The sequence below is a fragment of the Acinonyx jubatus genome, chromosome A3 (assembly GCF_027475565.1).
Source record: "Acinonyx jubatus isolate Ajub_Pintada_27869175 chromosome A3, VMU_Ajub_asm_v1.0, whole genome shotgun sequence".
NCBI classification, from domain to species: Eukaryota; Metazoa; Chordata; class Mammalia; order Carnivora; family Felidae; genus Acinonyx; species Acinonyx jubatus.
The window spans coordinates 51,672,376-51,795,477 of NC_069388.1; the positions used below are offsets into that span (position 1 = coordinate 51,672,376).

The window sequence follows — 123,102 nt, forward strand, 5'->3', positions numbered from 1 at the left end:
GAATTTCTTCCTTCTTCCAACTGCCTACCCAATGCTATTCTCTCCAGAGAAGACTTCCAGGTGATCCCATAGGCTCTCTTTCCACCTTCTGAGGCTTCTACAACATTCCAGGCCCACTGGGAAGCACCTTCTGAAGTACCTACCACCTGCTGTGTCCCAAGGGGCAGGATGACACAAAGAGATAGGCAACAACTTCTCCTGGGTGCCCCACATCCTGTGCCTCCTGAGATGTTCAGCATAGTCAAAGGTGGAGAAGAGGCTGAGCATTACACTCAGTCTCCTTAGGACTGAAGAGAAGCCACCTGCTTATTTGCCTGCTCAGGGAAGATTCATGGGTAATAACTACCCCTTAGGTCTGGGCTGCCCTTATAGCTTTTGCTCTCTGTTCTGATCCCTAGAGATCTAGAAAGCTGGCATTCTCTTCTTGTGCCAGCTACCCAGTCCTTTGGACGAACCTGTGGTTGGACTGAGGACCTGACTTTGGGTTTCCTTAAGGAGATTTTTTCTTGGGATCACCCTTGTCTGTTTAACCCACAGCCAGCTCCTTCATGGGCTTTTACCTTCTCGGGACTGCTGCCCTGAATGATAAGTTTTTCCAACACACATGAGGTGTCAGGGCAGTCTGGTCACCCCACTGGGTGCCTTGCCCTATGTGAAGAGTCCTAAAGTACTTGATGTTGCTGAGACTCCATTTTACAAACCTTGGAACTGAATGGGTACCCCCTCTACCAGCTCTGGGCGACCATTTTGGGGACAGGTGGCTTGTCTACTCTCTGTGTGGGCCTGAGATATTTTAAATAGTGCTGCAGGCTTCCAAGAGAAATAATTTCCTACCTTTTTAATTAAATTGTACTTGAATTTCCAAATTTAGTGGGAAAGCATTTAATTTTCACAAATAAGTATTATATTAGTTGTGAGTTTTTTTTAAGGTCCCTTTGACACATTGAGGAAATTTTCTTCTATTCCTCATTTGCAGAGAATTTTTATCACGAAAGGGTATTGAATGTTGTCAAATGCTTTCTCTGGATCTTTATGATCTGAAACGATCATACGATTTTTCTTCTCTTTTCTCTTTACATGGTAAACTTGGTCACAGTACATTATCATGATTACTTTTTAATGGGTTTGATTTTCCAATATTTTGTTTGAATATTTTTGTGTCTGTGTTTATGAGAGTATTGATAATAATATTCTCTTGTTATAATAACCTTGTGTGGTTTTGGTATCAGGTTGTGGCTTCAGAATATATGTTGGGTAGTGATGCCTCTTCCTCCGTGTTCTGAAAGACTTGTGTAAGACTGGTAGTATTTTTCCCTAAAATATTTGATAAAATCTACCAGTGGAACCATCTCATCTTGGAGTGTTCTTCATCAGAATGTTGTTAATTGCTCACTGGATTTATTTAACAGATAGTGCTATTAACAATTTCTATTTCTTTTTCTGTCAATTTTGGTTTATTGTCTCTTTCAAAGAATTTATAAATCTTATCTAAGTTTTAAAATGTATTATTATAAGGTGTTTATAATATTCCCTTGTTTTCTGTTTAATATTTATGGGATCTCTGTGATGTCTCTTTTTTTAATTCTGATAGTAATAATTTGTGTCCTTTTTTTTCTTTTTCTTGGTCAGTTTTTCTCGTTTATCAACTTTACTGATCTTTTTGAATAACTGAAACAACGAATCTTTTTATTTCATTTATTTTCTCTCGTTTGTCCATATTCTATTTGATTGATTTTTACTCAATTTTCATGTTGCTTGTCTTTTGCTTGCTTGGGGCTTGATTTCTCTTCTTTTCCTAATTTATTAAGGTAGACTCACAGACTGATTTAAAATTTTTCTTCTTCCTTTTTTTGAGAGAGAGACAGTGTGAGTGTGAGCCAGGGAGGGGTCAGGGGTAGAGAGAGAGAGGAAGAGAAAGACTCCCAAGCAGGCTCCATGCCCCGTGTGAAGCCAATGTGGGGCTCAATCTCATAACTGCGAGATCACTACCTGAGCTGAAATCAAGAATGGGACACTTAACCAATTGAGTTACTCAGGTACTCCTAATTTTTTTCATTTTTATTATATTCATTTAAACTATAAATTTATATTTAAACATTTCTTTTGCTACATCCCACCACAGATGCTGACATACTATATTTCCACTATCATTCAGTTCAATATACTTTCTAATTTGCATAGTTTGTTCTGTGACTTGTGGATTATTTAAAAATCTGTTCCTTGCTTTCTGTTTGGGACTTTTCTAAGGTCTCCTTTCAATTTAATTCAGCTGTGGTCACAAAACAGCTTCTGTACCATTTGAGTCCTTTAAGATTTATTGGCACTTTGTTTAATAATAGACTCTGATATTTTTAAAAATATTCCAGATGATTCTTATCTATGATAAGGGTTAAGAACAACTAGGCAAGATCTTTGGGGGTCTTTCCTAATATAATAATCTAGGATTCCTGCTTTCATTTGTTAGAAAGAGGTTTTAATTCATGGTTTTTCAGACTAAGAAGTGGTTTAAGAAACCTGACCTAATGGTGAGGAGCCTTTGCCCCCTTGGCACCTGTTTTGCCAGGAGCCCAATGATAGTGCATCAACTACCCCTCAGAGGAGGAAGGGAGTCATTTGTTCCAGGTTTCCATGACAGGCTCCATTATCTTGATTCATATCCTTTTCTGTGCTGACTTATTCATAAAATGTGTTCAAACAAGAGGCAGAAACAGGCTTCCATAATAGCATTTCTACATTGCAGACATGCGACTTGTTCTTTTAATAAAAGAGGAGCACTTAATGAGCTTGATTCATTTAGCAGCCTCACAGGGTGACAGATCATCTGCAGAATATATTAATTGGGTGTATTGAAGAGTAAAGGAATGAATCCCAGTGCTATTAAAGACCTTGTGTCAAAATGACTTCTACTGCCAAGTCATAAAAATACAGCATTGGAGGGAGATGATATGTATATATATCAAATCCATCTCAGGTGTTTGTAACGTGCATTTCGTTTTTGCTTGCATTATTTTGAAGTTAACTCTACTGAAGCATCTATTTTGGCAGGAAAGCCATTCAGAGTCCCAATGTGGCCCTTTCTAACAGAGAATATGGGGAGAAAAAAATCTTACCAGAGTTTTTGAATTAGTGTGAGAATACCCCTTGGGTCCTGTGTAGTGGGAGACTTTGTGGCTCCTAAAATGACCTATGAGTTATTTTCATGGTGTTGCTTTGCTTGTGCAGGATTCTCAATATCTGGGCTCTTGGTTTTTTCCTTACTTGTCCTGATTCCCCAATTAACACATTTCATTACTTGCCTTAGGGCCTGCATGTACAGGCTACAGAAGATGAAAAAGTTGAAAAAAACCCCGTTTTACTTTTCCCTTTCCTTTGCTTTGCTTTGCTTTGCTTTTCTTGTTCCAGGCACAGTTCAATACTTTCTTTTAAATTTGGACACAACCCTGCAAAGCAGATATTATGATACATATTTTTACAGACAAGGAAACCAAGGGTTAAAAAAATTAAAGTTATACTACAAGGTTTATCTGATGCTGAGGGTTGTAGTTTTTGCACATTGCTCTTAAAATATGATTTAAAATTCATATGACTCTTAGGAACTTTCGATCTCTTAGTGACCATGAAGGACCACTCATTTGGAGATTCTTCTAGCAGCCTTTATACTTTGTACCACCCTGAATTTTAAATTTTAAATTAGTTTGGAAGCTGCTTCCAGAGAAAATTCTGTCTAAAGTTCCATTCTCTATAGGTACTAACTGGGATGTTACCCAAAAATTTCATTTGAGTTAAGATTTTAGTGGCTGCTTTTCAGATACACATTGATGGAGAAATTACCTAAAAATTCATAGGGGTTGAGAGGTAATGAAATTGTATACACATACATAATATACGTAAGATATAATATGATATCTAACATATATTGTTAAATATAACATGTACTATGTATATTATGTTAAAATATACAAATGATGAGAAAAAGATATATAATCTAATAACTATATTATTTTTTTTTAAGTTTATTTATTTTGAGAGAGAGAGGGCATGAGTGGGGAGTGGCAGAGAGAGGTAGAGAGAGAATCCCAAGTAGGGTCCATGCTGTCAGCTCAGAGCCTGATGCAGGGATTGAATCTACAAACTGTGAGATCATGACCTGAGCTGAAATCAAGAGTTGGGCACCTAACTGACTGAGCCATCCAGGTGCCCCTCTCATAACTATATTCTTAGGGAGATGCAAATTTTAAAAATAAAAATTTTAATAATGTTAGTTTTTATTTTATCTAGAGCAAATTTTTTTTAATTTTTATTTTTTAAATGTTTATTTTTGAGAGAGAGAGAGACAATGTGGAGTGGGGGAGGGGCAGAGAGAGAAGGAGACACAGAATCTGAGGCAGGCTCCAGGCTCTGAACTGTCAGCACAGAGCCCCATGCAGGGCTCAAATTCATGAGCCATGAGATCATGACCCAAGCTGAAGTTGGGTGCTTAACCGACTGAGTCACCTAGTTGCCCCCAGAGCAAATTTTAAATGGTTTATTCTAGAAATATCTGTTGATCTGGGAATAGTAGAAATTAGGAGGAGAATAGTTTAAATAAAGAATGGTGTCTCTATTTAGTCTCAAACAAAACACAACAAAAACCAAAACAAACAAAAAGATTTTAGTGGTTGAAAGTGGTTTAATGGGTTATACTCCTTGATAACATTTTCAGGTGAACAAGGAGTTTCAGTAACTCTAAACAAAGCTAGTAATGTAGAAATTTCAAATGGTCAGACAAAGGTTGTGAGGGAGATATATTTGGACAAAGGTAAGTTTGGGCACAAGACACTTTGAAATGCCCACATTATGGGCAGGCTGAGAGGGAAACAAACCAAGCCTGAATAGAATGGGGCTTGGGACATGGACAGGGCTGCAACTGCATTCTATGAAGTGTGGTTGAGGCTCAGGTCTACTTCAGTTCATAAATGAGGTGGTGGTGATGGGGAGAAGTGTATTTCAGGGCAAAAAAGATGCTACCATGTCACATGGAGATACTAGGGCTTCCCTATAGCAGAAAATAGTTCAAGGACATCAGGCAGGCCAATGGAACCTGTTTCCAGTCTCTAAGACTTTGGGGCTGAAGCTGAGCCTGATCATAAATACTTCCTGTGATGTCAAGAGTGACCAAGAGGTGAGGTGGGATTGGGCCTGTAGGTTGGCCATGACAACACTACGGTGGAATTGTTTCATAAGCCCCCATCACCCTCCCCCTTGTATACAAAAACTGGCCAATAAAGTAGGCTACTCCCCATATACCAAGTGTGCATTCCATGTGCCTAAATGAGTAGGAGATGAAGATGAATCCCCACACATTGCAGAACTTCTTGCACTTTGTGTGCAACTACCCCAAGTGAATACTTCAGTTTCTTCTAAAGGTTTCTTTGTTTACTGGTCCTAAATTGTTTATTTATTTCAACTGATTTCAGTAGTGACTGATGTGTTTTATTGCCTTTTACAATGATTTCTCATTTAATATTTCCAAGTGCAAAGATTGGCCAGAATAACACCTATTTCTGTAATATATAATAATGAATAGAGGCTGAAACATGATTTCTGAATAATATACCACCTTCTTTCAGAGTGGGACATCAGATAATATTGGAAACAATCTGTCATAACTAACAGTGTCAGTAAACATGGTTTTCTCTGATCATCTAGTTATGACATGGTTGAAGCATTTTTTTTTGATGTTTATTTATTTACTTTTGAGAGAGAGAGAGAAAGAGAGAGCACATGTATATGAACAAGGGAGGGGCAGAAAGAAAGAGACTGAGAATCCCAAACAGACACAGAGCCTGATGTGGGGCTCAAACTCTTGAACCGTGAAATCATGACCTGAGCTGAAACCAAGAGTCAAGTACTTAACTGACTGAGCCACCCACGTGCCCCAAAGCATGTATTTAAGTATCATTTTGCTCTAGGGAGGTGGTCCTCATATTTAATGTGCATCCAATTACCTAGAGATATTAAAAGTCTCATTTCTGGCCTCACCCCCAGAGTTTCTGTTTCAGTTTCTGGAGTGGGGTATATCTAATATGTTCCCTGGAGGTGTCAATACTGCTGGTCAAGGGACCACACTTTGAGAACCATTGCTTTAGGGAATGAGCTCAGCATATGAGATAATAGGAATTTGAGATTGACTAGCAAGTGATTGAAAAACTGACATGGAAGCTTCTTGGGTTTCCTTTCTTAAGAAGTTATGTGTTTATTATTAAGTTCTTATAACTAAGGTATGTCATTGTTCCATGTGAAATAGATGGCTTGCCCTTTAGTTAATAAGGATGGATGATTAATTATTAATTCAGTCTGAAACATGTAATGCTATTAGCAAGAGCCTGCCCCACTCTTCACTAACCTTCATTTAGGAGAGTCTCTTCTAGATAGAGGTAATCACAAGTAATATATGACCAATATTAATGAAAGATGTGGGTGCAATTTAGGATGGGCAGCAGTGCATCCAACCAGAAGTAATTATCTCTATTAATTCTGCTGAGTGGCATCAGCTGGGGTAGAGGAGTCCAGTTGCAAAGAGCATCCTGGATCTCCTCCAGCCTCTTTGCCTCCCCTGTGTCACTATTTACCCATTTGTATCAGTCTGCTTGGCAACTATAACAAAATATTAAGGAGTGGGTGACTTAAACAACAAACATTTATTTCCAACAGTTCAGGAGGCTAGGAAGTCCAAGATCAAAGTGTGGCAAAGCAGGGTTCATTCTGAAGCCTCTTTTCTTGGCTTGTAGGTGCCATCATTTTACAATGTGCTCACATGACAGAGGGAGAGAACTCTCTGGTGTTTCTTCTTCTGTAGACACTAATCCCAGCATGAGGTGTTACCATTGCTTGATGACCTTCCAAAGGCCCCACCTCCAAGTACCATCACACTGGAAACTAAGGCTACAACACAAGGATTTGGGGTGGGGGCACACAATTTTTCAGTCCATACCACTGAGTGCCATGAATTATTACCAGCACTAAAGGATCATGCATTTGGACTAGGTGGGGTAAAGTGTCAGCCTGAGTTAATGTAAAGTCTGAGTTATACAGATTTTGAGGAATGCAATTCAATATGTGATAACAAATGTTACATAAATCCAAGAAAAACATTAACTGTATTGAGGCACATCAATGTGTGTACCAATGGCCTTAAAATCATCTTGTTCTATTAAACAGGTGAAACATTTTTCATTCACTTCAATTACATTATTGATTTGTTTAGTGACTGTAGTCCTCCCTGGATATAATTATTACCTACTCCCAAACCATGGAGTCAGATTAAGTATATTTTATTACTTTCTTGTATTTCTTTTTAAAAATTTTTAAATGTTTATTTATTTTTGAGAGAGAGTGTGAGTGAGGGAGGGGCAGAACGAGGGGAGACACAATATCTGAAGCAGGCTCCAGGCTCTGAGCTGTCATCACAGAGCCCAATATGGGGCTCAAACTCAAGGACTGCAAGATCATGACTTGAGCTGAAGTCAGATGCTTAGACTGAGCCACCCAGGTGCCCCTCTTTTATTTCTAAATTTTTATTTTATTCCCTCTTGTAAGATATTTACCTTGCCTCCATGCTATAGATTATAAATATCAGATAACAAAATAAAAATGAGATAGAGGATGATGAAACACTTTGTGGCTTCTCAAGTTAGATACTTAAATGCTTGTTAGTAGTTGGTCAGGGTATAATTCAAAATTTGACTTTGGCCTATAGGTCTGGTTCAGTCTGATTACTAAACCTTACTTGCTTTGTAGCAGGTTTTCTTAGGGTGAGATTTACTCTATATTTATGGAACTTTTCCAAAATGATACTTAGTCTTGAATTTAAATATGCTACTGATAAAGGCAGCTTCAAAAGCTCTTAAGTATTAGTGCTTCTGCATTAGATTTGCTGCTGTGCATTGGGAAAATCATACTCTAAATTGGTTATTTGGGGGACATTTCTAGTAGTCCATGATATGTGAATGTAATATTTGCAAAAGGTGCCCACTTTCTTTTCCAGAAAACCATAGCTTGTTGCTTGGAAAACATAAACATGTGACGTAGGGCATCATGTTTTTCATATTGTGATTCTCAGAGAAATGTGAGTTCAAATGTCAGGACAGGGGAGGGAATCTATTATTTATTGAAAAGCTGCTCTCTGCCCATTAGAGTGCTGGCCTGCTTCACATATGCTATTTCGTGTAATTCTTTCATTAACCCTATGAGATAAGAACAATTATTCCCATTTTTATAAATAAGAAAATTGAAGTTCAGAGAAATTAGCAAATTGCCTTAATTTATAGCACAAGCAAGTATCCAGGTGTTTCTGAATAAAATCTAGAGAGCTTTCTACTGTACAGTGGTTCTCAAACCTGGTTGTACATTAGAAATACTTGGGTAGTCTTTAAAAGTATGACTAGTGTCAGGCTCCACCACCAGTAATTTTGACTTATTCGGCTTGGAGTAGGTAGTGACACTTTAACACAGTGCTTCCTGTCCAACGGGGTCTAATGTGCATGTGGTTGAGATCCATTGCCATCCACCCTGCTTCTTTTGGAAGAATAGTATTATTAAACACTATCAGCTGGTGGTAATTTCAAAAGAAAATGAGTTTTTAGAAGTTCAATAAGGGGCTTGTGGCCAAAGATGAGATCACTTCTATTCTTGACTCTTTATCACCTGATGCATACTTGTTGCCCAGGTAATCCCAAACTGCCCTATAGCATTCTACATGGCAAGTGATAAAAGATGAAGGTGGAGCCAGTCTGTGTTGAAACAATTGTGGAAAGCAGGTCACATGAAAGACACTTATACTCAGAATGTCCATTATGAAGTGAAAATTCACTGTTTGTGCTTTAGGCAAAATTAACTGGGGTACACATATAGATCACAAAAGATTTTCATATGGTTATGCTGAAGATAATTAAATAATGTACATGAACAGACACTGTGAACTCCAGACACTCTGAAGTCAAATATAAGATACATGAATTATTAATTTTATAAATGACAAAATATTAGTGAAAATAACAATAAAAATAAGTTTCTTTTTGGTTCCCTACCATTCACTGAGTGGTCTCAATACTCTCATTAGTAACTACAGTTTTTGAAGAAAGGAATCAAGTGCTTAGGAGGGCAGCATAATCGAATCTGTGAAGGAGAAAATGAGTAAGTGCATGGACATGGTTCCTGTCAGTCAGCACTTGCAGGGAGTCATCTGAGTGTTCCAGGTCTGACTTAAAACGATGACATTGCAGTGAGTGATCTTAAAAAGGCAACTTTTAACATTAACAATTTTTGTTATACTTCAGACATGGAAAAACATTGGTTTTTTTTGTTTATATTTATTTATTATTTATTTAGAGAGCATGAGTGGGGGAGGTACAGAGAGAGAAGGAGAGAGAGAATTTCAAACAGGCTTCATGCTGTCATCCCAGAGCTCAATGTAGGGCTCAAACTCAAGAACGGGAAGATCATGGCCTGAGCCAAAACCAAAAGTTAGATGCTTAACCAACTGAGCCACCCAGGCACCCTTGGAAAGATATTGATTTTAATCAACTAATTATCAAATCAACTAAACAACCCAAGAATACCAGATATTTGAAGCCAAAGAAAAAGCAAAATATCAAAACAAAAATCTGGAAAATAAGACAAACAATGCTAATTTATTAGAAGCAACTCACTTTTTACTTCAGTTATGTAGCCACTGGAGTCCTAGATTTAAATATCTCTGAAATGAAGTATTCAAGAGCAGCAAAGAGAGAGCATAAACTGACTAAAGTGTTAACTGCAATATATGGCATCAAAGGGCGAAATGAAGCCACGTAAAAGTCAAAATAGAAATGGAAGAAAATCATCTTATTTAATGGAGTTTGGGGCTCCTATCTGATTCAGAAATAGGTCAAATGTTTCCCTGTCCCAGTGCTAATTATTCTTCTTACACTCCTTCTTCCCCCACTCTAGCCACTTAACCCAGAGAACAAGGAATTGAGGATAAAACTATGGATCTTGGGGTGCCTGGATGTCCCTGTCTGTTGGGTGTCCAACTCTTGATTTTGGCTTAGGTCATGATCTCATGGTTTGTGGGTTTGAGCCCTGTGTCTGTGCTGACAGCGTGGAGGCTGCTTGGGATTCTCTGTCTTCCTCTCTCTCTGCCCTTCCCCTGCTCATGCACTTGCTCTGTTTCTGTCTCTCTCTCAAAATAAATAAATAAACTTTTAAAAAATCCTATGGATCTCATACTGAATATGCTGATATCATAGTATGTTTAAGAAGGGAGTAGAAGGGAAATTTTTTAAATTAAATCTCCAATACCTTCTTCTTCTTCTTCTTCTTCTTCTTCTTCTTCTTCTTCTTCTCCTTTTTTTTTTTTTTTTTTTTGCTGGAATTGTCTTTGAAAAAAAATCTCTGAATTAAAACCCTTTCATTATCGCCTTCAAAGAAACTGTCCATATGCTGTCCATATGGTTGTCCCTTCATGCAATAGACTCAAAGCCTTTTATCATTGCAGGCGTTAATGGGGAGTTTGCCTTTCTGATGACTGGAACCCACTTGAAAAAAAACAAACAAACAAACAGAAAAAGCTTCCTGTCTTGGTGATGTTTGCAAGTGATGTTTGCATTTTAGAAAGTTTTGCAATCAGAGCATAGGCTATTTGTTTACTCTGTCAGCTGGAAGGCTCCCTGCAACCTAGAACACAGTTGCAGGAGGTGGTACCAAGTACAAAGGAAAACAGCTGTGTAATGAGCTAGCAGCACACCGCTGCCAGAGAAAGCCTCATTGTAGGGAGAACCAGCCGTCACAGTAGAGTTTATTGCAGTCATCTTCATCCCTGATTTAGTTTGAAATGAGCAGAAAAGAAAAAAAAAAAGAATCCTCATAAAGACTGAGAATTACACTAGCAAGTGGTCTTGGGGGCAAATGGGTCAGAAATCAAAATGATATGTTTTTTTTTGTTGTTATTATTTTTTATTGCACCAACCATGATCATCTTTCACTGCAGATCTCAGAGGTAAACAAGTTGAAAGCTTTGTTCATGTTCAGGGAAAGCAAACAACTGTAGGGTTGTAGACATATTTCTTTCTGAAGTATTGTTGAGCAAGTAAAACTGTTTGAAAGAAAGACAATTCTGAGAATAGTGATGGAGGTGAGAGAATTGGAAACCTCTAAGCAACTTTTTAGGAGGCAATGGGATGTCCTGAATCTGCAGAGCTGGGGCATAACCAATTCTACTGTGGGCCAGAAGAATGAGTGGAGTCAGAGATTTCTGGGCTGGAGTCTGGGATCTGACCCCAGCTGAGTTGCTTAACTTTCATAAATCTTATTTCTTTCACTTACAAAACAAGAATAATAACATCTGACTTATCAGAGGGTATAAAGAATAGGCAACACAGAGAGTTTAGCATAGTGCCAGACACATAGAAAGCATGCACAATGTTACAAATTATGAATATTACAGAAAGGAGTGCTCCTGGGTTATAAGAAGAAGATGATGTACTTTGGGATAGTGGATGCTTCAGGAAGAACCACAGTTCCCAAAAGATGCCTACCATCTCTGTAGCCTCAGAGCCAAGCCTTAAAATCTCTGTCTTGTACTCTCTGCCCAAATATCCATCATTCACACATCATTGAGTAGATCACTGCTTTTCAAACCAATGGTGGAGGAAAGGTCAAATTTCTAGCTCATGGCAGACTAATACTTTTTATAGAGTACAATAAAAGACAATTATTAGAAAATCACAAATAATCAAAAAAAGACCAAACATAAACCTGCTGATCACATGCTTGGATATCATGGTGATGCAACTTGATAGAAAAGCTTCTCATTGCCTGCTCTCAAGTTTGCCCTTATCTTGCCATTACAACAGACAGTGATTGGCACCAATGTGTAGTTCTAGTTTTTAGGACCATTGGCATAACGTCCCCATAACCTCTACTCTTCCTTTAGGTCTCAATTAGGATGTTCCTTCCTTGGGAAACTTTCCTTGATCTCCCCAAGATTGGACTGGTTACCTCCTGTGTGCTTTCTTTGCCTCCTGTGCTTGTCCCAAGTTTACAGGGATTTGTCTTATTTGCCTTCCTATTTTCATTGCTACCAAAATCTGATGCGCAGCTGATGCTCAATAAATACTGGAAGGGCACATTCCTTTCTTTTTAAGAAAATATGTTTTTCATGTTTATTTATTTTTGAGAGAGAGAGAGACAGAGTGTGAGCAGGGGTGGGGGAGGGGCAGAGAGAGAGAGGGAGAGACACAGAACTCGAAGTGGGCCCATGTGGGGCTCGAGCTCACAGACCACAAGATCATGACCTGAGCCGAAGTTGGATGCTTAACCAACTGAGCCACTTAGGTGCCCATAGATTCCTTTCAAATAAGGAGAGAAATGAGGTGATTTTTCAACTCCGTGATTACCTGAACTTGGGATAGGATCATTCTTGGCATTACTTAGATTCACCTTGGAAAATTAGGTTTCCTTTTGGAAAAAATACTTCCTTGGCAAGAAAATAAATAAGCCACAGTAAACCCTGGGAAAGTCTCAGTGATAGAACTTACTCATGAAGTGAATTTTATTCAGGAGCTTCAGGAAGGAAATTGAAGGTTTAATTTGTATCCCTTCCTTAGAGTTGGATGTATAAATCTTTGGAAGTTTCTTCTATCTTTAAAATATACTGCTTTAGAAGATTTTTCTTTGACAAGTCATGGTTCTGATGACTCACAGAAGACTTAGTAAGAGTGTAAACTGATGTATGCAACTGTTTCTCTAAAACCAGCAAGGGATAAGAAAATACCAGTGACTGTCTCAACGAGGGAATAGAGAAGATTTTAACCAAGACTTCATTTTTTCCCCCTTAAGGATAAAGGGGAAATGTGAAAATATGGTTTCTATTTTATAAGTGGAATTTTTACATTTCATCATGGAGAGAAGAAAATGCTGATTCACACTTAATAGAATAGGACATTGTTTGGATGGTCAAAGGAAAACATTGTTCATTTGAAAGATGACCAAATTATTTTCCTCCCCATGGGCGGTTCAGTTATTCCCTATCAACTGGGACTAAATAAATGTTTAAGAAGTGCCCATATACAAGACACAGAGCTATTTGGCTTTGGTCTGAGGAGAAAAGTGGCTTTCTTTCCCTTCTCTGGAGACTGACCTTAGCCCCTGCCCATTGTTCTTATCAGGGACATGGATCCAAAACTGGCCACATGAACCTCTTGTCAGTCCCCCAAAACCCTGTTTGTAGCAGAGGAAAGAGGACTGAGACTGTCTTCATGATGTCAAACATCTTGGGATAAAACAAGAAGGCTTCTATTACCAGTAGGAAATCTGTCCACAGTCTAAGTGCCCTTAGACTCAGTGAGCTAGATGATTGCCGGGCAGCGGAATTAAACCAGGCATCTGGACCCCAAATGTGCACCACACATGATCAATACATTAAAAAACAAATTTTCTTGGCCATATGTAGATCTATTTCTAAATGTGTGTATATTGTTATACTTAATAAGTTCAACATTTCAAAAAGAATTATTGAATACATCTCATAATTTTTCACCATTATGTTTTATTCTTAATCAGATAATGAAAGTACCATTGCTATTATCATGTGTGGGTCTGAAAAATGTTGGATTAAAAAGGGCTCCCGAGTCTCTGTAAAGATTGGAAACTGTGATGTGTACCACCTTGCCCTCTAACTTTGCAACTGCACAGACATATGCAGGGCAGGAAGCCTCCAGAGGCTCCAAGGAGGATCTGGCTGCTTCTCCTTAACAGGGAAGGTAGGTTGAGGACAGAAAACTGGAAGGAATATTCAGGGAAGAGTAATCTCAGTGTATAGTCACCCTAACACTGGTTCTGTCTTGCTGGATGGTGAGTTAGGAGGTATATGGAAGTCCTTATATTCTCAAACATCTCTCACACCTGATCCTCAATGCTCTATGTTCCTATAGTGAAGAAAACTTGCCTTTCACTATGGAGAATTCTAGTTTAAAACTAAATCAGATTGGTTTAATGCCATTTGGAAGTAACACATCTCCTGTCTTCTCTTCTTGAAGAAATATCTTGATTAGGGAAGAAGTTGACAAGACACGATGTACAGTTAATCTAGAAAGTGAAAAGAGTATCATGGAAGAGAGGAAAGTCATTTGTATATGAGGTTTGATTGCTCTGTGTCAACATGGAACAGGGATAAGGAGGCAGGAGCTTGTCTATAGGATGTTAAAACTGAGAAAAATAATAAAGGGAAAACTATCTAAAGTGGACACTCCAGAAGGAGAGGCTGGAAGAGGTAGCCCCTACCACTCAATGCTTATTACGAGATGATCTATTACAGACCCAATAAAGTATCCTCAATGATCCTCAATCATCAATTACAAGTCCCAGCAAGGAAAGGTGTACATTTCCTGTCCAACAAGAAGTTGACTATCCCTACAACTCAGTCCATGAGAAACTGTCATCATCCTTAGGTCTTGCTTTTCCCAATGGACTTTCATTCAAAACAACCTCTCCCAACTTCTCCCATCTCTATAAAACAACATCTCTCTCTTAACATTGGACTTGCCTATGGTTTTGCCATAGTTTTATTATCCTTAATCGCAATTCTCAAATAAACCCTCCCCCGCCTTTTTTTTGCTGGAAAAAGAACACACTTTTCTATTTTTAAGGTGAACACCACCCAGAAAAACAAGATAGTGGGGGATGGTGGATGGACATGGAGGCAGAAATTCAGCTAGGCAGAGGAAGCTTGACTGACAAAACAGCCATGTTTGGGGTAATGGTTGGCTTTCATGCTAGCTTCGGCAGCACATATACTAAAATTGAGGCAATGGTTGGCTCTGGAGCTCCAAGGTGGCCATAACACTTACCACAGAAGTAGAGACCTGAAGATATGTGAAATTAGGGAGGCCTGTGGGCTTTATATCATCATCAAGGAAGTATATCATTGGAGGTCAAAATTTTTTATCACTAAGTAGCCTTTTAAGGACTGGGCTCCAAATGCCACAAGGGAGATAGACACAAGGCTATAGAATCACAGAAATGACAATCAAGTGATGTCACAGATCCAAGTGGTTACAGGTGGTGTATGAAGCAGAAAAGATTCAGGGACTAATATGGGAACCCAGTGGTCAGTATTTCAACATCAATGTCTGGGATGAAGATCAGAGCTAATCCTTGGGGGGATACCAATGGAAGTGTGTGGGATATAGACAGATTCAGTTTAAATATAGTTAAATAATGCCCAACCTGCATGTGGTATGTTTACAATGTTCACTCCACCTTAGGAAAATTAACTAATTGGATTTGGTAGTGATGCCTTCAAGAGAAGGAAATCCTCTGAATCTCCACCCAACTTATGGGGAAATGACTAGGTTTGGTCTGTGTCCTTAAATACCTGAGCTTAGAAAAATGAAGCCATCCTTGTATCCCCCTATACGTTGTAGGAGTTTTGCAATGAATTGGGGATCAACATCACAACTGCGCATAGAATATTTCTTTGCTGTTGTTGGCTTCCTAGGTACCTGATGACTCTCAGAAAGCTCATGGGAAGGAGGGAGCAGTCAGATCACAGTAGGTTTCAGGCTTTCCTGGCTTTTTTAATCAAAATATCATCACCAGACTTCTCTTCATTACCATTTTAACTGTAAAACTTACTACAGGATGAGGGATGAGGGGAGCAGGGTCATCTGCAGCATTCCCTGGCATGAGAGGAGTGAGGGGGCACACAGCAGGACAGACCTCATTTCCCACCAGTGTTTGGAGTGGCCCCAAAGGAAGAGCTTCATCCATCCTGGCAGAATAAAAAGTATAAGAAGGAGAAAGAGGAGTAGGTGAGGACTCACTAATTATGCTTTCAAGGTTAAACCCGAGAATACTGAGATTGAAAACTGACCCTAACGGGTCACACTCTTGCTCCTTCCAGTTGGTGGATTCTTATGGAGAGGTAGGACAGGGTGACAAATATGGAAGACTGGAGCTCCATGGGGCAGCTAATCTTGTTCAGCTTTTCTATTGCAAGAGCCAAACCCAGATCCTGACACACGGGAGGTCAATAATGAATATTGGATTACGTTTTGAATGAATGATCTTTCTCCTAAAGGCTGACAGGGATCCATGTAGACAGCTTTACTTACTTGGTTTGCTGAGATGGCTTTGTTTCACCCTTACTTGACTCCTTCCATTACCAATGTGAGTAAGGTTATCATTTGTAGTAGAACCCATGAAAAAGCATAGCTTAAGATCATTGTTTCTGGAGAGATTCCACAATAAGCCAATGGGAAACACTGTCCCCTTTATACATAAGCAGATCTGTTGTTACACTTCCTCAGGAAGCTAGCAGACATCAAAATGTATGTCACAGTTATTTTTTTGTGTGTAAGGTGTGTTTGTACAATAATGTCTGTAGGCACGCGTAGAAAGCACTTTCATTTTATGATATACACCTTATATTCATCATGTTTGTGTGAGTGTGTGAGGAATGAATGAAATCCACGTCATGTACCCAACAAACCTCTGGGGTGAATGGAGTCATCTCTGGCATCAATCACAGGTGCTCTGTCACTATTCATTTACAGGAGATTGCTTCCCTTTTACTTTCTTCTCACTTATTTTGCTCTTTCCTTCTCATTTTCATGCTGTCTCCCTTCTCTTCATTTTAATTTTTCTTTCTTCTTTTTTCTATTCTATTTTCCCCCATTCTATTCTATTTTCTTTTGCTCCCCACTTCCATAAACACCCATGCAGAGCTCAGCCATAGAGGGGGATGCTCAGCTTTACATTTGGTATGAACCTATTTAAGAAATCTTCTTTCCTTGAAGGGACAGGAATTTTCTCCCCAAGATTATGCTTATATAGATTTATTTGTTTGTAGTCTGATTTTTACCACTAGAATTACAAAGTTACATGAGAGTAGTTTCTGGAATTGTGCCTAGTATATGTGTGTAGCCACTGAAAGAATATTTGTTGAATAAATGAATAGATACTGAATGCCTTTACAGATAGACGTAGTAAGGTTTATAAGCTTGATATAAACAGATGTGGTCTGTCTGCATTTGTGCCATCTGTAAATTGTGTGATCACCCACTAGCTTTGCAAAGACTGGGTTGAATCTTGAGAAAACAAAACCCTCATGTTCCTTTCCCCTCCATCTCTAGGGGCTTGCTTGGATTTCTCCAAATCCAGTTTGTGTTGTGCCAGGCCATGACTATTTATCTCTTGTGATGAATACTTAATGCAAATAGCAAGCCATCCTGACAGATGTTGGCATTCATACCCACTGAGAAGGACAGTGAGCAGTGTGAGAAGTACTGATGTCAAAGGCCATTAAAGCGAGTGAAAATTAACATTTTTCATCAATGTCTAACAGTGTGCCACCAAACAGGCCAACCACTGTGCCACTTGTTTATAGAAACACGTTACTAATCAGTCAGTAAAATCCTGTAATACCTGTGTTTCTCCATATTTGCTTTTCAGCCTTTTAAGAACATTAGATTAATCTCAATTAGTAAAGCTAATGCATGCAGAAATAGCTTTTAAATTCCATTTAATTTAATGGAAAACACCCTGCTGAGTGAGAAATATAATTTGTATCTGGAGCTGTTGGCTCCATGTCCAGGACACTGATGTTGATTTTGTTGTTGTTGTTTTGTTTTTGTTTTGCATTTCTTACAAATCATTAAAAAGCTTGGTATTCATTTCTCCATCAGGGAGGTAATGATCTAATGTGTGCATTTGAATTTTATCTTTTCTCCTGGTGAAACAACAAAAGGGAAGTTGCTGCATCCTAAATGTTTTCTTATCATGTGAATGGTTTCCATACAAATAAAACAGTAAAATATAACTAAGCAACAATGAAACAGTCATCCTTTTTCCTCATGATAGCCCATATGTTGTCAGCTCTCTCTTTCATTGTTACTGTTAGCTTTGTTTTATTACTGTGCCTGAGGCCTGATTTCCAACAGGAGGCCTTGTATAATAGAATGCCACTAGAATTTTAGCTCCCTGTGATTTACATGTCAGCTCTATTTTGATAATAAAGCAAGAGAACTAGTCACAGGTAATGAGAAAATTCATTTTATTTACTGGTGATGTTTATTTGTGAAGTATTAGAGGGGTTAAGTTTTCAGCCAGAACAAAAGTTCCCGGAGTTGATGACTGATAGTTTCCAACCTTCCCATGGCTCATGACAACAGGTGGCTGACAGGTGGAATGTGACATGTAGAAGTGCATAAAAAGCATAAAACCATCCAAAGATAATACCCCAGTAATAAAATACAAGATAAATTAAATGTTATAAAAAATAATCATTTATTCTCGCCCAAATAATTGTGAAGGTCATAATGACTCCTTGTTGTGTCTTTTAAAAAAAGTTGTCAAGATGAAAAGAGGAAAAAGTTGTGATGCTGGGGCTTAGGGAGAGTTCCTTATCTGAAAATCAGGAAGTCTGAATGTCTTGGCACTGATCTTTGGTGGGGTTTGGACAATGGGAACAGCAGCAGGCAAGGAGAAGCAGGGATAAGGGTGAACAACGTGCCAACAGCACAGGCCACAGCAAAATCCCCTCTAACACCATTCCTCAGGGGAACCACCTCGCCGTATGGTGGCCTCTGGCCATATTAGACCCCAACCCATTACCCTTTGTGGATGGACACACACTTCAGTTATGGATTTGACTCCCCTACCTGTAGGTGTTCTGTTAGAAACACTATTCTTACATTTAAAGGAATCCTTATTCATTGCCATACTACACTGCATATGACCAGGGTGCACTTGATGGCAAAAAAGTGTAACAATGGGCTCCCAATCATGGGATTCACTGTTTCTTGTTAAGATCTTTGCTGTGGTATGAAAGTTTGTGTCCCCTGCCTTCCCCAAATTCATCTGTTGAAACTATAATCCCCAAGTGATGATATTGGGAAGTGGGGCCTTTGGGAGGTAATTAGGTCCTGAGGGTGCAGCCATCATGATGGGAAGAGACAGGAGAGAGTTTATTTTCTGTCTCTTTAGTCTCTGCCATGTGAGGTCAGTAAGAAGACGGCCATATGCAAGCCAGGAAGAGAGCTATCCCCAGGAACTGAATCAGCCAGCACTGTGATCTTGGACTCCTACAGATTTATGAGAAATAAGTTTTTGTTGTTTAAGTCAATGAGTCTATGGCATTTGTATGGCAGCCTTAGCTGGCTTCAATAAATCTTTGGCTATTTAGGCTTTTTGTGGATTCATATGAATTTTAGAATTTTTCTAATTCTGTAAAAAATGCCATTGAAATCTTAATAGAGATTACAACTGAATCTGTAGATGGCTTTAAGTAGTATTGACATTCTAATAATATTAACTCTTTCAATTCTTACACATAGGATATTTTCCATCTACTTGTGTCTTCTTTGATTTTTATCAAGGTCCTTATAGTTTTTAGGGTGGAGATCTTTTACCTCCCTGATTAAATTTATTTCTAATATTTTATTATTTTTTTAAATACGAAATTTATTGTCAAATTGGTTTCCATACACCACCCATTGCTCATCCCAAAAGGTGCCCTCCTCAATACCCATCACCCACCCTCCCCTCCCTCCCAACCCCCATCAACCCTCAGTTTGTTCTCAGTTTTTAAGAGTCCCTTATGCTTTGGCTCTCTCCCACTCTAACCTCTTTTTTTTTCTTCTCCTCCCCCATACACTTCTGTTAAGTTTCTCAGGATCCACATAAGAGTGAATAACATATGGCATCTGTCTTTCTCTGTATGACTTATTTCACTTAACATAACACTCTCCAGTTCCATCCACATTGTTACAAAGGGCCATATTTCATTCTTTCTCATTGCCACGTAGTACTCCATTGTGTATATAAACCACAATTTCTTTATCCATTCATCAGTTGATGGACATTTAGGCTCTTTCCATAATTTGGCTATTGTTGAGAGTGCTGCTATAAACATTGGGGTACAAGTGCCCCTATGCATCAGCACTCCTGTATCCCTTGGGTAAATTCCTAGCAATGCTATTGCTGGGTCATAGGGTAGGTCTATTTTTAATTTTTTGAGGAATCTCCACATGGTTTTCCAGAGCGGCTGCACCAGTTTGCATTCCCACCAACAGTGCAAGAGCGTTACCATTTCTCCACAGACTCTCCAGCATCTATAGTCTCCTGATTTGTCCATTTTAGCCACTCTGACTGGCGTGAGGTGAAATCTGAGTGTGGTTTTGATTTGTATTTCCCTGATGAGGAGCGACGTTGAGCATTTTTTAATGTGCCTGTTGACCATCTGGATGTCTTCTTTAGAGAAGTGTCTATTCATGCTTTCTGCCCATTTCTTCACTGGATTATTTGTTTTTTGGGTGTGGAGTTTGGTGAGCTCTTTATAGATTTTGGATACTAGCCCTTTGTCCGATATGTCATTTGCAAATCTTTTCCCATTCCGTTGGTTGCCTTTTAGTTTTGTTGATTGTTTCCTTTGCTGTGCAAAAGCTTTTTATCTTCATGAAGTCCCAATAGTTCATTTTTGCTTTTAATTCCCTTGCCTTTGGGGATGTGTCAAGTAAGAAATTGCTGCGGCTGAGGTCAGAGAGGTTTTTTCCTGCTTTCTCCTCTAGGGTTTTGATGGTTTCCTGTCTCACATTCAGGTCCTTTATCCATTTTGAGTTTATTTTTGTGAATTTTGTAAGAAAGTGGTCTAGTTTCATCCTTCTGCATGTTGCTGTCCAGTTCTCCCAGCACCATTTGTTACAGAGACTGTCTTTTTTCCATTGGATATTCCTTCCTGCTTTGTCAAAGATTAGTTGGCCATACTTTTGTGGATCTAGTTCTGGGGTTTCTATTCTATTCCGTTGGTCTATATGTCTGTTTTTGTGCCAATACCATGCTGTCTTGATGATGACAGCTTTGTAGTAGAGGCTAAAGTCTGGGATTGTGATGCCTCCCGCTTTGGTCTTCTTCTTCAAAATTACTTTGGATATTCGGGGCTTTTTGTGGTTCCATACAATTTTAGGATTGCTTGTTCTAGCTTCGAGAAGAATGCTGGTGCAATTTTGATTGGGATTGCATTGAATGTGTAGATAGCTTTGGGTAGTATTGACATTTTGACAATATTTATTCTTCCAATCCATGAGCACAGAATGTTTTCCCATTTCTTTATATCTTCTTCAGTTTCCTTCATAAAAGCCATTTATGAAAAGCTTACAGCTAATATCATCCTCAGTGGGGAAAAACTGAGAGCTTTCTCCCTGAGATCAGGAACACAACATGGATGTCCACTCTTACTGCTGTTGTTTAACATAGTGTTGGAAGTTCTAGCATCAGCAATAAGACAACAAAAGGAAATCAAAGGGATCAAAATTGGCAAAGGTGAAGTTAAGCTTTCACTTTTTGCAGATATTATAAATGGAAAATCTGATAGACTCCACCAAAAGTCTGCTAGAACTGATACATGAATTCAGCAAACTTGCAGGATACAAAATCAATGTACAGAAATCAGTTGCATTCTTATACACTAATAATGAAGCAACAGAAAGACAAATAAACTGATCCCATTCACAATTGCACCAAGAAGCATAAAATACCTAGGAATAAATCTAACCAAAGATGTAAAAGATCTGTATGCTGAAAAATATAGAAAGCTTATGAAGGAAATTGAAGAAGATACAAAGAAATGGAAAAACATTCCATGTTCATGGATTAGAAGAATAAATATTGTTCAAATGTCAAGTGAATTTTAAATGAAAAGTAGAATTAGGGTTTCTAGAGCTTTAGGAGCCCATTTTCACTGTAGGTAGCGATCAGATTCTGATGAGAGTGATGTGTGATACCAGTCACATCCTTCTTGTGAATTGTCAAAGTTCTCTCAAGTTTGCCGGTGACTGTGCTAACACAGGAGAGCACAAAGTCCTCCTACACAGCAGATCCATTCACCACAGGGAGATAGGGCATGGCAAACAGAATCACCACCTTCTTTGTTTCTTACTAGAGATGAAGTTTCTGACAATCTGCCCCTGCATGTTCATGATGACCACTGTATTTGATCTGCCACTTACCACAAAGTGCTCTGGGTTTTTAGGAAGCAGTATCACACTGTTGATAGTGCTATCTGTCCCTGCAATGCTGCCCAGGGATTTAAATGGATTTGAACGTTTTGTGGTCTTCATATTCCAGATATTTACAGTCCCATCAGAGGATGCACTAATAATACAATGTCCATCTTGTGTAAAAGTTAATCTATTTAACAAAAGAGGAATGGCCACAAAATTCCTTCAGGGTTTTCCCAGATTTTAAACCATGAATTCTAATTGTCTGGTCAAAAGAGGCAGTAAGGATATGACTGCTATCCTTAGAAAAGCTTTTCTGTGACACCTTTACTGTGTGCCCTTTCAAATCTCCTAAACACTGTCCACTTTGAATCTTCCCCATACCTTGATTTTTTCCATTGTGGACCCCAGTTGCTAACATTTCTTTATCTCTGCTGAAACACATGCAGAGGACAGCATTATCCATCATCCTAAAGTCATCCTGGGCCTGGAACTAAAGATCCTTTCTGATTTTTCCAGTTGTAAAGTTCTAGACTTCAGTGAATCCAACAACAGGCCCAGTGACCAAATACTGACCATCTGGAGAAAATTGAGCACACTCTGTATGTGATTTCTGACTAAACTTAATATGACGGTTCAGTTGGGTAGGAAACTTTTCTTCTTCTACATCTTTGACGGTTGCTTTGCCTCAGAACAAATCTATGTAGTCATGCCAGGAGGAAGCAATCCCTGATGTTGCTGCCACTTCAGTACCTGTCCCAGTAATGCCATGAGATGAGATGGAGACACCACTGACTTCTTAGGTAAGGACTGGGAGATTGCTGCTCTTCTCTTTGCTACTTCTATCTGGGTAGACCTCATGAGGATCGAAATAAGACCTGGCCAAGAGGTTCTTCAAATGAACACACTGCTCTGGCTGTGTTTGTTTTAACATGATCATGGGAGCAGTCTGTCTCAGGAGTGACCTGGAAGCCCCCAATTCACACAGCTCTATCAATTCCAGAACAACCCATTCATAGAGGTGAATGAGGGTTTTGTCTGGCAATTTCAGAGACTGTAAAACAGTATCCCAGTATTAATGTCAGCTACAAAACTTTCAGTGCTGCCCATGATATTCAGAGACACAGTAGTCTCTTCCTGTACATTAGCTAATGCCTGATATACGCTGTTTTCCTTCAGGTATTGTATGATAAGATGGGTCACATCCAAGCACTTGATTTTGATCAACATAGCATTATCCTCACAGGCACAGAACTCACTCCACTATTCAGAATCAGAATTTTTGGAAACTCTTCTGGTTAATCTAATGTGCAGTCCAGTTTGAAAACTGCTGGACTACAGTGGTGTTGCTTACAATTTTATGTACGTAAGGATCTCCTTGAATTTCATCAGGTCTGGGATGGGGCTTCACATGGCCCATTTCTGACAAGTTTCCAGGATTTTCAGTTGCTACTGGCCCAAGGGCCACACTTGGAAAAACAAGGTCTACTAGGCAACCATGCAATGCCCTCTACCTTATGTATCCTCAGGGTACTTGCCCCAGTAAGGATCTGTGATTGGTCATCAGGCCCTACCTTCTCCCAATGTGGTCCTCAAGCTAAAGTCCTATCTCACATATCTTGTCCTCATTTGGTCTCTAGCACAGGCATCAGGCCTCTGTAGCACTCAGAAACACTGCCCAGGGAGGTGAGTTTATCCTTGACAAACCAACAAGAGTACAAGAGCTGGAATGTCCTGTTACTGTTGCTGCCTAAAATCAGTTAATTTTTCTCTCAGATGCTACAGCCATCTTGGTTGTCCTAGAATTTTCTTGTGCAGGTAAAGGGACTTTACTCTTTTTTCTGGTTCTAGACACTAACCCAAAGTGAGCTTTTTCTGCCTTGAACAAAGGGCAGAGTTGAGCTCTGGTGTTCAGGGAATGTAATTGGAGCCCAGTTTTCTCACATTCTGCTGTCCCCACCTCTGTCTATGGACTTATCTTTTAAAAAATCCTTTAAATGTAGTTGCTCATGGCTGAAGTCAAGGCACAGGCCCACGGCAGCCAGGGCCTGCCTTGAGTGGGCTGAGAGCAGCAATTCCTTTGCACTGTCCCCATCACTGGAGGGCATCTACTCCAAACTTGTAAGTGTGTTACACCTAGGACAGGGGAAGCTGCTCTCAAGGTCTCAGTCAGGTGGGCTCTCACCCACCTGTGCTTCTATATTCTATGGGCAAAATCTCTGGAAGCACACAGTTTTAATCCTGCCCTGTTCCTCCCCAGAAAAGATGTAAATTCAGTGCCATTGGCACCCTGCATCTACATTAGCAGAGGCTGTTTGTGACTCCGGGTGGGAGGTGAAAATCAATTGTAATCTGCCTCATTTACTCCCAGGGTTCCAGTTCGTGCTATCAAGTGTTAATGGAGAGTAAGGGAGAGAAATTATATTCCCATTGATTACCTGTGTACTAGTTGAGATAGATTTTAGCCACACTGGAATTTATTAAGGTAGGGAGGTTTAGACTTATACAAGAATTTCTGTAGGCAGTGCTTATCTGTTGGTGCTAATAAGGAAGTGACTAGGCACCTAAAATTATGGAGAGGACTCTAAGCAATGCATCCAGGAACTTAGCAACCTGGCTATTGTTGTCCTTGAAGTCAAAGTGATAGGTAGGAGTAGACTGAGGCAGTCAAGTTATGCATACCAAAGAGAAAAAGAGACCAAATGTCTAAGATTTGGTTAAATGCAGCTCGAACAGTAGCTGTCAAATATCAAGCATGACGTCTAAGGGAGCCTATCCAGGGCAAGTGAGGCAGAACATAATCCTACAGTGGCACCTGGTGGTGCGGGGGGATTCCTTGGGGGTCAGGAAGAGGTGTAAGGATGCCCTTCCTCATGAGAGTGCAGGAGGCTGGTAAGGTCATTGGTTTAAAATCTGATGAGAACAGTGTAAGCATACACCCTCTTCTCATCTTTTAGCAAACTTTGTGGTGCATTCAGTGACTACTCCCAAGGCTAATTCTGGTTCCCTCTCTTCTTACCTGTGTAGTCATGGGACATTTCTTTAACCTCTCTGACCTTCAGATTCTCATCTGAATGAGGGGAGGTTAAGGGAGTATTTAATAAGTTCAAAATATGTAAAGGGTGTAACATAGGGTCTGACATTGCTTAATAAATCACTTAATAAATACTAGTTGTTATTTTGATTGTTTTTTGTTTTGTTTTGTTTACAAGGGATAAATACTATTCTATTAGTTGTTATGGTCAATGGATTATGATCTTGCTTCATAAAAAAAAATTCCCTAGACTTCCAAGCTTACTGGTGGAAGGAGGCTCCCCCATTAGAAAAGAATAGCTGAACAGGTATAACACTGCCCCCAACATTTCTTGCACCTGTGCTCACCTCCATAACCACTTTGGTTCCTGGTAGGGAGGAGGAAAACAAAGGCAAAAGAATTGTAGCTTAAATTAAATCCTACAGTTTGGAGCCCACTAATAGACACCTGAAACATGCACCTTCCTCTGAGGACTTATGGCTGCATTAGTGCCTTAATGTTTAAGTTTTATTAAAGACTACAAGTAACCTTAACAGCAGCTAGCCCTTCAAGGCTCTGAAAGCCTTCCATCAAAGTTCCTTAGAAACTTACTTATCTCTATCTTTCCTCCCTCCACAAACTTAAAAGCATATAATCAGTCACTCCTCACAACCCCAGTGCTACTCTTTCTGCCCATGGATCCTGTTCCCATGCTTTAATAAAATCACCTTTTTGCACCCAAAATGGCTCAGAAATTCTTAGCCATTTGCTCTGAACCCCAAAATTTCATAATTTTATCAGTAAGAGTAGATAGGGATACTGCTGTACCTTTAACACCTGAGTCAAGAAGAAATCCAAAAGTTCCCTGATTCCTCTTAGCAGAGGCAGTAACAACCTAAGAAAGCTGCACAAAATACAATCTTTTAAAAGTATAATTTTCTTTCTGGAACTCCTAAGTCCTACCATTCTGAGTGAGCTATCAGGAGCTGAGAGAAGTCCTCCTTCTGAGGTTCCTCATTTCCAGCCTGCCTCCCCTCTCTAACACATGTCTTTCCAAAGTTCCTTCCCAGATGCCTAAATCAGTCTTTCCCAACCACCGAGGGCGTTTCCCCAGATTCCCCTTTTTTTTCCTGAGCCATTTCTCTATGTAAATCACCTGCACTGCAGTGTAGCAAAAAATTCCACTGCAAGCCACATAAACTGTATTGTATCATAGCACAACACTAAAGCCACAGTGGTTACATGCTCAGGATGGTACATACACAATAACCCACTTGTTTTCTCTCCGAAGCCCGTTGTCTTTCTTTAGATAATTTGCTAAACTATTCTCCCAGAGAATAGAGGTTATAATGTACATTCTTCATCAACATTTGCAAGTTTAGACTCTACTGATGAGAAATAAATTTATTCTTACAAAAATATGTTCCCATTTCCATCTGCTTTTAGGAAATGGTCCAGATCCACTTTTGCTCTGGTCACCTCTGGCTGTGATGCACACAGCTGTGTGGGTGACAGTTCGGGGTTCCTGGGTGATAGAGCTTTCCACCAGGTGAACCTCTCGTTGAAATGGATCTGAAGTCATAGTTGTTTATGCTATGCTCATTAATATTCAGTTCAGTAGTTGTAGGGCATCTACTTGTGTCAGGTGTTGTGCAAGGACATGAATAACAAGGATCTAGTGGACATGTGTCATCTATGGGTGCTCCATGTCTTTTGCATATTGCCTGTACATTTAATAATCTCCACCTCACCTATCCAGATCCTTCTGTAATAACATGAAATCCAAAATATGTTTTCCAGACTTCCTGTGAGCATACACCTTCTTTCTGACTTTCCTGGGAAGAGTTGAAGGCTTTACCCACAAACAGGGAATTTCTCCTATTTCTCTTCTAGTGTGCTCAAATGAAGCCTCACAGATGGTGACCCTCAAGCTCTTCAGGCTTTTGACACCTGAAATCCCATTTCCCTGAGGCTTTGTGATTCCTCCACCAAGATCCTATTTCTGCTGCTTCTATGTCAGTTAAAGTTATCTTATTTTCCATTATTCTGATGAATCCTTTACATTTTCAGAATATACTTCTCTCTAACTTTTAAAAATACTTATTTATTTTGAGAGAGACAGAGACAGCAGGAGAAGCAGAAGCCAAAGCAGGCTCTGTGCTGTTGGTACAGAGCCTGACGTGGGACTCGAGCTCATGAACTGTGAGATCATGACCTGAGCTGAAATCAACTCATATGCTTAACTGACTGAGCCACCCAGGTGCCCCATCCAATGCTACTTTGAAACATTGTTCCTTCAACCCATGGGGGAGGGGAAGGAAAGAAAAAGAGAGATTAGAGTGGGAGAGAACCAAAGCATAAGAGACCCTTAAAAACTGAGAACAAACTGAGGGCTGATGGGGGGTGGCAGGGAGGGGAGGGTGGGTGATGGGTATTGAAGAGGGCATCTTTTGGGATGAGCACTGGGTGTTGTATGGAAACCAATTTGACAATAAATTTCATATATTAAAAAAAAATAAAAATAAAAAAAAATAAAAAGCAAAAAAAAAAAAAAAGAAACATTGTTCCTTCTCTTGGAAACTTTCTCTTTATTTAAAAGTCAAAAACCTTCTTCTTAATATCATCCCCCTCTTCTTGTGTAAGTAATTGACACAACTTTCTGGAACTCCTCTTTCATTGAGAACTTATGCAGGGGACTCTCAACCCATCTTTAATGCTGCAGATTAAGTCTTCATTTTAACTTTCATGGTATTCAGTTTTCATCCTCCCACTTGCACAGCTACATTCTGGATTTGTCATGCCCCAGATCTTGGTACAATTTTTAGGCCTTTATACTGAAATAGTGCATGACCAATTGTTTTCCCAAAGGTCACCCTTTCCTGCCATCTGTCTGGGAACAATCATTCTGCTTGGAGATTGCAAACATTGAATGAAAGTAACATCTCCACAATAATTAACTTCCACATTATCTTTGAAGATGTAAGTAATATTTTTCTTTCAGAAACAAGACAGACTTATTTTTAAGCCCCAGAGAAGCTCATTCCTTAAGGCCTACTGTCAACATTTATGTATCATAATTTTGCTTCCTATCTTATGTACTAGTTTTATAGTCTGTAGAGTACAAATAACAACAGCAGAACCAAATATGTTTTTTCTCATTCTGCTTTTTTCAACTGGGATGAACAAATGTCAAAGATAATTAATGTATGTTGAAAGGTGATACTCTGAACCTGCAAATTTTGAAAGCAAATTGAAGTATGTTTCCATAGCATTGATATCCATACCCAGTAAAAGATTTCCTCTGGGGTGTGTACGCGTGTGGGTGTGGGCATGTGTGTGTGTGTGTGTGTGTGTGTGTGTGTGTGTGTGTGTATGATATCCCCCAGAAGAGAATCATTCTTTTTGCTGCCCTGGAAGAACAGAGTTCAAATTTGAGTAAAGAATCCTAATCAATAAGGCTGGCTTCCTGAGAAATTTGCATTCTCTATTCTTAGCTCTTCTAATAGAAGATGTTGCTTTGGGCTAAGGAAACCTCAGTTTCACTCAGTCCTGCTGTGCCACCTTCCTCTTATGGGCAGCACTGGTAGAAGGATATTGGCTTCAGTCCTGAGAAGTTCCACAGGAAGAGAAATGGGTTCATGTGACAGCTTTGCCATTTATTTTTCCTTTTCCAAGGCAGGTGTTCAGCCTCTGTAAGTGATGAGCTTATTAAGTCTCTGCTCTTTCAAAGTCCCCCAAGGGACAGTTTTCTGTCTGTTTGGCATTCTGCACTCAGTGTGTAGTCAGGTAGTCCTTATTTAGTCAAGCTTCTGCTTGTGTTCATTTGTGGACTCTGTTTTAGCCTGCACAGCAGGTGGTCTGTTTGGTGAAGGTGCCCTTAAGTAAGTGAAGTCCTAGAAATGGAGGCTGTTGGGCCAGTGTGTAATTCATGTGTGTCCTTCTTCCTTGGGCTGGCTGACTTCATGATGGGCAGAAAAAAATTAAATGGAAGAAATTGCAAAGTAATGCAGTTCAATAAATACTTGGAAGTAGAAGACTATGACCCTACCAACCCGAGTTAGAATTTGGGGCTGTCTGTGGGGTTCAATTGGTGTCAATATCCCCTGCCTCTTCAAAGTGTCACTGCTTAATGCTGTGGTAGATATCTAGGAGTTACAGTAGGTACATTGTTAGCAGAACCTCAGAAAGTCATACTATATGACTTTTACAGAAGTATTACTTCAATTTTTTTGAAATGTGTCAAGTGTCAAAAAATACATCCAGTATTAACATATGGCAAAATTGGCTGCAGAAGCAGCTAGATCCTTAATATTTTTTCCTTTAGACTGTTTCATTTTTTCAGTAAATTACTCCTGTGGAAGAACATATATTATCACCATCCACATTTTGATTTACTGTCAATAAGATGACAGCCTAAGACTTATAAATAATTATGGTCATATCTCTATCACTTAATCTTTTTGCATTACTGAAAAAAATAAGGAAATGTAAGTTCATATACATATATATTGAAATATTTATATATTTGTAGTTATACATTATACATTTCTTTGGTTTCTGGCTGACATTATGTGTGCAATTCTGATAGCAAATTATATGCAACAACAGACTGAGCTCTTAATATAGTAGAAAATTAGTAAAGTACTGAAAATTAAGATTAGTCATAACCAAAGTAGCCTGTAGAATTAAAAAGAAACTTGCAAATTCTATTTGCCAAATGGTAATTGACCATGCAATCTTAACCTCTCTGTAAATGAAACAAAAATGTTCTAAGAAGAAATAACATCTGAACAAAGGGCATTTGTGAGCCCAAAGTAGTGAGATCTGTTTCAGGGTTCTATTTTGATAGAGCAGATTTTAAAATGTGAGGCACTGGCCTATAGGGAGCTATAGTATTTTCTTTTTTATTTTTATTTTTATTTTTATTTTTTTAACTTTATTTTTTATTTTTCAATTTACATCCAAATTAGTTACCATATAGTGAAGCAATGATTTCAGTAGATTCCTTAATGCCCCTTACCCATTTAGTCCCTCCCCCCCTCCCATAACCCCTCCAGCAACCCTCAGTTTGTTCTCCATATTTATGAGTCTCTTCTGTTTTGTCCCCCTCCCTGTTTTTATATTATTTTTGTTTCCCTTCCCTTATGTTCATCTGTTTTGTCTCTTAAAGCCCTCATGTGAGTGATGTCATATGATTTTTCTTTTTCTCTGACTAATTTCATGTAACATAATACCCTCCAATTCCATCCGTGTAGTTGCAAATGGCAAGATTTCATTCTTTTTGATTGCTGAGTAATACTCCATGGTGTGTGCGTGTGTGTGTGTGTGTGTGTGTGTGTGTGTGTGTGTATATCACATCTTCTTTATCCATGCATCCATCAATGGACATTTGGGCTCTTTCCATACTTTGGCTATTGCTCCTGGGGGTGCATGTGTCCCTTTGAAACAGCACACCTGTATCCCATGGATAAATGCCTAGTAGTGCAATTGCTGGGTCGTGGGGTAGTTCTATTTTTAGTTTTTTTAGGAACCTCCATACTGTTTTCCAGAGTGGCTGCACCAGCTTTCACTCCCACCAACAATGCAGAAGAGATCCTCTTTCACTCATCCTCTCCAACATCTGTTGTTGCCTGTGGTGTTTTCTAAAGAATTCACTGAATGGTCAAGCTTAATTTTTTTTTCTTTTCAACCAAATTATGAGTTGCTAATCTTTCTTGCATTAACTGGAGGTTGACAAGACCTGATAGTTTTGTTGGGGGAGTTTACAAACTCTTGCCAGGCAATGGAACCAGAAGCATGAGGCTAGGGGAGGCTGAGGGGACAGGCTTGTACTCTAAAACTCAAATAATTTCCTTCTTGAATCATATATATATATATATATATATATATATATATATATATATATACACATATACATATATATTCATCATTAGGATTAAGTAATCATTTATATATATAAATATACATATTAACTAATTTTAACCATGCATATCTGTCTATAATTATACATATTTTATTTTATATAATATATATATTTAGTTAAATCTTTAATCTTAAGGCTATTTCTCCAATGGTTTCAATCAAGTCTATTTACTTTCAGTAGTAGTGAATTTAGGGTTTTATACTAAAAAGGGCTGACCACTTGGGAGGTGCTTTCAAAGCACTTCTACTGGAGGACAATTGGGAAGGACTGTGATACTATGAGCAATTCTGCAAACCACAGCCTGTACTCTGCAAGAGTCCTTCCTGGTCCCTGCAATGCAGTGACTAGTTAGTAGAGTTCCACACTTACCTGAGAGGCAGCCTCATGTCCCAACAACGACAGGATTGGAGATGCCTCAGAAACAGTGCAATTGTAATTTAGTAATGCAGAAGCAACAAGCTTTAGATGTCTGTTCTTCTGACAAGGAAAATTCTCAGCTCAAGAGGAGCCACCAAAGTCTGGTTATCTTCTCTGAACTAAAGATAACTAAATAGTTATCTTCTCTGAACTTTGAGCTTTCTGTTGTGCATATAGCCCAATCATAGATATACCACAAACAAACAGTGTCACTTCAATAATCAAATTCACTGTGTCATGCCAGCTACCTGTCCTTGTAACTTTGGATTAGGCTAACGGTGGGAGTTAATAGGACTCACCTTCATCAAAGAGCTAATGAAACCAAGACACCAGCCTGAGACCACACACTGTGTATAAGCAGCAGACTCCAGATTCTCTTTGAAATACTTTACAATAACTGGTGCTTGGTTTTGTTTTCTTATTGTAGGGATACCTCCTCACTTGTAAATAAAAGTATGATGAAAATTACAGAACACATACTTCGGTGGAGCTTTCAGGCGTGCCGGGTAGTATTCCAAGTGTTTCACAGACACTCACTTGACCGGTGCAGAAAGTGGGGCTGAGAATAGTGATGAAACTTGCCACAGTTAGCAAGTGTTGGAATCATGATTTGAATGGCAGCCTTGTGCCAGCGTCCTTGATCTTAACCACCACACTGTATAGAAAATTAAAAAAAAAACTTGATTTTTTTTATTTAAAAAATATAAACTGAGCCTTAATATGTATGTATAAGAGTTAATTATAGCAAATTTTTGAAGCTGGCCATTTTATAAAGTTTGGCATTGAAAGTTTCTATAAGTTATCTTCATTTTGTGCTCCTTAAAAAAATTACAATCAGAAGTAGACAAGAACAATTGAAAAAGGAAGGATAAAACACAAAGTATCCATGATATGCATTAATAAGTGCATCCTTCCAGCTGATCTATCTGTGCACGATACTCATGTGATAACAAGAATGTATTTTATTTGAAAGGGAGTGCTCTGTGCATAATGGATCAGCTCCCTTTTGTCAATAACCTTGCCTTCAACGTCAAGACTGATGGATATGCCCTGACCTTCTTTTCACTCCACCTCTACCCAAAATGAGTGAGTGACCTAGAGCATAGTTCATATAAGGTTGTACATTAAAAAAGTAAACACTTTCACTCAAGATTCAACCAGAGTCACTCTCTATCACTCATTCTGCTTCAGATAAAGAAATATATACTAAAAATGCTTCATTGACAATGTCTTTTCTCTAAAGAATTTCCCCTTCAGAAGACAGTCTTTTGGAATCCTTAAAGATAAAATGAGCCTGTTGATATGTAAGTCATAATTTATTCTACACGTTTTATGAAAGTAACAATGCTAATGAAAATATTTGAGACCAATGAATCCTAATGCCTGGGCCCCAGGTAGGAGACTCTGATTTAATGTTGTCTGGAAAGATGACTGAGCCTCTGAGTTTTTAAAAGTATTCTTAGAAAATTTTAATGTGCAGTCAAGATAAGAACCATGGTATGAAACTTCAGATTAAATAAGCAGAATATTCCTTTACGAATCTAGAATTCTAGACCAAAGAAAGGAAAACACACACACACACACACACACACACACACACACACACAGTTCCTGATTTCCAATTTGCTCTTAAGCATATTACTACAATCTTCAATTTTGAAAACATTTTTCTTGAAAAAGAAATAGAGAACCAATAAAAGAGCCTTGTTGTATGTGATTCTTTATAGTTTACAGATGTCCTCTATTTAATACCATCTTAATTGATCTTCATGCATCCCATTTTACAGACAATAAAACTAAGAAGCTATGAGCTACTTTGAATATTGTGCATCCATTACCAATAGGTATTAGTGAGCAGAATTGAGAAAATAAAACTTTAAAAATCTTATTAAAATTAAAAATTTCAGTTCACAAGAGAGCTTATGAATATTTTGATTTTATTTTTTATTTCCATTTACTTAGTATGAACTATTTCTGTATAAAAACACATAATCTATATCAATAATGGTAATAATCCATCAACCATGAGAACAGAATAAGATCCCATTTCTATGAAATATGCAGGAAGGCAAATGCACTTCAGAAAGTACGTTGGTGTTTGTTTGGATCTGGGGATGGCAATGAGAGAAACTGCAAGATGGGCCCAGGTGTCTTTTTGGGGTGATAGAAATGTTCTAAAATTAGGTTATGATGATGGTTGGACAATTCAGTATATGTATCAGAACTGTACCAAAAGTCCTTCAGTATATGTATCAGAACTGTAAATTTTTAAAAAAGAATGAATTTTACATCATGTAAATTACACCACAGGAGGGCTGTTAAAAAAATAGGAAATATAGCTGATCAATATCTTTGAAGCCCTTTGTGTATCTCTTTTTAATGGCATTGTGTTTTCCCCACCAGATTTAACAATTATCTTGAAATTGGTGTTTAAAATTCTCTGAATTTTCTTTGTGTATACATATGTATGTGTATATACACACACGCACATACACTTACACATAGGTTCCTTTACATATTATATTTAAATCAAGATATGTTTATTAATATTCATTTTATATCTATATCCATATCTGTAGCTCTATCTATCTACCATCTAATCGTCTATCATTTCCCTAAGTAACCCATTGTTTAGTTTGGTTTTTATATTTTGGATAAATTATGTAATTCTAAATAAATTCTTCTGCAACATGATATTTGTATGCAATATTATATTTTCCACCTATATCATAATGTAGGAAGCTTGGGTTTTTCTGTTTTTGTTGCTAGGTGTTATTTTATTATTTTAAATATCACAGTATGTGTATCTTTTCCTTTCTTGGAGTGTATTTGGGTTATTATGTGTGTATATGTGCACCATGTTTCTATGATCATTCTTGTGCCATTGACATCTCCAGATAGCTCTATTATTATTATTATTATTATTATTATTATTAATGCAACTAAAGGATATTTTCTAAGGAAAAGTTTCTTGAACACTTAGTATGTGCCTTACACTATACTGTATTTTTTTTTAATGTTTATTTATTTTTGAGAAAGAGACAGAGTGTGAGCTGGGGAGGGGCAGAGAAAGAGGGAGACACAGAATTTGAAGCAGTCTCCAGGCTCTGTGCTGACAGCTCAGTGGAGCTCAAACTCATGAACGGCGAGATCATGACCTGAGCTGAAGTCGGATGCTTAACTGACTGAGCCACCCAGGTGCCCCCCCTTGCACTATACTGTAAACCCCTGTTTAAAGTGAGTTTTCACATACAGATTTCCAAGACAAAAACATTTGTTTTTGCTTAAACATCATTCACTTAGAAACAATGATAGGTACCATTTCACCAACAATTTGTATTATTTAAAGAAAGAAAAGATCCTTAACTGAGAAAAACTTTGGTTTTATCAAAATAGCGTTTTCAAATAAGACTTTGAAGAATTTACCTTATTTCCTTTGAATACTTTTGGGGTAATAGAAAGGCATGAAATTGTTGACAAAATATTATGACTTGGATATTTATTACAACAACTTATACTTCCCAACTGATTAATAAATATGCAGATTATAAACAATTATTGTATGTATAACTTTAGTATATGATGCCATTTGAGGAGATAAGAGTTGGAAGTTTTATAAGTATCCATTCTTGAAAACCTTATGTTCTTTAAACTGTCACTTACTCAAAGAACTTACAATTATATTTTACAATTATTTGTCTTGCTGTAATAATCACGATGGTTTTGAACTTGTGTGGGTAATTTTAACAGATATTTGGTTTGTTTGCTAACATTTTTGAAATAAATATTTATTTGGGGTCATATATGTGAAATGTGGTGCCATTTATGTTTGAATTGTTTTAAGTGAGATGCCAGGTTTTTATTTATTTATCTATTTATTTATTTGTTATTTATTTATTTATAGATGTTTATTTATTTTGAGAGAGCATGCGTGCAAGTGGGAGAGGGGCAGAAGGAAGGGGAGAATCTTAAGCAGACTCTATGTCCAGCTCAGAGTCCAATGAGGGACTTGAAGTGGGGCTCAATCTCACAACTGCGAGATCATGACCTGAGCCGAAATCAAGAGTCAGCAGCTTAATCAACTGAACCACCCAGGCATCCTGAGAAGCCAGTTTTAAATAAGATTATAGGAGCATTTGACTTGTATGTGGGATCAAGAAAATAACACAGTCACAATTCATGTTTTGTAGCCTGTGCGCACATACGTAACTGTGTTCTTACAGAATGGTGGAAATTCTGCACAAAAAACCCGCAAATGTTTTCATTTCATTTCTTGATATGTGCATATTCTACCAATTCACTACTTTTGTCCTACTGCTGAGGAAGGAAGGACCTTCCTTCCTTACTACTTCCTTCCTTACTACTGAGGAAGGAAGAGGCAAGGAATCATGGGTCACCCTGTCTTCCCATTCCTTCCTTGTCATCATTTTCAGTCTCAGTGATTGGCTAACACAGGGAAGTAACATGAGAAGAAGGGATGTGATGGGGTTCCTCAGGCATCTGTGTTTCTTAGAACAATGTTGCCTTCTCCCATGTCTGAAACAAAGCTTGGTTTAAAGGAAAGCATGATCTCTCAGGGCTGTCAGCTCCCCCATTCATCATGATGGTAACATGCTTACCTTGTACTCAGAGTCTCTCCTGGGGCATTGCTATGTCACATACACTGTATATGAACTCTCAGACAGCAACTCTTCCCCCTTGTATCAGAATTGAGGTTGAAGGTAGGACAAAAGGCGTCTCATTGTTAAATTTTGTCTATTGTCTGTCTCATTGTTAAATAAATGTCTATTTATTAAGACATTTTTAATTCTGTTGAGAAATTGACTACCTTGATTATAAAACTGCCAAGGGCTAAAATCTCAAAGTGTTTTAAGATGGAAATATAATATACCCTCATAGCCATTGACTATGTAAAAGTAAGGAGGTGGGGAGGTTGGGAGACATGTAGAAAGATGATGATTAAGAAATGTATAGATAGCTCAAAGAAACATAGTCTGTGAGCATAATGATAAAGAGCGCACACTTTGAAATCAGACACTATGTGAATCAGACAGTATGTGAAATGTAATTTATTATTGTGGGGAAGATACTTACAATATCCAAATATCACCAGTTAATTGGGGAACATGGGAGTGCATATGTGACCCTGGGATAATGATTTCATTCCTTTGGATACATACCTAGAAGTGGGAACTACGTGGTAGTTCCATTTTAAATTTTGAGAAAACTCCATATTGTTTTCCATAATACTGTACTAATATACATTCCAATCAACAATGTACAAAGGTTCCCCCTTCTCCACATCTTCACCAGCATTTGTTATTTCTTGTCATTTTGTTAATAGCCATTCCAGCAGGTGTGAGTAATATCTCATGTGGTTTTGATTTGCCTTTCACAGATGATTAGTGATATTGAATGACTTTTTATGTACTTTTTAGCCATTTATGTGTCTTCTTTGGAGGCATAAATATTCAATCCTTCTATTCATTTTGAAAATCAGATTTTTTTTCTTTTTGCTATTGAGTGGTATGAGTTACTTATCATATTTTGGATATTAACTTCTTAGTAGATACATGCTGTGCAAATATTTTTTTCTATTTTATAGGATGCATTTCCATTTCATTGATCATTTCTTTTGCTGTGAAGAAGATTTTTGTTTGAAGTAGTCCCACTTGTTTATTCATGCTTTTATTACTTGTACTTTTGGTGTCACATCCAAAAAATCATTGCCAAGACTGAGGTCAAGATGCTCTTACCCAGTTTTCTTCTAGGATCTTGTAATTTTAAGTTTTACGTTTAAGTCCGTAATATATTTTGAGTTAACTTTTGTGAGTGGCATAAGATAGGGGTCCATTTTCATTCTTTTGCATGTGAATATCCAGTTTTCCCAACACTGTTTGTCAGACACTATCCTTTTCCTGTTGATTTTCTTGGGCCTTTTGTTAAATATTAGTTGACTGTACATGTGTGCATTCATTTCTGGGCTCTTCATCCTGTTAATTGGTTAATATGTATACTTTTATGCCAGTGCTATACTGATTTTACTACCATAGCTATGTGATAGAGTTTGAACCATGAAGCATGATGCCCCCAGCTTTGTTCTTTTTCAAGATTGCTTTGGCTATTTGGGTCTGTTTTTATTCTATATGAAATTTAAGATTGTTTTTTTTTATTTTTTGGTTGTTGAGATATAATTGACAGATAACATGATATTAATTTCAGATGTACAGAATAATGACTTTATTTTGTATATATTGCAAAATATTCACCAGAAGTCTAGTTAGTATCTGTCACCATAGTTATACTTTTTTTCTTATGAAGACAACTTTAAAGATCTCCTCACTTACTTCAAATAGACAATACAGAATTATTATTTTTTAATATAAAATATTGTCAAATTGGCTAACATACAGCGTTTACAGTGTGCTCTTGATTTTTGACGTAGATTACTATGGTTCATTGCTTACATACAACACCCAGTGCTCATCTCAACAAATGCCCTCCTCAATATCCATCACCAATTTTCCCCTCTCCCCCACCTCCCCATCCACCTCAGTTTGTTCTCTGTATTTAAGAGTCTCTATGGTTTGCTTCCTCCCTCTCTGTTTGTAACTATTTTTTCCCCTTCCCTTCCCCTATGATCTTCTGTTAAGTTTCTCAAGATGCACATGAGTGAAAACATATGATACCTGTCCTTCTCTGACTGACTTAATTCACTCAGCATAATACTTTCCAGTTCCATCCATGTTACTACAAATGGCATGATTTCATTCTTTCTCACTGTCAACTAGTATTCCACTGTGTGTGTGTGTATATATATATACACACACACACAACTTCTTTATCCATTCATCAGTTGATGGACATTTAGGCTCTTTCCATAATTTGACTATTGTTGAAAGTGCTGCTAGAAATATTGGGGTACATGCGCCCCTATGCATCAGCATTCTTGTATCCCTTGGATAATCTCCTAGTAGTGCTATTGCTAGGTGGTAGGGTAGTTCTATTTTTAATTTTTTGAGGAACCTCCAAACTGTTTTCCACAGTGGCTGCACCAGTTTGCATTCCCACCAACTGTGCAAGAGGGTTCCCATTTCTCCACATTCTCACCAGCATCTGTAGTTTCCTGAGTTGTTCATTTAAGCCACTTTGACAGGTGTGAGGTGGTATCTCAGTGTGGTTTTGATGTGTATTTCCCTGATGATGAGTGACGTTGAACATCTTTTTATGTGTCTTTTTATGTTTGCCATCTGGATGTCTTCTTTGGAAAAGTGTCTATTCATGTCTTCTGCCATTTCTTCACTGGGTTATTTGTTTTTTGGGTGTTGAGCTTGGTAAATTCTTTATAGATTTTGGATACTAACTATTTATCCTATATGTCATTTGCAAATATCTTTTCCTATTCTATCGGTTGCCTTTTACTTTTGTTGATACTTCCTTTGCAGCACAGAAACTTTTTATCTTTAATCTATTTTGAGTTTATTTTTGTGTATGGTGTAAGAAAGTGGTCTAGTTTCATTCTTCTGCATGTTGCTGTCCAGTTCTTCCAGCACCATTTGCTAAAGATACTGTCTTTTTTCCATTGGATATTCTTTCCTGCTTTGTCAAAGATTAGTTAGCCATATATTTATGGGTCCAATTCTTCGTTCTCTATTCTATCCAGTTGGTCTATGTGTTGGCTTTTGTGCCAATACCATACCGTATTGATGATTACAGCTTTGTAGTATGGGCTAACATCTGGGATTGTGATGCCTTCTCTTTGGTTTTCTTCTTCAATATTACTTTGGCTATTCAGGGTCTTTTGTGGTTCCATACACATTTTAGGATTGTTTGTTCTAGCTTTGAGAAGAATGTTGATGCAATTTTGAATGGGATTGCATTCAATGTGTAGATTGCTTTGGGAAGTGTTGACATTTTAACAATAATTATTCTCCCAATCTATGAGCATGGAATGTTTTTCCATTTCTTTATGTCTTCTTCAATTTCCTTCATAATTTTCTATTGTTTCAGCATACAGATTTTTACGCCTTTGATTAGGTTTATTCCTAGATATTTTATGGTTCTTGGTGCAATTGTAAATGGATCAATTTCTTGATTTCTTTTTTCTGTTGCTTCATTTTTTGTGTATAAAAATGCAACCGATTTTGTATCCTGTGACTGCTGAAATCATATATCAGTTCTAGCAGTCTTTTAGTGGAGTATTCCGGGTTTTCCGTGTAGAGTATCATGTCGTCTGTGAAAAGTGAAAGTTTGACTTCTTCTTTGCCAATTTTGATGCAGTTTATTTCATTTGGTTGTCTGACTACTGATACTGGGACTTCCAACAGTATGTTAAACAACAGTGGTGAGAGTGGACATCCTGATGTGTTCCTGATCTCAGGGGGAAATCTTTCAGGTTTCCTCCATTGAGGATGATATTAGCTGTGGGCTTTTCATATATGGCTTTTCACTGTTTAATATGTTTCTTCTATCCTGACTTTCTTGAGGGTTTTTATTAAGAAAGGATGCTGTAGTCTGTCAAATGTTTTTTCTGCATCTATTGACAGGATCATATGGTTCTTATCCTTTCTTTTATTAATGTGATGTGTCACACTGATTGATTTGTGAATATTGAACCAGCCCTGCAGCCCAGGAATGAATCCCACTTGATCACGGTGAATAATTCTTTTGATATGATGTTTAATTCAATTTGCTGGTATCCGGTTGAGAATTTTTGCATCCATGTTCATCAGGGATATTGACCTGTAGTTCTCCTTTTGTGTGGGGTTTCTGTGTGGTTTGGGAATCAAGGTAATGCTGGTTTCATAGAATGAGTCCAAATTTTTTTCCTTCCATTTCTATTTTTTGGAACAGCTTGAGAAGGATGGGTATGAACTCTGCTTTACATGTTGGTAGAATTCCCCTGGGAAGCCATCTGGCCCAGGACTCTTATTTGTTGGGAGATTTTTGATAACTAATTCAATTTCTTCACTAGTTATGTGTCTGTTCAAATTTCCATTTCTTCTTGTTTGAGTGTGGTAGTGTGCGGGTGTCTAAGAATTTGTCTACTTATTCCAGGTTGTCCAGTTTGTTGGCATATAATTTTTCATAGTATTCTCTGGTAATTGCTTCTGAAGCATTGGTTGTGATAAATCCATTTTCATTTGTGACTTTATCCATTTGGGTCCTCTCTCTTTTCTTTTTGAAAGTCTGGCTAGGGGTTTATCAATTTTGTTTATTTTTTCAAAAAACCAACTCTAAGTTTCATTGATCTGTTCTATTATTTTTTTTTAGATTCTGTATTGTTTATTTCTGCTCTGATCTTTATTATTTCTCTTATCCTGCTGGATTTGGGATTTCTTTGTACTGCTTCTATTCCTTAAGTTGTGCAGTTAGATTTCATATTCGGGATTTTTCCTGTTTCTTGAGATAGGGTTGGATTGCAATGTATTTTCGTCTTAGGACTGTCTTTGCTGCATCCCAAAGGGTTTGGACTGTAGTGTTTTCATTTTCATTTGTTTCCATATGTTTTTTAACTTCTTCTCTAATTGTCTGGTTGACCTATTCATTCTTTAGTAAGATGTTCTTTAACTTCTGTGTATTTGGAGGTTTTCTAGACTTTTTCCTGTGGTTGATTTCAAGTTTCATAGCATTGTGATCTGAAAATGTGCATGGTATGATCTCAATTCTGTATTTATTGAGGGCTGTTTTGTGACCCAGTATGTGATCTATCTTGGAGAATGTTCCATGTGCACTCTAGAAGAATGTGTATTCCCCTACTTTAGGATGAAAAGTTCTAAATATATCTGTCAAGTACATCTGGTCTAGTGTATCATTCAGGCTATTGTTTCTTTAATGATTTTCTGTCTAGATGATCTGTCCTTTGTTGTAAGTGGAGTAGTAAAGTCTCCTGCAATTACCACATTCTTACAAATAAGATTGCTTATGTTTGTGATTGTTTTATATATTTGGATGTTCTGAATTCCACGTGTAAACATTTATAATTTTTAGCTCTTCTTGATGGATGGACCCTGTAATTATGAAATAATGCCCTTCTTCATCTCTTGTTACAGTCTTTAGTTTAAAATCTAATTTGTCTGATATAAGTATGGCTACTCCAGCTTTCTTTTCGCTTCCAGTAGTATGATAGATGGTTCTCCATCTCCTCACTTTCAATCTGAAGGTGTCCACAGGTCTAAAATGGGTCTCTTGTAGACAGCAAATAGATGGGTCTTTTTTTTTTTATCCATTATGATACCTTATATCTTTTGATTGGAGCCTTTAGTCCATTTACATTCGGTTTTATTGTTGAAAGATATGGGTTTAGAGTCATTGTGTTATCTGTAGGTTTCATGCTTGTAGTGATGTCTCTGGTCCTTTGTGGTCTTTGCAACATTCCACTCACAGAGTTCACCCTCAGGATCTTTTGTAGGGCTGGTTTAGTGGTGATGAATTCCTTCAGTTTTTGTTTGTCCGGGAAATGTTGATCTCTCCTTCTATTCTAGATGACAGGCTTGCTGGATAAAGGATTCTTGGCTGCATATTTTTCCTCTTCAGCACATTGAAAATTTCCTGCCACTCCTTTCTGGCCTGCCAAGGTTCAGCAGATAGGTCTCCTACTATCCTATGTGTCTACCCTTGTAGGTTAAGGCCTGTTTATCCCTAGGTGCTTTCAGAATTCTCTCTTTATCTTTGTATTTTGCCAGTTTCAGTACAATATGTCATGCAGAAGACTGATTCAAGTTACATCTGAAGGGAGTTCTCTGTGCCTCCTGGATTGCAATGTCTGTTTCCTTCCCCAGATTAGGGAAGTTCTTAGCTATGATTTGTTCAAGTACACCTTTGGCCCCTTTCTGTCTTCTTCTTCTGGAACTCCTATGATATGGATATTGTTCCATTTCATTGAATTCCCTTAGTTCTCTAATTCTTTCCTTGTGATCCAGAATTTTTTTATATCTCTTTTCACAGCTTCCTCTTTTTCCATAATTTTATCTTCTACTTCACGTAATCTCCCCTCTGCCTCTTCAATCCTCGCTGTCACCACCTCTAGTTTATTTTACACCTCATTTCCATCATTTTTTAATTCATCATGACTATTTTTTAGTTCCTTTATCTCTGCAACAATAGGTTCTCTGCTGTCTTCTATGCTTTTTTCAAGTCCAGCGATTAATCTTATAACTATTATTCTAAATTCTTCCTCAGTTATATTGTTTATATCTGTTTTGAACAATTTTTAGGTGTAATTTCTTCCTGGAATTTCTTTTGAGGAGAATTCTTCTGTTTCATCATTTTGGCTAGTTTTCTGTCTCTTATGTGTTTTAAAAGCTTGTTATGTGCCCTGCACCTGTGAGCACTACTATATTAAAAAGGGGTCATACACTGTCCAGGGCCTGGCCCTTCAGGCAGTTTTTGGAGAGTGTTACTTGCTCTCTGTTTTTGTGACTTTGGTTACTTTATCTCTCTACTTGTAGTGATATTTTGGGCCCTGTACCACGTGTGCTTGGATTTGTTTGTTGAAGTATCCCTGGAAAGGATAAAAAACAAACAAACACACAAAGAAAAAACAAAAACCAGAAACACCAGCTACACTAAACAACAGGGTGGAGGCAGTCCTGATGGAAGAGGTCTTATCCCATACAAAGAGAAATGACAAGAGCAGGAGAAAAGAAGATAAAATAAAAATTGACCAGAGAAAGTATATGGCTTAATCCAGAGAGAGAGAAGGGAAAATAAAGAAGGAGGTGTAGAATATGTATCAAGAGAATGGATGAAATATGTCTGCTTAAACAAACCAACAACCAGAGTAACCAGACTACAGGAGGGAAGAGATAAGAAGGAGAAAAGAAAGGAAGAATATATCTATATAATAATAAGCATTGTCAGAGAATTAAATCAGGCAATGCAACTGAGGTGGTCTGGAGGAGGGGTTGTCTGGTTCATCAGTGTCAATCCCATTCTGGTAGATTTGCAATTACCAGGCATGGAGGGGAGTAGTTTGGTGCAGGTGGGTCCGCCTCCACCGTGGGACCTCTGTCCATTCCCTGAAGCTCCACCTCGCTGGTGTTGGGGAGACAAATGGTGACACCACAGTAGCCCTTCCATGGGCCAGGTGTCCCAAACCACTCTGTTCAAGCTGTCTTCACTGTGCCACAGGTGCCAGTGAGGCGGTTTGTCCCACTTTGCCAACTCCTGGGCCTCCCTGGCACTCAGCTTGGATTTAAACCCCAATGTCTTAAAGATTCCTGCTCTGTGCATCCGGGTTCCAGGGAAGAGCTGCTCTGCCACCACACAGTGCTAAGCACATGGTTTGTCCCACTCCGCTGACTCCCATGCCTCTCTGCTGGGACTTAAACCCCGATGACATTAAGGTTCCCACTTAGTCCACCCAGTTTCGGGGAAGTGCCACTCCTTGAGTGGATATATACCTTCTTCCCACAGCACTCCAGGGAGGGAATTGCTTTCTCCCTCTGTAGACTGCGCCTCTGAGCTAGTTACCAAGCCCAAGGCTGGCTGCCCTCCTACCCAGGTGTGTGATCCGGGAAGCTGGCCCCAGTCCAGGGAAAGCCCACAGTTAGAGATTGGATCTTTCTCCATCCTGCTCTGTGTTTTTTTTTCCCTCTTGTCCAGATACGGTGCTATGCTTCCCCAGCTTCTCTTTCTCTTCCCTTTGTCTCTCCGCAGAAGGGGATCACTCCCCTCCATTATTTTTATCTCTCCAAGCTCACAATCATGCACCTGTGGCCTGTTAGGTTGTCCTGGTGGGTCCCTGGAAGTTTCTGTGTCTCTTTGCCACCTGAACTATTGGAGTTCAAAGTCCTATAGCATCAACACTGCTTTGTTTGAGAGACAAGGGAACTTCGGATGGCCCCAACAACACAGTATTATTAACTAGAGTTACCAAGCTGTACATTGTATCTTGGTGAATGACTTATTTTATATCTGGAAGTCTGTGCCTTTTCAAAACCTTCACCTATTCCACTTGTCCCCCTCCCCTCAGACTCTGGCAATCACCAGTCTTTTTTTTTGTATCAATGAGCTTGATTTTTTCCTTATTGTTTTAGAGTCCATATATGTGAGAAGCCATTCTATCAGGAATGAGATAAAATCTCATTGTGATTTTTTTAAGTTTATTTATTTATTTTGAGAGAGAAAAAGAGTGTGTGGGCAGGGGAGGGGCAGAGAGAGAGGGAGAGAGAAAGAATCCCAAGCAGGCTCTGTGCTGTCAGTGCAGAGCCCAACACAAAGATGGATCCCATGAACTGTGAGATCATGACCTCAGCTGAAATCAAGTCAGACACTTAACCAACTGAGGCACCCATGAGCCCCTCATTGTGATTTTTATTTGCTTTTCAGTGGTGATTAGGGATGTTGCACATCTTATAATGTAATTCTTGGTCATCTGCCATCTTTAGAAAAATGTCTATTCAGATCCTGTAGCCATTTTTAAATCACATTGGGTTTTTTGTTTTTGTCTTGCTATTGAGTTGTATGAACTCTTTGTGTACTTTGGATATTAACCTCAAATATTTTGTCCCATTTAGTAAGTTGTCTTTTCATTTTGTTCATGGTTTCCATTCCAATGCAGAAGCTTTTTTAGTTTGATTTAGATCCATTTGTTAATTTTGTTTTTGTTCCTTTTGATTTTGGTGTCATATCCCAAAAATCATTACTAAGATCAATACTGAGGAGGTAAACCCCTATGATTTCTTCTAGCAGTTTTGTGGTTTCAGGTATTTATGTTCAAGTTTCAATATATTTTGAGGTTTTTTTTTAAATTTTTCAATATTTATTTATTTTTGAGAGAGAGAGAGAGAGAAAGAGAGAGAAGGGGAGGGGCAGAGAGAGAGGGAGACACAGAATCTGAAGCAGGCTCCAGGCTTTGAGCTGTCAGCACAGAGCCTAACATGGGGCTTGAACTAACAAACCACAAGATTATGACTTGAGTCAAAGCAGAAATTTAACCAGTTGAGCCACACAGGCATCCCCTATTTTGAGTTAGTTTTTGTGTGTGATATGAGTGATCAAGTTTCATTTTTTTTCCATGTAACTGCTAGTTTTCCCAGCACCATTTATTGAAAAGACTGTCTTTTCCAATTGTATATTCTGGGCTGTTTTCTCAAATATAATTGGCCATATTTGTATGGGCTTGTTTCTGGACTCTCTATTCTATTGATATATGTGTCTGTCTATCATCTATCTATCTATCTATCTATCATCTATCTATCATATATCTACCTATTATTATTATTATTATCTATCATCTATCTATCTATCATCTATCTATCATCTACCTAGCTAGAGAAGGGGAGAGAGAATACATGAGCACGAGCAGGGAAAGGGCAGAGAAAGAGAAGGAAAGAGAGAATCCCAGGCAGGCTCCACAGTGTCAGTGCAGAGCCTGATGCATGGATGGATCCCACAAACTGAGATCATGACTTGAGCTGAAATAAAGAGTTGAACACTTAACCAACTGAACCACCCAGGTGCCCCAATACCACACAATTTTGATTACTATAGATCTGTGATATAGTTTGAAATAAGACAATGTGATGTCTCCAGCTTTGTTTTTCTTTCTCAAGATGGCCTTAGCTATTTAGGAATTTCTGCGGTTCTATACAAATTTTAGGATTTTTTTGTTCTGTTTCTGAGAAAAATGCCATTGGGACTTGGATAGAGATAGCACTGAATCTGTAGATTGCTTTGATTAGTATGTACATTTAAACAATATAAATTCTTCCAATCCATGAGCATGGAATATTTTTTGATTTATTTGTGTCTTCCTCAATTTCTTTCATCAGTGTCTTATAGTTTTAAATGTACAGGTGTTTCACCCCCTTGATTAAATTTATTGCTAGGTATTTTGTTTGTTTTTTTTTTGATGCAATTGTAAATGAGATTGATTTACATTTCCTCTCTCTGATAGAGAATTATTAGTGTATATAAATGTAACAGAATTTTGTAGGCTGATTTTGTATCTTACAACTCTACTGAATTCATTTATTAGTTCTAACAGTTTTTTGATGGAGTCTTTAGGGGTTTGTATATATAATATTATGTCATTCTGTAAATGGTGACATTTTAATCGTTCTTTTCTGATTTGGATGCATTTTATTTATTTTTTTCTTGCCTAATGTCTCTGGTTAAGACTTCCAATACTTTGTTGAATAAAAGTGGTGAGAGTGGACATCCTTTTATTGTTTTGATCTTTGAGAAAAAGTTTCAGCTTCAGGTGTGGGCTTGTCATATATGGTCTTTATTATTTTGGGATGTATTCCCTCTACACTTAGTTGCAAGTTTTATCATGAATTTTGTCAAATGCTTTTTCTGTATCAATTGTGGTGATCATATTACTATTATCCTCCATTTTGTTATGGTGTTTCCTTATAATTTATTTGCAAATATTGAACCATCCTTGTATCTCAATCACAACTGATAATGGTATGTGATTATTTAAATGTATTATTGAATTAATTTTTCTTATATTTTGTTGAGGATTTTGGCATTTATGTAAATCAGGCATATTGATCTGTAACTTTCTTTTCTTGACACATCCTTGTCTACTTTTGGTATCCAGGGTAATGCTGGCTTCATAAAACGTGTTTGGAAGTGTTTACACCTCTTTTATTTTTGCAAGAGTTTGAGTAGGATTGGTATGAATTGTTTTTTGAATGATTAGTAGAACTCACTAGTGAAGCCATCTGGTCCTGTGCTTTTGTTTGAAGGTTTTTGACTGCTGATTTAATCACCTTACATGTAATTGGTCTGTTAAGATTTCTATTTATTCATGATTAAGTCATGGTAGGTTTTATGATTCTATTATTTTATCCATTTATTTTAGATTGTCGAATTTGTGGGTATATAATTGTTTATAGTTGTCTCTTGCGATCTGCATTTCTGTGCTTTCAGTTTTGAAATCTCCTCTTTCATTTCTTATTTTTTTATATTTAAATCCTTTATCTTTTTTTTTCTTGCTGAGTCTAATAAAACTTTGTCAATTTTGTTTATATTATCAAAAAAAGCTGAAAAACATTAAAAAACCCAACTCTTAGTTTCATTGATCTTTTCTATTGTCTTTTTAGTCTCTATTTCACTTATTTCCACTCTTATCTTTGTTATTTCTTTTCTTCCACTAACTTTGGGTTTTATTTTTCTTTCTGTAGTTCCTTGAGGTATAAGGTTAGGTTATTTATTTGAGATTTCTCTTGTTTCTTGAGGTAGGCATTTATCATTATGAACTTCTATTTTAGAACTGCTTTTGCTGGGGTGCCTGGGTGGTTCAGTCAGGTAAGTGTCCAACTCTTGATTTCAGCTCTGGTCATGATCTTATGGTTGTGAGATGAAGCCTCACATTGGGCTCTGCTCTTGATGTAGAGCCTGCTTAAAATTCTCTCTCCCTCTTCCTCTGCCTGCCGCCCCCTCAGAGAAAACCAGAACTGCTTTTGTTGCATCCCAGACATTTAGTATGCTGTGCTTCCATTTTCATTTGTCTCAAACTACTTTTTGAATTTCTCTTTTGATTTCATCTTTGATCCACTGGTTGTTTAGTAGTATACTGTTTAATCACATACTTAGGTATTTTTCAGCTTTTCTTCTTGTCACTGATTGCCAGTGTCATGTCATTGTGGTCAGAAAAGATACTTCATATGATTTCAATCTTCTTAAATTTGCTAAGACATTTTAAGTGAACTAACATATGATCTATCCTGGAACATGTTCCTTCTGCCTTGAGAAGATCATGTACAGACACACCTAGGAGATATTAAGGGTTTGGTTCTAGACCACCACAATAAAGTGAATATTGCAATAAAGCAAGTCAAGTGAATTTTTTGATTTCCAGTGCATGTAAAATTACTACTATACTGTGGTCTATTAAGTGTGCAGCAGCATTATGCTTAAAAAAAAAACAATGTATGTATTTTAATTTAAAAAAAACATTATTGCTAAAGAATGCTCACCATTATCTGAACTTTCAACAATCACTGATCACAGATCATCATAACAAATATAATAATGATGAAAATGTTTGAAACATTGTGAGAATTGCCAAAATGAGACACATAGAAATGAAGTCAGAAAATGCTGTTGCAAAAACAGTGCTGATGAATTTGCTCAATGCAGGGTTGCCAAAAACCTTCATTTTTCAGATTTCACAGTATCTGTGAAGTACAATAAAACAAGGTATGCCTGTATTCTTTCATGGGATGGGATGTTTTGTTAGGTTCTGTTAGTTAGGCTCTATTCGGTCTGTTAGTTTCCTTTGGAGTATATTACACATCAAATCCATTGTTTCCTTTTTGGTTTTCTATCTGGATGACCTATTGTTCAAGGTGGGGTATTGAAATTGCATACTACTGGGGTGCCTGGATGGCTCAGTCAGTTAAGCATCTGACTTCAGCTCAGGTCATGATCTCACAGTCCATGAGTTCAAGCCCTGCGTCGGGCTCTGTCCTGACAGCTTAGAGCCTGTAGCCTGCTTCAGATTCTGTGTCTCCTTCTCTCTCACCCTCCCCCGTTCATGCTCTGTTTCACTCTGTCTCTCTCTGTCTCAAAAATAAATAAACATTAAAAAAAATTTTTTTAAATTTTGAAATTGCCTACTATTGTATTATCATTTATTACTCTCTTCAGGTCTATTAGTATTCACTTAATATATTTAGATGCTCTTATTTTGGAGATATGTGTGTGTGTGTGTGTGTGTGTATATATACATATATATATATATGTGTATATATATATATATAGTTCTTGATGAATTGACCACTTTATCGTTATCTAATGAATTTCTTTGTCTCTTCTTACAGTTTTTGACTTAATGTATATTTCTTCTCTTATAAATGTAGTTCCCCTGGCTTTCTTTTGGTTTCCATCTTTTTCCATCCTTTTTCTTTGAGCCTACATATATTCTTGAAGCTGAAGTGAGTCTTTTGTGGACAACATATAGTTAAGCCTTGTGGGTGTTTTTTTATCCATTTTACCACTCTGTGTTAGAAAATTCTGATTAAAGAATTAATCCATTCACACTTGATGTAATTACTGATAGGTAAAGACTTACTATTACTATTTTGTTAATTTTTTTCCCTGTCTTATAGTTTCTTTGTTCTTTTTTTATCTGTCTAGCTGTCTTCCTGTAAGAATTTTTGATTTTCTGTAGTCATATACTTTGATTACCTTCTCTTTATCTTGTACATATTTACTATGGGTTTTTGTTTTGTGGTTACCCTGAGGCTTACTTGGCACACCTTACTAATATAACAGTGTATTTAAGCTAACAACTTAAATTTGGTTGCATAAAAAACTCTTCACTCTTATTGTCCTGTCCCCATTTTATGTTTTGGATGTAACATTTTGCATCTCTTTATATTGTGTATTGTTTAACAAGTTATTGCATAGCTATTTTTGTCTTTTAAGTTTTATTTATTTATATATTCATTTATAAAAATTTATTTTAGAGAGGGAGAGAGAGCATGAGTGCAGGAGAGGGGTAGGGGGAGAGAGAGAGAGAATCCTAAGCAGGCTACATGTTCAGTGCACAGCCTGATGCAAGGTTTTATCCCATGACCCTGGGGTCATGTCCTGAGCTGAAATCAAGAGTCTGCTATTCAAATGACTGAACTGCCCAGGCTCCTCCAATTCAATGCTATTTTTAATGCTTTTATATTTTAACTTTTATATCAGAGTTAAGTGGTTAATTCTCTTCCATACTACAATATTAAAGTGTTCTAAATCCGACTATATGCTATGCTTTACCAGAGTGCTGTATATTTTCGTTTTCATGTTATTAATTAGCATTCTTTTCTTTCACCTTGAAGAGCTCATTTCTTGTAATATAGGTCCAGTGTTGATGAACTACCTCAGCGTTTGTTTGTTTGGTTAAGTATCTTGCCTTCATTTCTGAAGGACAACTTTGCTGGATAAAATATTCTTGGTTAGTAGTTTATTCTTTAAACTCATTGTATGTATCATCCAACTTTTCTGCTTAAAAATCTGTTTATAACCTTCTATGACTTTCTTATAAGAGAGAATATGTTTTTCTTTTGTTATTTTATAAAGTTTATTTTTGGTCTTTGATTTTAGATAGTTTTATTATAATACTTGTTGTCAAAAATCATTTTGGATTGAAATTATGGGGTGATCTATTAGCTTATTAAACTTTGATGTCCAAAACTCTCTCTAGGTTTGGGAAGCTTTCAGCTATTATTTCTTTATGTAAACTTTCTCTTTATTACTTTCTTCTCCTCTTAGGACTCTAGTGTAAATCCTTTCTCTTATTTCTCTTGTTTATCTTCCTATAAGTGCCACAGGCTTTCTTCATTCTTTTTCATCCTTTTTTTTTCTGTTTGCTTCTCTGACTGGACAGCTGCAAATGATCTATCTTTGAGCTCACCAATTCTTTCTTCTGCATGGTGCTGTGGGTTGTTGACGCTCTATTACATTCTTCATTTTAGTCATTGTATTCTTCAGATCCAAAATTGTGTTTGGTTCTTTTTTATATTTTCTATATTTTTGTTGAACTTATCACTTCGTTATATTGTTTTCCTGATTTTGTTAAATCTTTATCTATGTTCCCTTGTAGCTCTCTGAGCATCTTCAGAATTATTATTATTATTATTAATGTTTATTTATTTCTTTTGAGAGAGAGCACAGTGGGGGAGGATCTCACAACTGTGAGATCATGACCTGAGCCAAAATCAAAATTTGGATGCTTAACCAACTGAGCCACCCAGGCGCCCACAGAAGAATTATTTTTAATTCTTTGCCAGGCAATTCATGTATCTCCATCTCTTTGGGGTCCATAAGTGGAAGTTTAAAGTGTTCCTTTGTTGATATCATGTTTCCCTGATTCTTCATGATCCCCATAACCTTTTTCAGGTGTCTGCACATTTGAAGAAGTCATTACCTCTTCCAGACCTCATGATCTGACTTCTGTAAAGAAAGTTCTTCACCTGTAGGTGTAATAATCCTGCAATGTACTGTGACACTGGGTCTAGTTGTGCAGGGCCATGTGTGGTTCTAAGTCTGGGGTGGCATGATGTCTCCTTGGCCCAAGCCTCTGGAATCCACACTATCAACAACTGAATGGTTCTCATGAACATGGCAAGAGTCTGCAGTGGCTGTAAAGCCCATAGGGATCTTTAGTGTCACCTCCAGTCCAGTGGCTAGGAACAATGGCAGACAGCATTGTTGCCTAGAGGTGGTGTTCTGTACATACTTAGTTGAGGGGGCCAGCTGGAGATACCTGTGCAGTAGTAGTGGTTAATGGCAAACACAGTAGTGGGGGCCACAGCCATCAGCAAGGGTCTGGGTCAAGTGTGGGTGTGCTGGAAGCTGTGGGAACCCTGTATGTCAGCATGTACTCCTTGGACTTCAGAGTCTCCTCATGGGTGCATGTATGACAGTGGAAGGTGATGAAGGGAGCTGGGCCACTGGCATGAAGGTGCATAGCTGGAGGGGCTTGCTACAGGCAGACCCAGTGGTGCAGGCCCGTGAAAGGAGCTAGGGATGGAGCCAAGCTTACAAGCAACTGTGTGGGCTAGTTGCCAAAGAGCCAGTGGTGCAGGATGGTGACTGGAGATAGGACCAGATATGGGCCACAAGCATCTGTTAGAACCTAGGTTTTGGGGTTCACTTCTGTGTCTATAAGACCTTTCCATGGACACATACATGATGGTAGAGGCCAGTGATTTGTAAATGCACAGCTGGAGGGGTTAGTAGTAAGCATATACATTGAGATGGGGGGTCACATGCAGAGGTCAAGGCTGGTGTCTTGTAGCTGCAGAGGCCTCAGTTGGTGCAGCTCTTGGACTCCGGCATGGTGGGAGTAGAAGGGAGTATGGAGGGACTCAGGCAGCTGGAGTCTGTGAATACAAATACCCACGGGGTGAACACCTGGCAAAAAGGCTGCTTTCCTGGTCCTGGAGATGAAAGCTGCTGGGGTCCTTTGCAGAGCAGGTTACAGGGAACCTCAGTCATTCAGCATGGTTGGTGTCCTCTGCTTTCATTCCTTGATCCAGGCTGTCTCTATTCATCTTAGCTTTACAAGTATCTGAGTGAGGTGAATTTGAAGTGAGTCCTTCATGTGGTACCCTAAAACCTAGGCAGGCTGTTTCCTCACCTTGGTCTGTCTTTCATATTGAGAGGTCCTCTTTCTAGCTGAGGAATTCCCATGTGGTGCTCAGCAGTGCTGGTCTCGGGGATGGGATGATGCAAGCAAAATGAAATTGTTCTTCTTTACCTTTTTGTGCACTTATTCTCAGGGTTTCCCACTGTGTTCCTGAAGTTTCTTAAGTGGACTCCTGAGATCTCCCAAGGATGTTTTTGTTCATAGATAGCTGCCCGATTGTTGATCTTTGTGGGGAGATGGAGGCTGGGGTCTCCTACTTGGCCACCTGGGTGATGTCCTGGAGTCTTTTTGTAATATGGTTTATTAAATGAAGTCAGAATGTGGTTTCTAAAAATATGAATCATCTGCTTCCTAATAAATACAGTTAGAAGTTTTATGATTGCTTGATCTTTGATTTCTACTAGTACCTAATAAAATTGTTGCCTTATCTCATAAAATTGAATAAATGATTCTATTTCCACCTCAGAAACACTCTTCAGAACCTCAGGGCCTTCTTGTTGGCTAACCAACAATAATATGTGTGTACTAGGTAATACCTGGAATTATACTTCTGACCTGTGGATTTACTAATATTCTCAGAGGAAAGAGATCTGAGTTCCATAATTCTCTAAGTATCTGCACGTTTTATTTGTGTAACCAATGGATTAATATGGACAGAATAATATTTTTAGGGTATTGGATTGGTTTCTGTTCACATACTATAATAAAAACCAGAAAGGGGGAAAAACCAGAATGGAATATGTGTACAATTTTGTTTCTTTGGTACCCCTAATTAGCTGAAATATTCCTAGTAAGGGAACTACAAAGGGCGAAGGCAGGGAATCCTATGGTTTGCTTCCTCTCTATTCAATTCAATTTTTGACGTATTTATAATGATCATAAATTAGGACACTTTCCCTGAATTATCTGAAGTCCTTTGTAAGATATGTCTGAAACCAATAACCATTATCTATAAGCAAGAGGCCAGACAAGATAAATAACTTCTAGATAAAGGATGGATCATTTCATGCTCTCATGGAAGCTATTCCTTCAGTGAAGAGGGAGAGATTAATCCACAGAATATGATATCTTATAACCATGTGCATTATGACAGTGCCCTTTGATAGGCAGTAGATTTTCCCTGTAAAATTAAAAGCATTCTCATTTTTTTCTGTTGTTTTATTTTATTAAGCTCTAGGTTTTGTGGACACCTAAATATTGTTTTAGAAACCATGAAGAAGTTGTGCTCTTAAAACATTAGCAGAGTTGACATGCTCAAATATTGAAAAAATACATTTTTATAAAAATGGAAGTGTGCATAGCTCCTACTTTCTCATGCTTTGAAAAGGACTGCCTTTGTTCTGCTAGTCAAAGTACAGAGTAAAGATATAGGGCTGAGGAAGACAAAAATGGGTAAATCCCTTCCTCTAGGAGGAAGAAAAAGCAAGAGAGGGTCGCAAAGAAATCCTGGCCAGAAGTTTTGGGAGAGAAAGACAGAGAAGGAAGACAGGGCAGGGCCAGACATGGCGGAATTTTGGACTTATGTGGAGAACTTATGACTGTTTGTGGACTGGTAGAAATTTCCTTTTGTTGCCTCTTCAAGATGGCAAATTATATTACAGTATATTAGACTAGAATTTGTATTTCTTCTGAATGGAACATATGACAGATTTCTTCTGAATTGCCATCTTACAGTCTATCATCTCTCTACTACCTTAGCTACATTTTTTCCACATGAGGACAAAAGGTGACAGAAGTTCACATATTAATCAGATTATTTGCTACTGCCCATATGACATTATCTTTGATGTTTGAGTGGCAAGAGTGGGACTCTTATGTTACATGTTATATTTTTTCAATCAAAATTGTGGGAAAAGGTTAATTTGCACTTTGGCATATAGATAAAATTTTGTTTCAAGTTCTAGGGAAATGCAGATTTTGCTCAATAAAATGAATACATGTTGAATATGGGGAACTTTCTAGTATTTGAGTAAGCTGACTCAGAAATAGGTGACTATCCTTCACCAGTATGTTCCAACATGGATTAAAGGACCACCTGGAAGGAGGGAGTAGGCAAACATTACTTTAGGGGTCCAGAACTTTAACCAACTCTTTCAAGATTCCAGTGGATCTCTTTTCCTGGAAAAACTTGAAAAAGGAAAGAAAATTATACCAACTATAACCTCTACCAGTGTATCTGCTTTCAGGGCCATGACCAGGACACATGGTCTCCTTTCTTTGCTAGCCATCTTAAATTCCCTTTACCCTCACTAGCAAGTCTGAGGTTTTGATGACAAACTTGGTGACTCATGCAAGCCTCATCCCTGACAGATATAAGGGTGGGCCACCTTGCCCCTTTTCAAGTATATTTGCTGAAATTTTCCCTTTATCCTCACAAGTAAGAAATGGAATAACAAAGACACAAAGTAATCTCTTGAATGCTAAATGCATGCCTTCCTACTCTCAGGGGACAACAACAGTTCTAGCTCCCTTTGATGATCAGGGTCAATATCCCCATTAAGATGGTGACTTTTCTTCTTGCCTGATAGAGCCTCAGTTAATGAGCTTGAAGTGCCCAGGAGATAGGGGTAGCTTTTAATACAATGGGATTCTTGCTGATTTCATTGGCAGAAGTGTTTCCCCTTTGGAGTCAGGATTTTCAACTATGCAGAGCTCACAGTCACAGGGATAGGTAGCACAAATTCCCCATTGGGTCAGTAGGGGTGTTGGTTAGTAGGCTCAGTTATGCTTCCCCCTTCCTTGGTTCCCATTTATTTTTCCTACTAGGCACACAGTACCAGATAAAGGTCATTCCAAGGTATATACTGCATTCTAGAAAATGGCACTCTATTATCATAAAGTCTTTCCTCTGAAGCAGTGTTTCACCTGTACCTTCACCAGGTTGTTACACTCTGATAGGCAGGCAACTTCGGGGTAATATGTTGCAAAATATGACCAAAGAATCCCATGGATATAGGCCTACTTTGCACACCTCCTTTGCTATACGTAGATCCCTTGGTTTGATGTGAAGTTATGAGGAATCCACTATTGGAGAAGCGATACTCTATAAACTCTTAGATGGGAGCACTGTCAAGAAAGTCAGCCAATATCCAGAAAAAAAAACTGTATATATATATATATATATATATATATATACGCATATGTATATATATATACATACATATATATGTATACATATATTATACATATATACATATACACACATACATATACATATATATATATATATATCCTATCCTTTTCAGAATTAACTGCTTACTCTTCCAGAGCAGAAGAAACCCAGTAAAATCAACTTGCCACCACATGGCCCGTTGGTTTTGCTAAAAAATGATGCCATATCAGGACTCAGTGTTGGTCTCTGTAGACTAGACACTTGGGGTAGCAGTATCTAGATCAACTTGGTAAAAAGGAGCCTGTGTTGCCAGTACCATCTATAACTTCTATCCCTGCCACCATGGCCACTTCACTCATGTGGTCATCTTGTCAGCACTTGAGTGTTCAGTGACAAGGGCTGGTGGTATCTTGTATGCTAAATCATTGGTGCTTCTTCCAGATGAGAAATTTTTTGATGGGAACACTTGCCTGAGGTACGGGATTTAACATCCTGGCAAGGACCACTGGAGATAGTATAAACTCACTCCTGGCATGGTTTCCAGAAACATAAAAATGTTTTGGCCTAGCTCAGTGAAGTTGAAATACCAGAATTACCATATTAGATAGTAGAGGAAGGGATTAAAACATTCTGGGAAGTGTGCTTTACTGGAGTGGAATACACAGTAGTGATGGAAATTCAGTGGTGTTTTCTTTTGTAGGCCAAGGCCAATAGTAGCAGGGGCTCATTGATAGCGGTCAGGGTGACAGGAGATAGGACCTCAAAACAGTAGAGTCAAAATGGAGGTACTCAATCATAGTAAGTCAGGAGATATAATTACTTTAATAGGAACAAGATTGGGTTAAGGGGGCATGACACATAGAAAGGTATGACGATGGTGTATGGCACACAGTGTTCCTGAGCAGTGAACACTACAGATGAGAAATGAAAACAAATGATTTTTCTTTGCTTAGAGAGGTGAAGAACACAGTTGTCCCTCTTACCTTGTAGTCTCCTTGGAAGGATAATGGGCATCTAATTCCAAACCTTTTGGTATTTAAATAAAATCTCCAAAATTCAGAAAAACTCAAAATTTGGCTTTTATGACCTAGCTCTTCCAGGATCTGAGCTTTGTTTCTCCTGAAATGTAAATATATAGCAAGAAAACACTCCAGTCTTCCCAACATCTTCGGGTGTAATCCAGGGCCCTACTGTGGGCAACAGTCATTATAATATAGAAGTTTTCTTATACTTTGGGTCTTATCAATTAACTAGAAAAATGGCCTCAGAGATAATTCTCATGGTATTTAGAGTCACAGAAAGCTTGGGCGCTCACAGGAATACTAAGATATCCAGAGAACTCTTGGAATCCCATTGTTCTATTTAATTGTGTCAGATGTAGACTCATATAGTTGTTAAATTCCAAGTTAGAGTTATACTCTAAAGATCATCATTTACAAAAAATTACTTGGCACCATGAAGGGTCAATTAGCTCATTCAAGATTAAACCAAGAATGAAGGGTACCATCTCCTAACTCCTTGGTTCAACTGGGATGAAGGTAAGAAAGTAGAATTTCTAATAGGTCATCAACATGAATGTTGAAAACTTGTTTTACTTTAGCTTATGTTGTTTAAAATTCTCTAAAGTTTTTCTTAAATTAGAAAGTAAAGTGAACTAAAATTAAGTTTAACTTTTTCCTTTTAGCCATCTTTCTAAAAACAGTGATCTCAGAATTATTTTGAAAATAATAGATGTAAAAACAGAAGACTGAATCAAATATTCATAAGGCCATTGTCAGATAGATGGGTTTATTTTATGTTATGTTTTAAAATCTCTAGTAGCAAGTGGTTTACTGGAGCTTTATAGTTCTCTCCAAAAAGTGAAATGTAGGAAATACTAAACTTAGTGTTATTTAATAGAAATTTTATTCTAAAAACTGAAATAAAATGAAAAGTAAGTTGTTATGAAATGGAAGCCAATGTGGGTTAGATTTTTTCTGAAGGATAAATGTTGATTCAACCTTAAGTAACAGAAAATAAATCATGCGGCATCCATTGTATCTATTCACGCTCTGTGAACACAGACAAATGTGGTCTGGGCTGCAATTGCTTTGCATGGATTCAGCCCAGATTGTTCCTTGCACTTAAGTCATAGCTCACACTTTATGCCCGTGGCCATCTGTTCTTGGGACATTTTAACCTATATAGAGTAATATGGTTTGCAATACTTTCTGGATTCTGATGCTTTTAAACTTCATGTTAATTTCTATTGGTATCCGCCAGCGTATTTCCATTCCTGCCCAAGGATTAACATTTATGAGCTTCAAAGGCCAGCTTTGAGTAGTTTTTTAAAAAAAACACAATTTGCTTTTTCAATCTTCTTTCATTTTTCTTATCTTAAAAAATGATTATGTGATGCTTTTAAATGGAATGATCAGAAATATACAAAATAACTAAATTAAAGAAATTTTTATTGACTTTTCCAAGCCTGCAAACCTCCTATAGACTTTCCATTCCTTACTCTGAGCACAAAGGACTCTTGGTAGGTGGTATTGCCTAAAAATTCCCACATGAATAATGAGATAAACTTCCCATAGATTTAGTCACTCCTTGTTAACTTTGTATTCATCCATGGACCATAATTTAAGTGCATGCAGAACAGCACTAAAATTCTGTTACATTAGGTCCTTGAAAAGCCACATAAAGCAAATATAACCTATAGCTCAATATATTTCAAAACATGACTCTTCTTTCTTCATCCCTAATTTAGAATCCAGGTTTAAAACTAGTTGAATATGACAAGATTCATAGGCAAAATAATTTCCCAAATAGCTAGATAGGTTTTGTCCAATTTTCTCAGTTGGAGTGCTATGTTTATATTTCCATATTTTTACATTGTTTGTGTTCTATTTAACCACCTAACCATTTAGGTATCATATAACTTCAGCCTAATAACAGATAAATGCAATCTTCATTTGGGAATCAGGCTGCAGAGGTTAAGTGGCTTGGTCATACCATTGAGATCCTCAGTCTAAGGCAAAGTAGTTAGTGGGAGCTATATGTGTCTTACTTTGCCTTTCCACTCTCACCTACTGTCTTCCAGGTTATGCCACAATAAGGCCAAAAGCCATGGAGTCTGAGCCATTCTAGTGCTATGGCTCACTCACTCCAGCTGAATTTTGTAGCAACACCAGGGGGGTTTTCACTTATTCCTCTCATTAGTATCCACTACTCTTATTAGGCTTTGGGTCCTACCTGGTTTATGTTTTTAACTGCTTCTAGTTCAAAATTAATAAACCAACACAGCATTTTAGCTTCAAAGTACATAGGGCAGTACTTATTTTAAATATATAACCATAGCTTTTCAACCAAAAATAAAAACAAATTTACCATATGCTTTTTGATTATAGAGAATTTAAATAATAGGAGGGATGCCTGGGTGGCTCAGTTAAGCATCTGACTCTTGGTTTCAGCTCAGGTCATGATCCCACGGTTCACGAGTTTGAGCCCCACATCTGCACTCAGTGCAGAGCCTGCTTGGGATCTCTCTCTCCCTCTCTCTGCCCATCCCCTGCATGCTCTGTCTCTCACTGTCTCTCAAAATAAATAAATAAACTTTCCAAAGTATTAAATAATAGGAGATGGATATTTTTTACCATTTGGGGGTTCTTCTTTGGGTCACTATACAAAAAAATGAAGAAGTAATAATTTGTCCTTATCTTTGTCTTACAAAGAGCTTTGTAGCTCTTTGGATCTCTTGGAATATCTGCCTTAAGAGAATGCTCATGATCAAATTAAACTCTCTTAATACAGGAGTAAAATGAAGAAAGCATACATAGGCTCCAATATACATTGTCTTTTCTAGCTCCTAATTTTCTGTAGTATAGATTTGTGATAAAGCAAAACACAGACTCTCCAGTAGTGGGTCCATGATAGCAGACAAATTGGTATATTTCCTCCTATACCTATTTATTCTTTTCCTTCATTCATCCTTAAGCTCATCCTAGACCTCTTCTCTCTATATACCCAGAGGCACACATGCTTATGATTTAGGCTTAAGGGGCCAAGGTTCTTCTGAGGGTATATATAGTTACACGTTTAAAGACACTTTGATAGAGTTAGGTGAGAGATATTAAAGTATAGAGAATAATGAGAACCAGTTCTTAGTGATTGGTTGTGTATCCCAGGTCAATAATTATCAAACAGCTATTTGATTTTTAAGATGCAGATTTCTTGGTATTAGTGGAAGAGATATTCTGTCTACTGATTTCTTTGATTCAAAGAAAGTACTGTGTATGGTGGCAGAACTTCTTTGACCAGGAAAAATAATTCACATTGTTTTGAGACATGATATTCATATATTGCCCTAAGATTTATACAAGGTGCAACATTTCCATTTCATATTTATACAGGTTCCAGCAATGAGATGGTTTATTTCAATTCCATTGCATAGTTGCCTGGAAGCACCACTTATATTTGTTTTAAGAGAGGGCCCCAAAAAGCCAAGCCTAGACAATGATCTCCTGAATCTCACCAGGACAATTTAATACAATATCATTACATTGAAAACATTTACATGTATAGCTGAAAATCTACTTAATTTAAGCATAGTTTATATAGTATTGTGACAGACAAAAATATATATTTAGAACCATTATACATATCTGTCTGCTCAGGAGCAAACTTATAATAAATTATACATTATGCCAGGGTAAATTTTCTCGAAGACTAAAAAGAAAATGTTACACTTTATATTTAAAGTACAATGTTAATTCATTATTTCTAAATTAAAAAACCTAATAGCCATTCCACTAAATTCACTTATTTCCGGCTTACATTCATTTTACATTCACATAAAATTCATTACTATTAACTGTAGCAGTGATGTTGAACTTTGACACTGAGAGTTTGAAGGCTTATTGACATTTCAGTCCAAGCTTGATGTTTTAGAAAATATGTGTGAAAAAAACACATTAAAATCATCCAAGAAACATGTTACAATTATTGTAGAAGTATGAAAATAAAATATATGCTTTATTCTAATGCTTTATCCACAGGTATTGCCTCCAGAGGTTAATATATAGCCAGTGTCTAAAATGTTCTGTCGTTTTATTTTCATGGAGGATGGATTTTTGAAAATTAAGTCCACTGAGCAAAGCTGGAAGTATACAAAGCCTCCAGCACTGCCCATGATGTCAACACAGAGCGAGGGATGAGCATAAGGTATTGTCTTCTGCATGTCACAACTTTGTTTCTTCCTTGGAAATGGAGAAATATGCATGCAAATGAGCCTAAGTAAACATCCTGTGATTGCTGTTTCATTCTTTTTGATCGTCAACATTTTTTTTGTCCTTTTAAAAAATCATCTTGTTAATATTTAGCACATTTGTAAGTGTATTTTATACTAAATTAGATTTTTATAAATCTAGTTTGAGAGTAGGTATGAAATAATGTATCAAATAAAAATAGAACATTGTCAGGGTGCCTGGGTGGCTCAGTCAGTTAAGCTTGATCTCATGGTTAGTTCTTGCCCCTAGTCGGGCTCTGTGCTGACAGCTCAGAGCCTGGAGCCTGCTTCAGATTCTGTGTCTCTCTCTGCCCCTTCCCCACTCACACTCTGTGTCTCTGCCTCTTTCTCTCAAAAATAAGTAAACACTAAAAAATTTTTAAAAAAGAACATTTTTTATTGGCTTATATCATTTTAAGTTGCCTAGTTTTTAATGTTTTAGATGAGTTAAACTTTTTTCCCTTTTTATCTTTCTGCTATTACAAAATAAATGGAGTGGAAGAAATTTTCACTGTTAATATTTATTCTTTTTCACTGGATTTAAATATGGTTATTGCACATATTGAGCATATTTGGACAACTGTTGCCCAACAAAATTATGAACTATAACATCTTCAAAGAGACTCTACATGCCCACTTACTCTATTACAATATGGGTGATGTCTTCTATGGAAGCTGATCCATAAATAAGTTGTACAAAAACTTAGGGTGATGGAATGCATAAAAATAATTATTCAGGCAGTGTGCTGGAGAGCATGGTACATTGGAAAGACTAGATGCGTCAGGAACTGTAGTCCCCAACAATTAATCACTTTCCATGCCAAATGTTTCCATAATTGCACTTTGTCCTTAGTGAGATTCATGCCCAGTTCTCTCCATCCATGTCTGAGAACCTTGGGATTCCCACACTGCTTCCAAAAATGTGCTCCTTCCAAGTGCTCTATTGGGTAAAAGGCATGGAGTAGATTATGAGCAAATAGATGAGTAAAAAGAATTCTCTTTTTATTTAAGTATAGATGATGTTTTTATTTATGAGAGAGAGAGTGTGTGTGACCTGGGGAGGGGCAGAGGGAGATGGAGATAGAGATAGAGATAGAGATAGAGACAGAGACAGAGAGACAGAGAGAGGGAGAATCTTAAGCAAGCAGGCTTCATGTCCAATGTGGATCTCCATGTAGGGCTTGATCTCACAACTGTGAGATCATGACTTGAGCTGAAATCAAGAATTGGACATTTAACGGACTGAGTCACCCAGATGCCCCAAAGTATAGATGATGTTCTATAAGCATTCTGAATGCGACATCATATTCTCCATCAAGTTTTGATAAAGCATTAAAATATGGGATATTACAACAGGTAGAATTATCTAATTCATATTCTAAGAATCACCTGTGAATTTATCTCATGTGTCATTTGATGCTTTAAGGCAATTAAAATTTTTTAAAAAAGGAATTGTAACTTCCTGAACAACACTTTCATACTTAACGTTGAACACTGAATTAACTTCATTTTATCTATGAATTGCAAAACAGAAACATTTTTGGACAAAATGTTTTAGTTTAAATAAGTCATGGTGCCTTTCTTTATTTGATCAAATGCTCAGATAATTTTTTAGCTCATCAATTCACTCTGCTTTTGTAGACATAGCCCTGGTTATTTCTATAATGTGGCTACAGGGAAAGCATTTAAAATTCTAAAATGGTACAAACCATGAAATAAATAAATAAATAAATAAATAAAAATATAAATATATACATATACATGTGTGTGCGTGTGTATATATATATATACACACATATATATATATATACACTCTATATATACACGCACACACACACACACACATATTTTTTAACTCCAGAAAAGGAGCAAAATAATATTTAATGACCAACCTCATGAAAGTTATGTGGACACCAAATGTTAAAATTGATGGCTTTTTCCCTTTAGGACTTATTTTTATTTTCTTCTTTCATCTGCATCTTAAAATTCACTGTCTACTTTTTGTAGTGATGATTTGTCTAGTACCTAAGACTGGCTTTTGCAAAAAGTGCCACAGAGTCACTCTCTTAACATTAAATCATCTTCACTAATGAATATCCAAAATTGAGAGGGTTTTATTTTTCTAGTTTTATCAGGAGGTGCCATTTGTCTCTCACTAATCTTAATTGGCGCTATACTGTTATCTCACCTTAGATAAGGCTCAATTTCACTTCCAGTACCAATTTAGATAGTAATATGGGACACTACTTCTTTTATCATGAAGCAAAACTTTATAAACTTTAGATGAAGACAAAAACCTGCTCTTGTCACTTTCTGCTTAATGGCCTTCTTGATTTATTGCTTTAAGGATGTCTAATAATCATGCCTTCCATACTCTAGGTATGCTTCTCAATACACATGGTAGCTGTTAGGCACACTCAGAGGAGCCAGTGGTCCTCTACAAAGATGGATTCTACTTTTCCTATTACCTTGTGCATAAAGAAATTCCACGACACAGTATTTTGCATATGTGTTTGCTTTGCCTGTGCTCAGAATAATGTGTGTCACTACAAAGAGAAACAAATTGCATATTCAGCAAATGTTCTAGTTCAGAAGATGCAAGAATAGGTTAACCATCAGGACACCAGGACAATCACCCATTAATTTCTTGCACCATTCATTTGAGTGATGGCAAGTTACTCTCTGAACTTCATCATGAAAATAAACCAGACCTACTAGTGCATTAGCAGACAAGGTCTAGAGCAAGTCTACTGAATTTCCTTGGCTGTTTCATACCTACTTCTTTTTTCTGAATAAAGATAAATACTCTAACCCTCTGTTCTTTGAGTGGGGCTTAATTCACTTTTGAATATTTAACAAAAATATCTAGAGTCAGAGTCAAACGAGGATGAGAAATACCGATGAGAAAGCAATCTGTTGCTTTCATACATGATTCCTTCTAACTTGGCTTGCATTTGTGCAACTGCACTTTTATATGGATTTTTATCCACCTGAATGCTGTTTATTTTTTAAGTATATTTTTTATATGATGCAACCCATCTTTCCTGGACTAGCCTGCTATAACACTCTGTTTGTGAAAGCAGTATTTTATGTGGATGGGGTCATTAGGAGTTATCTTCAGTCCCAGACCCTTCTGGACTTGAATCAATGTTGAGGAAGGCCTCCTTATTGGTAAAAGTTGAGCTGAGAGTTATGCTCTGTCGGGGCTTGACAGGTGCAAGTTCATCTAATTTAATATTTTCATTTTTGACCAGAATTGTCTTATCCATGTTTTCTTCACTGTGCCTTGCAACAACAGCATCAAACACATCTAATTTGGGTGGCAAGGTTCCACTCTCAAATAGATATTTGGCTAGATAGGAGATGCAAATGTTGGACAAGAATGAGGTAACCATGGAAAGGGTTTTAAATGGGAATCTCTGATTATATATGCCATTCTTATCAGGGTAATAACCAGGATAAAAGATCAAGGGCTGCAGGTACAGATATGGCTCCCCGCCAGTTATTCTCAAGAAAAGGCCAGACACATAACCTGCCACAGCCCCATACGTGTTGGTTCCCTTGACGAAGAGCACACAGAGCAGCTGCGGGAAGATGATGATGTAAACGAGGTCTGAGCTGAGGTACCAGAGCCCATACACAGTCTTCGTCAGCAAGGCCATGGCTGTGGCAGAAGCTCCAAACACAAACACTGTGATTCGCATAACCCAGATGATTTCCTTGTCTGATGCCTGCAAGAAAATGCCACAGTGACAGCTTTTCACACAGTGCACTGGCTCATTTAAGTGAAGAATGAAATGCATTTCTGTGCTTTAAAGCAGGTCTAAACAATTCCCCTCATTTGACTTCAAATAGCTCATTGCAGGCAAAACCAACCTAAACGACAGTATAGGAAGCAAGCAATCCAGGTGGCTTCCCTAGCGGGCCTTTGGGAGAGGTTTCTGTGTGTCTTGTGCAGGAAGCACAGGTCAGCTGCGCTTTTCTCTGAATATGCAGGGGGAGAGGTGAGAGGAGCTTCTGTGCTGTCACAGGGGAATAATAATGCAAGAGATGGGGTGCCTGGGTGGCTCAGCTGGTTAAGCGACTGACTTCGACTCAGGTCATGACCTCAGGGGTTCATGAGTTCAAGCCCCGCATCGGGCTCTGTGCTGACAGCTCAAAGCCTGGAGCCCGTTACAGATTCTGTGTCTCCCTCTCTGCCCCTCCCCGGCTCATGCTCTGTCTCTCTCTCTCTCAAAAAGAAATAAACATTAAAAAATTAAAAAAAAAATAATGAAGAGAGGATTTCATGTACTTTTCATATTAAGGAATAGTTCTTATGTGGCCAGGAGGGTGCATGGCCCACCCTTCTTTCCTCTCTTCTAGGAGTCCTACCATCTTTAAGGCCAGCCACCTTAAAAACATGTGGGGCCATTTTGTTAACTATGACCTAGAAAACTAGGGAAAAACAAAGAACAAAGCCTTAGTGAAGGAAGAAGGTGGGCAGGAACTCCTGGCCGCTCAGTGACACAATAGCCCTGTTCTGCACCCACTTGATTCATTAAGGACAATCACACTGAGAGGCTATTTTCTCATGAACATGGACTTGGGAGTTCAAGTGAAGGGTGGGGCAGATGCTACACAAATGACCACAAAATAACGTACTCACCATGCTCTGCTTCAAGTTTCTTATAGTACATGATTAAACTCAAAGTTTTTCTAAGATGTTTTGGGTTTCATTACTTTCATTAGAAAGACAAGAAATGTGAATTGTAGCAATATGACTGTACCTCTTGAAAAATGCTTGCGTTGGTTTGTTCCCTTACATACTAACATGAATAGTAAGATGCATTAAAAATATTCATATACAGCATAAATAAAATTCAGCATTATTTAATCTTGTGTGCTTAATCAGAGTAGGGTCAGATTTTAATATAGGATATTAGTAAATATATAATATTACAGATAAAATAAATGCAATGATGACAAAAGCAATAATGCTACACTGGAAAAGACTGTTCTTACATTTTGTCTGAATGAAAGCTGGTAGATGTTCCGGGCAAACATGGAACTTGCTGACAAGATAGAAGAATCTGCTGATGACATAACAGCAGCAGAAACTGCACCGAGACCAAAGAAAGAGATGTACACAGGGCAGAGGTACTTCAGAACAATTGGTAAAATCATGTCTGCTTCATCGTTGTCCTTGGGATCTAGAGGCTTATATGTAGTCTGGTTCCAGTCTGTTGAATAGAAATGACAAATATAATAATAACTAAAGAACCACATGCTCTTTATCCATTTGGGGGTCATCTTATTCTCTGGGAGCTTTTGAAATAAATTCAGAATGTATGAATTAGTCTGATCAGAGAAGTGTAATTAGTATAATTAGGTACGTTGGTCTAAGTAGATAGGAAATCCATGTACTGGTCAAGTGAAATGGTCTTATATTCAACTCTGGCTTCTAATGGGTTTTGGTTACACTTAGCCCTATTCACAAGACCTGTTATCTATCTATCATCTATCTATCTATCATCTATCATCTATCTATCACCAGCTATCTATCATCTATCTATTCATTTATCTACTACCTGCCTATTATCTATTTCTTTTCTGCAGTTGTACAGCAAATTGTACAGAAACACAGAAAAAATGTTATAAAACAAAAGCATAGATTATTTCTTCAGCCAGTTGGAGGTATGAGGGGACAAGTACTGTTTCAGTCCTAAGTCTTTAGTCATAGAAGCATTAATGGATAGACAATAGTGAGGTTATTCTCATCCATCCTTTTCCTGTATATAAACTTGGTTTTGGAGCTCCCTCAGCATTGTTTTTCTCCCAACTAAATCCCTTCTTGCATTGAATTCCACTTACTTGAAATAGGAGGCATGATAGATAAAGCAAAGTCCTTGTTTTATTGAGTAGAAAGTGCAGGTATGAGGCTGACATTTTCAGGAGGTTTTTGAACTCCATGTAACAGAACTCAAAACATAAGAGGCAAAAGGACTCCTGAGGAAGCAGGAGGGCATGTGCATCAGAGGTATACAGGCAATGTTTTGCAGCACATCTCTGGCTAAGTCTGTGGGCCAGGCTATTAAAAGCAATGAATCAGTTTGATAGTTGTGAGGATAAGGAAAAAAATGGGCAGAGGATGGCAAGTGCCTGATCTTGTTAAAGCAAGAAATAAAAGGAAGAATCACCATTGGATTAATCCAGTGTTTTGCAAACTTGAATGAACATTGGGATCTCTCATGCATGCCTTTAAAATGCAGAGTCCTACATCCCTATCCTGAAATATTCTGATTGCATATGTCTGAATGATGATAATATTCAGCCAAATCTGGGAATTCACCAAATTATAGTTAATTCGATAGATTGACCTTTGGAGTAAAATTTAATTACAGAATACTATCAATTTATGTGATCTTCACAAAATAACACTGTGAAGCTGACTTAGAAAAACTACATACATGGGGCACCTGGGTGGCTCAGTCGGTTAAGCATCAGACTTCGGCTCAGGTCATGATCTCACAGTTCATGAGTTCAAGCAAGCCCTGCATCAGGTTATCTGTTGTCAGCACAGAGCCTGCTTCAGATCCTCTGTCCCCCTCTCTCTCTGCCCCCCCCCCTGAAAAATAAATAAACATTAAAAAAAGAAAAAAGAAGAAAAACTACATACATAAATTATACAACTGTACATTTTCATACAGAGAAGAATGTATGTAAATGTTCGAAACATTTTTTAAAAAGCTAAAGTAGGCAACATGAAGTTTCTTGAAATATATAAAAGGTTTTTTGAAAAAATAAAATGGTAAATGTGCTTTTAAGTTTTAAAATTTGAAACTTGGAAATTATTCCTGATATTGATACTATAAATAAAATAAAACACTGTATTTTTTTATTTCAGAAAATTTAAGTTTTTTACCATAATTGAAGGAATTGCATGATCAATTCAACACGGTCAGCATTATTTTCCAAAATTTTCCATTATTTATGCATGTATCTATGAATTAAAGTTTATTTATTTAGAGAAAGAGACAGTGTGCACGCATGAACTGGGGAGGGGCAGAGAGAGAGGAGAGAGAATCCCAAGCAGGCTCTGTGCTGTCAGAGCAGAGCCCAATGCAGGGCTTGATTTCATGAACCATTAATTTTTCATACAACTGAGTGTTTTGAATTATACAAACCTATCAATTAGCAGTCTAAGACTCACCAACATTAATACTATGCTTCTCCAACAGAATCTCAGGTGAACCACTAGTAAAATATGCTATAAGATCCTTTAAATTTTATGATATGTTTGCCTGCTGAACTCTAGAATTCATAGAAGGAATTACATCTTTAAATTTATTTTTTAACAAAGGTAATTCTGCATTGTGCTAATATGCTTTTGCATATTATTTACAGAATGGCTATGAAGGCTTCATTGTAAGGGTTACAAAAAATATCCTGTTGTGCACCACACAAGATGGAGAAAATAGTGGTGAAAAACAAACAAAAAAAGTTTATCTTTGAATATATAGTTCTTTACTGTTTGTACCATTATGTGCTGAAGAATAAAATGGAATCTTTAAATGTACATTACTATAGCTCCTTTTTTATTTGCTGAACTTCTTTGATGGCATAAGTACAGGACTGAATAAGAGTGGTTTCCCTTGGATCCTACTATTTTTTTATTCCCCCATTTTCCACTACAGTTCAAACCCATGCTTTGTTGAAGCCAATTTTACAGCATTCCTTGAGATATTATGGTACCAGAAACAACAACCAAGAATATGAACCTATTCCAAAAAAATAGCTGACATTGTGTTTTTCAGTGTGTTGCCCTACAATACACACACATACACACACGCACACATACATGCACATATGCATGAGTGCTCCTGATGGCCGGATCTGTTTTCTGATTGTGACATAAATGCTATCTTTTATTCAAAGGCATATAATCACCTTTGTCAGTCATCTTGTTAAGTGTTTGTTTATGTCATGGATGAACAATTGGAATGAAGAGTGTACATTATGAATCATGACTACTTCTTGTAAAAGTTAAATAATCTAATAAACAGCTGTACTAATTGAAAATAAAAGTAGCCACATGAGTATTATCCTGTATCAACTTTACAAACACAGCAGAGTAAAAGGTAAGCTTCTTTAATCTGTTTTAATGACCTTTACCTACAGGACCCCCTTGAATTTGGATTATTGTGTTGTATTTTCATGAAATACCTTTGGAAGCTGCATAGCATAGATATATATATGCATCAAGAGTAATTAACAAGTTCAGTAAAATTAAGGGTGAGATTTTAAAAATGTTCTAGATAGAGGCTACTGGGAGATAAGCATTTCATTATGCTTTTTTTTTTTTTTTTTTACTGATTTTGAGTAAATTATTCTCTAAGTTACTTAGTGCCTTGAGTTTATCTTTATCTTGAAAACTTACTTATTGATTTCTCCAAGAAAGAAAACTTGTAATTAGCAAACTATAAAAAATGTAAATAAGGAATCTCAAGTTCAAAGTGGTCTGTAGGTGTCAGGTAAATTTCTAAGCCAGTGGCTCTCAACTTGGGCTGCACTTTGAGCCACCAAGCAGCTTTAGAAACCACTGCTCTCAGGATCCATCTTAGATTATTAAAATAAAATCCCTGTGGGGTAGGATAGAAATGGGTATTTTTTTCAAGAGTCCCTTCCCCTCCCCAGATGATGTCTATGTGCACCTTGGTTGAGAAACATTGTTAACAGGATTACATAGACACAATTGATAAGTATACCAGCAAGGGGGGCGGGGGGGAAGGGCATGCTCACAAATGTTTTATTGGTGGGGAGAGCAATCAAACGCTTTTTGGAGGCATGGAGCTAAAATACAATTGTTTGAGTGCTATAACAAATGTCTGTATATGAATATGATGAGAAACAATCAACTATGTGTGGATAAGAGGGAAAATGGGGGAGGGAAGCCGGCTGGGTGGTAATTGGTCACTTCAGTGAAGCCTCAGTGGGTCCATTAGTGAAGTTACAAGAGATATACCTGTTGATGCTCCAATGGCCCCAATGAGTATGGCTGGTAAAGCCATCACCAGGCACCCAAAAGCTGCCAGGAATGACAACACTTGAGCATAGGTGGCTGAGGATGAAGAGAGGACCCTCTGGAAGTAGGCTTGCCATGGGATTCCACCCAGCATCTGCATGGGAACAGCAGGGACTCAGAATAAATTAGAGGCAAATAACATCTATTAGGTATTTTTTAAATAAGAAGTTGTACAGTTACATGCACAGTAGTCATTTGTATGGCTCTCATACATGCCAAACATCTCAACTGCAATCATCACATTTTCAACTGCAAAGAATTTCTTCAAGTTTTTTCCTTCATAATTATATCACACAATCTTTTCTATTCTTTGGTTTCCCTACTTTAAGCTGCATTACAACTACCCAGAAGCCCAGAAGCCTTAGCTTTGTTTTCATCTGGAGGTTCTTTTTGTTAAAGTTTATTTATATATTTTGAGACAGAGAGAGAGAGAGAGAGAGAGAGAGAGAGAGAGAGAGAACAAGCATGGGGGAGGGGCAGAGAGAGGGAGAATCCAAAGCAGGTTCCATGCTGTCAGCCCCGAACCTGAAGTGGGACTTGATCTCATGAACCATGAGATCATGACTTGAGCTGACACCAAGAGTAGGTCACTCAATGACTGAGCCACCCAGGTGCCTGGGGGATGTACTTAAAATTCTTACTGAGGATACACAATCATAAACATTTTGGATACAGTGAACTATAATGTAATTTGTTGCCTGCTATAAAGAAGTATATACAGCTGCATGGCAATCAGGAACACCTGCAGAAATGACAGGGAGTCAGTTCTGAAGCACTGAGAAGGTGTCACTAAGTGGAGATGGAGAGAGAAGACAGCAGCATCTGGCAAAGAATCTAATGTGAAAACAGAAGAAAAAACAAACAAAAACAATGAAACAGCTATGAGACCACCATGTCTTTGGCTTAATTAAAGGTCAGGGTGTGTGAGAGACAGGAGGCAGGGGAATACCTTCCCCTTGATTACTGCCATGGTCCTCTGACTCTCATACAGTCACTGCTCATGAGTGAACTGGTGAATGAATTCCCCATATCACAATGTATTGAAGTTGTTTCTTTAATTGCCTCTGGAATGTATTGTTTATCATTGTCACACCTGTGCCAATGAGAGTGCTTGTTACATATTGATTCCAGAACAATCTCCTCCTTATAAAAGCTATACATGTTCAAAAGTTAAAAAAAAAAAGTAAAATAATAAATTCTAAAATACATAATCCATGTCTCAAGTCTATATTTTTCCAAAACTTTTCCTTTGGTTTGCAACCTGTAAGTCAATACAGATCTTCTCTGACTTACAGTGGGATTACATCCTAATAAATCCGTCATATGTTGAAAATATCTGAAGTCAAAATCAAAAATGCATTTAATACATCTAATCTACTGAACATCATAGCTCACCCTAGCCTACCTTAAAGGTGCTCTGAACACTGATATTAGCCTACAGTTGGACAAGTCATCTAACACAAAGCCTACTTCATAATAAAGCATTGAATATTTTATATAATTTATTGATTACTAGACTGAAAGTGGAAAACAACACGGTGTATGGGTGCAGAATGTTTGTCAGTGTATGTTGTTTACTCTTCGTGGCTGGCTGGGAGCTGTGGCTGGTTGCCGCTGCCCAGCATCACAAGAGACAGGATAGTACCGCATACTGCCAGACCAGGAAAAGATCAAAATTCAAAGTATGGTTTCTACTGAATTCTATTGCTTTTGCACTACCATAAAGTTGAGAACTTGTTAAGTCAAACCGTGATAAGTCAGGAATGTATGTATATCACTAACATTTTCTATGCCAATGAACAATCAACAATTTAGATGCTTATATGAATCTCTACACCATAATTTACATGCCAATCTCTCTGGATATTTAAGTCACCAGAGCTTTGTAAGTGAGGTGAAATCTGACTGCCACAGACAAACAGAAGCTCTGATGGTGAGGTGGAAGATGGGTCTGGAGAAGTGAGATTTGGTTGGGCTGCTGCAGGGAGACCGTGAAGGGCCATTACAATGGGCCAGGTGAGGAATGTTGTCAGTGAGCAGGTTCAGGGTGATACCTTAAAGGTATCCAGAGCAGGAGTCCATAAATCATAAATTTATGACAAGTGGAAGTTCAGAGAGACAACTGGAAGGCTGGAGACCACTCGTGAAACATTTGGAGTCTTCCTTCTGTAGTTCATCTATTCATTCATTATCTATTATTCCACTTTCACTTGTGTTGCATTTTGAAGAATGAACATAACTTAGTCATATAATTTTTTGAGGTGGAAGAAACCTTAGCAGTCATTGGATATATAGCCTTATCTTCAAGATCTGTAAATCTGAGGACTAAAGTGTCGTGTAGGAGAAATAAGTTTTGGGTCTTGATTCTCTATTTTAATCCTTCACTCAGACAATGGTGTGATTATGAACAAACTGCCTATCTTCTCTGTCATAATCTTCTCCTATGTAACCATAAATATATCTGCTATGCAGATATAAGTTCATACACACATAATATTTAACCCCATTATCCATTGAATTCATAATTATAATCCAATCTAGAAAAATGTTGGCCAATACATTTACAATCTTTGGGAAAGAAGCTCTCCTCAGCACCACTAGAAACAACTTGTTTTCTTGTTTTCCTGTCTTCTTACCAGGAAATTCCTTATTGGGACAGACAAATCTGCCTTCAGGGCTGAAATTTACCAAAGTGACATAATGACAAAGTGAAATTACAAACTATTGTGAACCCTCTAAAAAGGAAAAAAAAATAAACAATTTCCCTTTAATTTTGATATAAATGTTAATCTATTTCTTACTTTGAAATCAAAATAAGTGTTTTATTTTTGTAAGTAACCATTCCAGGTAGCAAAATCACAATATCTGGCAGTTTCTTTTGGTTTTCCCATCTTTCCTCAATCTGTGATCTGCCTTTATTTCTTCTGTGCCCCACCTTCACCCCAAAGTCCTGCCAAGTTCCCAAGCTATCTCTGACTTCCCAAGACTTCTTTCTTGGTATCTTTCCTGAGGGACACCTCTTTTTTCCAGTTTCTGTCTGCACTAAAGGTCTTATGGCACGACTAACTTACTTACTCAGTAATTAGAGACTGAATGGATTACTTATTTTCAGAAGAAGTGGGTTGTAATGCCTAAACCAAAAATACAAATTAAAGCTTTTAGAAGGCTTGGCTTCAGATTGGGGAGGTACCTGGGGGTAGGGCATGGTGTTCTTCACTTATAGCACAGCAGAAATGGGTACACACCATATATTACCCCATTGACATTGTCCCGTGAAGGCTTCACTCTCTCCACTTTGACACTAATCAGCTACCACAGTCAGTAAGTGGCTCCAGCCTTCCAACAGGAAGTAGTCAGTGCAGAAACATACATGAGCCAGTAGGTGACATATACATATAAGTCTTAAAATCTTAAAAATATGTTCGATTTTAGGAAAAATGAGACTGCATTCCTCAGGTAAGGGCATTACTTACCAACAACAGAAAACTATCAAGCCAAGTGTAGATTTCAAATGATTCAATGGTCCCCAGCCAAGGCTTTTGGTATTTGGTGTGCAGAGCAGTGTACCCAATGTCAGCAACTGCAGAATGTGACAGGGCGAAGGGGACGCTGATCCACTACAACCAAAGAGGGACATGAGACTGTTAAGCTACAATTTTTTTACCTGTTTAACATATGCAAGGTTTCGCCACATATTTTGTTTCCTCACAGACCACATAGCTCGGCTGTTCCTCTTGTTCCGACGGAGGAGAACTTGGAATTAAGTTCTCTGCGGGATGCCATGAAATACTTATTTACAAAAGTTAGACTAACATATTATCTATACCTGTGCTTAATTACACCATATCATATCAAATATAAGAGCAGTCAACAAATCTTTGGGAAGAGAATGTTAAGTTTGAGAACATTGAGTATATTGATATATAAACACTTATTGTTTTCTTTGAATTAGATAAAGATGTCCAATTTTTAACATGACAAGGAAAGACCTGATTGAGAACTTGGTGGGTGACACAAACCTTCAGGCATGAGTCCAGTGCTAATACAAAAAGAAGGCAGTGAATGGGGAGACCATCTATATGGAACAAGGCAAAGAGGAGAACACACAGGGTGTGCACACACATCTTTTGGGCTACAAGTGGCTTAGGGAAATGGGGCAGATAAACATAAGTATATGGAGAGAAATTTGAATTGTAAGCTGAGGGTTGGTGTTTTGTTTTGCAGGCAACTAGAAGCTAGTGGCATTTCTTCTAAGTTTTTTTTTTAAGTTTTTATTTAAATTCCAATTAGTTAACATACAGTGTAATATTAGTTTCAGGTGTGCAGTTAAATACTTACAACACCAGGTGTTCATCATGGCAAGTGCCCTCCATAATGCCCATCACCTATTTCATCCATTCCCCCACTGACCTCCCCTCTGGTAACCATCAGTTTGTTCTGTATAGTTAAGAGTCTGTTTCTTGGCTCACCTCTGTTTCCGTATGCTTGTTTGTTTTATTTCATAAATTCCACATATGAGTGAAATCATATGGTATCTGTCTTTCTCCAACTGACTTATTTTGCTTAACATAATACTCCCTAGCTCCATCCATGTCATTGCAAATGGCAAGATTTCACTCCTTTTTTACAACTAATATTCCATTGTGTATATGAGCCATATCTTCTTTATCTATTCATCAGTTGGTGGACATTTGGGCTCCTTCCATAATTTGGTTATTGTATATAATGCTTCTGTAAACATCAGGGTGCATGCATGCTTTTGAATTAGTATTTTTGTATTCTTTGAGTAAATACCTAGTAGTATGATTGCTAGAATGCAGGGTAGTTCTATTTTTAACTTTTTCAGGAACCTCCATAATGTCTTCCAGAGTGGCTGCACCTGTTGCTTTCCCACCATCAGTGTAAGAAGATTCCCCTTTCTCCACATCCTCACCAACACCTGTTGTTTCTTCTGAGTTTTAAAAAGAGTTTAGTATATTTCTTCTGCATTTTAATTTCTAGATGTGAACAGTGAGCTTAGGAGAAGAATAAGTCAAAAAAGCAGTAGGTACACTGATATGACTCAGGTAAAGGCCCGAAATAGAGTGATGATATTGGAAATAGAGAGACATTGGTACTAAAAGGATTATGAAGAGAGATTCAACAGTCCTTACATTAGAGTGGGAAGAGAGTTCAGAGAGGGAAAATGAGCAGATGAACCTCATGTTTACAGTTGTGGAGCTCCAAGGATGGTGATAAAATCAACAGAATTGGAGAATTTGAGAAAAGGAAATGGTAAGGTGTGAGTTGATACATTAATTATGCATCCATGTATAGCCATTTGAAGGTTGGAAAACAAACCATTCTTGGCCTTTTATTCAGTCAAATCAATAGACCCTTAACTTATAACCAAGACAACTTGATTCCTTATCAGTTTAGTTACATTTTGTAGCATAAAAGCACTCTAACATTTATACCCACATATATTTGCTCTACCATCTTTGTACTGGCATGCTTGATTTATGCACCTGTGCATTTTAAGTTCTGGTCTCATGAAAAGCAATGAGAAATTACATTTATTGTCAATAAATAACTTCATCCCCTGAGGTTGTGTTTGTTAGAATACCAAGTGCATCATGAGAGCTGTCATTGCCAAACCAACCATGCCTCCAAGGTTCTGAACAGAGATTTATTTCTGGAAGTGTATGATGATGCTAAGGAGAATTGTGAATTTCAGCACTGCCCACTTGCTTTTGACAATTTAAATTTTAAAAAGTAGGAGTCATTAAGCAAATTAAATATACTTGAATTCAATTAAAATATAAGTGAATGAAATTCCATGAAATGCACATCAGTTCTAAGGGAAAAAGAGGAAATATTATGATCATTGCTAGCATATGTTAATTTAAGGCTGAACTGTAACTTTAGTTGTAGTCAGTTCTTTTAAATTTTTTCCTCCATTATTAATTATGCTAGAAAACAAACAAAACAAAAACAAAAACAAAAAATGAGTCTGAGATTCAACTTAATTTTTCTGACTGTCTAGTGTGAACACTAGCATAGGGTGAAGAGCTTTTCATTATGAGAAAAATAAGGAAAAAAGAGGAGGCTCAAGGGTGATTTAATCATCTGTGGAAAGTGAGTCATGATGTGCAGTCTCAATGTGCTCTGTCCCTGGCCTTTCTACGAGGGCACCACCCCTACAGGACACACAGCTGAGATAACATACACATGTCTGAACTCAATACAGTGCCCAGCACGGAGTGGTCACACCATTTTCTTTATACTACCTTAGAATTGTCTTAGGCATTGGATATTATATGGATAATAATACAGTCTTGACATTTTAAGATGTTGAGTTTGCAAAGGCTCAACATTGACTAAAATGTGCATGTAAAACACAAAAGCACTTTTAATATAATACCAACAATATTCACGTCTCCATAATTCAGTATTTTTTACTGAATAAACACACATATATTTCCTAATTTAATCTAGAACTTACAAACAATACATAATAAATCTTGTGCCCTTTCTTTGTTTTGAGACCCCAAATAGTGATGATAAATATTGAAACCCACAGTTTTTCCAATGGGATAGTTTCTGTCTTATGAGCAGTCTTATAGAATTAAAACTAATACAGGGGAAGGTTAAAAGACTAATGCAGGTAAGCGCCAACATTGACATTTTAACTCTGAGTGAAGTGTTTTTTGCTTTCAAACTCAAGGGAGAGCATACATAAGTTTCCATCAAATGTGGGCATGAAGCAAAGCAAGTCCTAGACCTTGCTAAGAATTAAACTGAAGGCATATTTTCTGTCAAAATCCAACTAAATGACTACAGTTTTTCATCCAATTAATTAATTGAGAAATTTAAAGTCTCAAATCATACACAACTTACTATGTATTGCTCATGATGGAAAATAACGTTTCTATTCAATTTTGCTGAGTTAGTATAAAATACCACATTATCTTTTAGAAAGAAGAAGGAAAGGAAAGGAAGAAAGAAAGTCTGTGAATGGCCCCACTTACCAGGCCTATGAAGATGCAGAAAAGCTGAACTACATCCGTGTAGGCCACGGAGTACAGACCACCCACCAGTGTGTAGAGAGTGGCAATGAGCGCAGAAACAATGACAGAAGCTTGCACATCAACGTCAATGATCACGCTGATGGTGGCTCCTGAAGAAAGCAGACAAGAGAATGCTATGGTCAAGGTACTCAAATGGATTCCACTTTCTGTTCAAGGATACATTGAATGTTCAGTACCAGAAGGTAGTGCCTCTGTGTCATGTGAAATGTATTGGATGATAACAGCCAAAGTGAGTTGTCATATCAAAATCTTAAAATCTATAATATATTCTTCCTTCCTGAAATTGGCACTTTGGTAACTTATATAGGTGGGAGCACCCAAAATTGATGATATGACCTCAGAATTCCATGAAATATATTAAATTTAATACCATTATAAGAACTTTCAAGGGCACCTGGGTGGCTCAGTTGGTTAACCATCCAACTTTTGGTTTCAGTTCAGGTCATGATCTCATGGTTGGTGAGTTCAAGCCCTGCGTGGGCTGGCAGTGTGGAGCCTGCTTGGGATTCTCTGTCTCTTTCTCTCTCTCTCTTTGCCCCTCCCCTGCTTGCACTATCTCTGTCTCTCTCAAAATAAATAGACTTAAAAGAAAAAGAACTTACAATAATTTTACTAGCTATCCGAAACAGACTTTAATTAAATATATGCAATGTAGTTACTCATATTCATGAGATAAGCACAATCACCCACTTCCACATTTTACAATTAATGTTCATTTTCCATTTTGCATTAACTCTGACCCCTGCTAGCTTTTCTTAGATGACAGATGGTATAAAGTGCCAAGGTTTAAGACAACATTGTAGGAGAAAGTAATAAAAGTGGTAAATTTAATCCAGTCCTACTGCTAGGACACAAACGTATTGAAGAACCCTAGATTTCAACATCATATTTTTAAGTAATTTTCCTTATCAGAATTTTAAACCTCCCTTAGAAATAAAATTTATGTTTTTCTTACTTTCTGACTGCTTATGTGTTTTTGATGTCTATATTTCCAATGAGAATATGAGGATAGGGACACTGAACCACTATGGTTCTTGGACTTCCAGTTCAGAATTCACCTGCTGCTTTACAAATCCTTTCTCCACCGTTTTCAAAAGTTACATAGTTTATGTTTCATATTGTTAAACACAGCAATTATAGGAACCCCAACACACGTGCAACAAATCTGTGATTTTTTTTGTATCATTAATTTCAATCTTATGTTCTGCTACCACTCCTCAAATGCATGCTAATAGCATATGCAAACCACCAGAGACGAAAATCCATTTTCTCAAGGAGCAGTGTAAACTATTTTGATCTAAGATAACAATATAAAATATTTTTCAAGAAATTTTTTCTGAGTGATTTGGCTTTGGTAACAAAATTAAATTATTTTTATGAATAAAAATGAATTGGTAAAAAGAAAAGTCTGGTATTGGAGAATGAAGATGAAGGAAGGTGGTCAATTTGGATCAGTGCAAAGGTGGTGACTTTGGATAGCGGACTGAGTTTTTGCTTCATGTTGAAACCTTAGTTGTGATTCTTTGCCAATCTTCTTTTTGTCTGGTTCTTGACTTTAGTAACATTTCTAAGTCATATCTCAGGAATGAAAATTCCAATTATTACCTGCCTCTTTGGGCTGCTGTTTAACTTTCTACCCATTGTGACGTTTTTATTAATTCCATACCTCCAAAAGGTAGGGAGGGAGGCTGTATGCTACAGAAAAAAAGATCATTGGACTAGGATTTTAAAGACTTGGGTCCTGGTAAATACTGCCATTTGGTTGTAACTCAGTGGTTTTAAAGAAATCACCCATTTTTCTATCACTATTAAGATTGGGGTTAATTTTTTCTCTAAAATATTTTCTAAATAATTCCATCATTTATAGTGACTAAAATTGAAGTTACATTTCCAGATCTGCTGTGAAATATTAGTTTAATCATGAAGCCATAAAAATAAACATAAAATAAAGTTATAAAAATTCACCGAATTTGAGCTGTGAGAAGTATAAATACACATTTTTTAAAAAAATGTATGTAAAGGATGTTGTCCATTTATGCCAAGAAGATAGTTTAAAATTCTCCTAAGTTTCAGCACATTCACAAGAAGGTGATAATGTTATATTTGTCTATTCTTAAGTGTTCCAACTTACTTCTAACAAACACTAATTTTGAATTATGTCCCACTATTATTTTTGAAGAAAATATGTGTTAATTTAGAAAGACACATTCTCTTTACAAAAGCATATATTCCAAACAATAGCAGCAATGTTTTTTATACATGTTTTTGATATGTGTGTGCATCTGTGTAGAGAGGGATATATAGATATCAACACATTTTACATATATAGTGACATAACACACAGATGTAGATACACACACATATACAATAATAACTAACTGAGCGAAGTTTAGAGTTTGGTTCAAGTTTATATTTCAAAAATACTTTAGAAATATTAGTTTATTATTTTAACTCTCCCTTCAGGGCTCTGTTACATAAATTGATCTGTATTCCATGAAAGTGAACATTTTGTATTCATTCTGTTAGCTACTGAGCCCACTCCTTTTTAAATATCTCAGCAGGCTGTTCTTAAAACCAACATTTTCTAGTGTTAAAACCAATGACAAACTACCATTGCTTTTTGGCTAATGACAGCGAGGTGGGAAAGGAGATGTATTTTTACACATAATTTCATTAGGCTATAGGTGCAGTGGTAGTTGTGGAGAATTATTATATAGTACCTAGAAAGTGCAACATTTTCCACTGATTTATTACAATATTTTATAGCTATCAAACTTTTTTCTTTTCTACATCAAATCATCCCTTCATTTTATAGTTGGAGACCAACCAGATAAGATTATATGGGAGTTTAAAAAATAATGTCATGAAAGGAAGTATAAACTAATGTCTGACATTACAGAGGTCAGATCTGATGATAATACTGAAGCCAGAAGGTAAGTTTGTAGTATAGAATATACACCATAGAAGGAAATTCATCTTATCTTACTTTTGCTTTGACCACTTAGGGTCTAGCTATAGACATAAGCCTTTTATCTTCATTTGTAAGAAGAGATGGAGAGAAACATACATGGATGCCTGGATATCAAACACGGGCACAGCTCACTGAGGAAGGTTATGGAACTTCCAAGTCTATTAATCTTCAAGAAGGAACTCAGCACTCAGTGAAATCTCCCCTTGATGAAAAGGCAAATTATTGAGCCTGACCGATCTTCCACCATCTTGTTTTCTAAACCTTGCAAGTGGGCTGAGAACTGATGGGCCAAGGATAAGTTGTTCTTAGCATTAATTGGTCTTGGTAGTAAGTTAGACCCTAAGAAGTCTCCATTCATTTTCTAGATCCCTAAACATATATACAACCCAGTACTTTAGGATGTACTGGGATTACACTGAGAAAGGAAATAATGTTTTTCTTCTCCTCTTTTGAAGAAAGTATAGCCATAGATCATTCATTCATTCATTCATTCTTTCATTCATTTGTGAGAAGATTATAACTGTTAACAAGATACAAGCCCTATCTTCAAGAACTTTAGAACTCCCTTTGTGAGGTTGGATTTGGGCATGATATAGATAAACAGGCACATAATAATACAAGGTGACAAGTCCAATGAAAATAAAACTCTAGGTATCTAAGGAAGCCCATGGGAAGGGCATCTGGCAAGGTCAGGATGTCTGGCCCAAGGAAGTGACATCTATAAGAAGATTGAAGGACATTTCCTGGTTTTCTAGGCAGATGTGCAAAATTGTAGGGGGGGAAAGGAGTCCAAAGCAGAGGGCACCTGGGCTTGCACAGTGTCAGAGGCAAGACAGGAGGTCTAGAGTTCTAGAAAAGTAAGGAGGAGTGGGGGGGAGGATGATGAAAGAAACAAGAGCCTAAGTCATAAAAAGCTTTATGGGTCCACTTAAAAGTTTAGAAAGGGACAGTAAAGGGACATGATCAGATTTCTGTTTTAGAAGGATGAGTCTGGCTACCATATGTAGACTAGAGGAAGAGGGCTGAACCATAAGCAGGGAGATGGTTGCATTAATTCAGGTGAGGGAAGCTGCAGGTAGCCTGGCTTGTGGCTGAAGGGAGTAAATTTGTGTAAGTGCTACTCATCAACCAGAGAGAGGCAGAGGTCCTTACCTAAGGCAGAGAAAATGGCTGCAGCCCAAAACATTTCTCCCATTAGCGCAGGAATAAATAGGAGCCCACCCATGCGCTTTCCATAGATCTGCTGAAACGGGTCTAACATAGTCACATATCCTTTGGAACGCATAGGCTTTGCAAAGAACAAACCACCTAAAAGAAATTAAAGTGTTTATGAGAAAATAAAAAATTCATAATATAATAGTCTTTGCCAACATTTTATTATGTTATAATTTCTCAAAGGAAATACATTTTTTAGAACATTTATATGTGTGGAGGAACCAGACTAAAATACACTGTGAATACAGAACCAAGACATACTTAGTAACAAAACATGACTTTCTTAATACGTTTTGTCATTGTATGCATCAAAAGGGCCATTGAATAGTATATCCGAGGCATGTATATTTAAAAACATGGGCCAGCGTGGCATTCGCTAAAATGCCTTTGTATCACCCAGAATAACATTTAGACGCTGATTAAGCACAAAGTCCAATAAAAGTATTTTAAGGGCAAAAAATATTAGGAACTCTGTTATATAATATTCTTGACCTTTTCTTAGTTTTATTTACAAAAAGAAATTCAGGTACAATTCAAGTTGATTCATTGTTAATGATATCTCTACACTATTTTTGAAAGAAAAAAAATCATTCTTTAGGAAATTGACTATTCTCTTGCCATCAGATCAAGGGACTAAAAACATATTCCATAATCAAGAGATCAAATAATCTAAGCATTAGTGTTACTGATTTCTGGTAACACCTACTTGAGAGAATTCTGGTAACATTTTTTTTCCACAATAGTTATTTACAGTTTGACTTGTTATTTCATTTATTTGTACTCCTGTTCTTTATGCTTTACTGAGTGTGTCACTAAAGTTTAAATTTTCACTTACCTAAAATCAGACTAAGAGAATATCCAATTGGTGCCTGAGCCCAAGCTAGACCATAGTCTGGTACATACACTGCTTCAGCTGTCCCGTTGATGTAACCTCCTCCGACCCAGGTGGCTGAAATAGAATGAAGAGTGAGGGAAAGACGCTGCCAAACTCCTCATACCCCAGACCTGCTCACGTTGACACAGTGGCCAGTAGCCTCCGGTGACTGCTGAGCACCTGAAATGTGGCTAGTCTGGATTGAAGTGTTCTGGGTGTAAAATATATACTGGATTTCAAAGACTTCATATGTGAAGGTGAATGTAAGGTGTCTCAATAATTGTTTTTGCATTAATTATATGGTGAAATGGAAACATTTTCAATGTATTGAGTTAAATACATTCTACTTTATTTTTTATTACGTTATTCTACATTATACTTATTCCTCTACTTTTTAATGTTCTTTAAAAAGGTTTGTAGAAAATTTAACATTACCTCTGTGACTCACATTGTATTTCTATTGGACAGTGTTGCCTTGTGTTTGTTGAGGTCAAGTTTCTTTATTTTAAGGTTTTTCTGTTTTAATTGTATTGATCTTTTCACATGGATCACGATTATCTTCCTCAAGGAGGGGGCAGGGAGAGGCATTCGCAGTTGTAGATGTATGTACTTTTTAAAAATTTTATTTTTAATTAATAGGAGCACTTCTTAAACACTCTGGGTACATAGGATTTTGGCAGAGCTGTTCTGCATCCTAACATTTTACTTACTTTCTTAAATTATTAAAGGAGAGATGACACTTTTACTCCAAGGTGTCCTAAAGTGACTTTAAATTATGTTTTTCCTCCTTCTTTCCAAGTACCTAACATATGCTTAGGAACTGGGCTGATATTAGAATTTGAATGTTGACTGCACACCCACTTGCATTCTTCATTCTAATCTGGGTCTTTTAGTAAGATATTTGATATTTCACGGAGAATAATAAGAAATATGTCTTCTTCAGATGTTACTTAATAGAACTCCTGTAGCATAACAGTTGAAGGAAGAGGTCAAGGATCCAAAGAAAACACATGTTGGGTAAACAAGTTTGGGCACAGAAGGATCTATAAACTCTACCATTTTCTCTGAGAAGGTAGTATCATATATGCTTCTTCCTGAAAAGCTAAAGTTAATGGAACACTTAAATCCTTATAGTTTTTTTTAATGTTTATTTACTTTTGAGAGACAGCGAGAGAGAAAGAACTGGGGGGGGGGGGCGGGCAAAGAGATAGAGGGAGACATAGAATTTGAAGCAGGCTCCAGGCTCTGAGCTGTCAATACAGAACCTAACACAGGGCTCAAACTCGTGAACCACGAGATCACGACCTGAACCGAAGTTGGTCACTGAACTGAGCCATCCAGGTGCCCCAAAGCTTTATAGTTTATTTCCTTTTAAGAATATTGCCAAAATATCTAAGAGAATCCCTTGTAGAATGTGTGTAAAATTATGAGGAACATGGGCTGGCTTATCAGATAGGAGTCTGAATTCTAGGCTATATCATCCAACTGGGAAAAAAATTTGACTCTGAAAAAGTCTCTGAAATCTCACAATTAGAATGTAAGTAAACATGTATTTGAAACTATCAAAGACAAGTGTTTCTACTGTGTTCATTCCAAAATTTATCTGGCGTTTAATCCAGATACCAAGCAAAGAAGGGAATGTTTTAAGGTTAGTATTTTTTTTTTAAAGGTTAACATGAAAAGATCTCCCTAGAAAAAAAATCTTAAGCACATTTAAATGGAAATACAAAAACCCTAAATAAGGACAAATATGCATATATCAGCCCCTCTCATCTGCTTGCTAGCTTTTACATGGCTGTGAATAAATAACAAAAGCTATTATTTGTTTTTTTCATTTTAAGCCCTCCTGTAAATTTAAACAGGGTTTCCCCCTCCACTGGTGTCTAACTAGGACTTGAAGAAATTATTTTCACAGTCATAGAATCAGACTTGATCCTCGTTCTAGGAGAATCTGGAAACTAGGAAACTGGAACCCCTAAGAACACACTAGCAATGTTTCATTGCATAAAGGAAATGGTCTTATGAGCACAAAGCTTACAAGTGATCATTTTTCATTGTGTAGATGCCCTCTCCCTTATCCAAAAACAAAATTGGTGTCTGAATGATTGTAAACATATAGAAGTGAAGACTTGATTACTTATCCTGGTTAAAGTCCATCCATTTTTATCACTCTAGTCCCTTCTATGCCAGAATTTGCTCTGCATGTTTGTATATTTCATGTCAGATTTATCAGTGAGAACAATAACTCTTTTAAACTATATGCATTTTTATTTTTTAATCTTTATTCTTTAACAAATATATATGATCAATGAATCTGACAAGATGTAGATAATATGGTTCAGATTTTAAATGAGTTATGATATTGACCAAGGTTCTTTTCAGTTCTTAAAGACTGGAAAAAAAAATCTTTAAAAATTGAGATAGGGGCGCCTGCGTGGCGCAGTCGGTTAAGCGTCCGACTTCAGCCAGGTCACGATCTCGCGGTCCGTGAGTTCGAGCCCCGCGTCGGGCTCTGTGCTGATGGCTCAGAGCCTGGAGCCTGTTTCCAATTCTGTGTCTCCCTCTCTCTCTGCCCCTCCCCCGTTCATGCTCTGTCTCTCTCTGTCCCAAAAATAAATAAACGTTGAAAAAAAAATTAAAAAAAAAATTGAGATAGACTATGAAACTTCATATGAAATAATCATGATTCAAATTCTTCTATATACTTTAAAAAACTGTTAGGTTGAAATAATCATTCTAGATCATAAAAACAAATTCTGCAATATTATCTTTATGAACACAATAGATCTAATATTAAACTAGAGTCATAGAACACTATAATAATTTTCAATGAATAAAAACTTTGATGTACAGCAACTCATTTATTCTTTTCAACAATTTTTTGAGTGAAATCAGTTTCTATTGTTTTATTTCACTTTTCTTCTCATTTTCTTGGTATAGGAGAAACCTGAAGGGAATATAATCACAATGTTTTGCTTCACTTCAGATGCCAGTATCACATCTGGATCTTTAGGGTAAAAAAGAAGTGTTGTTGCTATAATGAAAAATGAAAATTAAGATGTAAAGTTGTGCATGGTGTTCATCAGGATAATAAGGAAACAACATCTGAAAATCTATACCAACATTTCAGTAAACATACGCAAGTTGTAGGGTTATGGATGATTCTTAATCTTTATGTTTTCCTACTTATCTGTGTATATTAGATATCACAGAAAATATTTTGCACAATACAATTTGTTCTATATATGTGAGTATATAGAAAAATTGAGACACGGGGGTAAGAAAGGACCTTTTTACAAATGTTGTGCCTTTATATTCTAGAAAGGAAGCAAAGCCAGCTAGAGGCCTGCACTTGGTGCATTGCGGAGGGGTCCCAGGGCGTGGCTGCCAAAAGACCAGTCCTTACTTCCAGAGACCTTTCAGAGTGGTCACATATAAACAGCCTCATAATGATCATAAGAAACTATATACAGTTGAAGAAGAATTAAAGGAACATAAAATGAGCATGTCTGAAAAATAAAACCTATAGTCCATAAACTATTCTAGAACATTGTAGGTTTCAGATGGCCAGCAGGGATGCAGTCTTCACAGACTGTTCTGTTAAACTATTTCATATACAGATGAATCATATTCAAATAGCACATCAGGACGGAAACTGGGCATCATTTGGATATGATTTCTCATGGGATATTTTCCAAAGGGCCCTCAGAGTTCTGGTTAGTCTGGATTATGTTGCTAATGTTTAAAAACCTAGTAAGAATCAGAAGTGAAATGTTATTGTTAGTGAATATATATCAAATAATACTAAAGATATAATTTTAAATTGTTGTTTTTCAGAAATATTTTCAACAACAAATAAGAATATAAAAGAGAAACAAGTTACCACTTAAACAGAACCACCTTTGGGAACAGGAGGAAAGATATCAGCTTCTCTGAGCCCAAAGGGTTTGAGTAGGAAAGGGCTGAAGATGCAGGCTAAGGCATTTCAGTTGGGACACGCCCTAGCTTTCCCCCTTTTATATCAAGCCTCCTGGAAATCTTTTTTTTTTTTTTTTTTTTTTCCCAGGGCTGTGCATTCTTAACATGTGATTATCTTCCTCTGAGGAAATTGGTTTATTAAATGGGAGGATTAGGTTTCAAAACAGGGCATCTCTCAATATGGAATTGTGTTGCCCCTAATTGATTTATTCAGTTGAAAACTATCATGAGTTAATGTTCATTGACATTCATCATTTAAGACAACAAAAATTCACAACTTTGTACCTGTGTTAATGAACATGATGAGACACTGATTTTATCACATAGCTTGTAAGACTAAGACACTTTTCTCCTTTGTTTTTATTCTGTTCCCACCCACTGAACTGTCCGGATCCTCCAGATTTGTTTCATTGATATTGTGTCCAGCGATTTTTATAAAATCATTTTGTTCAAGTTCTACTGAGTTGACACCCACTTATTTTTGTTTCAAAAAGTAAAATTATTTTCAGGATATGTAAGTAATGAACTTAAAGAATCCCCAAAGGACAAAGGCTAATGTTTGCTTTGTCACTCTGAGAAGCCAAGGAGGGGTGGGCAGCATGGAGCAGAGGCATCAGAACCTACCTGTCATGGTAAATCCACCCACCAGCAGACCAATGTCTCGGCCACCAACTATGATGGCCTCGCTGCGCTCTTCTGAGCTGCCACTGTTTTTGGTTCTCCAGGCAGCCCATATTCCAACCAGCAATATTAGAAGGTAGAACACGATGATAGCAATCAGTCCTTCCACATGGAAAGCCATTTTTATCTAGGGTTCCAGATTCTTCCACAGTGAGCTACTTCATTAAGATTTCTGAAGAAAATACAGTAATGCATTATAAACCAGCCAAGCATGCATAAGCAGCTGGGAATAAACCAGCTGGCTCATGAGAGATCCTGTGCCACTTACAGAAAAAGCACATTGAAATCGCATATGACACTAGCAGTTGCCAACACATGTCCACTATTTTATTCTAATTAGTATTTAACAGTTTAACATTGTTTTGAGCCTCCAAGGGGGGGAAAAAATAGAAATGGCTGTTTACCAAATGTAATCATGGTCACTTTTTGTGCTTAATAAATTCTTTTAATTTAAAATTAACCTTGTCTTGTATCATAACTGAGTCTCAGTTAAGATCATTTACAAAGAGGATGCATCTGGCTTTTGGAACTAACTTACTATTCCATCTAGAATTATTGTAAGACTACCCTGAAAATTCTAACATATTCTTACATTCAGTCATCCATTCATTCTTCCATCTCTCCTTTCAAACAATTGTAGGGAATGGTTCCAAAAGTAATGTGCCATACAAATATCTGGGGGAAAAAAACTTTAGGAAAACCAGTTTCAAAAGCACATCAACTCTAATTTTCAACAAGTGCCCGTGGTCCAAGTTACTGTAGCAACTATAGATGGTACATTGTTTAAAGAATGTACCTTTTAGCCTGTTCTTCTGGCTCTTCCATTGTTCTTTGCTCTTTTCATCTCTCCCCCCTCCTGAACTTAATGGTATGTACAAGAAAACAATTTAAAAATACGTATTGCCTAAATATATAAGAGGGGGTCAAACGTATTAAAAACAAGACTTCTTAAGAGACATTATGTCAAATTCTAACGCCTTCACCTTCAGGAATTCTTGTTCTCTGTTATTTTTCAACCCTCGTGACCATGGCTATTTCATGCACTCGCGTTCACACAAGCACGTTTCTGGGGGGGAAATGCAGGTATTTGTGTTCGCAGGTGGGTGATGAGTCCTTGGGTGAAAGAATTAGCTTCCCTCTGATTCAGGGGAAGCAAAAGACGCGCGGGCGAGCTGGGTGAGCTCCGCTTTTGTGAGCAACCGAGCTGGGAAGTTCTTTCTTGGGCCCAGCCTGGGGGCTCCCCAGCACCCTCCACCCAACCCCCGCCGACCCTCCCGCTACCCCTCGGTCCTTCTCCTGCGCCCAGACTTCCCGCCGCTGCAGCCTAAGAGCCTTGGGTGCCAGACAGTGGACCCGCCCGCGCATCCCCACCAAGAGGCAACAAAAGCCGAGTCCTTCCGACCTAAAACGCCTGCTGGGCGGCCACCGGGTCCCCGAGGGAGCGGGCTCCGACGCGCCCGGGATGCCTGCTCTGCTCCTACCTGGAGTCGTCGCCGCGCGGAGAAGTGCTCCGCCGGCTGGAGCTCCTCTCGGGACCGCCGCCCAGGCACCTTGGTGGTTGGGGGCTGCAAGGCTGCCGAGGGAGGGGGAGGGTCCGGGGTGCCAAGGGGCGAGGAGTAGAGCCAGGCGGCTGGGTTCCTGCCCCAGGTCTCCCAGAACCTGGACGCGCGCGGAGCTGACAGGTGTGGGCGCCCCGGCGGAGGGCGCGCGACGCGGCTGAGGTGGCGATCGATGCCAGTATTGGCAAAAGTCCCCTTTATAAGGGCGGCTGGCGGGGGCGATCGTCAGAGCTGGGCAGGCGGACGTCAGAGCAAAGTGGTGCTGGGGCGGGTGCCTGGGAAAGTGCCCTTGCGCGCAGGATGGGTGTGGGGGTGAGGAGGGGCAGGGGCTGAGGGGCTGGGCGGGAGCCCGGGCTCTGGGGTGGCTCCTCTGCGGGATCCCGAGCTCTGGCGGAGCGGACCAAGTGGCTGCCACTCCCTCTCCCCTCCTCCGGAAAGGAGGGCGTGTTCCGGAGGGTCATTTCCCATTCTGACTTCCCTGGGCTCTGGTTCGAAGCAGGGGATGGGGAAACTGGGAGGGTCCCAGGGCTTCTTGTTTTCACATGGAGCAGCGGAAGTCCAACAGACAGGAAGGGTCTAGAATTCTTGTCTTCCCAGACTGGCCCGAAGTGGTTTCTTGTGCCTCTCACGGAGTAGAGGGGCTATCTCCCACTGCGTCCCATGGGCCTTGGGTGGAGGCTGGTTCCAGCTGTCCTGGTGAGGGGTTCTCTGAAGAAGACTTTTCAGGAAAGTTTCCGAAGTCATTTTTAAATTCATATCCCTTTCGCTTAAAAATGGGGTTAAAATGAAAGACTCTAAGAGTTGTCCAAAACAATGAAGTATCGCACAAGCCAGACAAGATAGCGTTCCTTGTAGATGTAACTAGGTTGTTTACCCACCCAAATCCCCTATTCTAGCGTCACAAAAAATTTTGCTGTAAGTTTAATATTATCTATCATTTATCTATCTATCTATCCATCCCTAGATAGCTATATTTAATGCCTAGATTATTTACATATGAACGGATATAGTTACACATGCATAGCATAGAGCTATATTTATTTATCCACATATATAGATGGATTGGTAGATATAAATACCTGCTTATTTATATACATTCTTTCTTGGGCCCAGCCTGGGGGCTCCCCAAGCACCCCCCCACCCAACCCCCCGAAGACCCTCCTGCTACCCCTTATATACACCTTGTATACCCCTTATATACATTTGTGAGTGTATGTAAAAAGATAGAATAGCAACAAGTCCCTCTGGCCACGTTTTTCTTTCTTTCCACGTTGAAACATGTCAATGTATTAACCAGTGAAATATGAAAATCTAGTAACTGATAGAATAAGTAAGAGTAGTTCTTAACTACTGTCCACTTCTTGCAAGGTGAAATTTCACACCATCCCCCATTTTCTTATGCTGGATTTGAAAGTTAACTTTCAAATTTATGTCACTACCCCTTTTCTTTGTTCTCTGTATAAACACTAACTACATCAGATCACCTTGTTTGAGATAAGAAGTCCCATGGAATTCAAATGGAAATTAAGACAAGGGAGAAGGGTCTGCGTGAAAAGTTATCTCATTTAGTTTGAATGATTAGCTCACTGCTTTTCTGGAAAAGGTTTAGATAACCTTTCAATGTCACTCCATTTTTTTTTTTTTACATGAGGGGTTATGAATTTAAGCAATTTTAAGGAACTGATAGAAGGAAAACATAGATGGAATTTCATATTATTACTCAAGTGCTTTTCTTTTTTTTAAGTTTTTTTAATGTTTATTTATTTTTGAGAATGAGAGAGACAGAATATGAGTTGATGAGGGGCAGAGAGAGGGAGACACAGAATCTGAAGCAGGTTCCAGGCTCTGAGCTGTCAGCACAGAGCCTGATGCCAGGCTTGAACCCACAGACCGCAGGATCATGACCTGAGCTGAAGTCTAATGCTTAACTGACTGAGCCACCCAGGGGCCCCCCAAGTGCTTTTCAATAGAAATTCATTCATTCATTCTTGATTTTGTATTTGACAGTTATGTATAAGTCAACTTCTGGTTCTGGACTTAGGCCACAGGGTAACTTCTGTCTTTCCTATCAGAATACACTTCAGGTCAAAATGATAAAAATCTTGTGGTTGTAGCAGGGCATATGTGGGCAGTGACAGTGTTTGAAACAGTGCACAAGGCTAAGGTCCTGAGGGCTAGACTCAAATCCAAAGAGGGACAAAAGAGGTGGCTGTCCTCAGAGAAACATCACCATGGCTTTCAGCTACAAGAATCAGGAAGGCAGCCAGGACACAAAGCTCTCTGTGGGGCCCACCTAATCCACTTTAAGAAGCGAGATTTGCCAGCTTCTAGATTCAGTGCCAGATCTGGGAAGGTACGATGACCTTGAAGGTGGCCAAAACAATTCTGACCTGGCAGAGCAGCTATCTTTCATGACAGAAAGCACCAGTTGAAAATAACAATTGCTGATGTATTGAGTCCACTTCTGTGTAGACATTTCCTCATTTGCTGAGCCCTTTGAGCTCCTGCTTCTGATCTGATCGGGATGCTGCTTGTGATTTTCTGCTGTAGGATGTCTGCTCCAGACACCCACTCCTCTTTTGTCTTTAATATGCACCTCTTCTTCTGCTCTTCTAAGAATATGTGAAGTACATGGCAATGGAAGTTCAACTTCAGCTTTGGACAATAAAAAAAGAAGGTTTTTCCTTTCCAAATCTTTTATTTATTTAACAGAAATTTCCTAAGCGCCTTTTATGTTCCAAGCACTGTCCTGAGTACTAAGAAGCACGTGGAAAATTATATAGTCCCTGCCCTCAAGCAATTTATCATTAGTGAAAGGAAAGCAGGAACAAACAAGCAAAAGCTCTACTTGAATATACTATTATAAATACTGGCAAAGACATGTCATATCTACGCACACAGATTTTAGAGAAAACAAACAAAAAGGTTTTGATAAGACTGGGGTATTGTTATTGGAAGAAGGGGAGATTTATACATTCAACAAACACAATGTGAGGACCTACTCTGTGCTAGGAATTATGAAAGGTGTGAGGTGAATAGCCTGAAATGAAGACAGCCCTGTCCTCATTGAGTTTATAGTCTATGACCTTTCTACTCAAAGTATGGTCCATGAAACAACAGTGTCAAACATCATCTCTATTTCTTTTTCTTTTGTTTTTATAACATTGGTAATTTGAGAAGGACATCACTTGGTATACACACATTGAACATCAGTCAGATATGAATGACAATGCATAATGAGATTTTGAGGTATCCGTTTTCTTTAAGCCATTATCCTTCATCATGTCTCAGTTTCCTCATACAATTTTTACTTGAACCTTTCATAATTTCTAATTGATTACATTCAGCTTCAATTACAATTTTGCCCTGTCATTTGCAAACCAGGGTGATCATCAACAGTCACAGAGTACTTTAAAAACTGTGGATCCTAGGGCCCCATAGCAAAAATTATGATTCAGTAAATCTTGGGTAAGAGTTCAAAAATTTCTTTTTAAATGGACTATTTTTTAAGAGTATCTTAGGTTCACAGAAAAATTGAATAGAAGGTATTTCCCAAATACTCCCTCCCTGATATGTATACCTTCCAGTGTTATCAATACCATCCTCAGCACTACCACAACCCAGTGGTACATTTGTTACAATAGATGGGCCTATACTGACACATAATTATCACCAACGGTCAATTGTTTATGTTAGATTTCACTCTTGGTATTCTTTCTATGGGTTTGGATAAATGTACAATGACATGTATCCACCATTATAGTGTCATACAGAGTAGTTTCACTGCCCTAAAAATAATGTGTACTCTACTGGTTCATTCCTTCCTCACTAACCTGTGGCAACCAGTAATCTTTTTGCTGTCTTCATAGTTTTGCTTTTTTAGAATGTCATATAGTTGAAATCAAATGGTATGTAGCCTTGTCAAGTTGGCTTCATTCACTTAGTAATGTGCATTTATGTTTCCTCTATGCCTTTCAATAGCTTGATAGCTCATTACTTTTTAGTGCTAAATAGTATTCCATTGTCTGGTTGTAGCAGTTTTTTTTTTTATCCATCAACCTACTGAAGAACATCTTCTTTACTTCCAAGTTTGGGCAATTATGAGTAAAGCTGCTATGAACATCTATGTGCAGTTTTCTGTGTAGACATAAGTTTTCAACTCCTTTGGGTAAATACCAAGGGGCATGAGTGCAGGATCACATGATAAGAGTATGTTCAGTTTTGTAAGAAACTGTTAAACTATCTTCCAAAATGTCTACACCAATTTTTACTCCAATCAGCAATGAATGAGTGTTCCTATTGCTCCACACTCCCAGCAGTATTTGGTGTTGTCAGTGTTCTGAAGTTTAGCCCTTCTAATAGATGTGTACTATTATATTTTTATTTTAATTTGCATTTACCTTGATACATATGACACAGATAAGCTTTTCATATTCTCATTTTCCATCTGTATATCTTCCTTTATGAGGTGTCGTTTAAGACTTTTAGCCCATTTTTAAATGTTATTTTCTTATTGTTGGATTTTAAGAGTTCTCTGTATCTTTTGTTGGATTTTAAGAGTTCTCTGTATCTGTATCTTTATTACCTATGTATTCTTTCGCGGCCGGCGTGACAAACACTGAGGTCAGGGTCCTGAGGGTAGGGGAATGCAAGAAAAAAAGGAGAGAAGAGAAAGTTTGGGAACAGGAGGGTCCCCTGGGCTGATGGCCCAAGTGACGGCTTTATTGTTGCTGTACACAATCTTTTATAACCAGACTCTTATGGGTTAGGTCATTCTAAGAATAAACAGGTTTCACATAATTGCTGCCAACCAAAACATTTAGTTCTCTGTTCCTTGTGAATTTTCTAAATGGGTCACAACAAGACCCTGTTGATAAGATTGCTAGCAAAACACAATTCCCATGTTTGTTTCTATCTGACTCGGGGTAGAAAAAGGGAGGTAGCATTACTGCCAACACCTACAGACCACAGTCTTCAGGAATTAACTTTCTCAGCCTTGACAAGGCTTTCGTATGCCCTTGAAAATGGGGGAATGGGAGGGGGAACCACCGGGTTGGCTTGAGTCAACAGGGAACATTGCTCGACCCGGTCTCAGCCTGGCGCTGGGGCCTGGCCTCCCACATGAATGGGAGGGGGAACCACCGGGTTGGCTTGAGTCAACGGGGAACATTGCTCGACCCGGTCTCAGCCTGGCACCGGGGCCCGGCCCCCCACATATTCATAAAAATTTTCTTCCAGTCTGTGTTTTTTTTTTAATTGTCTAGACAATGTCTTTTGCAGGGCAGCAAATTTTAATTTAATAAAGTACAGCTTATCAATTATATCTTTCATGGATTGTGTCTTTGATGTTGTATATAAAAAAGTCATCTTCATAGCCAAGGTTACCTAAATTTCCTCTGTTATCTTCTAGGACTTTTATAGTTGTGTGTCTTACATATAGGCCTGGGATCCATTTTGTGCTAATTTCTGTGAAGAGTGTAAGGTCTGTGACTACAATTCATGTGTGTGTGTTGGGGGGGGGGAGCGGGTTCAAAGACCATTTGTTGAAAAGACTACCTTTGCTTAATTACATTGCCTTTACTCCTTTGTCAAAGATCAGTTATCAGTTGATTACATTTATGTGGGTCTTTTTCTGGGCTCCCTATTCTTTTCTATTAATGTATTTATCTATTCTTTCACCAATACCATTTGGTCTCATTGCTGTAGCTTTATAGTAAGTCATAAAGTTGAGTAGTGTAGGTCCTCCAACTTTGTTTCTCTCCTGCAATATTGTGTTGGCTTTTCTGGGTCTTTTGCCTCTCCATATAAACTTGAGAATCAGTTTCTCAACATCCCCAAAAATAACTTCTGGGATTTTGACTGGAATTATATTGACTGTATAGATCAAATTGAGAAGAACTGACATCTTGACAATATTGAGTCTTCTTTTCTTATCCATGAACATAGGATATCTCTCCATTTACTTACTTCTTTCATCAGTTATACAGTTTTTATCCCATAGATTTTGTACATGTTTTTTTTTATTATATCTGTATTATTTTAGGGGTACTAATGTGTTATTGTGATTTTAATTTCAGATTCCACTTGTTCATTGTGTTTATAGGTATATAGGAAAGCAGAATTTTTTTTTGAAGGCTTCCTGGTGATTTTGATAATCAGTTAAGTTGGGGATCCTACTGCTTTTCAGGATAGAAAAAGTTTTGAAGTCAAACCACACAACTTTAGATGATATTTGCTAGTTATGGGAACTTCAGAAAATTATTTTGCCTTTTTTGAGTTTTAATTATTTTCCTCTAAAATGGAAATAAAAAATGTGCAAGGTTATTGTTGATTTCATAGGAATGTAAAGATTGGAGCAGTATTTTTTAAAACACTAAGTGCAACACATATTTTCCCACTGGTGATCAGTATACAGTAGGTAATTGCTACCTCAGCTGTAACTTCTGTTATTGCTGCTTGATTCACTGTTGAACTGCTGATGTTCCAGCCTCTGATAGCAGTTAATTACACAACTATTGTGGTGGATAAATGTTCCTGACCATTTCCTTACCTAATGTTGAAGAAATGTTTTGCTAATAACCTCAGGGCTGCTTCAGAAGCTCATATATTACATGAACTACATCATAGACTAAGGTGCAGATTCTACTTCTTGATCCATTTTTAGCTAAAGCCAATTTATGCCTTTGTAGGTAGGGCTGGAAGGGCAGGTAAAAATTCACTTTCATAGAGATACATGTGGAAGAGACATCCAACTTCATCATCTTCCTGACAGTCCTCACCAACAGTCCCCAGAAATTTTTCAGTGAAACCGTCTTCACCTTGGTCACCTTGTATAAGGCTAACCCCTTTTCATTTAGATCCAGCTCAGACATGAATCCAAGAGAAACTTCCATGATCTTTTGTCTACATGCAGCCAGAGTGATATGTCCCTCTTCCAGGCTGTTTTCCCATGGCACTTACTGCTACCTATTGATGGTCAACAGATCATATGTTTATTTTTCTATTAGCCTGTCAACTCTGTGAAGGGAAAGATCACATTCCATAAATTTTATCTAGTCACACTTAGCACTGTGCCTGGAATACTACTAGTCAAAAATTTAGTTGAGCTGAACTGCCTTATTCTTTTACAGAAGGAAAATTGAGACTCAAAGTAAATGAAGACCTGAGTGCATTAGAATAGACCTCCATGTGCTGACAATAACACTCAAATTAATCACTTGGAAACAAATCAATTAGATTCAAATGCAATTGCTAGCAAATGCCAAGTTTTTTCCTTCTATCCTTACGATAAATGGCACATGATGACTAAATCTTCATATATTTGAAACAAGAAGTTATATGGGAATTATATAATTGTATAGCCTCATCATAGTTTTTAAAAGTATAACAGTGATGAGTAATGTATTTTAGGGTCACCCTCTATTGGTGGTGTCAAAGTCATTCTGTGAAACCATTGTTATTCTTGGTAGTAGCAGAAGACATTTTTCCTTATGTTTTTTTCCTAACATTATATTATGAACATATTCAAAAAAACATTAAAGTTGAAACACATATCAAAGTTAATACTTGTATAGCCACAATTTAGATTCTTTCAGAACATTTCTTTTTATCATATCTATCTTCTACCTATTCATCAATTTATCTCATTTGTTTGATGCATTTGAAAATAAATGACATAAGTACAATTCCCCCTGAACAAACATATCATTAACTAGATTTCACTAATTATTTACAGTTGTTTCCTTTCCTATGGAGGTAAAATTTACATGCACTGAAATTCATGAATCTTGAGAGTGTATTAGCTGATTTTTGGTAAAAGCAAAGACCAGTGTAACCAGGCCCTGATCAAGATATAAAACATTACTTTGCACCCCAGAAAGTCTCTTATACCCCTTCTGAATCAATCCTTGCCATTGTTCCAAAAAGACAAGTGAAGTTCTAAATTTTCTTCTACTGTGAATTAATTTTGCCTATTCTAAAACTTCATGTAAATGGAACCACAATGTATGTACTTCCACCCAGCATATTTTTTTTTTGAGATTCATTAACGTTGCTGACTGAATAAGCAATGTGCTCCTTTTTTGCTGTAATTTTCCATTGTGTGAATATATCACAGTTGATAATCTATTGATAGGCATCTGGGTGTGTTCAATTTTTGATTATTATGGATAAAGCTGCTATGAACAGCTAGTTTTGTGGGTACAGGTTTTTATTCCTCTTGGGTAAATGCCTAAAAGTGGTATTTCTGGGTCACAGAAAATGTATACTTAGATTTTGTTTTTAATGCCAGATCATTTCCCAAAGTAGAGGTACCATTTTACACTCCCACCAACAATGTATAAGATTTTGCTTCATATCCTATATATATATATATATATATATATATATATATATATATATATATTTTCCTTTTAATTTTGGCCATTCTGGCTTTATGTAGAGATGTGTCATTGTGACTTTATTTTTCATTTTGCTGATGTGCTTAAAGATTAATAGTATGTCTTCTTTTGGGGTACTTGCTGGCTCAGTTAATAGAGAATGTGACTTTTGATCTCAGGGTTGTGAGTTCCAGTCCCATGTTGGGGGTAGAGATTACTTTAAAAAAAGAAAATCTTTTAAAAAAAATAGTATGTCTTCTTTTGTGAAATATACATTCAATTTTGTTTCCATTTGTGATGAGTTACTTGTTTTTAAAAAAATTATTTTGTTGTAGACCTTCTTTATATATCTATTTTACCTTTTTAAAAATGTTTGTTTATTTGTTTTGAGAGAGATAGAGAAAGATCGTGAGCATGAGTGGGAGAAGGGCTGAGAGACAGGGAGAGAGAAAATCCCAAGGAGGCTCCACACTGTCAGCACAGAGCTTGACATTGGGTTCGATCTCACAAACTGTGAAATCATGACCTGAGCCAAAATCAAGAGTTAAATGCTTAACAGACTGAGCCACCCAAGTGCCCCTATATATCTATTTATTTATTGAAGATCAGGAGTTTTTCATTCTGATCAAATCTAATTTTTCTCTTTAGTTTTATTAAAGTAGTTGAGTAGTTTTTTTTAGTTTCTAGTTTGTTTAGTTTCTTTTGTTCCTCTAAGACTTTATAGCTCCAAAGAATCTTCTCTAATATTTTCTTTAAAAAGCTTTACAATTTTAGCTTTTACATTTAGTTCTATCTCAAATTAATTTTGTGTATGGTATCAGGAAATTTTACATTATTAAAATTGTTTTCTGCCCCAATCTCTCTTTTTTCCACATCTGTGTCTCCATGAAGATTTTTGAAATTGATTCCTCAGATTCTTAAGATTCTAGTTGTATTTTCAGTTTATCCCCTTAGTATTGCAGAATAGATCATTCTTATTGAGATACATTTAAGTTCACTGACTTTTGGAATTTTGGTGTGGGGGGGGTCATCTCTATTGTACTTTTACTCTATCCAATATTTTTTTAAAAATGCACACATTGTATTTTATAGTTCTGGTATTTCTACTTGTTCCCTTTAAATTGTTATCTCTGCTGAATTTCCTATCTTTCCAGTATGACATATTTTCTTTATGTAGTCAAACATAGTTAAAAATAGGTATGTTAGTGTCCTGGTCTGCTAATGGCAGCATCTGGGTCACCTACAGTTTATTTCCTGTTACTATCTTTTCTACTGGGAATTTTTCACATTTTTTTTTCATTATTAATTATGTTGAGTAGTTTGGTTTGTATCCTGGATAATATGAATGACAGATTTTGGATTTTGGTATATTCTTCCAAAGAATTTTGCTATATATAATGTTTTCATATCCAAATACTGGACTTGTCTCTCTGTTTTTAAAACATATTTTTAAATTTTAATTGAAGTATAGTTAGCTTACAATATTATGTTTCAGATGTGCAACATAGTGATTTAGCAATTATATACATTATAAAATGTTCGCCACAAGTGTAGTTACCATTTTTGCCATACAAAGTTATTACAATATTACCTACATCCCCTATGCTGCACTTTACATCTCTGTGAGTTATTTGTTTTATAACTGAGAGTTTGTCTCTCTTCATCCTTTTCACCTATTTGGTTCATCATCCCACCCTCCTTCCCTCTGTCAATACCAGGTTGTTCTCTGTATTTATGATTTTATTTCTGTTTTTTTAAACAGAATACATATATATATATATAATATATATAATGTAATGTGTATATATGCGTGTATACACATCCCATTATATACATTATATATATAAATATATATATAAATATATTTATATATATAATCTTCTTTATCCATTCATCTATCAATAGACAGATTTCTTCCATACTCTGGATATTATAAATAATGCTGCAATAACACAGGGGTGCACATATCTTTTAAAATTAGCATTTTTTTTTCTTGGGATAAACATCCAGAAGTGGAATTACTAGATCATATGGTATCTCTATTTTTAATATGTTAAGGAACCTCCACATTGTTTCCCACAGTGGCTGTACCAATTTACATTCCTACCAACAGTGCATGACTGTTCCTTTTTCTCCACATCTTTGCCAACACTTATATCTTGTCTTTTTTTTTTTCTTCTTCTTCTTCAGAATATAAGACTTTATTAACTTCTTCAATGTAAGGTATGTTGCAGACTTTGAGTATGGAATTCTCTCTTGTCCAGCAAGACAGCGGATGCAGAATTAAATATAAGAGAGGCTAATGTCTGGGAGGAGACAAGAACCCTGAGTATGGGTCCTTGCTCCTTATTTATTAGGATCAGAAGGCTTACAAATGTGATGGATGTTCAGAAAGAGTCAATAAAACAATGATCATTAACTCCAGTGTGTGAGAGAAAGGGGGTTTTGAAGATATGTGGTGTTAAGGGTTTGGGTCAATACAAAACAAAACCCTGGTGTTGAGCAGATGGCTGTTTATGGCAGGCACCAGTCATCCTGTCTGTTTATCTTAACTTGCCTAGGGGGTAAGATAGATAAAGCATGCTACCTCAGGGTCAAGAAAGCACTTTTCTTTTGCTAATTAGCTCCAGGCAATTTCACCCGTCTGCTCTGCTGTGGTCTATTGCCCTGTTTACCACTTCTCAGATGCTTTTATCCTGTGGAAACAGCTTTCTGCTTTTGTTCTATGCTGGGGGCACTTTTTCTCTGTTTGTCTATTCTTGGACGCTTTCGTCCTAAACTGTGTTAAGCCATTGGTGCAGGCTCAGGGAATTCCTAACCTTACTCCCCAATAAGGTAGAACTACACTGCAGTCTAGATCAGTTCCTTTTGCAAGATTACAAATCTCAAGAATCTTCCATTCTACTTCCTTGGACTTTTCTCTATTTTTCAAAATGCATAATGAATTAAGTAGGGTTATGTGTGGCTAATACAGAGTGACTTAAAGAAGAGAAAAGTTACTTCTCTCTCACATAAAAGGCCAGAAGTAGGTAGTTGCAGTGCCTTATCTACCTGAACAGCAGCAGTAGTCACAGGTTTGTAATGGTATTCACACTTACAGTACCCAATAGGTTTCATGGGACTGAACCCGGCACCAGGCTCACTTAATTTCATAGGAACCAGCACAGCAGCTTGAGGCTTGTTGCAATAGGAGGCTCTACTCTGGCACCCAATTGTCAGTTCAGGTGTAAGGGAACAAGATGATTTGTGTGGGTGCACAAGCCACACTGGTTTAGAAACTTCAGTCTCCTCAAGAACCAATATTTCTTGTAACATCCATGAGTGTAGTTTCCAGGGATTTTTGTAATAAGAAACACAGCACTTAAAGAAGCCCAAAGTCCATATTTTCCAATAGGCAGAGTTGTCATAGCCTTCTTGGTCTAGATACAGTTTACCAATAAGGGGATATTTTTAATTATAAACACTATTGCCTGACATCGCAGTTGACATTCTATTGTTATTTTATCTAGTAGATTTCCAGAGAAAACAATGCCAAAAGGTAATCTTGAAGTCATTTTACCAGGAAGAAAAAGATTATTATTAATCTATTAAAGGTTATTATTAACCTTCTTTATTCTTGTCAGTACAGGGCACTATCATATCAAGATCCATTATTATTATTAATTACTATTATTATTATTGTTAATATTATTTTTAATTTCAGAGATACAGAGTGAAGTCAGGGGCAAAAGGAGAGAGAGAATACTTAGTGCAGAGTCTGACGTGAGTCTCAATACCATGACCCTGGGATCATGACCTGACCTGAAATCAAAATTGGACCCTGAATTGACTGAGCCATCCAAGTACTACAGAGTCCAATATTCTATCTATTGCTCTGCCATTCATAGCTTCTATTTCCAAGGTTACTTTATAGTCCAAAAAGCCTCCTGAATATCTAGCCACCACGTTCATGTTTCAGCAAGAAGAAAGAGAAGATGAACTGGCCCATTTCCCTTCATGCCTTAAAGTTTAAGGCAGCTTTCCAGAAGCATTTATCACTCAATACTTATAATTCCATGTCACTGGCCAGAACTTAGCCATGTGACCACATATACACATCGCTAACCAGAATAATTCTGGGATTTTGTTACAAACCCAAAAAAGAAAGAACAGATATTGAGTGAGGTAATTAGTAAGTTGGGTCAGAGATAGGATGATGGAAGAAACAGGAGACACTCAAAGAGTGAGAGAGACTTGACCATTAGTGGTTTTGAAGAGAGCCAAGGAATGTAGGCAGGCTCTAGAAGCTGGGCACAGTTCTCAGATGACAGCAAGAAAATGGGACCTTGATTCTTCAATTGAAAAGAATTGAAATCTGCCAGCAACTGAATGAACAAGGAAATATAATCCCCCACTCCCAACCTCCAGAAAAGAATGAAGTCCTGTCAACACTTTAATTTTAGCCCAGCCCATGTCAGATGGCTGACCTACAAAGCTGCAAGATAATACACTTCTGTCACTTTAAGCCACTAAGTTCATGGTGATTTGTGATGGCTGAAAAACAAAAGCAAAAACAAAAACAAAAACAAAAAAACTTTTACACTTACCTTAATAAAACTTCCAATCTAAAGGACTTATCAGTGATGGGTCCCTATAGTCATTTATACCAAATTTTAAACTTTCAACTCATATCTCATCCTTAATGATTCTGGTATATTAAACTGTGCTATATTGGAAATGTGTGTATAGCCAACAAAACTAGTAAAATAGTAAAAAACTGAAAGTTACACGATAATTTTATATAAAAACTCCAAAAAGTTCATTAGTAGTTGTTATAAGAAACATTTCTTCTAGGAGTGATTTCTAAGGCAATAGAAGTGAGTTTTATGAGTTTATGAGTTTTATGAGACAGAACCTCTGTCTCAGAAGAAGGGATATCAATAAGAGGACCAGGCTTCTCTATTTCCAAGTTCAGTGGTTTCCCCTGTTCATAACTCAGGTTTGAATTATCTTTCATTTTAATCTCTTCCTCTTCCACTTCCAAAGGTTTGTCTGAGGCTGAAGGCTCATTATCTTCATTTTCATGCAGAAAGCTAAAATCATGTTGGGTCTATAGAAGAAATCGTTGTCCTTGATTTGTAGCCATTCCACATCACCTGTTTTCTTCTCCTTCCCTCTTTTCTGTCAGAAGAGTCCTTGTCATGCTGAGTTTCTTCATTGTATGGCATTTTATCTTAGCACTGTTTTTTTTTTTATTGCCCTCTGTATCATCATATTCAACATTTTCTTCAGATACGATCCAGGTCCCAAGAGTGTCTTCATACTCTCCATACTATTTTTCATAGCTGTCCACTTGAAGAATGGGCCTCTCAGTGTCAATTCCTAGAACTTTGCATTTATTTTCACATTTTGATAGAAAGTCTGAATCAATAATTCCAGACAATTCCACCAAAACCAACTGCTCTACCTCTTCTTCTTCCTCTTCCTTCTCCTCCCAGCTCCTCTCATCAGTGGCCACCCTAATCCTGCACCTCTTTGGGACCTCTGAATCAGTGGCCATGCTCTCCAGGGCTACCATCTTGAGTAGAGGCCTATCTTGTGTTTTTGATCCTAGCCATTCTGACTGAGTCAGGTGATATCTCTTTGTGGTTTGGATTTGGATTTTCCCTGATGTTGAGCACATTTTCATGTGCCTGTTGGTCATCTGTATGCCTTCTTTGGAAAAATGTCTGTTCAGGTCCTTTTTCCACTTTTTAGTTTGTGTGTGTGTGTGTGTGTGTGTGTGTGTGTGTGTGTGTGTTTATGTGTGTTGAGTTGTGAGTTCTTTAAATATTTTCAATATTAACCTCTTATCTGATGTATCATTTGCAAATATCTTTTCCCATTCTGTTGGTTGCTTTTTCATTTTGATGATGGTTTCCTTCACCATGTAATAGTTTTCTAGCTTGATGTAGTCCCAATTCCTTATTTTTTGCTTTTGTTTCCTTTGCTTTGAGGAGACAGATCCAGAAAAATATTGCCAATACCAGTGTTTAAGAGTTTATTGTCTATATTTTCTGTGAGGAGTTTTATGGTTTCAGGTCTTACATTTAGGTCTTTAATTAACTTTGTATTTATTTTTGTATATGGTATAAGAAAGTGGCCCCAGTGTCATTTTTTAGCATGTAGCTGTCTAGTTTTGCCAACACCATTTATTGAAGAGATGGTATTTTTCCCTTTTTTAAAAATATATATTTAAATGTTTATTTATTTATTTTGAGAGCGAGAGAGAGAGAGAGAGAGAGAGAGAAAGGCATAGAGGGGAGAGGGGTGGGGGGGGGGATGGAGAGAGAGAATCCTAAGCAGTCTCTGTGCTGATGTAGGGCTTGATCTCACAAAATATGATATCATGACCTGAGCCAAAATCAAGAGTTGGATGCTTAACCTACTGAGCCACCCAGATGCCCTGGTCTTGTTCCTACTGTGTATTCTTGCCTTGTTAGTCATGTATTAATTGATCATGTAAGTGTGGGCTTATTTCTGTGCTCTTTATTCTGTTCCATTGATCTGTATGTCTGTTTTTAGGCCAGTACCATATTGTTTTACTACTTGCTTTCTAGTATAGTTTGAAATCAGAGGATTTGATTTCTCCAGCTTTGTTCTTTTTCTCAACGTTGCTTTGGTTATTTGGGATCTTTTGCGGTTCCATAGAAATTTTTGGAGTATATGTTCTGTTCTGTGAAAAATGCCATTGGTATTTTAATAAGGATTTCACTGAATATATAAGTTGCTTTGGATAGTATGGACATTTTAAGAATATTAATTCTTCCAATCTGTGGGAACAGAATATCTTTCCATTCATTTGTGTTGTCTTCAATTTCTTTCATCAATATCTTATAGTTTCCAGAGTAAAGGTCTTTAAGTTCCTTGGTTAAATTTATTCCTTTTCCCATTTTAGGGGTGCCTGGGTGGCTCAGTCAAACGTCCAAATTCAGCTCAGGTCATGATCTCACTGTTCATGGGTTCAAGTCCCACATGGGGCTCTGTGCTGACAGCTCAGAGCCTGGAATCTGCTTCAGATTCTGTGTTTCCTTCTCTCTATACCCTTCCTCCACTCATGCTCTGTCTCTCTCTGTCTTTCAGAAATAAATAAACATTATAAAAATTAAAAAAAAATTGTTTCTAGGTATTTTATTCCTTTTGATCCAACTGTAAATAGAATTGTTTTTATTAATTTCTCTTTCTTATAGTTCATTATTAGTGTATAGAAACACAACTGATTTCTGCATCTCAGCTTTGTATCCTGAAACTTTATTGTATTTATTTATTCGAATAACTCCTTAGTGGAGTCTTGATGGTTTTCAATATGTAGTATATCATCTGCAAATAGTGACAGTTTTACTTCTTTCTTAACAATTTGAATGTCTTTTGTTTTATTTTTATTTATTTATTTATTTATTTATTTATTTATTTATTGTCTTATTGCTGTGGCTAAGACTTCCAGTACTATGTTGAGAAAAGGTGCTAAGAGTGGACATCTTTCTTTGTTCTTGATCTTGGAAAACTTTTCACCATTAGGTATGATGTCAGCTGTGTGTTTGTCTTATATAGTCTTTATTATGTTGAAGTATGTTTTCTATAAACTCACAGTGGAACTTCTTTCAAAATTGGAGTCAGTCCTCTCAAACCTGCTTCTGTCTTATCAATTAAGTTTATGTAATATTCTAAATCCTTTGTTGTCATTTCAACAATCTTCACAGCATCTTCATGAGTAAATTCCATCTCAAGAAACCACTTTCTTTGCACATCCATAAGAAGCAGTTCCTCATCTGTTCAAGTTTTATTATGAGATTGCACCAAATCAGTCATATATTCAGGCCCCACTTCTAATTGTAGTTCTCTTGCTATTTCCACCATCTCTGAGTTATTTCCTCCACTGAAGTCTTGAACCCTAACAGTTATCCATGGGGACTAGAATCAGATTCTTGCAAACTTTTGTTATTGTTGATATTTTGACCTCTTCCCATGAATCACAAATATTCTAAATGGCAGCTAGAATGGTGAATCCTTTCTGAAAGGTTTTCAATGGACTTTTCCTGGGTCTATCAGAGGAATCACCATCTATAGCAGCTGTATATAGACTTATAAAATATATTTCTTAAAAAATAAGACTTGAAAGTCAAAATGGCTCCTTGATCCATGAACTATAGAATGGATGTTGTGTTAGCAGGCATGAAAACAACATTCATCTTGCTGTACATCTCAATCAGAGCTATTGGGTGACCAGATGCATTGTAAATGACCAGAAACATTTTAAAAGGAATTTTTTCCCCCCTAAGTAGTAGGTCTCAACAGTGAGCTTAAAATATTTGGTAAACCATGTTGCAAACATATGTGCTGTCACACAGCCTTGTTTTTCCATTTACAGAGCGCAGGCAGAGTAGATTTAGCATACTTCTTAAAGGCCCTAGGATTTTTGTAATGGTACATGAGCCCTTGCTTCAACTTAAGTCACCAGCTGCATTAGCCTCTAACAAGAGAGTCAGCCTGTCCTTTGAAGCTTTGAAGCCAGGCATTGACTTCTTCTCTCTAGCTTGACTTCTCTCTAGCTATGAAAGTCCTAGTCCATCTTCTTCCAATAGAAGGCTGTTTCATCTACATTAAAACTATATTGTTTAGTGTAACCACCTTTGTTCATTACCTTAGCTAAATATTCTGGATAACTTGCTCTAGTTTCTACATCAGCACTTGCTGCTTCGCCTTGCACTTATCTGTTATGGAGGAAGCTTCTTTCCTTAAATCTTATGAACAAACATTTGCTAGCTTCAAACCTTACTTCTTCAGCTTCCTCACTTCTCTCAGCCTTCAAAGAATTGAGTTGGGGTCTTGCTCTGGATTAGGCTGTGGCTTAAGGGAATGTTTTAGCTGTTTGATTTTGTATCCAGACCATTAACACTGTCTCCATATCAGCAATAAGGCTGCTTCACATTCCTATCATAAACTGCACTTATCCAGTGTTCATTAGAAACACTTTTAATTTTCTTCAAGAACTTTCCCTTTGCATTTACAACTTGGCTATTTGGTGCCAGAGGCCTAGGTTTCAGCTTATCTCTGCTTTTGAATAGTCTTCCTCACTGAGCTTAATCATTTCTAGTTTTAGATTTAAAGTGAGAGTTGTGTGACTCTTCCTTTCACTTGAACACTTGGAGGCAGTTGTAAAATTATTAATTGGTCTAATGTCAATATTGTTTTGTCTCAGGGAACAGGGAGGCCTGAGGAGAGGGAGAGATGGCCAGTCAGTGAAGCAGTCATAACACACATAACATTTATTGATTCAGCTCACTGCCTTCTATAAGTACACTTCATGGCACTCCAAAACAATTACAATAGTAACTTTAAGCTCACTGATCACAGATCACCATAATAAATATAATCATAATGAAGAAGTTTGAAGTATTACAATAATTACCAAAATGTGACACAAAGATATTAAGGGAGCAAATGTTGTTGGAAAACTGGTACTGATAGACTTACTGAGCACAAGGGTGGCACAAGCCTTGATTTTTAAGACATATAATATCTGCAAAGCTCAATAAAGCAAAGTATAAGAAAATAAAGGATGCTGTACATGAACCTATATGTGTGATAATATGGCATATGCATGAATACACACATTCACAAATAAGTACAAGTGAAAATGGGAAAATCTGAATAAGGTTATAGATGGTATCAATGTCAATATCATTGCTGTGATATTGTAGTACTGTAGTATATGTACTATAGTTTTGCAAGATATCATTGGGGTAAATGAAAAAATGTTACATATCAGTAATATTTCTTATAACTACATATGAATGTATAGTTGTCTCAATAAAAATTTCACTTAAAAAATTTATCCTGTTTGTGTGTGTTGGAGGGGTGGGGAGAAAAGACACTCCAGATAGTAAAAACATTTGTAAATCATACATCTGATGAAAGACTTGTGTCCAGAATATAAAGAATTGTTACATATTAGAGGTCCCAAGAGAGAAAGAGAACAAAAAGGACATATTTTATATAATTATATATAATATATAATATGTATAAAATTATATAAAATATATATAACAGAGCCAAAATTATATATATGTGTGTGTGTGTATGTGATATATATACAATATACTTATAATATATTATAAATATATGATAGATGTATATCCCAGCTTGCAGTCATGCAGAAAACAAAGCCAATCTTCCTCTGTCTTTTTCTCTGTTTAGGTCCTCACTGAATTGGATGATGCCTACCCATTGGGGGAAGGCCATCTGCTATATACTTAGTTCACCAGTTCAAAAGCTAATATCTTTGGAAACACCCTCGGGGACATCCCTAGAAATATCTGGGCATTCTGTGGGTCAGTCAAACTGACACATATAATTAACCATTACACAACTCAATACTAAAAAAGGCAAATAACTCAACTTTGTAAATGGGCAAAGTATCCAAGAAGAAAGACTAATGAGCATATGGAAAGATGCTCTACATAATTTGTCATTAGAGGAATGCATATTAAATGGAAGTCAAAACCTCAGTGAGATACATACTTACTAGCATGGCAGCAATAAAAAAGATAACAGCAAGTGTTGAGAAGAAAGTGTAGAAACTGGTATCTCACACATTAGTGGCAGAAACATAAAATGATACAACCACTTTAGAAAATAATTTGACAAGTTTTGAAAGCTTTACATAATAAACATAATATACAATGCAGCAACTTCAGACAACTTAAAACAGGAATTCACACAAAAGTTTATATGTAAATGTTCATATTAGCATTATTCATATTAGTCTAAAAGTAGGTATTCCAAATATCCATAAACTGGTGAATGAATAAACAATACATGGTATAACAATACAATGGAATATACTACTTAATAATAAAAGGAATGAAGTACTGATACAACCTAATACATGTATGAATATCAAAAACATAGTAAGTGAAAGAATGCCAGACTCAAAAGACTGCATATTTGTGATTCTATGCAATGATAAGTCTTGAGTGGCAGAAAGGAAATCATTATTTGCCTGTGGCTGGTGAGCAGAGAGGGAATTAATTTCATACTGGTGTGAGGAAACTGTTTTGGGCTAAAGAAAATATTCTAAAACTCAAATGCAGTATTGTTGCACAACTCTGTATATTTACAAAAATTCACTGAATTACACTTAAAATAGGGATTTCTCTTAAATACAGAGAACAAACAGGTGGTTGCCGCAGGTGAGGTGGAGGGGGGTGGAGGTGAAATCGATAAAGGGGATTAACAGTACATTTCTCCTGATGAGCACTGAGAAATGCATAGAATTGTTGAATTATTATGTTGTACAAACTAATATAACACTGCATGCTAATTATACTTGAATAAAAAAAGGATGTATTCATGATATGTAAATTATACCTCAATAAAACTGCTATAAAATCACTGATATATGAAACATGGATGAATTCCAAAATCAGTTTGTTGAATGTAATATGCCTTCAGAGAAGAGTACAGATTAAATGAGTGCAATTGCATGAAATCTGGCAGCACTGATTTGTGGTGAAACATAGAGCACTAGTTCCCTCTGTTGGGGTGGGGTAGGCGCTGGCTAGAAAAGAATGTGAAGGAATCTTCTGGTGCAATGGCGGTATTTGATATCTTGACAGCAGTTCGCTAGTTGTTTGTGTATCTAGATTTGCTAAAATTTTTTAAATGTATACTTGAGACTTAGATGTTCCATTTTGTAAACTCTACTTCAAAAAACATAAACAAATATTGATATTCATAATGAAATGCTTATGGGTGAAATATGTCTACAACTTACTTTGAAATCCAGAAAAAAATAAGGTAGAATGATTCATGGATGGAAGGATGAGTAAATGTGTGAAATTTGCAAATAATCACAAGATGTTAACTACAGAATCTAGGTGATGAGACTGTGCATGTTTACTATACAGTGCTTTCCATTTATTTGTATGTTTAAACATTCTCATGATATAATGTGGAAAAATAACACAATAGGTATTGCTCCAACTAATAGTATTTTGTCAAGGTCGTAAGCCAATTATATTTAAGACCAGTATATTCTTTAATATATTTGGTAAGTGTAGGAATCTTCCCCTTTTTATTGAGAAAGAATAACTTGTAATTTTCTACAAAATTGTTAATATCACCAGAGGTTTGTTCAGTGCTGTTACTTAAATCTAAAAAGAAGTGTTAGGATTGCCACCACATGTCTTTGTTTCTATTTCAGATTCCAAATAAACCATGGAAATAAGATGATTGTCGGAGAAGCAAATGGCTTGGAGATCTACAGGATAAAATTTCAGAATCCTCTAATTGATCATAGTTTTCAGCTTTAGGGCCTGTTTGATTTACAGAATTGAAGTGACACCTGGAATGTGATATCTGGAATAAACATTTGGGTCAATTATTTAATGATTTATGGTTTGTTTTCATTAAAAGTTGTAGCCCAGTACCAAAAAATTTATTAAGGTAATTGGCTTTAATAAAAAGAGAAACATATGATATATGGAATTTAAGAAACAAAACAGATGAACATAGGGGAAGGAAGGACAAATATGATAAAAACAAAGAAGGAGGCAAACCTTGAGAGATTCTTAAACACAGAGAACAAACTGAGGATTGAGGAGGAGATGGGGGAAATGGGTGATGGGCATTGAGGAGGGTACTTGGGATGAGCACTGGGTGCTAGGTGTAAGAGATGAATCACTAAATTCTACTCTTGAAACTATTATTACACTATATGTTAACTAACTTGGATTTACATAAAATAAAAAAAAACGATTAACATAAAAAGAAGGAAAACATGTGATTAAACCAAAATTGTATACTTGCATTTCATGTTTAGGCTAGATACTTGAAAGTTTTTCCTTTATAAATCTTTTCTAGTCTTCTTGCAAAAAAGGTAATTTTAATAAATTTCAATGCCACTTACTCTTAGGAGGATATAATTACATTTCATTCCACCCCTTTATATTTGCTTAGTTTTTTGACATAAAAACTTTTTCTGTGAAATTATCAACCAGGAAACAAAGGCTTCTGTTATACTTAATAATAATATCTTTCTCTGCGTATATATGTGAAATTATATGTGTATTTTATTGTGCTATATGTTACTTAAAAGGCAGAAGGCTTTTGTTTTTCAAAACTACAGTAACATTTTTCCTGCATCCCTTTGAGAAGTTTTCCATTAAATGTAAATTATGCTCTTTTAAGAGAATAGTATTATGGGTGCTTTTCATTGATTGCAAAACCTTCCATTTACAAAGAGCATAGGAACATGATATATGATGGATGGGCTGTCAAATGAATTGAATAAACTGTTGCTAAAGCAACTTCAAAATGAGTCCATGAGCTACCTGAGCACATTTGGTCTTAACCGGTTTTTGATTGCAGTAACAATACCATATCTTGACCTTGAAAAACAACACATTTCTTATTATTGCAAATATAATTTAAAACAATGCAGATTCACTCTCTATATTTCAGGTATCATCAGTAAGGATTTGGGTAACCGGATTATAGCACTGAAGTCAATAGGGGATTATAAATGCCAAGAATATGGAGAGAAAGCAAGCTCTAATGTAAAATAAAACCAATCAAATAAAAACTCTACAATTATCATTATTCCAATAGGAGAAAAATCAATATCATGGTTTTTTTCAATGAAGTTTTATTTTAAAATACTTTTAAATTCCAGAAAACCTCTGATAGTAGAGGATATATACCACACTCAATTTCTCTTACTGTTAGTATCTTACATTAGTATGGTACATTTGTCACAATTAACTAATATTGATATATTATTATTATTAACTAAAACCCATAATATATTCAGACATCTTTAGTTTTTACCGAATGTCCCTTTCTGTCCAGAGCCCTATTCAGGATGCCATATTATAGTGAGTCATCATGTCCCCTCATGTTTCTCTAGACTGTGGCAGTGTCTCAGATTTTCCTTATTTTTGATGGCCTCAACAGTTTTAAGGAGTACTGGTCAGGTATTTTATAGAATGTACCTCAATTGGGTTTGATGTTTTTCTCACAATTAGACTGTGATTATGGGCTTGGGGGATGTAGGCCATTGGGGGATGTATGATATCATTCTCATCATTTCATATCAAGCATACATGCTATCAACGTATTTTCTCATCACTGATGTTGACCTAGATCACTTGGCTGAGATAGCGTTTTTCACTTATCTCCACCGAAAAGTTACTCTCCTGTCCCCTTCCTCTTTCCATACTATACTTTTTGGAAGGAAGTTACTATGTGCAATCCACTTTTAAGGGATAGAGACTTACACTCCACTCTTTGAGGTTGGAATATCTACATAAATTTCTTGATATTTTTCCACATGGAAGGATAGAATTGTCTCTTCTTTTCAATCTATTCATTTATTTGTTTAGCCATTTATTTATACTGGTATTGTCTCAAGGATATTTATTTTATGCTCTGGGGTTATGATCCAAAATCAAATTATTTATTTTGTTGCTTAAATTATTCCAGCTTTGGAATTAGGATCTTTTGCCATGTCCTTTTGCCATACTGACATTGGTGTGTGTGTGTGTGTGTGTGTGTGTGTGTGTGAGCATTTCTTTACCTTCTACCACTGCAAGATGGTCCAAGTTCATTTAATACATTTCCTGTCCCAGTTGTAGAATAAGTGATTTTTTCAGGAAATTCTAGTTCCTTTTATGGAGAATGGTATTACAAAACAAGATATGGTCTCTGGGTGTGCTCCTTGTTTCTGAAACATCATTGCTTCTACTTATCTCAGATAAGAGTTTGGAAATATGTATGAATACTAACCATGTTTACACATATATCTGTAAGTATTCTACATATATCTCTTTCTTTCTTTCTTTCTTTCTTTCTTTCTTTCTTTCTTTCTTTCATTTTCTTTCTTTTTTCTCTCCCTCTTTCTTTCTTTCTTTCTTTCTTTCTTTCTTTCTTTCTTTCTTTCTTTCTTTCTTTTTATTTCTATTATCTATCTATCATCTATACCCATCTATATTTATATTAAAACATGAGTTCATACTGTTGTCTCCAACTCAAATCCAGGACCACTTTCATCATTCTTTCCATTGTTATCTCTTTCCTGTAACTCCTAACTCGAACAGTGATAAACCTGGTTTCTGTCATCTTCTATCAACTTACTTACTTGTTTAATTCCAGTGTACTTGTGTAGTCATTTCATAATTTCAACATCACTTTTTAATGATAAAAACAAAATAATGTTAGCCAAGGCCATTCTTGAACTTTGTATATTTTTCTATAGTAAGATAAAGGACTCTGTACTAAGGACCCACAAGAACTATTTTATGCATTTAAGGAAGTTAAAATCCAGTTAAAATGAATAATTGAAAGTAAACCTTAGTTTTTTGTGTCTCTAATTCAAATGAATTATTATTAATTTTTGCTACTTAGAAGTACAGAGGTAATTAAAGGAAAAGAGATAAGCTAATTCCTCATCCATCACTCTTGGGGCTAGAAAGAATTAATGTCCCAATTTACTGTTGGGAGAAATTTAATATTATAATGAAGAAGCCCTGCTTTATTCCACCAGACATAAATACTTACCCTTTAACCATGAAAGAGTTTCCTGTATTCTCATCATCTTGACTTCATCTAGAATATATATGCTATCTTTCTTTTAAGGACTCTTTTTTAAAAGTTTTTTTTTTTTTATGATATTTTTGAGAGACAGAGAGATAGAGTGTGAACAGGGGAGGGGCAGGAAGAGAGGGAGACACAGAATCCAAAGCAGGCTCTAGGCTCTGAGCTGTCAGCATAGAGAGCCCGATGCAGGGCTTGAAGTCACGAACTGTGAGATCATGACCTGAGCTGAAGTTGGACACTTAACCGACTGAGCCACCCAGAAGCCCCTTTGGGGAACTCTTATGTTTCAAATTACAGAATCCTAGATTTTTAAAAGATAAATATTTTAAAAGCTGGAAACTATAGGCATACCTCAGGTCTCTTTGCTTATTTTTTCCTAACGATTGTTGATTTAATCTTGATATTTGAAAGATTAAAACATCTATAAGCATTAACGCCTCACTTAATTCAATTTTACGAAGTCTGTGAATGTGCATCTAATGGGCCATTTGGTGAGTCTTCTCCAATTCCTAACAGTAAGAGACATTAATCATTCCTTACACAGAATCATCTGGATTTTGCATCATGTTCTTCATATTGTAATTAATGATTAGAATCTGTTTGCTCTGTTCATGATGAATTTAAATACATTCTGTTAATAAATGTTTTTGACATTAAGCATTGCTGCTCAGTAAGGAAGAAAACAAAAATGAACATTGTCTTTACTAGTTGGGTGTGGGTGTTCAGAAGATATTTGATACAAAAATTAATAGAAATTAATACTGAAATCATTTATGTCACTAACTCCCTTAAATAAATTAATGAATAGAAAATTTTCAAATTGCACTAAGGATAGATATTCTACCTATATTCCCAATGCAAAATAGTTTAGAGACACCTTAGGTTATTAAAAGGAAATTAATTCTTTATGCAAAGAATTTAATTTTGTTTCAGACAATAGTTAGGCCTATTTGAACTATAAATTCCATTTTAGACACTTTTATGTTTCGGTTCTATTCAGATTAAATTTTATTAGCTGCATGCAATTAGCCTGTAATTAATTACATTTAGGTGGTTACATAAGCAGATCTAATTATATGTTTCTGTTAATTTTAGTTATAGATGATTTAGACACATGTACACTCTCCTGCTGGTAAAATAATCCATTTATTCTTTCTACAAATATATATCACCTACCACGTGCCAGGCTTATGTGCACTTTTATGTGCTTATGTGCACTTATGCAGCTTTTAAACATTTTTTTTTTGCATTTGACATAAAAGTAGCATAATAAAAGTAAAACTTTATTTAAAGATGCATATAATCATGCTATTGTGATCCTCTGGGAATAAGTATTTCTTCAAACTCTGCTGTTATTCTGAGTAAGCAAAATGAAGAACGTATCATCATTTGTGTTTTTCTTTGCTCAACCAGAGATTCTCACTCTTTTGTAGACAGCAACAAAGACTATAGAATGTCATCATAGCGGTGCATTTCTAATGATTGGCCCAGGGCTTGTCACTACACTTATTTTCTACTTTACAAAGTATTTCAAGTCGTGCAGAAGGACTTCCAGAGCCGAGGGATAGTTGGCTGTACATAGCAGCTCATCGCTTAGCTGAGCCCAGGCCCAGAGGCCAAGGTCAAGGTGATACTTGGTCAAGAACTAACATCCCCACCCCCCTTCCCCCAGGAGACAGAGAGCCCCGCCCCACTGCCCCCCTGTACCCTATCAGAGGTTCACCTGCTCCTTGCCTGACTGCAGCTCAGATCACAACAAGGCGCAGAAGCTAGGCCCTCACCTGTGCAAGCCCACAGGGAGAGAGACCCGCTGTGTGTTACCACGAATGGTGCGGCAAAGCCTTTGTCGGGGACTATCTTCTGAGCTGTCATGTCCTGATTCTCCGTCCTGGGAAAAACCGTTTGTACAACTAGCGGCTGTGATCACAAATTCAACACAAAACCAAACTTGAAGGGGCATTGTGAATGCAGACATAAAAATCAGCAAAAGCGATATATATTCACTTTCGAAGGTTGTGAGAAGAACCTTTAAGAAATCCCAGCGGCTACGAATCCATCGGTGCTAGCACTGCATGCAAATGCGTGCAAGAAAGGTGGGACACTCACTTTGCCTCACCTGGCAGGCCGAAAAGACACATGGGAAGGCCACGACGGCTCTGTGTGTCCAACAGAATGCTCCTTTGTGGCAAAAACGTGGATAGAGCTTCTAAAACATGCGAGAGAAACCCATAAAGAGGACAGAAAATGCAAAGTGTGCCAGAAAGCACATGAACACAAAAATTCCCATAAGCAATATATGAAAACCCAGGCCCCAGAAAGGAACTCATGCAGCTGCCAAGAGAGCCCTGTGAGTCAACCTGTGCACTGCTGCGTCTCATCTGCAGAGCCCCACTCTCTCTTCTCAGGAGGAAAGGCGCGCGCTTGCAGGTGAACTAGGCAGCTGTGGCTAAACGTTTACGATGGAACAGAGTCTCACTGGGCATGCTGTTGTGCGTGGCCCTGGCAAGAAGAAAATGAAGCTCAAAGTAAAACCTTCCCTTGAAAAATGGGGTTTGTCCCCTCGTCTCAGTGGATATAATCCTCCTAACACAAAACAAGAACAAGGTTTATCCTCGCCTGAACGTGGTGCGTCACTGAACTGTCCTGAAAACAAGGTGCCCTGGACGGTTGTGATACATACCCCAACCAGACATCAGATTGCTTTGTTCAAAGGACTGTAGACCGGCCGGCTCAGTTATTTCATCCCAGAAAAACAGTTTTGCTGATTAAAATCACTGATGCACAACAACAAAAAGAAAATATTTCAAATGAAAATAAACGTGGCAGTATTATAAACAGAAGAGTCTTTTATTAAAAAAAATAGTAACAATTCTTTCACTTATTAGATGCTCTTGGGCTGTGCCTAAGGCAACAGTTTTGACCCACTTGCCTGTTCTTCTCTCTACCTCTACAATGTAGGTCATTATATCTGGGGAATAAAATCCTGGGGGGGTGGGGAATGGATAGGACTTTCTTTTTCTTTCCATCCCAGCAATTATCACTAGTAAAGTGAGTCTAAATCTCTGACACAAATGGAAATATACAAGGTTTATTGTTAATGTTATTATTGGCATTAGTGACATACCTTCACTGAGGCTTCAACTCTTCTTTACTCAGTTCTCTGGCATCACCTGGTTTCCATATGGCTCTTCTGGCAACAAAGTGGTGTTCTATGAGCTGGATTCAATCTAAATATCTTCTTCGTTTGAGCCACATAGTTTTGCCTATCTGAACATCTTGAAATCAGATTTCACATAAAAATTCAGATTTCCCATGAAAGTTGAAAGTCTGACCTGGCGGGTTGTTAGTTCTCATAGGACAATAGCAGGCATGGATGAATGATCACTACTCCCTTGAAATGTGGAGCCATAGACCTTAGTGACCGCTCTGACTTTCCTGAGACTAAGAGCAAACATCATCTTGCCTTCATTTTTTCATATGTATTTTGCCTTTTACAGAGTGAAGGTGAAAAATAAAATGGCTCTTTCAAAAGTAGGAAAATAAGAGATAGAGAGGGTCAATTGTTTCACCATTTCTATCTCCCTTAATTGTATTATTTGCCTGGAGCCCATACATTCTTGTTTGTGACCTCTAGTATACTTGAACATTATTTTGAACAAGTATGCACTTGTGTACATATGTGTATTCATTAGCTAAATTCTATGCAGTGGCCATTGAATGAATGAAATATTATGCACTTATTTAGGAACTGATTTTGCAGAAATGAGGGAGACATGATATTATTATAAAGGAGTGCATAGTCCAGGCAACTATCGTGGAAGTCCATAATAATTATTTCCTAACTAATTTTACTTCTTTAAAATGTACTTCCTTTTATTGTGTGTTACATGATAATCTCTTGAATGAGAGTTGAATTCCCTATGTCATTAGCTGTTAGTACAAATATATACTAGTCTTTAGATAGGAGCCAAAATAAAAACTCACATGTTACATAGATACTCTCCATTTAAGTCTGCAAACAAATTTCCCAAAACTTATTGATAGTGTACAGCGAAAAAAAAATTGATAACTGATTTATTGAGGAGGAGAAGATTATTTCTACTAAGGAAAAAGTAATCCTGGCAAGAATTATAGAATTTCCCAAAACTTATTGATAGTGTGCAGTGAAAAAAATTTGATAACTGATTTATTGAGGAGGAGATTATTTCTACTGAGGAAAAAGTAATCCTGGCAAGAATTATAGAGTTTCCCTGGAGAAAAGGAGAATATCCTCCAAAGAAAAATAGAACAATTCATCTGTCATTACTTGAGCATCAGTCAGATCTATGAATGGATTTATAATCTTGTTTGAGACAGGAAGTAAAAAAAGGCAAACATCTATAATTTCAGGCAGGTGTCACCATCACTAACTTTACACAATGGGGGTTCACGAAATTATGGTGTCTATTTCCTAATCCATCTGCTGGAAAGGGTCCACCAGAGGGAAGTCAATTCATAAGTCACAATGGCAGTGGCTTTAGCTAATGCCCTTACAATTTAAAGCTATAAGTGATTGCCCAGTTGAGAGTCCTCGAGGCGACTATAGGTTGGTTGATGCACTATTAAAGGTGAGGCTAGAGACTCTCCATTATGGAGAAACAGAGTGAAGCTGAGAAAAAAAATCCTATGGCTTGCTTTGGAAAGTAGCTATGGAGTAACAATAGTGGAAGTTGATAGATTCTTAGGAAAGCCATAAAAAATTTGCCTCCCCTACAGCACAGCTGTATCCCTGTTTCTTTCTCTTTTTTTTTTCTCTCTCTCTTAAAACTTTTCCTGTTTGCAAATGGTTAAAGCAAAACAGTTGTAATAATTCAGGAACATCTGAGAAAAGCAAATGTTTAATCTGATGTCCTTAATGCCTCCAGAAGGAAAAGAATACTGTGATCTGATTGCTTCTTATTGCTGACAGTCTTTTTGTCTTTAGAACTCAGATCATGTTAATAATTTTTAAAATAATATGACTAAAATGTCATTTCTCATGTCTAAAATTGGCAAACATTAAAAGTCTTATAAAGATTTCCTAATTTATTGTGCAAAATCTTTTCCCCAAACTGCCTCTAACCACATTAGGAAATAATTTCTTTGTACTTCTTTTCAAGCAAATGATCTTTCAAATAATTCTCCTTTATACTCAGTTCATGTATGAATTATCTGCATTTCAGCAACATTATCTGAATTAGCAAGATTAATTATTAGATTTCTGGGTGATGAGCTAAAAGTATCACCTGAATAAAATGTCATATTAATGGCTGAGTGATTAACCAGTACTCAAAGACAGGACTCCTTAATACACATATTCTTTCCTCCATGAGTAATATTACAAAACTCCTTTTAAGGCTCAGCATGTTCTTGAATATCCATGTATTCCATTTTATCATCATTACTACTGGATTGGATGATGGCCTAATTGCCCAAGTGATATGAGCCAGCACAAGTATTGAGCTTTCTGAGTATCGTTTAGTGTTCTGCTGCCCAGAAGGAATGAGAAGAAAGAATTGACTACTTATCAGTTCATCCTTTTAATCTTCCTAAAGCAATATGAGATAGTATCAGATGAGGCCACTAAGGCTCTCTTGAGAGTAAATAATTTGCCTGAAGTCACATAGCTGGTAAATGAGTCTTGGAACCAAGAGTCAGTTACAATTCTCCATGATTCCAAAGTCCATGCTCTGAACCTCTGTCCCTATAGTGTCTTTGAATACATTTGAATATATTTCTTGCCTCATGGATTTTTGTTGACTCTGTATAACTGTATATAAATACAGCTAATACCTTTTTGTTAAAAGTATTTTGGTATTTTTCCAAAAAAACTTCTTGACTATATTATTCTTTCAAATAAATCTTGGAATCATTAAAGTTCTATTTAAGACAAAAACTGTAAATTTGGGTAAGGTTTTCTAAACAAACCAGAGAAGTATTGAAATAGCTATAAATTTAATTCTCTATTTTCACTGAATATTTAGCTTTTTAAAAACTTTTCTTCCTGTGGGTTTTTACAGAATTATTTTTAGTTTTTCTGATTTTCACTTATTGTGAATAGAGTTATATCTTCTCATTTGGCATTATGGCATTGTTGTCATATAAAAAACTTTCTCTTTAATATTAGCATTCAAATCTGAACCAGTCACACTTTAGTAAGATTTTAAAGTCTTCCCCATAGAGTTTCAATGGTGTCTTAAGGGGACAATATTTTAAATAATGTAGTGGTCCCTATAAGGAGTCCATTATCTTTCCAGGTATTCATTATAACAAAGTTAGAACAAGGGTGGAAAATAGTGACAGGACACACTTGACAGACAAGTTGTCTACTTCCAACTACTATCACTTCCAACTTGTGAAATTGAGGCCCTTGTTTTGTGCATTGAGTTTACTTTTAGTCAATTGTATTACTTTATCTTTCAATCTTATTAGTTTTTCCGTTTAAATGGTTTCTGTCAAATAAACTATTTGAAGTTTCCTTTGTAATCTTCCACAGTTTCTTACCCACATATCTTTGTTCACGTAACTATCCTATTCGAGGCACCCCTTTCCTTCTTCTTCTTCTTTTTTTTTTTAATTCAACCTAGCTATTTTTTTCAGGGATTAACTAAAGTGCCAGTCTCTCCATGGAGTCTTTTCTAATCCCTTTAACCAAAAAATAACTCTCTTCATAGTTCTCAGACTACTTTATCTGACTTTTTTTGGGTCCATTAGGATGTTTTGATTTTGGGAAACAGAATCTGCCTCTAACTTAGGTGGAAAGAAAAGGTTTGAGGTAGCTCATTCAATCAATGGAAAAGAAGTGTTGGATTGTCCTGGAGACCTAGGTAGTAAGAACAGAGGGTGAGCCTCTGCAGGATGCTCATTGGAAATACTCAAGCAGATTATTTTCCATCCTGTGCAGATTCATTAAAATGCTAAAACCTCTGGAGAGAGTGTCAGATAGAACTTTCTGGGTCAGACACTTGTACCTTGGGTAGAAGTGGGGAGGGTACCATTATTAATGTTCCCACCAAGACTGGGAGTCCCACCAAAACAGTGAGAATAAGCTGGTTCTCCTGTGGAAAATAAGGTATTCAGTTAAAAAAAAGACAGGGAAGGGAATTCTGAACTGTAGAAAACAGAAGATAGTCACTACACTTTTGTTCTCCATTAGTTTTGACCAAATATATTGATAAATCTTACCTTCTACAATTTATTAATTTTTGGATCCTTACTACACAAGCATATAGCACAAACACACACACACACACATTCAACAATGATAAACATACATAAATATGACTTCACTGTAAGACAGAGAAAAATTTAAAGACAGAATGTCCTAAACAAACATTTGAGCAACATACATGGTAAATGTTAGATGGGTTCTTCACCTACATGTGCATTCGTATTACTCCCTCCTTAGGGTGTTTTCTTTTTCTTTATAAAATCTTTACCTTTATTATTCCATATTTTTTACTTACTATATTACTTTACTTTCTGTTCTCAAAATATTTCCTTTTTTAGAATTTACTTGAGGGTATAAGAGGAGCAGAGATTTTTCCTACTGGATGTGTCTCCTCTTTCTCCTGATGTCCATGATGAAAGTGAATAAAGTTATAAGTTTGGAGCTTGGGAGAAAGATTTATATAATTTGGGGTTTTTAATATTTTTTAAAAATTTTATTTATCTATTTTGAGAGAGAGAGAGAGAAGGACAGAGAGGGAGAAAGGGAATCCCAAGCAGGTTCTGCGCTGTCAGCACAGAGCCCAACACCAGGTTTGAACCCATAAGACCATTACCTGAGCTGAAATCGAGAGTCAGACACTTATCCAACTGAGCCATCCAGGTGCCCCTATATGTTTTGTTTAGATTATGAATTTAGTCATTGAAGACCCATGGACAAAACTCTTAGTTTATTCATTTGAAGATTTTCATTATTCAGTGGTTAAAAAAATTGTAAGCATCTCCAGTTAGGAATTGAGGACTTTAAGCAGAAGGACAAAGTCCCTACTGTGAATGAGCATGTAGTCTGGTGGGGAGTTCCATGCCAAGTGTAGGGCTTGGTTTGGGGCAGGCACACAGTATGTGCAAAGAAATGGGCACCTGCAACTTGCCAACCTCTCATGTAACTGGAGAAGGTCACTTAAGACTAGGGAGACAGGGCAAGCTTATGGAGGTTGTTCACTTAGTAAGGAGATTCATTTACAATGTAGGAGAACTGCTTGTGAGCAGAACTGTACCCCCAAACAGACATGATTGACAGTGGCCCTTACAGCCTGCTCAGAGACAACTTAACTTTTCAAACTACAGTGATTTCTCATGATCCACTCAGTTCTACATTAAGTGGGAAACTTCACAAAAGCTATGTGTTTGCATCTACAGCAGAGGTATTGGTTGACTTCTGAGCAGCAGCAAAACATTTCTGGATTCACAGTCGAATTTGGCAGTAGAATAAATGATGCTTGGACTGTGGGTATCATCTTCACCAAAGCACGAATCTTTTTTTTTTTAATGTTTATTTATTTCTGAGACAGAAAGAGACAGAGCATGAGTGGGGGAGGGGCAGAGAGAGGGAGGGACACAGAATCCAAAGCAGGCTCCAGGCTCTTAGCCGTCAGCACAGAGCCCGATGCAGGGCTCGAACTCAGACTGTGAGATCATGACCTGAGCCGAAGCTGGACGCTCAACCGACTGAGCCACCCAGGTGCCCCAAAGCACAAATCTTAAAAACATTTTTCAGCATCAGTGATATTTAATAACTCATACAAAGATCCCATTCATACACAGAACCTCATATATAGACACTCATTCATAGGTCCTTACTAATCTCTTGACACAGGGCAAATTACTTAAATTTTTTGAATCCCAAAGTCCTTATCTTACCACAAGATAATACTTGAAGATTCAATGAGATAATAAGTGTAGAGCCCTTGGTATAGAGTTTAGTACACAGTGGGGACTCAATAAATATTGTTTATTATTATGGAAACCACAAAGCTTGAGAGACCTCTCTATCTCTTTAAAGCTGTGTTCTTGCAATCTAGTATTTTATTGAAGAAAAGGTAATAGTTCAAAGTCAACAAACTTCACATCATCTAAAAGCTCAGTTGAGTAAATATCTTGAAGACTGAAAACACAATAAAAGTGCAAACATAATATTTATTGGATTTTGTTTTTCAGAATTAACCTGAGTGTGAGGCCATAATCATCTTTCTGAAAAGAGGTCTGATATTGATGAAGCCTGGAAATATTATCAGAGTAAATGGATATGTTGTTTTTCATTTTGTTTTCAATATTCCAGACTAAAAAAAATGATGAAGAATAGGAGTACACCTGCCCTTAGTGATGTAGAGAAAGGTGAGAAATAATATAATCAAGGTACCATGAAGTGCTCCCCTCCACTCACCTGTTTTCTCTAGTCCCAACCAGAAAAGCAAACCCTATCCTGTGTCTGAGATCCCAGGTCCACCCCGAGAGTGCTGTAGTTTGTAGTCTCCAAACTTGCTCACGTTCTCTGCCTATTAGGCAGGTATCAAAATGCCGGGGATTAGTCCTGAAAACCAAAGCGTCAGAATTAATGGAAGATATTATCAGAAAGATAAAAGTTCCATCCTTGATACTTAACAAATATGAATGTTAAATTAATAGAGAGGGAAAGACAGCTAGAAGGGGGAGGAAAAGAATGAAGGAAAAGGGGGTGGGGTGTGTGGTTACAGGCTCCTGGTACTCAAGTCTTGATTCAATGTCTGGGTAGAAGCCTTTCTTACCCAACAGTCTTGAAAAGTCTTGGGAAATATTTCTCCTTCAAGTTATAATCTGCTTGCCAAGAATCCCAAGAGATTCTTAGTTTACATATCCCACGGGCATGGAGTCCAAGATATGGTTATCTCACACCTGTTTAATGGAGAAATGTGAGCTCAGAGGTTGATTCCATAGGCTTTACAATAGTACACTCCCCTCCCCCACAGTACCTGTGATCTCGTTCCATGACGTTCAAGGGTAGTCAGATACTGGTGACGTTTCCAGGTCTCTGAGCTGAAGTTTTTGCAAAGGTTCCTGTATTTCATGTGTAGAAAAATCTGTCTATATCTGTTGGTTGTAAACTGAGGTGGCCTGCATAAAACTTTACGGTAAGACTTCAGATAGTTTGTAGGCTTATTTGAGGGTGTGATTTCCTCATTTAATTTTCTTTGATAACTGAGGATGATAACAGAATGGAGTTCCCATATGATGAGCCATGTCTTACAAAGCTCTTTCACATTACTTTCTCTGTAAAATTTACAAAATATGTCAATACACAAATAAGTGAATAATGGATATATGTACTTACTACTGTCCATTTTCTGGATGGCTGGATGTTTATGCCTGCCAAAAGTCAACTGTCTTCTCTAGACCTTCTATTTCTCACATGGGATAAACACCCAGCCATCCAGAAAATGGACAGTAGTAAGTACATATATCCATTTGAATGGAGCAACTGTATAAAATCCACTGCAAATGTTCAAATAAACTTAGGGCTTTCATTCTTTCCTACATCTCCCCCCTTTACAGTTGTGCCAGGATTATGGGTTTGGCAGGTGGAATATGTGTCAGAAACAATTTTAGCAATTGTGAGTACAATTGCCCTGTCAATGCTGGCTTAAGATTGCAATGATTTTTTTAATTCTGCTCTTGTGATAAAATTGAACTGCTCTGGCTAATGAATTATGTTAGCCAGCATTATCAGAATGAAGTAGTGGAATTCTTTCTTGAGTAATAACAAAAAATTAGTATGTAAAGATGTAATCACTAATTACCCTGTATATAAGAGTTTATAAATAGTGAGACCATCAAAAAATGTCAGGTGC

General features: G+C 37.2%; 1 protein-coding gene, 1 long non-coding RNA gene and 2 pseudogenes across 3 annotated transcripts; 1 reads left to right on the forward strand and 3 right to left on the reverse strand.

Moving 5' to 3' along the window:
- Positions 1-21,723: 21,723 nt before the first annotated feature.
- Positions 21,724-23,246, reverse strand: LOC106977294 (WD40 repeat-containing protein SMU1-like; annotated as a pseudogene).
- Positions 23,247-56,986: 33,740 nt separating this feature from the next.
- On the forward strand, positions 56,987-77,854 carry LOC113602440 (uncharacterized). Its single transcript, XR_003423866.2, has 3 exons — positions 56,987-57,119; positions 60,618-60,783; positions 76,869-77,854. It is a non-coding gene; the product is annotated as an uncharacterized LOC113602440 (long non-coding RNA).
- Positions 62,676-88,320, reverse strand: SLC5A7 (solute carrier family 5 member 7). Of its 2 annotated transcripts, XM_027069397.2 has the most exons (9): positions 88,182-88,320; positions 86,644-86,872; positions 82,003-82,116; positions 81,105-81,260; positions 76,922-77,070; positions 73,385-73,528; positions 69,852-70,005; positions 65,852-66,069; positions 62,676-64,578 (listed from the first exon to the last, which is right to left on the reverse strand). In XM_027069397.2, exons 2-9 carry the CDS (start codon positions 86,819-86,821, stop codon positions 63,952-63,954), a joined length of 1,740 nt encoding a protein of 579 aa, XP_026925198.1. In that variant the 5' UTR covers positions 86,822-86,872; positions 88,182-88,320; the 3' UTR covers positions 62,676-63,951. The 2 variants fall into 2 exon arrangements, with proteins under 2 accessions (XP_026925198.1, XP_014930258.1); XM_015074772.3 differs by lacking the exon at positions 88,182-88,320 and having other exon boundaries at positions 86,644-87,930.
- Positions 88,321-101,438: 13,118 nt separating this feature from the next.
- LOC106977292 (general transcription factor 3C polypeptide 6-like) lies at positions 101,439-102,194 on the reverse strand (annotated as a pseudogene).
- Between the last annotated feature and the right edge of the window lie 20,908 nt (positions 102,195-123,102).

What these genes read in the sequence shown, in the direction of transcription:
- SLC5A7 (XM_027069397.2), bottom strand. Translation starts at nt 86,821, where the DNA reads ATGGCTTTCCATGTGGAAGGACTGATTGCTATCATCGTGTTCTACCTT. An exon ending in GGGTGGATTTACCATGACAG is followed by an intron (nt 82,117 to 86,643) that starts GTAGGTTCTGAT and finishes ATTCTATTTCAG; the next exon opens with CCACCTGGGTCGGAGGAGGT. An exon ending in TTCTCTTAGTCTGATTTTAG is followed by an intron (nt 81,261 to 82,002) that starts GTAAGTGAAAAT and finishes AATTTCTTTTAG; the next exon opens with GTGGTTTGTTCTTTGCAAAG.